Source organism: Liolophura sinensis, chromosome 11, assembly GCF_032854445.1.
Source record: "Liolophura sinensis isolate JHLJ2023 chromosome 11, CUHK_Ljap_v2, whole genome shotgun sequence".
Lineage (NCBI taxonomy): Eukaryota > Metazoa > Mollusca > Polyplacophora > Chitonida > Chitonidae > Liolophura > Liolophura sinensis.
The window spans coordinates 26,383,689-26,496,646 of record NC_088305.1 but is presented as its reverse complement, the minus strand read 5'-3'; the positions used below and the strand labels follow the sequence as shown (position 1 = coordinate 26,496,646).

The 112,958-nt window shown below is 39.1% G+C and overlaps 4 protein-coding genes across 4 annotated transcripts; all 4 read left to right on the top strand.

Annotated features, from left to right (window-relative positions):
* The first annotated feature begins 944 nt into the window (after positions 1 to 944).
* LOC135478257 (uncharacterized) lies at positions 945 to 1,505 on the top strand. The gene has a single exon (XM_064758531.1). It carries the CDS (start codon positions 945 to 947, stop codon positions 1,503 to 1,505), a length of 561 nt encoding a protein of 186 aa, XP_064614601.1.
* Positions 1,506 to 7,399: 5,894 nt separating this feature from the next.
* On the top strand, positions 7,400 to 62,232 carry LOC135478256 (integrin alpha pat-2-like). Its single transcript, XM_064758530.1, has 32 exons — positions 7,400 to 8,249; positions 27,215 to 27,336; positions 28,102 to 28,202; positions 28,604 to 28,727; positions 29,492 to 29,577; positions 30,012 to 30,060; positions 30,482 to 30,571; positions 30,780 to 30,824; positions 31,202 to 31,245; positions 31,651 to 31,704; positions 32,168 to 32,220; positions 33,386 to 33,482; positions 35,016 to 35,124; positions 39,738 to 39,835; positions 40,446 to 40,536; positions 43,085 to 43,130; positions 47,005 to 47,112; positions 50,424 to 50,453; positions 50,991 to 51,144; positions 51,706 to 51,837; positions 52,658 to 52,725; positions 52,948 to 53,098; positions 55,143 to 55,250; positions 55,786 to 55,865; positions 56,563 to 56,652; positions 57,448 to 57,523; positions 58,034 to 58,198; positions 58,768 to 58,860; positions 60,168 to 60,287; positions 60,650 to 60,760; positions 61,374 to 61,499; positions 62,094 to 62,232. Exons 1-32 carry the CDS (start codon positions 7,768 to 7,770, stop codon positions 62,166 to 62,168), a joined length of 3,378 nt encoding a protein of 1,125 aa, XP_064614600.1. The 5' UTR covers positions 7,400 to 7,767; the 3' UTR covers positions 62,169 to 62,232.
* Positions 62,233 to 71,592: 9,360 nt separating this feature from the next.
* LOC135478255 (pancreas transcription factor 1 subunit alpha-like) lies at positions 71,593 to 73,574 on the top strand. Its single transcript, XM_064758528.1, has 2 exons — positions 71,593 to 72,090; positions 73,390 to 73,574. The coding sequence occupies exons 1-2, from the start codon at positions 71,655 to 71,657 to the stop codon at positions 73,572 to 73,574; spliced, it is 621 nt and encodes a 206-aa protein (XP_064614598.1). The 5' UTR covers positions 71,593 to 71,654.
* Positions 73,575 to 98,618: 25,044 nt separating this feature from the next.
* LOC135478254 (uncharacterized) lies at positions 98,619 to 101,033 on the top strand. Its single transcript, XM_064758527.1, has 3 exons — positions 98,619 to 98,976; positions 99,943 to 100,146; positions 100,937 to 101,033. The coding sequence occupies exons 1-3, from the start codon at positions 98,619 to 98,621 to the stop codon at positions 100,969 to 100,971; spliced, it is 597 nt and encodes a 198-aa protein (XP_064614597.1). The 3' UTR covers positions 100,972 to 101,033.
* The last annotated feature ends 11,925 nt before the right edge of the window (positions 101,034 to 112,958 follow it).

The following is a 112,958-nucleotide window of genomic DNA, read 5'->3' as shown; positions in this document are numbered from 1 at the left end:
ACTGGCCGCCGTCGTATGAGTGAAATATTCTTGAGTACGGCGTAAACACGGTATCAAATAAATAAATAAATCTTGTGAATCCAACAATAAGTTAATATGTAATTGTATAATTTGTCTAGTTTTACAATTACCGCAACACTGGTTGTAAATAAAAAAACCTTACCTACATAGACAACAATTATAATAGGGGCCGAAGCATATAAATCCACACACGCTCAATCTTAAGGTGATTTAACATTACAAAGTGATTTTGAATATTGGAAAAATTTCCGTAAAACCAAAATTTAGTACATATATATGCATTTTGTTATACCACTCAATTGCCACTTAATTCTGAACAACCAATTCGTACGAGAAAAAAATCCGGACTATACCACATAGATGCTCCTTCACCAAGTTGTCATAGAAACTGTATCTCCGCCCCTCATGTACATTCTCGTCTCTTCATGTATACCATTGACCATATGTAATCATCAATTTTTTTTTCTGTTTGAAAGGTCTCAGAAGTTGCACGCCCCAGAAATGATGTGAACATTATCGTGGTGGATATGTTGATATAAGTTACGCCCATGGACGGTGCCACGCGAATGGTGGCCAGATGTCTACATCTTGTACTTATACCACTAGGCGATGAAATTTCCATTCCACCAAAGGCCTTTTCTGTAGGTGTGAAGTTTGAAATCCCTATTTTCATGCAAAATTGACGGATTGCTTGTGAATGTAAGAAAAGGTTTGATCATTCTGAAAATGTTTATAGAATCTTGTGAAAATGTCCTAGAAAAATATTTGACGCAGACCATCAAGATTTTTACACCAGATATATACCAGGGAATCGAGACTCGTTTAAAAGTTGAAGACTTTTTTTACTAGATATACATGCATGTTAGGCAATCATTATTATTTCACCAGATATATACCAGAAAACCAAAGCTCCTACGCCGGATATGTACCAGAAAACCAAAGCTCCTACACCAGATATATACCAGAAAACCAAAGCTCCTACACCAGATATATACCAGAAAACCAAAGCTCCTACACCAGATATATACCAGAAAACCAAACCTCGTTCATCAGATATATGTCAGAAAACCAAAGCTCCTACACCAGATATATACCAGAAAACCAAAGCTCCTACACCAGATATATACCAGAAAACCAAAGCTCCTACACCCGACATATGCCAGAAAACCAAAGCTCCTACAGCAGATTTATACCAGAAAACCAAAGCTCCTACACTATATATATGCCAGAAAACCAAAGCTCCTACACCAGATATATATCAGAAAACCAAAGCTCCTAAACCAGATATATACCAGAAAACTAAAGCTCCTACACCCGATATATACCAGAAAACCAAATCTCCGACACCAGATATATACCAGAAAACTAAAGCTCCTACACCCGATATATGTCAGAGAACCAAAGTTCCTACCCCAGATATATGTCAGAGAACCAAAGCTCCTACACCAGATATATGCCAGAAAATAGACTATTACACCAGATAATGGGGGAAATGCAGGACTATCGGCAGTTTGCTGCAAGACTCTCCCATGAAGGACCGTTGAGAAATCCAGCATGAGCAAGACTTGAATTCACAGCAATCGGATTAGTGAGATACTTCTGTATCACTGTGTTGTGCTAGCACGTTAATAACTCGGACAAGAAGACCCCAAGTATCCCTATTAGGTGACCTTTTTGATAAAATGTTTCAAGCGTGTTTAGTGGTAGGAAGCTCAAGGACCTTAAACACATTTCTATTCATTAGCAACCCAGGAATTCATAAATTCACCTGATCGGCTTATTAGACAACACAAGAAACAATTTATGTGTTCGCGGGTTATTGCTGACAATAAGCGGTCGGAGACGACCGTTTGGCGTCCTTTAAAGACAAGTTGTCTCCCACCATTATACATTGTGTAAAAGTGTATTGGTCATATGTGGTAAAGTCCTTCAGTAGCTTGTCAAATGTCGGTGGTTTACTCAAATCACTCCAGCCATTACTCCATATTTGCTGACATCTTGTAAGTTAAAAACCCTTCAGCTAAATAATTTAACACTCAAGAAACAATACCCCTAACCGCTTGGTCTGCGCCTGCGTATAGCCGGGCTCATTAAGGAGGAGCTTCTTTTCGATTAGTTTCCCTCACTAACAAATCTGTCAGTTTTTATTAGCGTCTAACAGGCTGATAGGCTAAATCTGTTGGTTATTTTTGGATCAGTATCCCCATGGTTAACTGCAAAGGTCAGCTAGGGTTATTTTTGCGCGGTATGAGGAAGAAAATAAAAACCCAGTTATAACGACCGGTAGCTGAGTCGAGGTCTTCATGAGGTCTTCGTGTTACATACTGCCCAAAGTTCCCTTTAACCTCTGATTGTTGTCAAGGGTTCGAATCCCATCTCGCACTGACTTGGTTTGTAGCTTTATTCCGTGAAGTTTTTCTATAGGGAAGTTTCGAGTTTGTCGTTGAAGGTAAAAAATTTTCTCCTGTATCATGTGACTTGTGAAAAATGTTAAGCAATACCTAGGCCAATGCCTAAGCTCAGATTTAAGGCTAACTGTAGTCTTCCAAGCGCCACCATTTTGTTTAAATGTTGACATTAACTCACTGATCACTAGTCACACCGTGTTCCAGAGGCACAAAAATGACACCTCTTTAATTTGGAAACTTCTCGGGTCCACAAACGTTCTTCTCCTCAGTTTTCTCCATCGCTTTGTGCGAAGTTTTTTTTCAGATGCCCATGTTAGGGTAAATGTTATCCCGCAATACATGCCGACAAAACACGTGTGTTGTATGGACACAAACTTGTCTTCTTTGCAAGAAAAACCTTGTGTCATATTTGAAGAATTCTGTCGTATGTTGAATTAAAACGAGGCCTTGTGTTGAAAGAAATGAACACAAGACGTGTCGGATGTTATTCACAGCACTACAATACTAAGTTGTTTAGTTATATTTATTATTGCATAAATTACCTCATTATGGTTCTCAACACACACGTGTACTTTGAATTTATTTCACACATGTTCGTGATGGGGTAACACGTCTCTGTGTTGAATGAAGACAACAACAAGTTGTTGTATAGCCTACCCAGCGAAATGCAGTGATTGTCTCCCGGTGGCCTCCACCCATAAATCTTACTATCAGTGATAGAAGTGAAAAATTCTGTGTAAGTACGGGGCGTTAAAACAGAGAAATAAATGAAATATGAGATATGAACACGTGTTAAGAGCGAACAAGACGGCAGACAAACTTACCACCCCGATATTTTTCCTTTTATTCATCCCTATACACACCAGTCTCCTTTATAATTTGATAAATCCTTCAAAACAGCCATCAGTGTATCCCATGTCTCAACACAGACATCAGTGTATCCCATGTCTCAACACAGACATCAGTGTATCCCATGTCTCAAAACATCCACCAGTGTATCTCATGTCTCAAAACATCCATCAGTGTATCTCATGTCTCAAAACAGCCATCAGTGTATCCCATGTCTCAACACAGACATCAGTGTATCCCATGTCTCAACACAGACATCAATGTATCTTATGTCTCAACACAGACATCAGTGTATCCCATGTCTCAACACAGACATCAATGTATCTCATGTCTCAGAACACCCACCAGTATATCTCATGTCTCAGAACACCCATCAGTGTATCCTTCAACACAGGCATCAGTGTATCCCATGTCTCAACACAGACATCAGTGTATCCCATGCCTCAGAACACCCACCAGTGTATCTCATGTCACACAGACATCAGTGTATCCCATGTCTCAACACAGACATCAGTGTATCCCATGTCTCAACACAGACATCAGTGTATCCCATGTCTCAACACAGACATCAGTGTATCTCATGTCTCAACACAGACATCAGTGTATCCCATGTCTCAGAACACCCACCAGTATATCTCATGTCTCAGAACACCCATCAGTATATCTCATGTCTCAGAACACTCACCAGTGTATCTCATGTCTCAGAACATCCATCAGTGTATCTCATGTCTCAAAACATCCACCAGTGTATCTCATGTCTCAAAACATCCATCAGTTTATCTCATGTCTCAAGTTTAAGCAAAACAGCCTGGTTTTGCATAATAATCATTTTATAAACTGATTACACTCTTGAAAGGTAAATGCTTAAAATGTCAATATTTTTCGTGTTAAAATGGATACAACACGTTAAATACGCACAATAATTGTGCCTATTTTTTTAAATTCTAATAGTTTTAGTTATAATATTTTCTTAACGTTTTGTACATTGTTAAATTTGTAACACTTTAGAATGAGTTAATCTATCAATATTAACTATATTCCTACCACACCCGCTGCCAAAGTTTGGATTTAACATTATTACCCTTGTAGATACACTTTTTCAGTTTTTGGAGAGACTCAGTACCACTAAAACAATCAATCATGCATCCGAAGCCAATCCACAGGCAATCAAACAGCAGCCCATTAATCTCTTCAGAGTCAGTACCCCCCCCCCCCCGACTCTGAAGACCCGTGACATAGGATGCTAATGTGTAAACATATAGGTCACCCCTTGTGGGGGACAGATGGGGGGAGGGGTAGACGTGAACACCCAGTGGCGTGGGTCTTTGTTTCTCTCACACCATAAGGGCGAATCTTTAGCCAGAGACGCCATCGGGAAACAAACAAGAAAGGAACAGATAAAATTTCGCTTCCACATCAGATCCCGTTAAGAGCGAAGAAATCACGTGCCAAAAGGGCTCTTGAGATGTTATGATTGGATTTTAGGACTCCATTTGTTGATGAAGACGTTTGAATAAATAGCTGCCTTAGTCACACTCTCTGTCTGATAGAGACACGTCGTCCAAGATTGCTACTCTGCCGGACTGTGAAATGGTCGATACAATGTTGTTGTTGCCCATGTGTGGCTGAATGGCTTCAAGCTTCTCTTGAAGGATTTTGCCACAGAATGTGACCGTAAACAGACAAACGAAAGGCATCTATCCAAGGCATCGAAAACTTTGAGTCTGTTTTTTTTAGGAACTTCCTAAAAATGTTGTACTAGCTTGATTACAGAAGGCCCATGTACAGCCTAAACCTTAATCAGTTTATAGTCGTTAACTAATGAAAGCAAATGCGCGACTATTAGAATAAATACATCAATCATTCAACAAATCAAGGACTCAATTAGTCCAAAAATAAATCAATTAGTCCGTCAGTCAACCACTCAGTCTGTCAAGCATGTCATCAATCCATTAAGTAATCAATGAATGGAAACGGAATATGTATAATTCCATCTATATTATATATCTGTGTCCAAATGAAAGCACGGGAAATACGAATGTAAAAACAAGGAAATAATTAGTCGATCTCTACACTGAAAAAATTAATCAGTTATGTTTAACAGAAATTCTGTTGTCTGAGTGATGCTAGAATGTAGTCTGTTAACGTAACACAATATTAAATGATATTCACAATAATATCCCTTGGGTCAAATAGAATTTAACAGAATAATCTGCTGCAATAGCAGAATACATTCTAGCATCTCTCAGAAAACAAACTTTCCGTTAAAAATTAACAGATTAATTTTTTGAGTGTATATGTATACGTATTTCACCAAAAACTATGAATATGGTTCATTGTATAGGTACGTGTATATACTAAATACCCGGTGTATGTTCCGGGTATTTGTCTCCCGAGTTTTTTAACAGGATCTTGGCAGTGTATCGCTGCAGTGATGACACCCCTTCTACCTGTGACAGGACGATCCAGAGACCGCAATATTTACTAAAATATCGTCATGAAGTATACTAAACTAAAAACAAATATGGCGAAGGCACGCCCAGGCGCCGTCCCATCTGGCGCTCACCACAGATGTGAGCATAAACAATTCTGCTGAAAGCATTGTAACAGGTCACGCTGACCAAAATCTCGCATGAGACGATCTGTCTAGTATACATCAGTAGTTTAGATGCCCAAATGTCTCTGCGAAAAAAACTGAGTTACAAAATGTTTCCTTAGTTCCTATGGAAACGGACTCGTATATATGTAATCTCGAATTAAGTTTATGGTCTAGATGTTTAGATAAAAATCTAACTCATATCGTCCACGGATGAGGAAAATGATTTTGTCGCATGATGACGTAAGTGGGTTGTCTCAGGATGACGTAGGTGATGTTGTTCCATGATGACGTCAGAGATTTTGTCCTGCAATATGGGAACCAATTTTGTCCTTAAAATGTGGTTACTGGTTTTCTTCTGTGAATGCCTCAACTGATTTTGTAATGTATTGTACAGTGAATGACTTAGCTGATGTTGTCCTGTCATGTCGCAGTAGATTTTGTCATAATGTCAAAATTGATTTTGTCATATGATGTCGTTACTGATTTTATTCCATGATAAAGCAACGAAATTTTGTCCCATGATGTCATAACTGATTTTCCCATGATATTCTAACTGATTTTGTCCTATAATGCCGTAACCGATTTTTGTACTGTAGTATCGTAACTGATATTGTCCTTTAATATCGTAACTGATATTGTCCTGTAATGTCTTAACTGATATTGTCCTGTAATGTAAAGGCACAAATTCTTTAAAAAAAACTTGTTTTAATTTTTTTAAAATTTAACTACACGCCGAGAGTGAAACAAGTTAATACATACATGCAGATACTTTCTAGCTTAAGAGGAAAATCGATCCCTAAGAACAGAATTGACGATTGTTTCGACAAAACACCTGTTTTAATTTCCGATTTTTCTTCGCGAGTGTCAGAGTACATTTTTTTCTGTAAAAAATATATTTTAAAAATTTGTGTGCTCATTCCCACTACTTGTGTTAATATATTTTCCATTTTCCCGATCCATCACTCTCCATGACCGTGGAATGTCGCTTGTCTTCGATGATGTCGTCGGCTTATTTATAGCAGCGTTCTATTTTGGCGTCTCCCAGATGCTGAATGAAAACACATGGGTGTAAAATTTCTTCCCCAAACTTTGCCTGACCTGGTGTGGATAAGAAGCAGCCGTAGGCGGCCGGCGGGGTCGGGAGATAAAGATCTATGGGGAAAGATAAACCCCTTAGAGAGCCCTGTACCAAAAGCTCGTTTACCATCTCTCTGATTCACTACGCTGACACTTTTTACGGAAACTGCCGAGAGGGACGACGGTCACTGTCCTGTATGACGCATACGCTGTCAAAAAATAGTACACTCTGGATCCCTTGACCCGCCATTTTTTCTCCCATTCAATCGTCGAGAAACAAGGTTGGTTTATGCATGGGTTGCGTCCCTTGACAAAGTATGGCCTTCATTTACAGCAGAGGTGCAATAATAACGCGAACAAATGTGGGACCGCTTTCTCTGGCGAAATCGAGCTGCCAGCCGAGGCCTTACTATACTGCCAGGGGTTAGACGGTAGTAAAGTGAACGGTACGGTAAGGGGCTATAGTTGAGCGAACGTGAGTGAGCTAGGCCTTAGACCTAACTCTCCTCTCCTCACTGTATTTATTTTTAGACAGTTGATAGGCTGTTCGGGACAACCTCGGTTTAAGCTGAATCTCTTAGTTTTTTTCAGTTTTTGTGCTTATGCTATTTTTTTTTAAATATATTTATCGGATTCATTCTACTTTTATAATCTTACTGAGTTGTGATTTTATTGGTCCCCAGTGAAAATTCGTCATCGTTTCGCAAAAATGGATTAACGGAGGAGACCTTGGAATTTTGTAAGTGCAAGGAAAATTTCTTTCTGCTTCTGTGTGTGATCGATTCCTAGAGTTACATCCCGGACAAGACGACTATGGAGGGCACCCGAGCTAATGACCAGCACCCCGGAGAAGGGGCCGTGCTAAGGGGCTGTGGGCATTGCCCCCGCGGCGTATGTACCCTTTGGGGAGCCGGCAATATGAGCCAATACCCCCGAGCTTCTCAATGCAGCAATGGAGCCCCAAATTATTCTATGTCGGCCAAAGTGAATTCACAGTGCTTCCGAAGGATTACTTCAGCAACAAATAGCAAACTTTACCGAAAAGACTGCCGACTGAATTCTAAAAGGACATCCCTTCAATCGGATTCACCATTTTTTATTTTATTTTGCCAGTCCATCTTTCTTCTACGATGTTTAATATACGTATTGCCTTACGTGATTTTAGTAACTTTCCCAGTTCCATCGCGGAATGTTTTAATTTGGATTTGGATACGGCGTTGGTACAGAGTGCGAGAAGCGGGGAGCATGTTCGGATATGCCGTTGCTCTGCACAAATCCTCTCAGGACGAGACCTCGTAAGTCTTTACTTATGTTTATCTACACTAGTTACAACCGCTTTTTCGCCGGTATACGTTATATTGCCGCACATGTTCAAATCACTGCCGCAACCTTTCGGCAAGATGCTATAGGGGGTTCTGCGTTAAGAAACCTGGGGGGAGTGCGGGTTGAGGGACTGTGCCAGAAGGGTAGCTTTTAGGGGGAGGGCTACTGTGGGGTTGTATTAAGACGTATACGTTTACAGAGCACACGCGCTCTCAGGGGGGTGGGTGAGTGGGATGGGGAAGGGGTTGGAGTTACTATGGTACAAGCGAACTAATACGTTTGCCTGGTACAGAAATGCTTGTTCCATGTTGTCTGCGTTATCATACAAATGCATAAGCAGAGAAGGAGAGCGATGCCCAGTATACATGTATGATATGAAAGTATGATATGGTATAAGATTAATTTTTAAAATGTAAAAAATGTCAAATGTAGCATTTTATAAAAAAGCTTGAGAGATAAATGTAGAATTCAATACCTCTCAATGCTATGATTCGATCACGTATCATTTTCACGAAAAAGCTATAGGTAGATGTAATATGTATGTATATCTTGAGAATCTGTGAAGTTCGTATCGATATGAATGTATCGATATTATCTGGAACGTATAAATCATTGGTAAATACGAAATGGTACATTTGAATGTTTTTATGTAATATACGATGATATGAGGGGCCTCAATGAATATGTAATGGTTGGCATAAGTGCTTGATAGTTATCAGCACTGTAAAGTTTAGATCATGAGAGTATCTAATATTTTGCTGTAAACAATTTATATATTTAATAACCTGGGACGTGCCGTGATGAACACTTTCTGGAAGGTTTATACAAAGCAGCTGGTAAAATTTTTAGTGAGGTGAAACAGGCAGCTTCTCTATTAACGGCGTTTAGGTATACAATTCTCCTATGGTCGAGGGTTTCCCCGGGCTCTGGCCGGTTTCCTCCCACCATAATGCTGGCCGCCGTCGTATAAGTGAAATATTCTTGAGTACGGCGTAAAACACCAATCAATGAATAAATAAATACAATACTCCCATATAGTCCTGTACATGTGACGATTCACATATATGTGTATGTATCTTGGGCTGTCTTGATTTTGGGTTTTGTTTGTATGATTGTATTTTACTTCACTTATATGACGGCGACCAGAATTATGGTGGGAGGAAAGCGGCAGAGTCCGGGGCCAAATTGACTGTCTTGAGGTAGACATGTGGAACCTATGTTATTTTATTATTAGTGGTATTTACCTTCGTGAAAAAATCTCCAATGTACAAGTGAAATATCATGTAAACAAACATGAAGGACATATTCCAGATAATTAACAGCAGAGATACGCCCATGTCAGATTTGTTAGACACGATAAACAAACGATGAATAGGGCCTATCATTTGCAGCTGGTGTATACATAGGCAGCCGTATACGGTATGTCTACATGTATGTCTGCCAATTATTAACAACTGATATTCAAACTAATGACTTATGTTTAACAGGACGTTGTTGACATTGTGTACCTGCTATTTACTGTGTTCCGCTGTAAATGTAGCTGAATCAACTTTACTCATATTTCGGGAAGTTTCGTTTCTCACCCACACACGCGGGCTAGAGAGCGAACGGTCTCACGTACGTAAAAGGAGATGTTTTTAACCAGTTGCCATTTTCGCTGGCCAGATGTCTTTCGTAGCTCATGTTTGCCGAGGTGCATGACTAAAATACAAGTCGTATTTAAAAGGTAGAATGAGTAGGGGACGGGGGCCCAGGCATCAAATCGTGGGACAGTAGTTTGGCGAGTAGCTGGCCGGCTTTTCAAAACACCTGTCAACATTCCAACGCACTAATCCAGGCTGTCATACTCACAGGTCAATACTTTGCTCGTCTCGACCACTTTCTCGTCTATTCACGTCAAGACGTGACTTGCAGTGAGACGCGGTTTTCTAGTAATTTCTTGTGACCCTACCCGTTTGTCAGACTTGTTTATTTTTTTCAGCTTGCTAGGCAAATAAATCGGTCGTTTCAAAAATAACTGGAGAGCGTGGTTTTGAGAGAAGTCACATTGTGAATAGCTAAGTTAAAGACATTGCGTCAAGACAAATGTTGACAATAGCAGGGATTGTTATAGGATAAACGATTTAATAAAATAAGTTGAAAACTGAAAACTTAAGAAATGTATGCATTAAAATCATATCTATATACTCCTAGGGCGAAAGAAACAGTTTTTCGAAATTGTGATGGTACTTTAGGAACAGAAAAGCTACTTGTATTTACAAGGAAAAACAGAAAAATGCGTTACCTGTACACTTGAATTAGAAAGTGTGGTTATTTTCAAGACTAATTTGAAATTTAAAAAATGAATTACAGAAATATGAAAACGTTGCAATGCAGAGGACAGTTGTTTCAACCTGTACTGGTACGTTTACCTCAAATGAGTTACTCAATGTCTACTTGTCATCTCTATATATGTGCAGGAAAAAATAGAATTATATTCCAAATTTTTTCTCAGTTTTCAGTACATTATATTTACTGCTGATGTGGGGGCGGAGGGGCCAATAATGGGAAAGGGACAATAGAAATGAGATTCTGTCCTGGATTACCGGCCAACATCAGCATGTATATACTGCTCAGTTTTCAAATAATGGACATTAAGTGTTGTAACAAATATTACTGACACACACGTATGACATCATGGATGAATACATAGAGAAAATCTGGACATTTTACCAATGCTTAAAGACATCCGCTAACTTTGAAAGTCCAACATTCAGGATATGTGCTGTGACTGGACATGTTGAAATGTATATTCAAGGGAAAACTCGAACTCGGTACAGGAATACCTTATGTATATGTATATGTGAGCTGTATGTTCATCTGCACGTCATGAGTACAAGAAGAGTCTAAGGTATTTGGAGAATTAAAGGAAAAGACCGAGAATTGTTAGTGTGTCACATGCGGGACTAACTGCAGTCATTGAATAGGTGGGCTATTTTGTAATTAACTGCACAAGGGGGTAATTCTGTGACCTATATATTCAGTTTGGTCCACGTACCGAGCAGCAAATGGCCACTGGGATTAATTGTGGCGACGTGAATTAGGTCACTCTAACACACTTTTCCGTGTTGGGTTACGTCGTAAAATTGGGATTAACTGGAACTGGCAAACCTGATGGGTTGATGGGTTGATGGGTTGCTGGTTTAACGGGACTTGACCGAGAGGCGATATACTAATACCATTCAGCCAATTTCAGCGTTATCTTTCTTGTTGGCTGAAATATTGCAAAGTAATGGCTAATCTCTTGTTTCTACCTACCCCGAAAGTCTTAAAAACGTGTTTCCTTCTTGGCGTTTTTAACCAGTTTTGCTTGATTCTGATTTAGGAGCAGCCTCTTGAACTGGCGTTCTGTGAGGTTACAGGTCACAACTGAAGTGCAACTGTCACTCATGCGTGTATAAACACTATACAAAGCTTTAAATTTTGTATTAAGAGACGGTTAATCAGGGTGCCTAGGATTGGGGGTTACTTTAGATTTAACTAGAATCCGGGTGTCCGAAATACCCCCATCCCCCAACATTTTCAAAAATGAAAGCAAGAAAACAAAGAAAACCTTAAGAGAATTGACAACACGTGATGATGCTTAGCTTGGCTTTATAACGACTGTTTCGGTTGTCATTTTTGATGTGTATTGATTCCACTACTGGTACGTCCAATCTGAATGAAGAATTTATCAGGAGATGCTAAAGTGTAAATGAAAATTCCATTCTTGCATTAAGTACCTGAAAATGAAAATATTTACCTGATTGCCATTAAACTTAAGCATGCACCAGTTCATATTATAGGCAAGATGTATGGTAAAGTTCATCGAAATCGTCACAGTATTTTGGGAGGAGATATATGAACAAACTTGTGTCAACAGACAGACGGACAGACAGATGTTGAAAGTCGGAGAGGGGTTGGGTACAATTAGGGACAAGTCAGCATAGAGAGGGCTACTATCTGATATAGAGATTGCTGCGGATGGTCGTGGGTTTTTCTCTGTCCGGTTTCCTCCTGCTATAATGCTGGCCCCCGTCTTATAAGTGAAATGCTCTTGAGCACGGCGTAACCAATCAAATAAACAAGTCAATTAATCAAATTGGTAGTACCCCAGATCTAGTTAACGACAAGTCAGCATATTGAGCGCTACTAACCCTGACGTCAGTTACAATGGTGCCACTTTAGATCTGGTTGGTGACAAGTCATTATAGGGGGCGATGCCAGATCTGGCATCATTGACAATGGCGCCACCTTAAATATGATTCAGGGCAAATCAATATGGGGGCGAGGAGTTGATACTAGCTCTTATGTTAATGACTGATCTTAGCGACATTGATGTTGGCTCAGATCTAGAAAGCGACAATTCAGTATATGGAGCACTGCTAGATAGTACTTAAGTGAGACTTGTGCAACTTCAAATCTAGTTAGCCACAAGTCAATGTATGCAGCTCTACCAAACACGGCTGTAGTAACATTAGTGTTCCTTGGGAACCTGTTATCGACAAGTTAACATATATAGGGTTGCTCTATATGACTTTAGTGAGATTGGATATTCACCCAGCCTTTACCCAGATCTCAGGAAAGTATTGGTTACTTTGCCGGCCATGTTGGAGAACGTTGTGACCGGCTGACATGTCAGCAACATTCCACTCACGTTAATTGTCTAAAGTACGTCATACAAACGCTCGCATGCGCTTAGATCTGCGACGTACTTCAGTCGAAAAGCTGGGTCACTCAGGAATGAAGTAATTGTCCGAAGTGGAGATCAGCCCTGATGAGAACATCGGAGAATTGTTTGCAGTCGTGATACGAGGCTCAGTGTGTCAGAGAATGCGGACTGAGTCTCATGAAGAAAGGTTTGAGAAGCTGGATCGCAGTAATGGGCATGAGTGTTCCAGACGATTTATTTATTTATTTGTTTGCTTTTTTGTATTTTTGATTTACGTTTAATGCCTTTTATGCACTCAGACATATTCCGGAAAATTCAGAGTAAATCCTCACTCTTTGCAAGGTCTATTTGCAAGATTGCATGCGAATCCGTAAAGTTCTGTCAATTGTTGACTGCCAGCAATGATCAAAAATACCGCTGCAATCGTATGAGCCAGTGAGTGTGACTAACTGGATTTGAATGGTGGTTGAACAACTTGCACCTGGCTAGTAGAAGGCATTCACTGATTCTGAGACTTCCCCTAGACTGCGATAGCGCACACGACGTGCTCTTGACCAAAGACTGAGGATACGTTTTCGTATCCATGTCTCACTATTTCAACTACGACCGCATGTCATGAGTGTTTGACGTGTGCTTGGGGTGGTATGGTGGTTTCCCAGGGACTTTCTCAAGTTTCCTCCACCTAGAAAAATTATCGTTGTCATGTGAAATAGTTAGGACTGCGAGACAAAGCCCCAGTCACGTATTGATGAAATATTTTCCCCGAACTGATTATTTACTGATTATATTGAATCTTAGCGCGAAGTCTGACATTCGCATACCACTTATAATCCATAAAGGGGAGTTCCAAGTCGATAAGCGCAAGACCCGTTTTCTAAACAATTAGATCACCAGATCTCAAAGGAAATAATAAAGCTGGTAATATGAAAGCAGTGAACAGTTTTCATTGATGTAGTGAAGACTCGATTTCTGTGGCATGAAATTTCATTTCATCTGGTTAGAATTTTACATAACATATCTCAGGGACAACGCTATTAACTTGGAAATGGTTCTATAGAATTTGTACTGGACACTGCGTCACACAGGCCACTATGTAGTCTGCGTAATATCTGCTTAATTAGCCCGGTCATTCGTACTAATTAGTCGACTAATTGACCCTTTGACAATTATGCCGAGTCAGCATTTTAGGGGCTGTAATCGGTGTTGCGGTGTCATGTAACTCGCAGCGAAAACACATGCGGCGAATGCGTCCACTGAGGTCAGTTGTCAATGTGTGAGTTATGTATAAATGTAGGCCTACGTTAATGGATCGGTGAAATGGTGAGATTGTCGATGAAAAGATATTCGCCGAATTAATGATATGACTGATTATTTAATAAAGTTAGTCTGTCTGTCTGTCATTCACTCTGCCTCTTAACCATGTATATCATTTAGACAGTATTAGACCTATAAAATTAATTTATTAGTAATTTATTTACATTCATATGACTGGTGTTTTACGCCCTACTCAAGAATCGTTTACTTATTCGACGACAGCCAGGATTGTCGATGGAAGAATCCGGGCAGAGTTCCGGGGGGAAACCCACAACCATCCGCAGATCAGTGGCAGACCATCTCACATACTTCCGGAGAGGAAGCCAGCATCAGCTGGACTTGAACTCACAGCTGTGGGTATAATTGAACCTAATGCTAAACTTGACCTTTGACCTTTTAGATAATCCACAGATGATTTATTCCTTTACCCTAATTTCCCACATCATGACTACTAGTTAAGTAATTAACTTGTATGTGGCATACGTCGAAACAATAAAACCGGCAGTGGGATTAAACTCCAGCTAAGTCAAATGTTGAAGATAAATTCTCTTGTAAACGTTTAACTGGCGGAAGTGTACACTGAGGCCAGCATGATTCACGTTCTATTTTTATTGCTGATATCTAAACATCCTTAATCTGTTAGAACGGGCCTTTGCTTACTTCTAAATTCCCATATCAGTAAGCTTCTCTTCAACTGAAACATAAGCTACTGCAAGAAGTTGGATTCCCGTTGGATTCCAGTGAGAAAGAAACGTTAATTTTGCTCAAGGAAATCCTGTGGTTCCCTACCGCCCATCCCATCATTGCCTTCTATCACCCCACCCGTCAAGACAAACCACATGCACCCAGTCTCTTCATGCTTTATGCTACCACGACCACAGTAATTCCAACACACATACCTGCGGTAAACAAAAATATGCCACGTCGGAGACTACAAACTTACGCCATACGGAATGCCGCCTGCACAGCGATTATGTGACAAGCCACGTAAACAGATGAGTGGGGTAAGCACAAAATGTAAACATACAATTTGAAATAACGAACATGGGAAATTAGGGTATAGAACAGAGTAACAGAGTAACAGAGTAAATTAGGGTATAGAACAGAGTAACAGGGTAACAGAGTAAATTAGGGTATAGAACAGAGTAACTCTAGTGTTGAACGTTTAAAAGCTCAGAAAAGACAAATTCTTAAATAAGCCTTTCATATGTGTGGACATTTTGTTGGAAATACGGAATAATTCTGTCACAGAAAGGGATCTACGAATAAAACTTAGAGGCCAGTTGTTTAAAGTTAAGCCAGGCTTAATTGTTAATAACTGGGACTTAGATCAAGACAAAATTCTGATTGAAACGCGGAATACGTCAAATGAAGGACTCTGAACAAAACATAAGGGCTGGGTGTTTAGACTTTAATACTTTAATGTTAAGCTCGGGTTGAATTTTAATAACAGCGTTTTTCTTATACAAAACAATTGCAGTTGGATCCTGGCTAAAGTTAATACCGGGTTTATGTATGCATACTTCCGAATGTGTGTAATCAGTACACAAAAAGATTTTTTTGGTTATACTCGCTGCTCTGGGTTGACATGTGTAATAATAGGCAAACAAAACATGCGCAAATAACAGAAAGTTCTGTTACAAGGTGAGCTGTAACAACAGTATCAAAGTAAACTATTACATGCATTTCTGTTACAAGGTGAGCTGTAACAACAGTATAGCCACTGTCGTATATGACTGAATCTTTTAAGAGACCCGACACAAGCCCCGGTATTGTATGTTGATCTGTTCAAACATCTGATCTAACGCTCCTCTCATTTCCTGTCATGATTCACACATGCTATGTCACGCCTTGATAATACCCCATGTTGAAGCATTTGGACAAAAGACCATCTGGACTCTTTGATATTAAAATAAGTAGGAAATGACTGAACCTCCATGTCACCCCACGCTGCACTTACCCCACGCTGCACTTATTGATTTCGTTTGAAGGTCAGTCTGATCTTAAAAATTCCAACACAGCATGACGTCATACCACCAAAAGTAGTTCCTAGATTAATTCACGATAAAATTAAGTATAGATCCTGAGATAGGCCAAAGTCTCTGAGTAAATTGCCATATAAGCAAATGCAACGCCTGTTCAAGTTACTGTATCAGCGCGTGATTGACTGACGCGAGGTTTATAGAAATATCTGGGGGCCTCCGAGGCCGAGGGGGTTGGCACGCCAGCACCTCGCAATGAGCCAGGAGCCTCCCACCAATGTGGTTGCTATGAGCTCAAGTCTAGCTTATAATGGGTTTCCCCCGGGCTCTGCCCGATTTCCTCCCAACATAATGCTGGCCGCCGTCGTATAAGTGAAATATTCTTGAGTACGACGTAAAATACCAAGTAACTAAACAAATAAATAAATAAATGTATATCTGGAACATACGTAGGTTTTGTTATTACGGTTATGTAGCCGTCTTTAATTTATTTTGATGATGATTTGTAGATGTTTGAATATTACCCATGTTAGTGGGACCGAAACGAATGTGATTTTAGGCAAATTTTGATATGTAAGGTATATATATTTGAGTATTCCATCGGTACTCCAGAATATTTCACTTATTCGTCGGCGGCCAGCATTATGGCGAGAGGAAACCGTCCAGAACCCCGGGAAACCCACGACCATCTGCAGGTTGCGGTCAGACCTCCCTACGAGAGGAAGCCAGCATGAGCTGGGCTTGAACTCACCGCGACCGAATTGGTGAGAGGCTCATGGGTCAAGGCGCCACGCTCGCGTGCTAACCTCCACGGCCACGGAGGTGCCCTATGTAAGATATAATATAGTGTATATATATAATCTCGTTCCGAAATTTTAGGGATTGGTATGTACAGTGTAGGCTGATAGGGTTTGGACTACGGAAACTCGGCTGGTTTGGCTAAGTACTACCCATGAATAAATTAATCCATCAGTCTGACTTATAGGCTTGATCTAACAAATCTAAACAACAACAAAAATAATAATAACACGCATCCTGGACTAAAGGTGTAGCTTACATTTCCCGTGCAATGGCAATTCGGGTCCAAGCTGGATTGATGGTCTTTTTTGTTGTTGTTGTTGTATACGAGGCTTATGTTACCAGTTTGACCACAGTGCGTCATCTTCAAGGGACGTATGTATGCTTGGGGTATAACGTTGTGCTTAACAATTTTTCAGTCATATAACGACGAGGAGTCATTAGGTATGTGTACATAAATTGTGTCTTCTTGTGGCAGTGTGAGTCGATGGCAAGTACCATTTTTAAAGTATTTGGTATAACCCGAGCCGGGTTTGATTCCGTGGCCTCCCGAGTTCGAGGTGGACGCTGTAACATTAGGCCACCGAAGCGGTCTCATCCTCAAGGTAGTACTAAACAGACTTCGCAAATGGGACACGAATAATAGGGAAAAGCTTGCCCATTGTGAAAGATTTGAAAAGATTACTATGTCATTACTAAGCGTTATTTAATGACCTGTTTAATGCCGACAATTTAAGCTTAGGAAGCAATAGCTTTGATTAGGGAGCGAGTTCGAATTCAGCTCCCGCGAGATAAACTTTGGCCTCGAAAGGCTGGTGAGATACATGAACCTGCATGTCACTGATTCCCTCCATGCTGAAAACTGACGGTCGCAATGAAAGTTAAATATTCCTGGACAACACCAATCAAATAAATAAATGAATAAATAAGTAAATAAATAAATAAATAAAACTGACAAAAATTTTGACCATCCATTATCGAATCGTTCAGTCCATCAATTAATTATGTCAACAATCGGCGAGTCTTTAAGTCTATCAACGAATGATGAAAGCAATGTAAAACAAGAGGCAAGTAAATGATGAATACACATGGGATATTTCAATCTGGTCCCCTGTCAGTTTAATATATTATTTGACAGGAGAATTAAGTCTGAGATTCCCGATGTACACAACCATGTGATTCTTATATTCTCGATATTGTAACAAGAAAGAGTCAATCTATTAAAAGATCTAAGTCTGCTTCTCGTATATAAGGGTTCTCGCGAGAATGCGAATGAAGAAACCTTCAGTAGAGAGAGATTGTGTGGGCGATTTCACACAAGCCGGTGGTGATGTGCACGAAAATTTAAACGTAAAAGGCGGTTATATCTGAATCTCCAAGCGTTGAGATTACATTTATTTATTTTGTTTGATTGGTGTTTTACGCCGTACTCAATAATATTTCGCTTATACGACGACGGCCAGCATTATGCTGGGTGGAAACCGGGCAGAGGCCGGGGGAAACCCCACGACCATCCGCAGACCATCCGCAGGGGGAAACCCACGACCATCCGCCGACCATCCGCAGGTTGCTGTCAGACCTTCCCACGTAAAACCGTAGAGGAAGCCAGCATGAGCTGGACTTGAACTCACAGCGACCGCATTGTGAGAGACTCCTGGGTCATTACGCTGCGCTAGCGCGCTAAGCAACTGAGCCACGGAGGCCCCCGTTGAGATTACAGGTTGAAGATGGCGGGTAAATCTTGCACAATTGCACCGAGTAGTCTACTGTCTCTTTTGTCGTGTCAGATTTTTGGGAGCGCGCGTAGACCTTTTCCGTAATGAGAAACCCTCTATGGTGCATATACATGAAAGAAATATGTTGCTGTTTATTGTGCAATATTGAGTGCATTATACGTCTGACATTTCAGAGCCCCAGCCAGAATTACCTTCACATTCGGTTTGAGTATACAAATTATCAACAAACACACGATTTCACCGGACGTTGGGGGACGTTTTTGAAGCGAACAGCATGGCTGTAATTACGTCAGTTCTTAAATGTCAACCCCAATTCACTATAAATATCCAACACGTGCTAGTGTCGGTGTGTTAGATTGAGCATTGAACCTGGAGCATGTGATAGGGGCCTTCCTATTCTCGACAATGTGATACCATAGTTTTACAGGAGAAAATCATCTCATAAAGCAAGGATAGCCTTGCTACAGTGAGGATAGTCTTGTGATAGTAAGGATAGCCTTGCGCCTTGCTATAGTGAGGATAGTCTTGTGATAGTAAGGATAGCCTTGCTATAGTGAGGATAGTCTTGCGATGGTAAGGATAGGCTTGCTATAGTGAGGATAGTCTTGAGATAGTAAGGATAGCCTTGCTATAGTGAGGATACTCTTACGATAGTAAGGATAGCCTTGCTACAAAAAGTGTAAAATGAATGTAACCTTATAGGGGACATGGCCTCGCTGCTATAAACGTAGATGTGGCAGTGAAAAATTCCTTACCACACTGAACGTAGCTTTGCTACATTGAGAGTAGTTTGACTACGGTGAGTATAGAATTGCACGCTAGAGTGAGTATTGTCTTACCACAGCGAGGATAGCTTTTGATATGATAGTCTTACTACAGTTAGGATAGTCTTGCTACGTTGAGTGTAGAATTGCCTGCTAGAGTGAACATAGCCTTGTTACAGTGAGGATAGCTTTGCAACAGTGATGATAGTCTTGTTAGACTGAGAGTAGCTTTGCTACAGTGAGAATAGTCTTGCTTACAGTGAGCATAGCTTTGCAATAGTGAGGGGTAGCCTTGCTAGATTGAGGGTAGTCCTTACTACAGTGAAGATAATCTTGTTACAGTGAAGATAGTCTCGCTACAGTGAGGATAATCTTGTTAAAGTGAGGATAGCCTTGCTACAGTGAGGATAGTCTTGCTTACAGTGAGCATAGCTTTGCAATAGTGAGGGTTAGACTTGCTAGATTGAGGGTAGTCTTACTACAGTGAAGATAGTCTTGTTACAGTGAAGATAGTCTCGCTACAGTAAGGATAATCTTGTTAAAGTGAGGATAGCCTTGCTACAGTGAGGATAGTCTTGTTACAGTGAGGATATTCCTTGCTACAGTGAGGATATTCTTGCTAAGGCGACCTTAGCCTTGTCATAGGGAACTTTGCCTTATTAAAGTGAATATAACCCTTGTGTACAGAGAAAGGGTCTTGCTGCAGGGGACGTTGCCTTGCTACAGTGACGGTAGTAAAGCCTACGTGGCACGAATACAATCTTAATTATCTCATTTCACCCGGTGAATCAACCCTCATAAAAATAGTTTTCGCCGCTTACTGTGAAGCCATTTTCACAATTAGGAAACAATCCCGGGATACAGAAAATAGCTTATATTGGCCTATACCATCTCCATATCGGAACAGAAACAGTTTTCCTTCACCCTGCTCTACCACAGTAAAGTTGTCTTTTCCACGTCGTTTAGGCTGCGGCCAGAACGACACGGCTGTAATTAAGCTATATGTATATTTATATATGTGACAAGAAAGTGACAAGTTTTGAATAGTTTTAAATATGCACTCCTGTAAGACAGTACTCTGAACAATGAGCTGAAATAAGTGGCAGAGATTGCTAAATGAGTAGCGCTGATGCTTTGCCTTTGTACTGTATTATTTGACTTGAATTTTCGGTACTGTTGTGCTATAATGTAATGTGCCAATAGTGAACGATTAAGGGCGTAACTGTCGTCAATTATCAGGTGGGTCATTTCCGGCGTACTGGTTTGACCTGGTGTGTTTCGAAATAAGCAAACTATTAACCCATCCACTCACAGTCTGTAGGGAACAAATCAGGCGTAGGCTTAGCGGAAAGTTTTACACGTTTACACTCTTCGAACTCATGTTTCATTTTTAGTATAAAAAAGTGTTACGAAGTTACACGAAGTACTGTATGTTGCTGGTTTCTGGGTTATAGGGGGTTAAACCTATTCAGGTTTGAATGGATTACTTTCAGCCGTATCTTGACGGACATCAGGCTTACTGTTTTTTGTTAAGATTTATTATTATTCTACAAAATTTTTATCCAGACCACCAACTATAATACATCTTTTGAAACTTTTTCATTAAATAGTATACATTCCCAATTGATGCATCGTGAGAAAACCCAGCCCATACAAGTTTGTTATTAGCTGTGTAAACAAAACACCATTTTCCTCTGTTTTACTGCAGTGCTTTATGATCATGACTAAACAGAAAGAGTGAGGTGCCGCTACTTCTGAAAATAACGGAAGAGTATATAGCTTGGACTAATCGACTACTTTAGGTGGGTTTTTTATCTCCAATAGCCAGATCGACTGGCATCAATATATGGGAACACTTTTTGTCTAAGGCGTTAGGCAAAAATCAAATGATTAAATAAATTTATAAGTGTATAAAAATAATTCTTACAAAAGCCACATATAAGTCTGTGTTATAATGATGTATGAGGAAATCAGGCCTAGCCTGGTTCACGCTTCACGGGAAATACGACATTCACGATGTCACTACAATGGGATGTCCTCTTCCGTATGTCTGTACCCTCTTGACAGCCGCTCATTTTGTCGGAACTGAAGTGTTAAAGACGGCTTGACCTGGATGTATCCGCGCTATAAGTCCGCCTTAAAGATGAGAATTCCGGATAAAACACACCGAGAAACACCAGGCTGTTTCCTCGGGCCGGGGGTCGTAAAATGACTAGTTTCCGTCAGTAGCCAAACCTAAGTTCTTCACATGTATGCTGACACGTAAGAAAATTCGCGATACACTTTCGATAACAAAGCCAATCATTCATTTCTTCCATGTCAAATGGGGCCTCCGTGGCTCAGTCGGTTAGCGCGCTAGTGCAGCGTAATGACCTAGGAGTCTCTCACCAATGCGGTCGCTGTGAGTTCAAGTCCAGCTCATTCTGGCTTCCTCTTCGGCCGTACGTGGGAAGGTCTTCCAGCAACCTGCGGATGGTCATTGGTTTCTCCCAGGCTCTGTCCGGTTTCCTCCCACCATAATGCTGGCCGCCGTCGTATAAGTGAAATATTCTTGAGTACGGCGTAAAACACCAATCAAATCAAATCAAATCAAATCCATGTCAAATGTTCCCCCACAATATTAGTATAGCACCTTTAGCTCTTAGTTCTGTGGTGGTTTGTGTCGAACGTTGGCTTGGAAATCGGTTTTACGACGATTACTGGACCCGAATCATCCAGTATGTTGAACTGCTGTTGTACGAATGTCATGTTCGACATCTAAATTTTACACCTCATTTCGAAAGCCAGAACACGTTAGCCGTTCATTATACGTTGAAGAAATATGTGGTATTGATATATAATCGAAAATGCGTCGATCTATGTTTTGCTTAAAAATAGAAATATTGTTTACTGTTTTATGACTCTCATCGCTCTCACTCGGACTGTCTCCCCTCCGCGCATCGGATGTGGTCTGTGTCGTATTGCCGGATGCCGGGGGCATCACACAGAGCCGCCTATTAGGAGAGAAGGAACAGCTCTGAACGTGTTGCCCAAATGCGTTGACAGTCTTGCGGGAAGTGGTACAAGAACCCCTTTGCCCCTACCCCACCCCCGCCTCCACCTGTCGTATTACCATATGAAGCTACTGACTGCAACCACAAAACCACATCGCTATGTTATAAACTCTGTGAATATCGTCTGTGGACCGGACCCATATGGCAGACAGGGTGTTTGTTTGTTCTTGACAATTGTCCACAGTCACCTTTTTTGTTATCTACACTCAAAAAAATAATCCGTTAATTTTAACAGAAAGTCTGAGTGATGCTTGAATGCATTCTGTTATTATAACGCCATATTCTGTTATGTTGAACTCGAAAATTTTGTTAGTCCAATTGAATCTTTATGTTTATTTAATAGAAATGATTGTGTTACATTTAACAGAATAATCTGCTGCAGTAGCAGAATTCATTCTAGTATCACTCAGACAACAGACCATCTGTTAATTTAAAAGATTATTTTTTAAGTGTATAGAACTCAATTTATTGGGCATATAGCAGATGTATAGCTATAGTTTGAAATCTGGGAGCTAAATCCGGCACCTGTGTGTCAGCTAAGCGACCAGCCATATACATGGAAGGACATTCCTTAAGAATCTTTTTCACAAACTTTTCTTCATAGTTTTTATAGGAAACAAAATCTGAGCTGACATATAGGAGTAGACTCGCTCAACATGTGTATCACATATGCTTTATGTCCAGTACATATACAGTTTGCTTTGAATAAAAAATGAATTGTAAATATCAGGATTAAAAATCAACCAGTAAAATTTCATGAGATAATGGATATGTACTTGCGTTTACATTTTTTTTTCTCTGAGAAATATTTAAGCTGGCATTCTGAAGCCTTTCATATAGTATACTTTTACAGAGATTATTTATTTCAGAAAATGTCACAAAATTTGTTTGAGTGCTTTGGACATCTGTTAAAATCATCTACATGTTTGTGTTCAGAAAAAGCTTTGACGTACATTTGTACGCTCATAACGCGTCTTGTATTTTGTCAGCTGGTCAAGCCCTACCCACATTATGCCGTGTCAGGCTCAGTGAACCAAGGTGTCCCTCGCACAAGACCACGTACCCTAACTATACTAATACTCACCTTACGAGCACGAGGCTGTGCTAGACAGGTCGCATTAACATTAAGTCTGGCTTAAGTTTATCTTAGTGACACTGGGCCAGCCCTACAAGTAAAATAGCCTACAATACTAAAAAAAAAACACCGTCAGATACATGTGTAAATATAAGCTGATCCTCATAATTTGCCAAATGTTTTCTCTATGTGTGTAGTACAAAAGACTTGAGCATGGACCGTAAAAAAGAGCGGAAATGTCTCACACATGTACATAACGGGTGAAACCGGGCCTCTTGCCTATTTACTTTAGTTAGGTCTTATGTCCTCAAAAGATACATGAAACGCCTAGGTTTTATTTCTTAATACATTGTGTATGAAGTGGCCTGACATGTAAAACTACGAAAATAGTTAATCAGCTTTCGTCTTGGGGTTCAAAATGGCTTTCAGCTAGAGTTTTCCTTAGGCCCCCAGTGGTCAGTCCGGAATTTAAGTAGCCTGCTGCGGTGATGTCAAAGTTGATAACAACCTTCATGCGGCGGGAACTCAAATTGTTGACGCAAAGCTGATCACAAGTTCCCAGTCTATACGAAGTCATCTCCGAATATTTCCAACCATTGACAGAAAATATGCATCAATAGAGGAAAGCAATTATTAGTTATTAAGGAATATAAAATTTGCCTCAAAAATGAAAAAGTTCAACTCTTTGTTTTTTGAATGCCTTTCTTCATGTCCCTTAAAACGATACTCTTCGCTTTGTAGTACATTTCCATGTAGCCTTTAAGATAGGGCAAACTTAGATAAGTGATAAGCCCATCACTTATAATTCTGTTTTAATGTCATTTAACATTACACCACTTATCCAGTCCGATTTAAAGAAAGCGTATCTTCCAAAAAGCTGCTGTCCAACGATGTACGACGCTTTTGTACTCTTTTTGCAACAAATTGTCATCCAAACTATGGCCCTTCCACACAGTCTGCTTGTGTTAGAACAGTGAGTGAATCAGGCAAGTCGTTACATTCTTGACGTCACACTGTGTTAGGTCAAAGCCATTATTTTAAGTAAATACCCAGGCCGACTAATGAGGGTTACGTAAAAGCATTCATTAGCCGTGCTGACTTCCTAATGACAGCTGTTTGCTAGGTAATGCGATGCGAATAATAGCAACTTCTGGAAATCTGTCTCATTTTGGATTCCGTGGCATGAGAATATATAAAACTTTGGGTCGGATTTTTGTCAGGAGTTTTACTGTGTTTTCTTTGCACAGAAAATATTAGTAAATGATATCTGCACGGCGATAAGTGAACGGCTACCGATGAAGTCAACAGATATGAGTTTGCCCCATCTTAACTTAGTTACAATCGACAATGTTAACATCTAATGAATACAATACTCCTTCAAACTTAGCAAATACATGCAGCGGTATCTAATCAAGTTTGTTTGTTCACCAAAAAAAAAATCACATATACGTTTTGACAAACTCTGATATAGTTGCAATCTAGGCAACCATAAGATGCGATTAGCAACATTTTTAAGACGCCATTATCTGACGACACGTATTTTCTAATCTAGCCAGAGTGGAGCGTCCGTGCCCGAATGGTTAAGATCAGGGCCTTCAAATCCGGCCATAGACAGGGAGTTTGTAGATTGGACTCACTCTCATTGTTCGTGCGGCTTTGGTGACAATAGGTGATCGACGACGCTCGTGTGGCGCTTTTTACGGTCTACTGGATGTTGAAGACCATTTGTTTGTCACCATGTTTTATCCGTATGTCAGATTTAGGACAATTCGCCAGTATCTTGATAAAGAGATGACTGGTGTATTTCGGGCACTCAGGTTTCAACCACCCATAAAGCTGACCGGAATTATATAAGCAAAAATTCTTGAATAAAGCTTTAAAGGGATACAGAATCGTTTCTGATTGGCTGTTGTGAATCAGAATCGGTAGGCAAGTCCAGTCTATGTCCAGCCTAAGCTGAATTTCAGGTATAGCAGATTTATTCAAGCGTGACCACAGCATGAGGCTTTAACCCAGGAAACCTTATCTCCACTGCCAGCCAATCCGCGTCGATTCTCTATCCCTTTAAGCAACAAAGAAATAAGTACAATTCTAGTCAAGAACTTTTACATTCCTCAGTGAAAGTGATATCTACTCATTTTTTTAAACTAAATTAAACTATGTGTCATTAGTTTATCATGCATACGAACCCATGCCAGACTGCTAAATTCATTCCAGTCTGTGTTTCTCCATAAGAAATTTATCATATAGACGAGTCCCGTGTTGATAGCTTACAGAAACTCTGAGGGTCAACCGGTACTGTTTACATGAGTTCTGATTGCTTTTGGAGTTTGTTATTCTGAGCGGTCAGTGAGGGTCTATATTAATAATAAACAGTCTGATACACTTTGATGCGGTGTAACAAATTCACCAGTCAAAATCCTGAACATCATTAATCAACTTGGGTATCTATAACAAACGCGGGATTTTGAGAGCAAATATTTAGAGGTACAAAGAGACAGTCCACTGACAAATGTCACTGCTCGTCAAACACAGTTTTATTTCGAGAATTCATACCTTTCTATGTATACAGTTCGTTTTTGGTTGAAGTGAACGTTATAAGTAAAATCGACAAGAAAAGAAGATTTTATGATAATTATATACAACACTGAAACTGTTCGAAAAATATATCCTTTCTTTTTCTAAACTGTCTTGAATAATGGTAAATGCATTTAAATGTCTGAAACTTGATGTCACGGATCATAATGATTGTGGTAAGATGCGAGAGCTTTGACGATTCTGATATTGCATTTTCCTTCGCATTAGACAAATACAAGTGCTGAAATGGCCTGAACAAATGAGTTCCATGATTCATCTCCATTTTCCTCTCCCGCTTTCTCTCGTACATTTTTTTACCTTCCAAAAATTGATATTAGTTCGGATCCGCTCAAATTCAGGCACATGGCATATTTATTTATTTATTTATTTATTTGATTGAAGTGACAATAAACGCTATGCTCATGAAATTTCCTTTTATACTACGGCTGTCAGCTTTTTGAGTGAATCATGCCCCACAGTTATTCTGTGTTGAAAGGCTGTATGTTTGTATTGCAGGGTACGATTTTTGCTATCACCTTGGTTACGTTGTGTGCTTAAAGAAAAGAGCTATTTAATCATAATTTTCCAAATTTTGTTTGTTTCCAGCGAGTTTTGCTATTGTCTATTTCTGGGTATTAGAATTTATCATACTAGTGGGTGAAGAGTTGTCATTAACTCGCTATGATACAGGTGCGATGTATGTCATACCTGCATTACTGTTTGAGGTGTTAAAGTCCTAATGACTATAACCGAAACTGACATACATCGAAAGCTTGTGTTATACCTATCCGAACGTTTGGTTTCTAAGTTGCTGCCATCGTTGTTTACTGTTCATTGTGAAAGGTGGTTGTTAACTCCAAATATATTTCGGTAAAATGAAATATTATTAAATATATCGTTAAATAATTGCTGATAATATGTCGCTTATTCTTGCTCTTCTTTGTACAGGTTATTAGTAGGGGCACCAAAAGCTAGAACAGCGCAGCCTGGAGTCACGCGAGGGGGCGCTGTATACCGGTGCGGCACGTCACGTGGTATTGGCTGCGCGCAAATGGATTTTGATTATGAAGGTGGGTAGAATCTCATGAGTAAGCCCTACTATCTCATTTAGTCTTTAAGAGACGTAATCAACGAATCAGATGCGTCAAAGCCATTTGTAATAATGTTGAAGAAAGTAGCAGACTTATGAAAATAACCAGGTTGAAGTGTATTAGTGTTGATGATAAGAGAAACCTGAGAAAAGGTGAATTCTGGCAGAAATAAACGCGAACTTAACAGAAATAAAAGCGAACATGACATAAATGAACGCGAAATCTGGGAAATGCAACAAAAATGAACACGGCAGAAATGAACACATTTTATAGCAGAAATCAATACCAAATAGACATGGCAGCGAAATGAACACGGAACATGGGGAAAATAAACACGAAATGTGGCATAAATGAACACGAAATGTGGCATAAATGAACACGATATATGGCAGAAATGACCATATTTTATATGGGAGCGAATGAACACCAAATATGGCAGAATTAAACATGAAATGTCCCTTAAATGAACACAAAATATGGCACAAATGAAGACATTTTATAGCAAAAGTGAACACACAGTATGACAAAGATGAACACCAAACAGACACGGTGGCGAAATAAATGTGAAATGTCACACAAATGAATTGTTATGAAATGTGGATGAAATTAGAATGTAGTGAAGAGCAGGAAAGAAACATAATTATGCTGTTCAACTTGAAACTGAAACTCTGCATGAGACATGGTCAGAATTGATCAAGGAATTGATCAAGGAATTGATCAAGGAATGTAATCTTTTGATTTCAGGTAACGAAAAGAAATATAACGGATCATATTTAGTGGATATAGAAGAAAAATCGAACCAGTGGTTTGGAGCGACTGTAGTTAGTCACGGAGATCTCATTGTGGTAAGATATCACCATAGAAAGAAAAGGAAAGAGTAAAAAGCTAGAATCGGCTACAGTTCAATAATAGCTATTTTATTCTTAAGGGAAATTGTTCTTTAGAACTATGATCTACTTTTCTTGGCAGTCAGAAGCAATGTCAATTCCATTGCCTTTCAAATCACAAAATCCAAATGTTTATAAGTACACAAAAAAAAACATTTCTGAATTCTAAATTTTAAATGCGAAACAGCAGACGTTTTCTGTCTCCCATATAGAAATTTCATTTAGATATTTGTTAACGGTCATTTCATTGTGACCTTACCGTCTGTATAATCAATAACAGTTAATCCTATACCCAGTGTCTCAAAGAAAAGCAAAGAAAAACATGTTAGCAAGCTATTGTTTTGTCTCCATTTGTCTAGGCCTGCGCTCCTCGGTATGTCTATCACGCCCAAACCCTGGACAGGAAGCAGTTAGTCGGAAATTGCTTAGCCTCAGAGGATTATGGGAGAACGGTGAAGGCCGAGTATTCTCCCTGTAAAAGAGGTCAGTCAAACTTATTTCTGGTACACCATCTGCCTTTATTGACTATTCACAAAGAGTTTTCTGTGGGAGTTTGTCAGATGGTGCCGACTTTGGAGTCGTAACTTGCAGAGGTATCAGCGTAGATCCTACTGTTTATTTCAGATTACTGATTATTTTTGGATACTAATTTCATTCATCCACCTAAAACGTCTTTGCAATATCACTGGAAACTGTTGACTGCCTCTCTTAAAAGTATGTATCGTACTGGCAGTTTGCCTGACAATTTTTATACTGGAACATCTACATGTATTTTGTTTGACGGTTGGTATATGAATGTCTATTCAGAATCAGAAATTATATCAGAAATCAGAAATATACTAAGAATATAAGAACACTACTATATAGAAGATCATTTCTTTCGCAATGGAGTAAGCTTACATATCCGAGTTGACCTTTCAAATTGATAATCGCTAGACCAATAGCTGTTATCATATATACAATGATGATAAGAAATCTATCTGGCTCTTAATACCATTCACCAGGTCTTTTCGATGACAACGTACAGCGTTATTTGTTCCTGTTGCTTAACGTATTCTGGAAATGTCACCTGTATAAGTTTTGTGTTGTGTGTTATAATGTATGTACGCTTGGGGTGTTAGGCCGTACTTAACAATTGTTCGGTCATATGACGACGAGAGTTGTAATGGAGGCAATGTAGTTTAACACAATGAATTTGTGTAACTGATATCAAATTTATAAAAGCCGTTTTGCTGTCCCTTTTTCAGCTGTGGATAACAGTAATAGTTTGTACATAGATCAACATGACCAGCATGGCAAATGTGAACTGGGCTTTTCGGCATCTATCAGTTTGGTGAGTAAATGAAAACAAAACACAAAAGTCAGTGTGCGTGGAAAGACCATTGAAAACTATTTCAAATTTAAATTTATCATATGCTTGAATTCTACTGTACTGTATGGACCACATTGATACCACTTGGGGTAGATTTTCACTTTTGGAAATAGTATTTATGTAAGGTTTATTGTGTAATGTAAACTAATACACATAAATCAGATATTCCCACGTTAAATACAGGGTTCGTATATAGGGTAAAAAGAACTTGACTTCATTAATACCTAATTGCATCGTCAATTAAACTCACATTAGAAATCCGTTTGTTTCATTACGTTTAGTTAGTTAACTTTCAGTGGTATTTTAATTTCGAGTCTTTGGCTTACTTCATATTTCTCATGGTGAGTTATTTATCAAGAGAGAATTACGATATGTTTACCCGTTTCAATTTGCAGAACGGGAAAAGAGTTTTGCTTGGAGCTCCAGGAACGTGGTTTTGGCAAGGTACGAGTCACCATGAGATTGAAATGTGGTCGTGATTATACCAGGGATTAGTGTTATTTACCGTGAATTGTAATTTCCAATTGTTCATGTTTAATAGCTTTATGTGATTTATGAAGGTGTGGTTCCTGATTGAGTGACTGATTAATAACGGCACCGGAAGTAAAACACTGACTGACCTTCCCCAGGTACTTGAAAAACTTCAGTCGAAACAGCGAGAGCTGGATATCGAACTTTCGTTTTGGTTTATCAAAGGCCTGATTGTCGTACCGAGTTAGCTGTTTAGCCACCTGAAACTAAGGCCCCTTTTGTTTTTGAACTGAAACCATGAGGTTGTTTTAATTCTGATAAATGAGACAGACTGTGCAGTTTTTTCAAGGTACCCCAAAAATACAAACTGTAAAAATCCATTGTTTGTGCACAGGTCAAGTATTTAACTTCCGTACAGATCCTGGTGCACGCGCCTCTGTGGCAACACCGGAAGGGAAAGCCGAGGATGACTACGGATTTATGGGTAGGTATGGTGACCTCGCGTCACGGTTTTTTCCCTCAAATGGAGACACTTTCCCGTCTAAAGTAACTGGGGGTCTACACTGTGTAATCTGTTGATCACGCACTTTATGTATATATTTCAGCTCATATCGTTATTAGTATCAATATTTGTTCATTCTTTATTACAGTATTTTTATTTTATCGATCCATCAATGTGTTTTTGTTTACAGGATATGACAGCGCTGTAGGAGAGTTTGACGGGGATGACATAGACGGTAAGATCTTTTAAAGTGATTATATAACCTCGTTGAGTTTATCGCATATGATTCCCTAATTACATCTGACTTACATTAAACTTGCCATTCACAAGAGTTTGTGGAGCATAAACGCCGTCATGAAACTTGTTCAAATGAAATTTTCACACTTTCATTTATTTATTAAGAATTTTTATTTGAAGTGAATCTGTGCCTTCTAAAGTTCTTTTTTAAAGTTCTTAAAGCGATTTTTATCAATTTGTAGAAAACCGTAATCTTTGAGATATAACAATCTAAAAAAATAAACAAATGGCGAAATATTTATGTTGTATAGGCTGTATTCCAAATCATATTTGACTTACACATGTTTTGTTTTGTATGTTTATTTTTTTAATCAGATTACGTCGTCGGTGTCCCTAGAGGAGAAGCACTGTTAGGAAAGGTAAACCATTTAAAATGATTCCATCCGATGCACTTTAGCGAGAATTTTTGGCAAAACGTCCATAGTTACTAATTAAATCGAATAATCTGTATTTACCACGAATATTAGCCTACAAGTATTGTCTTTCAGTAAATATCAGACTTGTGCCTGTCGTGGAAATTAGGATATAAACATGAATGCTCATCGAACCATCTGGAAAAGTATCTGTAAATCGATGAAGGGGCAGACGGGTTGGGTCTAAATGTGAGCCAGAAGGTTTGATAACTTTGCACCAAGTTTCCACAGCCTGACAAACTGTTTGTTTTGGACTTCCTACTATCAATACATTTCTTTTATGAGTGTGGATTTAACATACAAAGGAATTTGCCAAAACCAGATGTTGGGTATATTTTTGTTTTTGTTTAGGTTACTGTGTACACACAAGCCCTAAACGTCATCAAAGAATTTCCAGGAAAACAGGTCAGTATTACAATTCTCGGCAAAGACATATTTCACTAGTTGAGCACCTTGATATGTGTTCAACAACCAACGAGTATAGCTGATTGCTTGTTTTCTTAGAGTTTAACGTGCGTCATATTTTACTGTTCACGAGTATAGTTGATTGCTTGTTTGCTAAGAAATTAACCCTCGTCATATTTTACTGTTTACGAGTATAGCTGATTGCTTGTTTTCTTAGAGTTTAACCTTCGTCACATTTAACTGTTTACGAGTATCGCTGATTGCTTGTTTGCTTATAGTTTACGAGTATCGCTGATTGCTTGTTTGCTTAGAGTTTAACCTTCGTCATATTTTATTGTTTACGAGTTCCATGAACTGTATCTGTCCTTAAAAATGAAATCACCATTGTGTATGGCGTAAATTCAAATAAGGTAAAAGATATCTTTAGATAATTTAACGAGTATGCTTCTTATTGTTTTTTCAGTATGGGGCATTTTTTGGAACAGCAGTGGCGGCCAGTGACTTTAACAATGATGGGTGAGTATGATTTTAAAGATGTCTATTGTTTTCAAAATTGCTAGCAATGGATTGACTTAATACCAGGATGTTTCTCATGTTCGGTACATTGCACGAGGTTTCCTCTCTCCTCGGTCTAGTTTCCTCCTTCCTGAAACCTGGCCGACACCATGAAATATGTCTGAGCAGCGTTATGCGAGTCAAGCTGCCGACTTGTGAAAGAGCACCAGTTGTTCTTTCTACAACTTCAAATGTTTCACTCGGTGAATGATATCCTTGTTTACATGAAAAAATGGCGTCTTATCTAAACATGCCAGACACGCCTTCGTCTTTGGAGGCCGTTTCATTCATTATTAGCTAATTAGTTTCTGTCATCACTGACATCTGTGTTGTAATATCGCATATATACCTTAATGCCGTAAAGGTTTATTCTAAGTCACAAATTACTTAGTTTATCCTACTGCAATGTGATGTAGATAGACTCACAGTAATATGGATATAATTTAAGATGTACAGAGTAAAAACCAGAGCAGAGACGACAGTGTGATGAACGGCAAATGGTTACACGTAACTGGTGAAGTACGACCTCTTGTCAGTCTATCTCAGTTAGGGTTTTATTCTAACTGTCAATTTAAATGCATAATAGTAGCAAATTACGCGCCCCTAGCACCATGACTTAAGCAGAATTAGGTAAAAAAATACAGTGATATTAATTGCAATTTAGTAGTCGTCACTGTTCCAGAAATAGGTGCTGTGATATCACCAATGTTGACATACAATAACATTTAATGACGGAGGCCATTTCATGCAACAACAGTCGAAGAGAAAATAAATACATATATTTTTATCATTTTTTGCGAAGCATTTTGTTTAGCATGTCTGAATAAAATCATTGAGATCTATAGTAGTTTTTAAAACACAGAAAAGCATATCTAGTAAAGTAGACTTTGTAGATGTTCTTCTTTGATAAGATATAAATACTAAACTTTTTGGAGAACGTCAATCACCCTATTATTTATCTGTTTATTATTTATTTATGTTATTGGTGGATGTATTATTTATTTACTTATTATTTATGTTATTAGTCGACAGAAAATCCCCGTCCTTGGCCATGTGCCTGACAAACTGCTGAAGTAAAATCCTTACTAATGTACACTGATCACGACCATCTTATTTTCTTCACCAGACTGGACGATATAGTCGCAGGTGCCCCTCAATATTCTGATTACAAATCTTCCAAATCCTTCGACAAAGGAGAGGCCTATGTGTTCTATCAAGAGGAGGTGAGTCACTTTCCTCGTAGTTTTCTCTTTACTTAACCAAGGTTATGTTTGCTCATTCTTATAGTAGTAAGTCGAATTTCTTCAAAGTTGAATTTTGGTTTGGCAACTCTTGTCTTGTGATTGTTGAGCTATAGAAGGTCCAGTATGGTTGACGACTGTTATATGAATATCTCTTACGGCGCCTAGATCCGCTCTTTCGCCTGCGGGTTTTGCTAACCCATAAACGGCAAACGTCAAGGTGGTTCCATCTACCCACGATACAATATCCCAGCTCGCACACACCTGCATGCCATCACACTTCCCGACAAGGCTGTACCCTGTAAATCGTTTACAGCGCTACTACACCCCTATAACTTAGTTATTACTCACCCCATCTTACGCTATTCGTGTGAGCGAGCTCTCCTAAAAGGGAGGTATAAAAGACTGTTATGAGAAATGGGAATCCAGGCGCCGTTTTTCGCCTGTTCTTGTATAAATTTCTCTCACATCTGTACACAACACTGCATTGCAAAATCGCACCAGGAAACGTCATTCGTTTTAAATCTAGGCATAGAGGTCGCATTGACTCGACATATTTTATACCAGTCTTGTCAGCTAATTTGGCGATTGCATTATAGCGACTATTCTCATATTATCTGTTTTATCTACAACTTTTTTCTGTTTCTTGCGCCATTTTTGTTGTACTCGTTCCTTTTCCATAAAATCCTTGAGTTGGATATATACTCTTATCTAGACCTGGCTAACCCTGCAAAGTGCGTGAATCCGAGAACGTCATGCATCGTTGTCGAAAGCTATTTCGCAGCGAGCAACCTTTTTTTCCTCCATGTGTAGAGAGCAGAACTGGCTCTTCACATCTGTTACATGTTCCCACAGAGTACAAGGAAGTCGTGTACATTTTGTGAGCTGTAATATTTATCCCTTGCTAGTCTAATGACTCAGGGAGGTTTTCCTGTATTCATATGACGTGGGGTGGGGTGGGAGGTCAGGTGGTATGGGAATGGAGTGCTTACTGCCTGTCAGTAGTCTTCTCCTTACGTATTTTTACCATGCTATTTGGGTTACGTTTTGTGTTCATCGCATTTGCCGGGAAGTCGAACGAACCCACCGACAAGCCCTAAAGACACCTGCAAGCGTCTTTACCATCCCTTCACACCTCCACTCTTTACAAGTTTCTATTTCAATATACACACCGTGTATTTTGTATTAAGTTACACGTGCACATTGAGTTACACGTGTTCATTTTAAATTACACGTGTTCATATTAAATTACACATTAACTAATATTCTATCTTCATAACTCTGGACACTGTAAAAATAACGATAAAATTGCATACGGTACATGCTCTGTTCATAAACCAATACAATCATTCTGGAAGATCATCGACAGCATCATGGACTCGATAGAACCTCTTCTTGCCTTCACTACCAAAACGTGTTACAAAAGGCATTAAAAACGTGTGTTGACAAATGTGATGTGTCAAAAAGGACTTGCTTTTGTTATTTGCTGTATTTGTATAATTGGTATATTTTCAGCCAAAGTTTGAATCATTTCGCGAACAAGTAATCGAATCTCCTGTAATACGAGGACGGTTTGGAGACGCCATGGCTGCCTTAGGGGATATTAACAACGACAATTTTAATGGTGAGTTAGTTATTGTGAAATGCATAGACAACGACAATTTTAATGGTGAGTCAGTTAGTGAAAGACATAAGAAAACATAAGAAAACAAAGAAGAAAACATAAAAATGATGCCAAAATCAGATGAAAGGGCGTCGAAACTTATTTGCAAAAATGGTTTTTAATAGTTTTTTTTTCATTTTCTTCAGGAGAAAAGGGTATTTGAAAACATTTTTGTATGGTGGATATTTGGAACTACCTTTTGGTATTATCCTTGTTGCATAATAATGTTCTAAATAAGGGTGTGATGCATGTCTAATAAATTTCTTTGAATATAAATCTGTTGTTTATATCCAAACATGTGCATTTATTCTGAATTATGATAATGCTTTCGAATATATTAAAAATATAAATATAATCAAAATCCAGTTTGAACACATTTGTTAGGTGAAAAAAAAAACAAATTCTGGTGCAGATATATTTATTAAACACGTGTTACATCCTCATTTATGACATTATTACAGAAAGATTATATATACCAAAAGGTGGTACGAAATACCCACCGTACACAATTTATTTTCAAGTGTCTTTTTCTCTTTAATGAAAAGTCGAAAAACACGTTGAAGACCACATTTACAACTAAGTTTTTGCACTCTTTCATCTGAACTTTTTTGAAATGTTTATGTTTTTTTCCACCCTTAACAACGTTGAGTGAAACATGTAGCTCGACCAAGGGCATATCGGAATCAATATCTCGGTTGGTATCTTGGTAAGTCATTTGTTGCCCTGTTTTTGATAACAAAACCGGCTCATTTAATGTCAGTTGTGATTGTATTTGAATGTTAAAAATATAGGCTATTGTAATTTCGTATGTACATCGATAAGAATGACTGGACTTCACTATGAGAAATTGTGTGTAGTAATTTTCTCCGCCATGCCTCAGCGGATTCCACTAAAATGCGAAGCCGGGCTTAGCACGTCACCAGAGCTTTAAAACTGGCAACTTTAAATTGTTCTTGCTGAGTATAACTGAAAGGTATTAGTCTTCCCTATATATGTGTCATGTCTGGTGTTTTTGACGTGGCGTTGCAGTGAGGCAGCACTGTAAATATGAGTACTCCACATGGAAATTCGCCAGCTAATGGGAAATAGCGTTTTTATGTACACTATACAACCGTTTATAGTTGTTTTGATCCGGAAAACGACATTGGGAACAAATGAAATCCTGCATAGCTGCCATTTGATTTGCCCGAAGAAGCTAGATTATATAGCCCCCTGTGTAGTAAAAACAACTGTTTCTTGGCTAAAATGTGTAGGAAAAAAGGAAGCAGCCGAAGTCGAATTCATCACCCTACCAAGTATTCATTAATCGAAATCCAATGTACAGCTCGGTATCGATAGGTGAGTGTAATAGAAACCAGAATTTGTATAAAACGAGCTTGGAATCGTACATGGAGACTCCGCGTTCCAGATCTAAGCAAACAAACCCTACAGGCACTGACAACCACCGTACCAAAATAGCCGGAGGGTGTATATGTGGTTTTCGAGTATGGACTCTGCATGGTACTAGGAGGCCTACTCTATGGCAAGAAGCAGACATATACAGGTGGCTATCGCCTATCAATGCCAAAGTATAGTGTTCAGAAATGAACCAGCCAGCTGCACCCATTTTCAGCAGAGGAGTGGTTTCTATGCGCGCTCAGAGCGAGATACTGCATCGTGTATAAGTGTCAGCCAACTTTAATATCCTAACGGCTGTAACTATTATCTTTCCACACAATAAACCTCTCAATTAGGAGATCACATTTTGGTTCAAATGAACAGGTTGTCTTTTCAGTGCTCGGTTTCAAAACTTGATTGCCAGCTAAGGGTAAAATGACGGCTGCCAATGTGCGAGGGCATACTCTGAACAGCTGCCAGGCATATTGTATACATCACACGGTGGTTTAGGAAGGATGCGGGCTTTTTTCTCTGTGGACATTAATGGCTATTTTTAAAAATATAACTTGGAAGAAAATGGAGCACCCCATGACGGATGAATTGCGGCCGAGGATTTGATTTATTAAATAAAGGGTCCAAACAGGACGGTGTAGGCGTACTTAAGCTCCACACGTACATTCCTACAGCGGTATATCTCATAAGAAAACACAGACTGAGTATAACAAAAGCTTTTTGGTTAGAAACATTTCCAGTATTACGTCACAAAAATCACGTACCACGCAATCACATGTGGTCTAGTCACGAGTAGCAAATGTCAGCAAAGGAGGACCTGAAGTCTGCATCATAAGGAAATTATTTAAATTTGTTTTTGGTTGGGGGGAGGGGGAGGTAAAAGTACTCGAGGGGCCTCCGTGGCTCAGTTGGTTAGCGCGCTAGCGCAGCCTAATGACCCAGGGACCTCTCACCAATGCGGTCGCTGTGAGTCCAGCTCATGCTGGCTTCTCTCCGGCTGTACGTGGGAAGGTCTGTCAGCAACCTGCGGATGGTCCTGGGCTTCTCCCAGGCTCTGCCCGGTTTCCTCCCGCCATAATGCTGGTCGCCGTCGTATAAGTGAAATATTCTTGAGTACGGCGTAAAACATCAATCAAATAAATAAATCAAAGTACTCGATTAAAAGATGGCGGTCATATCTAAGGCCGCAAGAAACTGATGTGTCTGGAGTAACCTACCGCCCTTTTGCCAGGCATACCTTTCAGCGGTTTTAAACCAGTGTGCTTCATCATTAACGATAGGCCTTGGGGATGCATAAGCTGTCCAAACTGCAGTAAAATACATCGTTGTGTACCATCGAAGTGCTTTTGAAAACACATATATCGAAAAGTGTGAAGTAAAAGAACAAAAGAGTCTAGGCGACCAAAGAAACATTCATATACCATCAGTCAACCAAAACGGTGGTTAATCGCAAGGCTAATTCCCAAAACCATGTTCAACACAAATCACTAAAGAACTAAGAGAGCATATAGAGTATGAAATTAAAATGGGTTAATACAAAGAGAAGCAGTCAACAATTTTCAATGACGTCGGAAAAATGCAAGTAGAATTGTTCTATAGGAATGAATGAAATCAATATCGAAATCATATTCCATGCTAGTTTATAAGATGTGGATAATCAAAAGAGTGCACCACTTTGAACGAATTTGTTAAAAACGATGGGAGATTTCAAAATTTCCCATTGTCTGCGGAGATAGAATCACCACGTGGGTTTATTACTAATATTTGTATTTGGTTGATGTTTGATACGTTTCTGTATATCACCACTTCCAGATAAGCGTTGGACTTACCTTTACTTAAATGATAAAGGCTACTGTACTCTTCTTATACTTTCTATGATTTCGTAACGTTCTTGTCGCATTGAAAAGGGTTGTTTACTTATTCTGGTATCTACACCCATCTACATTGTATTTAACAAGACGCGTTGAGTGACTAAATCAAAGTTCCTGTCATCAATATACGAAAGTATACAAACTTATTTCTTATTAGAAAAAAAAATGCTCACTACACTTTTTTCCGCCGGGCTACACATTACGTTTTTGCCAAACAAACATGACCTAAATTCGTGCAGCTGTTTTCTATAAAGTTGACCTAGTTTTATTCACAATATTATTCCCTGGTGTTATTATTGGATTGCCCGTGATGGCATGGTTAGCTTTTATATAGAAACGTATACATCTCCGCCCATCCGACTTTGTACTATTAACATATGGGAAGAAAGGAAAACGTAACATTCCTTAGACTTAGCAAACAAGTCCCATGTGTCTAACAGTGTGTTGGTTGAGTTTTGTTTTGGTCTGTTTTTAAGCAGCTCAGTAAGTGTGTCGTTCTTTCTGCTCATCACATGGTCAAATATTTGCTATCCTACCCTTTAATCGGGGCATCCCACTTCTTAACGAGGGTCTTAGTGCAAGGCGACAAGGGACAAGGGCCGCTGCATTTGCGAATTAGTGCTTGTTTTTCAATTCAAGCGGCCCTCTGTGGCCGAATCTCTAATACCGCTAAATTCAACCGGTCTCTACACAATCAGGTCGCAGGATCGAATCCAGCTGTCGCTGGTACAGGTGGTATAGCATTCCGTTTTATCTCGAGGTGAGTCTCGCTACCTCGCTGCTTCGTCCTATGTTACAAAGGTTGGGACAGACAATGACGCAGTCAAGTAGCGAAGCCAGATAGCGCCATTCATCGCAGCTTCGAATGGGCAACAGAGAGAGAGGCAGCAAAGACGCATAAGTATGCCACCATACAGGAGACGAAAGAGGCCTCATTTTCAAGCATTTTATAAGTGATAGGTACTGGCCGCCGTCGTATAAGTGAAATATTCTTGAGTATGGTGTAAAACACTACTCAAACAAATAAATAAATATAAGTGATAGGCTTAGGGAAACTTCCCATATGGAGTATGGAATATGCTAAGCACTGTCGGGCCTGGTGTCATACCGTGGGTCAAGTCAGGTGTCGTGTCTAGTGTCGGTTGCATGACATTCCAGTGAGGCAGCATAACAAACGCTGGAAAGGGTGGTTTATGACTCAGGCATCGTCGTGATGTGCCCAAATTACTATTAAAAGTTAACTAAAACTGAAAGCATACCAACATAACAGAACGTCAGATTATTTAATCATAAAGGAACAATTTTCGTTCACAGATCTTGCCATTGCGGCGCCATACGGAGGTAAAGAGAGGCGAGGAGTTGTATATATTTATCACGGATCTCAAAACGGGCTCAAGCCTAAAATTTCTCAGGTAACTCCCATAGATTTTGTTCATTTTTGTTTCATAAACTATTTTCAGTTACCTCTCCGGCCGTACGTGGGAAGGTCTGTCAGCAGCCTGCGGATGATCGTGGGTTTCCACCGGGCTCTTCCCGGTTTATTCCACCACAATGCCGGCTGCCGCCGACATATTTGTATAATGGAATAAGTGAAGTAAAACACCAATCAAATAAATAAATAAATAAATATTTTCAGTTAAGCTGTTGCTTTACGCTGCACTGCGGAACAGGTCATTCACATGATCTATGGGTGACAGACACCAATACAGGTACAAGCTCCGGAAGTACCAGGTCAGGTTTCTCTTCTTCCTCAACCAGTGATCTGGGCCCTGGTGTTCGAAAGTGTGTTGGCTAATACTGGTACTGTCATATTTTATATGTAAGCCAAATTCAGCAGCCAATGCAATTGTCCAAAATCAAATTCCAAGAGAGGCAGATTTATTCCATATTTAATGTACTGTTAACCGGTTATTTTTGGGCTGAGTACAAAATTGATGACATAGCTTGAAGTTAAACCTGGTGTTAAGTCTCACAACAGTTTTGAACAACGGAACCCTCACTTTGGGCTTCTCTATATTACAGGTAATTCATGGAGCAGATGTTGACTCGGGTCTGCGGTCATTCGGCTATTCAATCTCAGGGGGACTCGACATGGACGGCAATTTCTACCCAGGTAAGAACTTCACTTGTAAGCCGGTAACTATATATTTGTTCATTTGGAGGGACTCCATGGCGGTGATTAGCGTTCTATCGCAGAAGAATCACCCAGGAGCCCCTCACTAATGCGATCGCTGTGACTTCCTCTCAGGTTGTAAGTGGGGTCTTCCAGCAACCTGTGGATGGTCGTGGGTATCCCCCTCTTGGTTTCCCCTCATCATAATGCTGATTGCAGTCTTATAAGTGGAATAATCTTGAGTACCGCGTAAAACACCAATCTAAAAAATTTTCGGTTTTTTTGTTTAACGTCGTACGCAAGAATTTTTCACTTCTGTGGCGGAGGTCAGTGTTATGGGTGGAGGAAATCGAAATGACCAAAATATCTAATTACCCTTCATCAGGCAAAATTCCTGCCTTAAAACCAGGACCAAACCAGCGAGATCTGGATTAGAGCTTGTGACCTCATTGATCATACATCATTCCTGATTCTAGAACGAGGTTTTTACTTGATTGAGCTATGGGTTAAGTTGATAAATTAATAAACCTAATCCATACGCAAAATGTTAAAGGGTAAGATGCTAGTCTCAGACAGTACTTTATTTTGTCAATCAATGTTTTAGTCAGATTGTGTGATGATTATTTTAAGGACATACTCGCCTACCTGTTCATGTTTTTCATTTTATTTAGCCCTTTTTTCCCTCTTTTTTTATTTGCCAACTTAAGTACTGTGCAAAACAAGTTGTCAAAAACTCAGTTATTTTTGCAAGGAATTTTTTTTTATTGCGCATATATAATTCATCATTTTGACATTAAAGCTAAGCAGTCTTTGACCTCTAACGATGTCTTCACTCGTTTAACGTCAGTCAGTGGCTTTTTCAACGCTTTATGATATCTATCTTATTTACCCATGACGTCTGATGTGAGCTCATATTTGTGGTCTATTTTTCTTAATTTAACCAAGAGTATCTGCATAAAAATGTTTTCAAGATATAAGACATCTTCCTCACTGTATTATATATGTTGACAATGCCTACACCAAAGTGTAGTGTAAGCAGATGCACTACATAGTAGTGCAGGACGACAGTTTACACAATTCAGTGTAAGACATCAGCCTACACCACTTCTCTGCACTAGTGTAGGACGGCCTCTTACACTACAATTAAGTGTGGATATCTGCCAATCACCACTTCTCTACACTACTATATAGTGCAGGTCGACGGCTTCCACTACACTTCAGTGTAGACATCTTCCTACACCACTTTTCTACACTAGTGTAAGACTATCGCTTACACTACATTTCAGTGTGGACATCTGCCAATCACCACTGCTCTACAATAGTGTAGGACGGTCGCTTACACTACATTTAAGTGTAGACATCTTTCTACACCACTTCTCTACACAAGTGTAAGACTTTCGCTTTACACTACATTTAAGTGTAGACGTCTGCTTACACCACTTCTCTACATTAGTGCAGGACGACGGCTTCCAGTATAATTCAGTGTAGACATTGCCTACACCACTTCTCTCCATTAGTGTAGGACGGCCGTTTACATTACATTTTAGTGTGGACACCTCTTAATCACCACTTTTCTACACTACTATGCAGTGCAGGACGGCGGCTTACAATACAGTTTAGCATTGACATCTGTCTACACAAAGTACCACACTACACAACTACACTCCTACTTTACACAACAAAGTAGTGTAGGACGGACACTTACACTACATTTAAGTGTGAACATCTGCCCATTACCACTTTTCTACACTACTATGTAGTGCAGGACGGCGGCTTACAATACAGTTTAGCATTGACATCTGTCTACACAAAGTACTACACAACTACACTCCTACTTTACACAACAAAGTAGTGTAGGACGGACACTTACACTACATTTAAGTGTGAACATCTGCCCATTACCACTTTTCTACACTACTATGTAGTGCAGGACGGCGGCTTACAATACAGTTTAGCATTGACATCTGTCTACACAAAGTATTACACTACACAACTACACTCCTACTTCACACAACAAAGTAGTGTAGGACGGACACTTACACTACATTTAAGTGTAAACATCTGCCAATTACCACTTTTCTACACTACTATGTAGTGCAGGACGACGGTTTACAATACAGTTTAGCATTGACATCTGTCCACACAAAGTACTACACTACACAACTACACTCCTACTTTACACAACAAAGTAGTGTAGGACGGACACTTACATCGTACTTGGGTGTAGGCTTTAATGTGATTACCTACTGTGTAGGTAGTTGGGTTTTTTCCACCTTTTCAGAGATTGTATAGGCAATCAAAGCAACCTTGTTAATTATATAGCGCACTGTACTACACTGTGATGACGTTATGGCATGTTTTAATGGTTCCATTCCTTTAAAAACGGTCAATACATTGATACGATGTAAGTCTTAACTATTTGTTTGGAAGGTGGATACAACGAACCGATTTCTTACAACTGAACCAACAGTAACTGGAATCGGAAAACGTGATTACAAAAAATGTAAAAAAAAAAGTATTTTTGATTTATATTTTGTTTTGTTTACAGATGTCCTTATTGGTGCCTACGAATCGGATAGAGCTGTGCTATTGAGGTAAGACATACCCTTAGTTATACTTTGATTGATTGATTGATAATTATGCAAGTGATTTCCTACGAGCTTCATGTATGACGGCGTTAAACCACTCTGTTCCTCATCTGCCACATGTTACGAAGGTTTTGGAAGCAGGGGAGCCATAGTCAGAATGTGTCACGTGCGATCAGATTTATGGATATAGAAGTCTGGGGTAAACCGCAGGTCTTTTGCTAGTTAATGGCGGATTTCTATACGTGTGGCGCACAGATAGACACACAATATTGTATCAACGTGTAAGTGGTGTTCAGTGAATGTTAGACTGTGCAAACGGCCATACGAGTTTACCTCTTACATGTATTCTCAGCCAAGGCCTCTCCAGCATTGAAAGCGAGAGAAACCAGGAATTCTGTTTCCAAGAGTGGAATCGAACTCCCACTTTGTGTGTTCTAGCAATGTAAAGATAAGCTTCTTACCCGAACTACGTAGCTCACACTTTCTAGATTGTCCGAAGAATTCAGGTTGTCCCATCTGGCCTGGTTGAAAATTTTGTTACTTACTCCTTCTTGACTTCCATACTTTCAAATACCAAGGATAGCTCTGAACGAATGTTTTGCAAATATCCCAAGCGGCTGAGTCAGGGAGTTGTATTGTATAGTTCCATAATAGACAACTGCATGTAATGTATAACACAGCCTTATACAGCAGTTTTCATTCCATCAGTTTAATGTCGAAATAATTAAAGCCCCAAGCTGTAATATTCTGGAATTAGATGATTAAGTTTCATTGCCTGGTATATGATTACGGCATTTCGGGTAATGTTCAACCGGAGAAGTGTAATGTTCAGCCGAAGAAGTGTAATGTTCATCTTTTTATAGTTTGAGCGATATTTTATACAATGGTCAATTGAAACTTAAGTCGACCTGGATACAAAAAGAATATAGCCAATGAACCAGAAATGTTTTTGTATATTTTTAGTATGGCATAACGTCAAACACTTGCGATATCTTTGTTTGACTTCATTATCTGTTTGAACATATTCACTCCTGCATGTACCGCTACATGAAATTGCTCATGGATTTCGGGAATACCTGTTGTTTACCTGTCATAAAATATAAATCATGAACCACATGTCAACTAACCACCTTAGTATTAAGGCCATCCTTCTGTTGTTGACTATATTGTTGCTATAATATATAATAGATTGTTAAAAATACACAATTTTACAAGTTATGAGGATTAATATTAGTCATTGTTCTATTTATGATTTGGTGTTTATAGTTTGTTTTGTTTAGTTTGTTTTTTTTTTTTTTGTTAGTTTTTTTTAATTGTTGCAAACGCCAGTTGATTTTTTTATATAAATACAAGTATAATATGGATACAGATGTACAGTGAAAATTGTCTCATTTCATCGACGGCGTACAAACGGAGAAGCTTGACGAGAGTTATCTGTTTGTTTGCGGTGAAAGTGTCATGTTGGCATCTCGTTATTGTCACCGATATATTACATCTTGGATGTTTTTTGGGTGACGGTAACTTGAGAATCGTATTTTATTCAGATGGTTTGAAGTTACTACTATGTGTTACCATAGACTTCTTTCGGCGCTAAATGGCCATTTCGCAGTGTAACGTTCACTGAACAACACTTGTCTTCTTGCAATAGACCGCTTCGGTGGCCTAGTAGTTAGAGCTTCCGTCTCGAGGCCTGATGATCCAGGATCAAACCCGGGTCGGGTCATACCAAGGACTTTACCAAAATGGTACTTGTTGGTGTCTCGCCTGGCGTTCAGCACGGAGGGGGTTAGAACAAGGAAGCAAGACTGGTTGGCCCGGTGTCAGTATAATGTGACTGGTGGGGTGTCATGTCTGGTGTCTTCGGCATGATACTTCAGTGGCGGTGTGGATTCGCCCTGCCACAATGAGACACATTATATGTATACACACACCTATAAACTCCTCGTCGTCATATGACTGAAAAATTGTTAACCTCTGCTTTAAACACAAAGCATTCATTCATTCTTCTTCCAGCATGGTGTACATAACTGTACTTGACACGTGGGAAAGTTCGTCAGTAACTTCCCACATGTCAGTAGTTTAAGCCAGCCACTGAAAACTGAACGTCATGGTATGATTCTTGAGAATAGCGTTAAACACTAATCTAATATGTAAATAAATTAATTAAATCGAACACTATTTAGTGAACCTAGGCCTGGATTAATGGCTAAATGTGATGATATCATAGCATTTTGAGTAATTCTAGACCAGTGATGCCTAATGAATTGTAACTAACAACAGTTCATTCGTTTTCTTTTTTACAAAATTCTGTTTAAGCCATGGTGATAGAGGACGTGTAATTTGCTTCTATTTAATTTATTTGAGTGATTGGTGTTTTACGCCGTACTCAAGAATATTTCACTTATACGACGGCGGCCAGCATTATGGTGGGAGGAAAAAGGGCAGAACCTAGGGAAAACCCACAACCATCCGCAGGTTGCTGCAGGCCTTCCCACTTACGGCCAAAGAGGAAGCCAGTATGAACTGGACTTGAACTCTTAGCGACCGTATTGGTGAGAGGCACCTGGGTCATTGCGGCGTGCTGGCACGCTAACCTCCCTCGGCCACGGAGCCCCCTGCTTCTATTTAACAAAGACTGAAAAACTGACTGAGTTATACTGACAGGATACTTGATTTCACGTGTGAACATTTGCCAGCTTTCACACTGTCTTCGCTGCTGTTATTTTACCCTTTATGCTGATGTTATTTATATTACATTTGTTTGTGTCCTTCTCGTCCACCATCCCCTTCCCCATTACCCTCACACACCCACACCTCAACTCCCCTTTCCCCCTCCAAAATAAAGGTTACGCCTACATACACATTTCTCAGGTGCGCCCTTGTAATGGTGTTGTTATCAGTTATTGTCCTCGTACGAAATGAAGCAATCTGGGTCATCTCAACCGTTCAGCCATATGGTACATGTACGAGAGGGCGCCAGGATATTGCTGCATGTAGGTCAAGGGTGACCTGTAAGCAGGAGTCGTGCTATAGCATATATGCAAAACCTAATAGCACATGTTCAGTGTAAATACACCGCGCAATACCTTTGTGTTTAACATTTTCGATGGTGTGTATCGCTAATGTTTACATAACATCACCTAAAGTGTGATAAACTTATTTTGTTAAGTTTATACTTAGAGTATTCTTTGATTTACTAAAAGTGTTTTTTAACAAAGTGTGCCGCTTTTTTGGGTGGTTTTGGTTCTGCTATTACCAAACTGGAAGTTTTTTCATTACAGTTGATTGTTTTATCCAATGTAAACATCTAACGTTTACATTTATAACCAAGTATAATAGTACTAAAAACACTTGTGAGACCTCTCTATAATCTGTCGGTTAGCAAGGTGCGCTATCCTTTGACCAGTGAGGTTGTATGTTCGAATCCAGTTCTCGCCTGCAGCGTTCGCTTAGACGTTTTGTCAGATATCTGACAAGCAGCGCCCATTTCATTCAGACTCCGCAATATTTCCTCCACACGTAAAAATGACTGCCGTCGTAAGCTTGAAATCTTTATGAGAACAAGCTGAAACACTAATCAAAAATACATGCCTGCAAAACCAGCCAAAATATATCTTATGTATAAGATGTTATCTTTAGTACGTGTGGTTGGTGTTGTTTTTTTTTGTTTTTGTGTGTGTGTTTCTTTTTTGGGGAGGGGGCGGGGGGGGGGGATCCAGGCTAAGCTTTCTTACCCTTATTCTTATTCTATGAACAGCATGTTGCCACGTACATCTTAAGGTGATTTTAATGGCGCTTTTTATTTTTTCTTTCACCGGTAACATTTATAGTAAATGTGAACGTAGTTTTAATACTTCTCTTTCTTTTTTCCATGAATCAGGAGCCGTCCAATCGTGAATGTGGTATCTGATCAAGCAATGTTTCCACTCCTGGTCAATCTTGAACTACAGAATTGTATTCTCCCAAGCACAGGGGCCAGACTGGCGTGGTAAGTCGTTATTTTTCCCCTTCTTCTGTTCTTATAATTTTATCGCTTTGAATTTGAAAATGGATTTGACTCCAGTTTTTCCCTTTTGGGAAAATCCTCCAAAATTCGTGTAAATATTTTAAAGCATCGGGTAAACTGTAGATATACTCCACCACATGCCTTTACAATATGACGGCCATTACAAATGAGTTCTTTGGAATCCGATCAGCAAATCAAAGTTCTCTGTCGTGACGTGAGCAGTTTTTGTGTTCTTCATCATTGCTTCACGAGCACAGATGTATACACAAAGTGTGACGTACGCAGACAATTAGCAGTGGATCTCTGCATCGTTATTACATGCTCGATTTCCTATTTCCTATTGGGTGAAAATTGCTGCAACACAGATGTTATTCACAACAACATCGAGGGTGTTACCGGGAAGCACGTATGTTTCAGTTCTTATTTTGTTTTGATGTGTTTAAAGTTGTCCGTCGGTGTAATTAATAATTCGGTAATAGAACTCCGGTGTCACCTTGAGTGATCGATCTGAAAACCGGGCTATTTTAAGTGCTGCCTCACTGGAATGCCATGCCGACATAGAATCTTCCTTAGGATATTACTGTGTAACTTTAGCTGAAAACAAATAATAGTATTATAAAGCGTTTGTCCCGTCTCCATTTGAGCTCAAAGATATACCAATTTTACCCATTGTTAACGTTTTTTGTTCGATCCTACTCTAGACTGAACTGGATTTATAGAAAAGGGCATTTCTTTCAAGCGTCACACTTACGTCATCCTTGTTACGGTTATATTTTCAACTATTTTAGGTATTTATGTGAAATTGCGATGGGGCTTTTGTTGGAAACAAAGCTTTGTGATTGTCTGCTTCGGAAGCTGTACTGAGTTAAGAAGTAAGGTATAGACATGCGAATGTCAAATTTGACGCTTCGTATCACCTGGAAATGTCAGGTTATGTTAGCGGTGTAAACAAACCCCAACAACCCTCACCTATTTACCTTAGCCTACACGTCCACAGCAGATTTGCTTCCGAACTGTTTAAGCCCCGAAATAACAGTAGCGGGCCAATACATCTAACTTACACGTGGCCTGGCCTTAACCGTACACTCTGTACGGCAAAGGTATTAATAGAGAAAGTTTTCTTCTAAACTGCACGTTCGCGCTTCAGTCAGAATGTTACATGCAACGTTCTATTCGGTTTCCCCCGAGACTTGTATGCCCTGGAAAATAACAACCTCTGGCGCAATTAACCGCCATGTTCATCCAACACGTAAGAAACGATCCTACCCTTTGATTATATTTTTATGGTTGCGTTCTGCATAATTCCACCATATACACTCCAAAAATTAATCGGTTTAATGTATTTTGCTATCGCAGCAGATTATTCTGTTAAATGTAACTCACATGGTCTACTAATTCGACAAAAATATTCTTTTAGACTAACAGGATATTATGCTGAGTTATTTATTTGACTGGTGTTTTACACTGTATTCAAACATATTGAACATGACAGAATCTTAAAATCAGATAACATACCTTCTGTACAAATTAACAGATTAATTTTTTTGAGTGTACTTGCTTACGATATTACCGTGTTTATCTGATTGTTATTTAATGCTATACCTAATGTTTCGGTTTCAGATCTTTTAATTGTGTAGGTTTATGGATACCGATTGTCTTATACACAAGGTTTCTTGTGAAATTCTAAGACAATGTATGCCGCTGTCAATCCTATTTATCGTTCTCAAACAGGCTTTCTAATAACTGTAGCTGACTTAACATTAGTTATATGGTTCGCATGTGTCTTCAGTTTGCAAGACGATACGCAGCTGCAGCGCTCTGAGCTGTTTGTTCAGTCTTGAAAACTGTATGACTACGGTGTGTTTTGATGTACGTTGAACAAAAAACAGAACAATCTGCACGTGACAACCATATCCGATGTCAGAACACAATGAAAGAAAATTTTTTTCACAGCTATAATTCATGGCAGATGGCTGGTAAGCATTTTGTCTCATCCGTCGTGCGACGTGTCTTTCAAAATTCCTTATCAAGGCCCTTGAGTTTGTTCTTTGAAAGGGCAACTATTTGGCTGCCAGAGAAAAAAAAGGTGCAGTCTTATATGTCGCTATATACGGATATTTGAACAATCCAGTCGCCTTGTTCTGTCTCTCGAGATAAACTGCCCTCCTGAAAATACTATGCGTGCATGTAAGTGTATCTGTGCACTGCAAGAAAATGGGGGTTCTTCATGAATCAGAGTGAAAATCCGCATCGTATCTGGGTCACCCTGGTTGTGTATTGCCGCTCCATTTACATGTAAGACGTAAGCACTTGCTATCCCAGTGTGACTCCCTAGATATCAGGCGTTAGCATAACCACCATCGATTCACTACGGTAATGACTAATACATTTGGATTTACTTTCTTTTTGTGCAGTGTAAACTAAATACACTGCAAAGTCTATACCTATAATGATAGCGACATTTTGTTGCAGTGAGGCAGCATTATAAATGTCGCACTATTGGGTCAGACGTGCTATAAGAGACAAAGTCGCGATTATGAGGACAGCGGTGAAGTCAAATCGGTGTGTGTGTTCTGACAATGTCTCATGGCACAACGTTATAATGGAAGCATGCAATTTCAAAGTATTGCCTGATCCCGATAGCTTATATAGCGCGGCTCTTGTCTCGTTCTGAGGAAACGTGACACCGATATCCTTGATACAGAGATTTTTTTTCGCATTAGCGGAACTTTGATCATCTGCGATTATAGAATTGCGTGACAAACTATACTTATCTTACGTGTCCGCTTATGTAAATGTTTGGAATTCACACGCACACCCACGCATGCACGCGCATTGTTCGAGAAAATCACCAGCTACACCATCAATCTCCTCTTTCCTAATCATTCGTAAATCATTTTCTGGGAGATCACGTCTAGGTTTTAAGTAGCGGCCTACCGGAACTAGAAAACGACGCGATTTTTGTGTGAAAGATTACAACAAATTAGCGACTTAATAGTAGACGGTCCAGAACCACATTATTATTATTATTATTATTATTATAATTATTATTAATAGTACTATGTACTATGTACTATATATACAACAATAAACGGCTATGTAGAGAGAATGGGAAACAATAGACCGATACTTTAAATGGGATAATTATATATACATGATGGATGTACTGAAATAAACTTGAATGTATTGGTAAACTGTATAAGATGATGACCTTAATATGCTACATGTAGCTTGTTTTTACAGTGTAATTCGATCGTATCACTTATCACTTGTGCGCAACTTTTTTTTTTAAGCGTGTCGTTCGAGACGTGTTTTGCAGTATGAAGGCCTTGGAGTGTCAGATACGCTGTGTGAGTATAATGACATGCCATTCAAAGCAAAAGAAGCAACGGGAAATGCACTGAAATCAGTCGAGGGAGTGACTGGATGTGGAAAATGCTGCGGCTGTGCGATTCCCCCTGCAATTTTAGTACAGGCGGCTGTACTTAATTATGTACGGGAATCGTTGTGGGAATCGGTGCGGTTATCATACTCGGTGGAAACGGCCCTTAAATCTTTAATGTATGTAACGTATGGAAGTCTGTATGTCATGAGATGTATATTTCAATTAACTGAACAGACTTTATATTTTTTCAATATTTTCTTTCTTATACCACTTTACATTTTATTACCCATTTATTTTCGTTGGATGTGTTGATTAAACTCCCCAAACTGTTGGCCAATTACTAACAGTTATTGTGAGGACGAAGTTAAGTATATCTTATGTTTTGGTGTAAGCCTGTTTATCTTTTTTTATTTATTTTTTTTTCAGTTTTACCTTTCTATTTTTATAATTACGAATGTTCTCATTTTTTTGGCAGCCTTTCGACTACAGTGGAGATAGACAGCATCAAACAACACTCCAAGAGAGCTTTCATCGAAGAGAAAGGCAAATTCTTAACTTCCAAGAAAGAACGCTTACGAGATCATCCAAAATACCAGAAATGGTGTAAAACCTTCACCGCATTCCTTCGAGTAAGTCATGTATGCTTTAGGCCTATCTGAAATATTAAACCCGACAGGGCGTCGTAACAGAGGCCCATTGACACATTTGTCGGTCCCTCTGGACTTAACAAACGAAACTTAACCAAACAGGCATCATTTAGAGCCAGTTTATATTGTATATTCCAGAGAAAAAATCCATTGAAGTGAGCAGTAAATAAACTATCAAATAAAAGGGTTATTCATTTGCACGCCAATTCCAACACTTAACAACTTGATTAGTTTTTTTGATTAGTCTTTTAAGCCGTACTCAGGAATACTTCACTTATACGAATGCGGGTAGCACTATGGTGGATTAAACCGCGCAGACCTAGCCCGGAGGAAACCGACGACCATCCGCAGGTTACTGTAAGGCCTTCCCATGTACATCAGAACAGAAAGCCAGCATGAGCTGGACTTGAACTCACATCAAATGGCCCCTGGGTCATTATCCTGCGCTAACACGTAAACCACTATGCCACGGTGGCCCCCAGATATATCCGTAAATGAATCGCTCAATGAACCAATCTATCAATCAGTCATTTTCCTTCCTAGCCGGATTTCCGTGATCTGCTAACACCAATCGCTATGGAGTTCAAGTATGAGCTGATCCAAAGGAAGGATCCACGGAAAGAGCGCCTGATTCCTATCCTGGATATGTACAGTCCTAACCCAATCAAAACACAGGTAGGTGAAATAAGAGAAAACTAACTGTTTATTTGTCAGTGCTAATCTACTTAAAACTGGCCGAGATATTTATTTATTTATTTATTTGATTGGTATTTTACGCCGTACTCAAGAATATTTCACTTAAACGACGGACGCCAGCATTGTGGTGGGGAGGAAACCTTGCAAAACCCGGGGGAAAGCCACGACCGCCTGCAGGTTGCTGGCGGACCTTCCCACGTATGGCCGGAGATGACGCCAGCATGAGCTAGACTTCAACTCATAGCGACCGCATTGGTGATAGGTTTTTTGGGTCATTGCCTCTCATTGCCTCAGTAATCATCTCGACCACGGTTTTTAGAAGACAGTACAATGGTTCTAATCGGTTGCAGTGTTCTGGCACCAAAACAGTTGTCGTGTCTGGTGTCTTTTGCATGATATGCTAGTGAGGCAGCGCTTGAATATGACGACAGTGAAACCATTCTCCTGTCACGCTGCGACAATTGTTTATATTGACGGAAAATTCTTTAATTATACACAAAAACTACAGTTTCCTTCCACTACCTTACCCACTGATCAATACTCACGGTAGAAATGATACATGTGTATGGGTCTGTTGGTTCGTCCTATAGTGCCGATCAAAACATGAAGAGAAATTGCAAAAAAGTATTTCACCAAAGTACGTTTACTCAGTGTCGATGTGCGTAGGAGCCGGTCACACATAAGCCTTTCTCTGTGACAGTGTCATCATCGTGAATTTCTCAATATTCTTCTTCTTCATATTATTTCTTCTTTTTTTGTTTTCCTTATTTTTTAATTTGTTTGCTTTTTTTTTTTTCAGGCTCAGATTTTGAAGAACTGTGGAGAGGATAACATTTGTATTCCTGATTTGGCGTTGTTTGCGGAAACGTAAGTCATCGCTTTTATAGCTTTCATATTCCTACATTATTCCAGTGTTTATTTGAAATGCTGTTATTGTTATTGGCTGCATGAGGGGTTTTTTTTGTTACTTAGAAGTGTAGGCAATCTATAAATGAATGTATACTGGAATGAAATCCTTTTAAATACGGGTATACGGGTACGAGTATATTTCCACCAAAGTATCAATAATCATACTTTTTTTTCCTCCAGCGCTACAAAGGCTCATATTTTGGACAGCGAAGACGCCACGATAGAGTTCTCCGTGACCGTGGAGAATCGTGGCGAAGACGCCTTTGAATCGCTACTCTACATGACTCTCCCCAACCGTGTGTTTTTTAACGGAATGGAGCCTGTCAAAACTGTAAGTAAACGATGTCATTAATGAAATACATAAATATATGCCAAACACAAAAGGGGGTACCAAAGATGTCATTAATGAAGTAAATAAATATATGCTATACACACAAGGGGTACAAAAGTACTTCCTTTACCTTATCTCTGTGGTACTCTCTTCCCTGTTGATTATGGTACTTGTTTCCTTGATAATTGTTATACTTCCTTCCCCGATAATCCTGGTACATTCTTTCTTGATAATCTTTATAATCCCTTTCCTGATATTCTTGGTACATGGTCTCAAGGTCCGCCCAATGTCTATATACTTTGACTGAGTTCGGTGTCTGGTGTGGTGTCCTCAAAATAGTAACACGATAAAAAACGTACTGTTATTGAAACCGCCCTCCTGCGAGAAGACAAATTTTGGTAGGGACTGATTTTAGAGGAGGCGATAAGAAATACACCATAGTGCAGAATCTCGTCTGTCACCGTAAACGTTTCAATTTACGGCACTGGATTGGAACTTTATCATGTTTAAAGAGATAGAAGCAATATTGGGGTAAATGACACGTGGATACCTCGTGTTCTGTGTTGCAACTAGTTACATTTTTGTTTCTAAATGGGTGAAAAAGAGCGAAATCCCAAGGTAATTCCATATTCTGTTTTCCTTTTTTCTTGGACTTTTTCTACTCCTCCAATGTATTTTTTTGCATTTTCAGCCACACTCTGTAAGTGTCAGTTCTGTGACAGTTTGTTTTTGTTTCTACAGAGTTTTGTTCACTGACTACTGATCATTTTTTTATTGAACTCGATTGAACTATTAATAATATATTATTAGTTAGTTAGTTTGTTCATTTACACTTTTAGTTGTTAACCCTAATGTCCGTGGTTTCCCTTAACACAGTTGAATGACTATCGAATCGCTGGCGTGCCATTTTATCGCTGATTCCATCGTTGGATTCATGTCCCATTATGCCGTTTTTAACACATTCTGCCGAATGTCGGTTTGATGGAGTGTACTGTTCTTTTGGTTGTCCATTTAGCCAAGTTTTGGTGTGTTGAAATATTCTTTTGTTCTTCGTGATCCATTCACCGTGTATCGTGTCGGTGTTTTTTATATCCCCTGTTGTTGTCCGTTACCCTGTTCGCTGTGTGTCGGTTTTTCACATCCACTGTTGTTGTACGTAACCCATTTCACCGTGTGTTGTTTTTTTGTATCCCCTGTCGTTGTCCCTAATCCATTTCACAGTGTGTCGCTTTTTTGATGTCCCCTGTTGTCGTCTGCAGCCCATTTTCTCTGTCGTGTCTTGCTGTTGTCTATAACCGATTTCAGCGTGTGTCGCTTTTTTGTATCCCCTGTTGTTGTACATAACCCATTTCACCGTGTGTCGCTTTTACAATATCCCCTGTTCTTGTCTGCAGCCCATTTCACTGTGTGTCGGTTTGTTGTCGTGTCTGCTGTTGTCTGTAACCGATTTCACCGTGTGTTGGTTTGTTGTCGTGTCTTGCTGTTGTTTATAACTGACTTGCTGTTGTTGTCTGTAACCAGTTTCACTGAGTATCGGTTTGTTGTCCTGTCTTGCTGTTGCCTAACCCATTTCACTGAGTTTCGGTTTGTTGATTTGCCCTGTTATTGTCTGTAACCCATGTCACCATGTGTTGTTTTGTTGACAAGCTTTGTCGTTTTTCATCCTGTAGCCCATTTCACTGAGTGTTGGTTAGTTCTGACGCAGTTTTTTTCGTCATTTTTCCAGGCGTTGTTATGCTGTTCCTAGCCCGATTCATTGATTAGCTCTTCGTGTACCGCTAGCCCGAATTGGCTCCTGACAATTTATTAAATTGTTGTCTTTTATTTCCTCGTTCAGTTATGATACACATATGTTTTGTTTATCTATTTGCATGTGATATTCCCAACCGTGCAGGTTTAATTTTTGTGGTTTGTGTGCTGTTCATGTATTCCCGATTATCTCCCTTTAGTTATTCAGTTCTTCTTTCTGTTACGCCATCTCCCAACGACCGTGTTGTAAGTTTTGCTCATTTCCTACATGTGTTGTTTATTTGTGTGTTGCCAGCCGGACTCCGTGATCGTCAGCTGTAGCAGTGTGACAACGAACAAAGGTGGCCTTGACATAGATATAATCATCTGTGACCTTGGGAACCCCCTGCCCGCTTTTCAGAAGGTTAGATTTCGTTAAACTGATTGATTTGTTTGAAAATACACTTAAACGAAATCAGACATTGAGTAAAGTAATCTCAAAAACCTTAATATAGGGTACCGTTACCAACAAAGTAACGTATTATTGAATTTTCACATTTTCAATATGCTTTGGTCCAAAGTAGGGCAATTAGTATAATTATGGTGACATTTTCTATATGTGTAATGAGAATGTCAGTATATTAGTAATCATCAAAATTAACATCAAGTCACAGTGCACGTTAGTCATCACGTATGCCACTAATTTTCGTCTTTTTTGAGAGAGTGTATTTGTATTTTTTGTAAAAAAAAGGATACATATTTCTGATGAAATAACTTGCTATTTCTTCGCACGATGCACTCTTGTACATCGTTGTTAGTTTGGATGAGGCTTTAAGTCAGGTTTTTTGTCAGGGATATGATGAAATGTAGTTTCTTTCCGACTGATATCAGCACTGTTTTCTTTCGGCTTGCGTGTAACACTTCTGCCAAACTTTAATTCTAGACACATTTCTTTTCAGGTTGATCTCAAAATAAAGTTATCACCAAAATATGTCAGTGGAGAAGACGGCAATCTTAATTTCACCATCCTTGTGAACAGGTTTGTAATCATGCAAAGAGACACCTACATACTTTGAGAAGACATCGCAGAATTAGGTTCATTTGTAGCTTTTTATATTTTAAATTTTCCAAGTTTTCTCTATGAAACTGTGCTGAGGCTCATGTGAAGTGTTCTGACATTTTCATAATATGCGCGAAATTTGCTTCAAGTTTGTTCCCTGACGAAGAACAAGAAACCCCAGACATGCGCGCTTTAAACAGCTGTCTGGTATATTCCCTGAACTATTCATGGATATGTATGCATCCGTGGAAGTACAGACGACTTTCAATGGGTAAATAAATATGTATATACAGTGGAAATAAAACATTTTATAATAATTTTACATTCTGCATAGTGATCCGGGATACCGTTGTGTAAGTGAAAATATGCCTCAGTATGGCGTAAACACCACTCAGATGAACAAATAAATATAGAAAACTACAATATTTTATGGATGTAGCTTGTATATCCAAGACTCTGAATGATAAAATAAATGGTAAAATACTAACAGCGATTTGTTTGTCACAAAGACAAATTCTGATTGGCCAAAATCTAAGCAGAATTCGCTATTGTGTTTTATCATACATATGCACAGACTTAAGTTTCATGGTCTCCGAGATAAGACTAACCCAGTCAGAACGCACGGGAAAGCCTTCCCCGCCAGATATACTGTATATTATCTATTTCTTTATTGCAGTACGAACCCAGAAAACAAAACTCATCTGACAGACAACATCGTAACACGAGAAATCCCCATTACTGCGGTCGCCAAGGTCGACCTGACCGGGTGAGTATCTCAAAGCTACAGTCCGATTCTCGGCCTCTCCTTCGGTTTTTTTTTTTTATGGTCTATAAAGTCTATATATAGTCTCTTATTCAAGACAGCGTCCATATCTGGTTGGAATATTCCGGCTTCGAAAGACGAGTCAGTCCACGTAAATATGAAATCCACAGTTAGGAGGATGACAGTCCGATAAAGTGACAAGTTGCAGAGGGCACGGACCGCCGACGAGTAAATTAGGACGAAATGTACGTAATCGCACAAAGAGACAATGTGCGATACAAGTTCCAAAATAACGGCTCAAAAAACAGCAAGTAACGAAAGACAAGCTCACAGAGTGCTGCGTACAGAAATTGAATACAAATGACGAATGTCGCATGGCGTGAAAGCCGATATCTCCAAACCCAGCAAAATCCTTCACGGTGGGTGACAGTAAATTTGACTGTTCTCAAATGGACTTGAGTAAATGACTCACAACTCCGTCGCTCATATTTCCAGAATGTACACTCTGTTTACAATGACACGAAACTCATAAACACGGAAGCGTCAAGAACGCTCGACTGGATAACAGTGCAGGCTAAAACATACACGGAGGGAATGTAGGTCAGACACTGACAAACAAAAAAGTTAAAAAAGTTAATAGTGTTTAAAAACGGAGCTCGTAACAAGGTGTAAGTGTAATTTGATTTATTAAGCTAAGAAGTTTCTAAACTACCGTTATCATTAAGGGTTTTTTTAAATTAAACTTGTCAATAAAAACTAAATATTTTGTATTACTGACATTTGTTTTCTCCACTGCAGGTCTCCGTCTCCGGAACAAGCCACTTACAACTCTACCGATACACAGAAATCGACTCACCTGTCCCATATTTACCTGGTTAGTTTTTATGACTTAAAAACACAAAACATTGCCTTGTTCAAAAGAAAGGGTTTTATAAAACTATGAAAGTTTAAGAAGTAATTTCTTTTCCTCTTTACTTTGCTTTCTTCTTATTGCAAAGCAGTGGTCACTGTGAGTTCAAGTCAGGCTCATACTGGCTTTCTGTCTGACCTCACGTGGAAAGGTCTTCCAACAACCTGCGGATGGTCGTGGACAAAGCTACAGTGATATATCTTACTGCAATGAAATATTTATTATCTTATTCGATTGGTGTTTTACGCCGTACTCAAGAGAATTCGTTTTTTTCCCACGGCAGTAAGCATTATCGTTTGAGACAACCGGTCAATAATGAAAGAAATATTTAAAAAAAACAGGACGGTTTCACTGATTGCCAATGACAACTGGATCTCTCATAAAATCAACGGTTGTCGACAATCGATCGATAAACTATTCGTTAACGTATTATAATGCCAAAGAATCTAAATTGCTCTTTCCCTTTCTTTGTAGTTCCGTAACAATGGTCCCAGCAGAGTTAAAACAGCCCAGGTTCAGATTCTATGGCCTTCATTTCACCAGCATGGGTTAGAGGTTTTACCTCTCGTGGGTCTGCCCTCCATATCTCGGGGGGACGGGAAATGCAGAGTGATCACCGTGGATCCGAAAAACAACACCGTAAGTATGAATCCCCATCTGTGATATTTAGCTTGCATGCTGGTAAGAGAGCCCATTTTGCAGGAGGTCAGAGTTCTCCCGTCATAAGATAGCCAATAGAGGCCAGATTATACAGGGTTACGTGTGACTATTTGCCAGCTACCTCACTCACGTGAGTGATTTTGTTCTACTGCACATGCTGTAATCTTATTGCATTGTACTTCTGCATAAAACATGACAGCTTGTGGACTAAGCATCCGCGAAGTCTGGTCCCTTGGCATTGTTTTCGTGTGAGCTTTGTGTTTATTAAATCAAAAGCATATAAGTTGGGTATTTCTGGAACCCTGACGTCTAATGAATTTCTTCTAACACCACTGCAATTTTTTTTACCTAATTCAACTTAAGCCTTGGTTCTAGGTCGTTTAAATTGCTAGTTTTTAGGCATTTGCGTGACCAGTTAGAATAAAAAGTCAGTCTCTATGGTTACGTGGTGACACATTCCTTCACGGACGTCAGAACAACCAATCAGGGTTTTTTTTGTTAAAGTAGTAAATTCGTTGATTAACGTGTTGCTTATTGCTTTATTTCAGGATGATCGTTATTTGTTCAAGCGGAGGTTCAAATCGGACGACCCGCGCTTTGATAACAACGATGACGATGAAGAGGTTAAACCTCTGAAACTGGTACGTTATCAGATACAGCTGCTTGAGAATGTCTATTACAGGATTTTTTTTTCTTTTTGTTAATAACATATAAAGGTTCAAAAAAAGCTTCTCTGCTTTGTTCTTGAGACGTAAAAAATGGCTATAAGCTACAGTTTCCCGAAGGCCTCCGCGGTCAGTCGGGAAATTATTTATCCTGTGAATGAGGAGGGGGTGTAAGATGTTCCCACGTTACCAGTAAGTTCATCGATGACGTCATTTCCAATGAAGCAAAATATGCAAAAAACGGAGGGGTTATTAAGAGATATAAAATATACTTCAAAACTGAATTTGTTTTTGTTTCATTTGGCATAGCTTTCTTTTCCGTTATATAAAACCATAATCTTCGATTTAGATATTTTAGGCAGAACTACTTTTCTAGCACGAATTTGCCATATCAACAAATTTTAATAATAATTCGGAATTATTTTCATTTGTCCAAAATGGCTACAACTATATCAGTGCTGATGCATGGAGTTGTGTTGCTAATATCTACAAACCTAAGGAGTAACTGTCTTTAATCTTGAATGGGTCTGCAGGCAACCTGCGGATGGTCGTGGGCTTCCCCCGGGCTCTGCTCGGTTTCCACCCACCATAATACTGGCCGCCGTCGTATAAGTGAAATACTCTTGAATACGGCGTAAAACACCAATCAAATAAATAAATAAATAATCTTGAAATGAAGCATACTTCGCCCAATCTGGCACTGGGTTTTAGCAGTCTTGAATACCGAGCATAGTTAAATTGAAAAACTTATTCACATAGCTTACGGGTGGTAATCGTATTCTGCATTTCTGCAAATTTCACAAAAAAAAACATAACAAGACTTCTCGTCACAGCTGTTGATCTAGTTACATCCGATAGCGCGTTTTTGTAACCAATCCATTGTGGATGACAACCAATATATTTATATCCAGAGTGTAATATAGGAAGTAGTGCTCCCTATATACACTCAAAAAATTAATCGTTTGATTTTAAAAGAAAGTCTGTTGTCTGAGTGATGCTAGAATGTATTCTGTTATTTTAACATAAGACTGTGTCAAATTCAACATAATACCATGTTAAACTAATAAAATCCTTATGTTGAATTAAAAGAATATGTGTGTGTATATTTAAGAGAACAGTATGCTGCAATAGCAGAATACATTCTAGCATCTCTCAGACAACAGACTTTCTTTTAAAATCAAACGATTAATTTTTTGAGTGTAGATGTATATACATGCGCCCCATTACACAAGAGAGCGTCATTGTGGGTAATTTTATTCAACATTTGACCTTTGCTCTTTCAGCGGTGCCGCTCTGGTTGGTGCACTCTGATCACATGCACAATAACCAAAATGCCTATCGACATCCGGGACAGTGTAAAGATAAACGTCACAGCTAGACTGTCCAATAGGGCGATCGCTAGTGTAAGTTTGAAAACTATAGAGGTGTCAATTTGACGACATTCATGAAGTTCAAAGGCCGTTAATATCGTGTTCTATTCAAATCGCAACGACAGTGGTCTGACACCAACTTGATATAATGCGTGTATACTTACTACCATATTTGCATTTGAAGAGAAATACAGTATCTCAAAATTAAAACAATTACTTGACAAAAAGTAGGCAAGAGCCTTAAGAAAATTACAAGCTAATTTAAGCAAAAGTATATCTCATGTTCAACCCTTTCTCACGTTTGATAGTTATAATTATTTGCCTTTTCTGTACCATTGTTGACAGAAGAATTTGTTTGTTTGTCACTGAATATAGTCTCCATTTTGCTTTTCCAGATTGGTCACAAAGGGGCAGTAATCGTTCAGTCGGACGGTCTGGCCAAAGTTATCGCCCTTGACTATGAACTTGACCTTGATGAAACTAAGTATGACACGGATTCCTATAGCGTGAGTAATTCTCATTTGTGGAAAAAATCGTTTAAAAAAATTGCGCCTTATGCATGTTGTGTTTTGGATGTGTTCTTATTTTTTTACAACCCTTTCCAACCTATGTGGCCTTCTTGACAGTTGAACAAATGTACAGCAGTGTAGACGGTAGAATAATGTGTTCATCTGACTTTGTGTCCGTCATGTCACATTTGATGCGTAACTCCCAGTCACACCCATGCCTTTAGCCAGAGCGAAAAGTGGAATTCTAGCGATGCATGGTCCCAAGCTTAGGGTACTGCCATCGTGAATCAGTCTAAATATGTTTGTGTAAATCACTTTGAAATAGTTTTCTCAAACAGGTTTCTCCTAGGGATCAAAGCAGGAAGTATGGTAACTCTATTAGCGATTTGATAGCTTTTGTTTGATTACTCCATAAGGTGTAACCTGTACCAAAATGCGGCGCATGCGCTGTAAGTGTCTGCACTGACGAAAGTGTTTTTATCGCGCATCGTGATTGAATAGAGATAATTTGGGTGCAGCCGTCGATCGGTCATTTTAGATCCCCAGATCATTGGCTATATGATTATCAGGAATCTAATCAGTCGTTCAATCAGTTGTTTTTCTTTTACAGGTGATCACGGATGTGAACTCGCTGACATTTGTATCCCCGCCCGAGCGCGTGCCAATCTGGATTGTGGGCGTGGCTATCGCTGTCGGACTGCTACTCCTCATTCTCCTCATCCTGCTGCTTTGGAAGGTAAGTCGCTACAGAGTTGTCTCCCTTCAAGTTGCAGAGAGCTCCTGTGATATTTAATTCGCGACCAAAGCGCGTGATAAAACAATTGAAAACTTATATTGTGATATTTGAATGAGAATAAATTCTGTATATTTCACTTAAAATCACAACTTACGATATTTGCCTTAAGAAGAGATCATGTGACGTTTCATTTGTGAAAAGATTTTGTTATGTTTGACGATATGTAACTTCAGACCAGATTTTCTGATATTTGACTAGAGATCAAATCCCATGATATTTCACTGGAAAACATAGCCTATGGTATTTTTACTTGGAAACCCATCTTTTAGTATGTTTTTCTACTGAGAACTGATTTAGTGATATTTCGTTTGAAAACACATCTTCTGATATTTGACTTGAAACACGTCTTCTGATATTTTACTTGAAATGTAAACCATGCATATGGCACATTAGAGGTGTGTGGCTAAGTAAACATAGCAACAAGAAAATGTGTAGAATTTGAAAAAGATGAAGTTTATTTGTTTGGATCACCCCAAAAATATCTCTGTTCTTTCACATTAGAATAATGTAAAATTTGTAATGTTGTGTTTACAGCTCGGATTTTTCAAGAGAAACAGACCTGACTCGGGTGTTCCTGAAAACGAACCTTTGAACGAGAACGGAAAATAATTCAACTTTGAGGGAAGATGTGATGGGTCCAGTCCACACTACCACAACAGCTGAATAAAGAACCATGAGAAGGTGCTAAAATTCTCTGTCATTTATAACAAGTGCTTGAATTGAGTACCTTAATTGAAAACAGTACAGGTTCCATTAAATCGATATCTGAATTAAGAACCATATTGTTGTGCTGGATAAGATAAGCTAAACCGATCACATAAGCCTACTAATTATCCAATGAAGGATGAAATAAATCGATATCGGAATTAAGAACCGTATTTGTAAACAATGAAAGTTCCATGTAATGGATTTCTGAATTAAGTTCTTGCAAAGACAGATCCTTTGTACCGTCTCAATTCGGCCGGAATTGGGAACCATCCATGAAAAGCTGGGTCGCTCTGAGGCAGGATTAATTGAGGCACGATGAAATATATTAATTAATTAAGATCAGATTCTCGACGTTTAAAAATAACATCAGTTTCTCTCGTTGGAGAATCCATGAAAATGAGAATAACTGACCGAAATGGAAGCTTTATTCAATAAAACTGGGAAGGGCTTCTGCTTTTGAAAATCACCGTATGGATTTGATAACAAATATAGTATCAATAAGGTTACAAGTGTATAATAAAGATAAAATTGGGACATTCGAATTAATGCGACTGTCGTCATAAATTGTGTTTTTTTCTCTGAATTGAGAATTATGTTTCAAAATGAGAAGAACCTACTGGAATGAGAACCATCCCTTCCCATTAAGTGAGAACTATCTCTTCACATGTGAAATGTCTTATCAAATACCTTCCATTCACTGAAAAGCCATTCGAAAAAAGAACTAACCACTCTAAAAAAAAGAACCATCCAATGCAATGAGCACCATCCATTTATCCGAGAAATGGTTATAGAAAGTTCAACCTTTTCCTCAAAATAGAACTAGCCAGAAAAAAGAGATCCATTCACTGATGCGAGAAATTTCCACAGAAAAGAGAACCTTCTCCTCAAATAAGAACCAGCCACTAAAAAGAGATCCATCCACTTATGCGAGAAATGTTCGCAGAAAGTTGAACCTTTTCCTCAAATAAGAACCAGCCACTAAAAATAGAATCACGCACTGATACGAGAAATATCAACAGAAAGGTGAACCTTCGCCTCAGATAAGAACCTGCTATTAAAAAAGAACCTTGCATTCAAATAAGAATCATTCACTGCAAAAATTTGCAATTTTAGAACATTTCAAATTTTTAGAGCATTTGATAATATAAGATCAGAATCAGTTTTGTCTTTGAACACGCAAGACCTTTATGATAATGCCGTAATAGTATCGAACAATGATGTTGAAGTTCAATTTCGGACTTCATTAAACATCCTCCATCAGCGTTTGAAACCCAAATGTCGCCATCAAAAGTTGTTCAGTGACATAGCTGCGGTTGTTTGATTTCAGTTTAAAACGGTAAGATTTCCATAATTTCAAACATGGAAGGAGACAGAAAATTTTCATCATTTTGCTTTTAGGAACATTATATATCAGGCATATGTTGAAGTATAAAATATGGCCATACGAACGTGTTATTTTTATATGATTATATCCATATATTAGTTAGTGGAAAATCGCTTAATTTAAATCTCGTACTTTGGTCTTTCCCGGAAACTGTATAAAAATGCTGAAATGTTGTATAATGAATTAATTTCAATTATTAATTTATGCAATTAAACTATTATGGGGATATTTTCTGAAAACTCAAAAGACCAACATGGTTACGTAATAATAAATTGTTACCCTTTTTTGTAGATTTGATACCACCGCTTTAATTTTGCCTGTAAATAGGTTTACTAAGGTTGATAATGATGTAATTGTTAGTATTTGTATATACCTGTATTTCGACGAATATGGTTGGTTTTGTAGTTTTAGATACGAAGGCTTTCATTTAGTAGTAGAATAATAAATGAATATTTATTAACACCTATGTTGCAATAAACATTTTACAATTATTTGTGTGTCAATACTTTTGCCAGTTTTTCATGTTTATGTATTTTGTGTTATGTCTGTTTCGTTTACTTATTATTTTCATACGTATATTATCAGACAGCATCTATCGAATGATACCTTTAATCATTCAGATGTAGCTCTTTTTATACTGGAAATAAAACTTAAACTTTTTTGAGTCTGGAAAAGCAATAGCAATGACTTTTCATGCGATTTGTAGCATTTGACTCAGATGGCGTGATTGCGATTTGATGCTATATGTGCCTTAACAAATTTTTAGTTTCGTCAAAATCTGTGTAAAGCTGCATTGCTTCATACACAGTATGGCGTTCGTTATTATACATTACGTGTAAGTCAGACACAAATAACTCCGGAGTCAAAAATTCATTTGCATTGAACCCCAATAATCATGTGTTCATTTTAATCTGGCTTCACTCTTGAACCTATTGGTCACTTGAAATAATTTAAAGGGGAGAGTTGCTTACAGAAAAAGAAAAACCAAAACTAAACAATCATATACAGATCTGAAAACTGTGTCTGAATATACCTTCACTAATTATTTGTTTTCAAAAACTTCATCAATACAATTTATACATTTGAATTCTAATGTGTTCATTTATAAGCCATGTTTACATTGTGAAGCCTCTATGACGTAATATGGGCTTTACGTTTGGTTTTGAAAATGTGTGAAAAGCATTGGGTAATGTGCACAGCATTCATAGTGCCATTTTGACTCTAAACAAATGGTTTAAAGCTAAACAGAAGAGCTTGTGACGTCACTGACACGCACCTTAGAATGCAAATATTAGAGTGTATTTACTCTGTTCAAGAATATGTTTTAGAACAGGTTTTTAGAATATGTGAAGGTATTTTAGAAACATGTTTTCAGTGATGAATTGGATAGCGATGAGTTCATTTTATGTTGTAATATCCCTTAATTAATGCTACGTGTGTACAACATTACATTAATATGTTAAGCAGTGTTTGTTTTATTTGTGGAAAATTCAGATTTGGCGCTGTTAGACTGAATCTGTGAATTTATTATTGTGAGAAGTTTGCATTCGTGGTTGTTTACCAGTTCAGTTGCGTGATTGTGTGAATACCACATAGAATGAATGATTGTAACACGTTTTCATGTTTCATTACGTGATTGGGTGAATACAATGTAGACTGAATGATTGAGTGCATGATTAGATGAATACGCGTCCCATGTTGACCCACATAGAATGAATGATTGTAACATGTTTTTATGTTTCATTTGCGTTATTGGGTGAATACTTGGTAGAATAAATGATTGTAACATGTTTTTATGTTTGTTTATGTGATTGGGTGAATATTAGGTAGTATAAATGATTGTAACATGTTTTCATGTTTGTTTATGTGATTGAGTTTTATCATTCTTATAGACTGAATGATTGTAACGTGTTTGATTTGCTTTCGGGTAAAATCATCGTCATATGTTGTTTTTTTTTTCTGATATGTAGTAAGTAATGCATGGAACATGTATAGACTTGCATCTGTATAAAAATGTGTGTATGTAAAATGTTGATAAAACAGTAAAACAAAAACTGCATAAAAATCACTACGTGTACTTGTAGTAACGTTTGAACTCCAACAGCAAATGCTCTTTGTTTATCCTAAGACAGATGTGAACGTTTCTTGCCATTGTTTCATTGTCACTTATTCTTATTTTGATTATGTCGACGTGTTACTATTTAAACGTTTTCTTTCTTTAAATTTTTGGTTTTTTCTTATTTATGTTTTGATCCCGCTTTTTAGGTGTTAGAATAATTTATATGTGAAGTGTTCTGAGGTGCTGTTTCCCAAAATATCTATTTTAGCGACTTTTGGACGCTCTGGCTGTATGTGTTGCTCTGTTTTGTTGGAAACGGTGGGGTTTTTCCGTGCAAATGAGCTGTTTTTAATAAATGCAAAGAAAAGAAGAATAACTGTTCATTGTATGATTGGTTGTTGGACTCGCTGATTTACTGTTCTGATTTGAGCACCTAAGGAACTACTTCCAAATGAATTGACCTACTCCGAATGTCAGTATAACTTGTAAAACCCTTACTGGGGGGCCTCCATGGCGGAGTTAGTAAGCGTGCCAGCGCGGAGCAATGTCGCAGAAGCCTCTCAGAAATGCGATCACTGTGAGTTTAAGTGCAGGTCATGGTGGCTTCCTCCCCGGCCGTAAGTGGGAAGGTCTTTCAGCAACCTGCGGATGGTCGTGGGTTTCTCCGAGGTACGACTCGGTTTTCTCCCACCATAATGTAGGCCGCCGTCGTACAAGTGAAATGTTCTTCAGTATGGGGTAAAACACCAATCAAATAAGTAAATAAATAGTGAAAATCTTCCTCATGAGGTTGTGTGTTCGAGACCGTCCCACCACCATCCGCAGGTTTATTTATATGATTGTTCTTTAAAAGCAATCAAGATTTTTTTCACGTATACGATGGCCGTCAGTTTCGTGGATGGAGGAAGCTGGAGTGCCCAGGGTTAGCGACTTTCCGGCATGTAACGTACATATATGCAAATTATATTGGTGAAAGACAAGTGGATAACGAACACTGGGCGGTCACACCTGGATCGCTTATTGTGACTGTGACCCCTACAAACAGTCAGATTGCGAGAATCTTCCAATCCCCGTAATGGGAATGCGGGAGCATGTATGTTTAGTACAACCTAGCGCAGCATCAAGACTTTATTGCTTTATCATCTCCTTTATTTGATATTTTATTTTAGATATATACCCAAACAAAGAATTCATCCGTGGATGTTTCGCAGTGCTATAGAGAACGAAAGAGATCGACTCAAATACTATTAATAATTTTTTTAGCTTTTTTTTTTACTTTATGAGGGGAGTATGAGGATACTTATATTCGCTTTTATCGAAATGTATTTTCCATTCAAAGCGTTAAATACGCAGACACTTTTTAAAAACACCCGACTTCCCCACCTATAAAAGTGGAAACCTTCGTAAGCAGTCAGTTCAAAGCATTAACCCTATTGATTTGTTCACATGATATCACTTAGAGAGATGGAAAAGCAAAGCAGAACGGACCTGACCTTTAACTGGAATCGTTTAAATCCCTATTTCTGAACCGATAAAACAGAGTTCAAAGAACATACTCGGTTGTATTTCAAGGAACGAGAATAAATAAAAGACATAATTTCTTTTTACAAATTTGCCGTTATCTTACCTTAACACTTTGGCGAGTAACTGAACATGACAGGCAGGTGGTCATAGGCCGGGAACTCTTATCCGTTAATCAGCATCGTTGATCCGTTTTCCGTTCGCTGGCAATATGGTTTTCCAGGAAAACTTGATAATAACAGAAAAAATTCGCTTCAGCGTCTCCTGGGCTTATCAATAGTGCCTAATTAGAAACCCGGCAGAATTAACTCATATGATTACAGGTAGGCCTATACTTTAGGAACATCAATGGGAACAGAATAAAATCGAGGTAGTAAAACATATAAAGCGGAAATCATATTAATTGCAGGTTTTACTACAAAATATTTCCTTTAAACCATACAGTTATAGACAGACTTTTCTTTCTGACGCTTTTTATTTCCATGAAGGACACATCTGGTGGATACTTAAATGGGTAGCATTTAGTTTGAAATGATATCATATAATTAAAGACGCACAGCATAGAAAGTGAAACCAGAGCAGCGACGACAGTGTGATAGCTGGCAAATGGTCACATGGTAACCGGTGAAATACGACCTCTTGCCCCCTAACACCTTGGCTTGAGCAGAATTACGTAAATAAAAATGCAGTGATGTTAATTGCAACTTACAAGACGTCACTGGTCTAGAAATACACCAAATGTTGTGTTGTCATCACATTTAACACACAACCACATTAAAACAATGCAAAGGGTCCAGGCCTCGCGGATGCTTAGTCCACAAGCAGAATCCTGGTTTATGCAGGAATACACAGTCCGTAAATATTTGAAGGTTGGTAAGAATGCAGGAGAATAAATAAATAAATAAATAAATAAATAAATAAATAAATAAATAAATAAATAAATAAATATAAATGGTGGACGAAAGCATAAAAGATGTAAAGGGAAAAATAGCAAGCCGACATTCATTAAATTGTATTGGTTGAATTTGCGCAATAGCGTAAAGCAGCGATCAAATAAATAAATATTGCAATTTTCACTTGCCCATGTGTCTCTTTGTTATTTTTGCTGTGTATATTTATTATAACCACACATGCTGTTTACCACCACAAACGCTCTCAGTGAAGTATGTATATAGTCTTCCTCAAAACACCGACAGATAAAGATGGACGGGGTTATGATTCATTTTACTTTGTTTAATATCGTCGTTCTATACTCATACTGCAAATATCGAGTGTACAGAGTATATAGGTGTGTATAGTTTTAAAAATCCAATTACAATTATCGAATAAACTTCGATGTCTAACATCAGTGCTTATTTTAATAATTTACTGTAGATATATGGAATTGAATTCTTCATATTGTCCACAGAAGTCTTTTTTTTCCGGAGGGTGAACCTGCATGTGCAGTCCTATATTTAAATACACATGGGCACAGGTCGTGATGAAAAGACTTTTGTATCCAAGACGAGTGTCGCTTATTTTGTTAACAATCGCATAAATAGGCTTTGAAAAAAAGAACAGAGCTTCCCGGCTAATTTGCTACGGATGACAGACTTTGCAGTGGGCAAAGGAAACGAAGTAAATGAGACAGCGGTAATGCTTTTTGCCCGTTTGTCGAAGTTAGGCAGGGTGGCCTTTTTGGCCCGTGCTTGTTTCTTCCGTTTCTATCAACCTTTCCGTGTAAAAAGGCTAATAAAAGCATCTCTTGCCAGGCTTGTCAGCGAGGTTGGACACAGTCAGTATGAGCGTAAATATTGCTTTTTAAGAGCTATGCTCACCTCGTTATTCATACTTCTCGGGAGAATGAAGAATGGACGAAAGGTCGTAAGGTTCGGTTAGTTGCCCGACAACCCTTTTATCCGCATGCCTCGCCCAACTGCGTGTACAAACCGTATTGTTCCTACCCAAAATGTCCAGTTTGTCGTCTTCTCCAGTCCAAAGCTCACAGTTTGCTTAGGCCATTGGACAAACTTTAAAACCAACCGCACTGTGCCGCGTTTAATCCCGTAAAGGGTACTATAATAATTATACTATAGCGACTTGACCACGCGATTGACGTTTTGTTTGTCTATAGCAAATACACTCAGTTTTCCTTTCTGTCTATGTATTTGAAATCGTAGAATTTCCATATGTCGCCGCGCCCGCTGTTGTGTAATGGAACAGGACACAAACAAACACATTCTGTCGAACAGCAAATACTATGCTAATTGCCATTCCTAGGACGCGGGGATTCTCGATTTACTGAATACCCGTTGTTTATTTTTAATTGCAGGTGCATGTAAATTTCCTTCGCGGTTCTGAAATAATCAACTTTCCATGTTCCTACCAGCTCAGGCGCGTGGGTCGGAACTGTATAAATACAACATAATCCTTCACAAGGGTATAACATGCAGACATATTTCGATTGTATTATACGAACGGTATACAAAGTAACATGCTTCCATTATCCTAAATATTGTATTAATATTTTACGAACGTAATTAACCTTTCATCTATGCAATTAAACATTATATGATTGGATGTTCATTAGGGTAGACCGTGACGTGAGTCGTAACCTATGACAATGTGTAGCTCCGTTCAAAAGCACATGAATTGGACTGGATGACTGAATGATGCTATATTTTCAAATGTTTTGTCGATTTTATTCCGATGGAGGTTCATTATAAGAAGTAAACTCTTGTTTATTTGTTTAGAATATTATCTAAACTATTACTGGGCAAGATTAATCTGGTTTTAGGTTAGACTGTAATTCCGGACAAAAATGGACCACGTGCCTACCACGAAATGTTGTGTCTTGAAATGAAAAGTCACAATTATACCATTTTTAACAATATGAGACATACCCAAAGGTAAGACAAAAGATTGAACGCATGTATATATACGACTTTGATGCGATACATAGGCTCAACCGATGATTACTTGTCCTTATGGGGTAGCTGTAGCTAAGTTTTATACATGAATGCGTACTTAGTTCTCTTATAATTAAAAATAAAATTGCTTTAGAAAAGTCATCTACGTGCATAATGCCTTGACGTCTACTATCATTATATGTATTTTGCAAGCAAAGTAAAAGTTTATATTCAGACTGATGGACATGACTGAAGTTATTTTTAATTGTTTAAAATCTGATTGATACCTTTGTTCTCAATTTTCCCCTGATATGACATCAGCCAGTCATAAGGGCGTAAGAAACCAAAGTGTCCCGATTAAATTACCGGCGTCATCAGGCATCTGACAAACCACAAACGATACAGCGAGAACTGGAATTTAGCCTGTCTACATTGTTTTATACATGCGACAAGAAAGTTCTTTTCTTGATTTGGCTTTTGCAATGATCCATCGTTGCATACCTTCCTTTTCACTGGCTTCCGATCCATTTAGATTATTTTGCTCTACTTTCAGATATTATAATTCATGGTAAATGCTATGCATAACCAGCCTCCATTTTAGAAATATGTTATTGATACCAGCTAAGAGGCCTCAACAAATTTTTATTATGTTTCTCAACAAGTGATACATATTTATAAAGCCCATTTTAATTCTATTTATGAAATTTTACATGAGTTGTAGAGTAGTAATAAAGAACTACCGCCATAAATTTCCCTACTATCAAATGGAAAGCAAAACGCGAAACGTAGACGCGAAATAAAACACTTCAGGCGTACACTCACGAGTCACGATTCCTAGGCGTGAAAACTGATAATTTAAATATTAAATGAATGACATATTTATTGTATATTATATATTTATGAAAGGCCTATAACCGAAAATGATCACACTACCGTTATGCTTAAAACAATTCTGCGTGACAATGCCTCATGTAAATTTTATAAAAACAGCTAAAAGAGGAAGGTATAAATTTAAACTCTCGTGGGTACAATAAAGGCCCATATCAGCCAAAGTAAATACACGCTACTACCTTGTTATCAGAAAAACGTGTCAAAAGGACTGTGGATTTTAGCATGGGTCAACATACAAGCTTTGTATACATAGGACGAGGCTTCAGCCACCGTGGCACGCGACGACCTGTTCAAACGAGCCCTCTGATTGGTCAAGACTGCTCTTGGTCACGGGTATCCAAAGTGGCACGTGCGCGTATAAAGGCTCGGTTATCTCCGTACACTTCATATAGTTTCGTCTTAATCAGAGCAGTTATCATCTTGTAGTTTTAGGGATAGTCTTTAAGTCGCCTTAATTCCTCGCGTTTGACATTCCTGCCATCAAAAAAAGTGGTAATCTCTTAGTGTGTATTTAGATGCCCGTTTCTTACCAAAAAAGGATACACCAAAGCTGGATCTGAACTGTTAAATTTAGCAAACAAAAAAGATCGTTCACGGCAAAGACGAATTTAAATATTGCCTTTAATAAGGGTCGAGATACCAAAATGGAGAGTTTTCTGTGCACTTTAGATGAAGACTTCTTGGAATTCTGCGACAATATGGAAGGTTACTGCGACGTACCTCTCGATTCGCCGTGCTCAAATTTATCCGATCAGGAAAACATTGGTATAAACTCATTCGATCTCGGTCGAAAACTTAAGAAGCCCGTGAAGCGAATGGAGCAGAGACGAGCGGCAAACATGCGGGAGAGACGGCGCATGAGGTCGATCAATGACGCCTTTGACACCTTAAGGACGTGCATCCCCACCCAGGTGAACGGAGACCGGAGGCTGTCAAAAGTCGACACACTTCGATTGGCTATCCGATATATCGGATACCTTGGGGAGCTGCTGGAAAAGTACGACCAGTGTGGGGCAGACAGCAAAAATAACCCTATGGGACAACGGGCGGAGAAGATTATTGTCAGGTGTAATTTGTCAGGTGAGCTGTTTGTTGTTAACGATGTTGTTGATGATGACAATGCGGATTTTAATACTGATGATAATGTGAAGAGAAAAGTCAGGTGTAACTTGTCAGGTGAGCTGTTTGATGTTAACGGTGCTGTTGATGATGACAATGCTGATTTAGACACTGATGATGATGAGAAGAAAAAAATCAGGTGTAACTTGTCAGGTGAGCTGTTTGATGTTAACGGTGCTGTTGATGATGACAATGCTGATTTAGACACTGATGATGATGAGAAGAAAAAAATCAGGTGTAACTTGTCAGGTGAGCTGTTTGATGTTAACGGTGCTGTTGATGATGACAATGCTGATTTAGACACTGATGATGATGAGAAGAAAAAAATCAGGTGTAACTTGTCAGGTGAGCTGTTTGATGTTAATGATGATGTTGATGATGACAATGCTGATTTAGACACTGATGATGATGAGAAGAAAAAAATCAGGTGTAACTTGTCAGGTGAGCTATTGGATGTTAACGGTGCTGTTGATGATGACGTTGTTTATTTTAATACTGATGATGATGAGAAGAAAAAAATCAGGTGTAACTTGTCAGGTGAGCTATTGGATGTTAATGATGATGTTGATGATGACTGTGTTTATTTTGATACTGATGATGATGAGAAGAAAAAAATCAGGTGTAACTTGTCAGGTGAGCTATTTGATGTTAATGATGATGTTGATGATGACGTTGTTTATTTTGAAACTGAAGATGATGAGAAGAAAAAAAATCAGGTGTAACTTGTTAGGTGAGCTATTTGATGTTAATGATGATGTTGATGATGACGGTGTTTATTTTGATACTGATGATGATGAGAAGAAAACAATCAGGTGTAACTTGTCAGGTGAGCTATTTGATGTTAATGATGATGTTGATGATGACGTTGTTTATTTTGAAACTGAAGATGATGAGAAGAAAAAAAATCAGGTGTAACTTGTTAGGTGAGCTATTTGATGTTAATGATGATGTTGATGATGACGGTGTTTATTTTGATACTGATGATCATGAGAAGATAAAAGTTCCAATGCTGCACCTTATATGAGGAGAATCTATACATCAAGTCCGACGCTGGCACACCACTCATAAACCATAAAGGGGCGTTCCAAGTCGATAATTCCAAGATTGGATCCGCCTACAGTTTAGTTTTAGTTGGTATCTATCAAACTGTCATGTCTCTGGCTGAGAAGTAGAGTGGATCTATGCCGATTTTGATTTAATTCCATTGAGCTTTTTTGGTATTTTTTTTATATTTATTTCTTATTTTGTTTGGTTTCCCAGATGTTTTATCCACGGACGAGCAAGATGGCGGTTTGTTGGGACATTCTCTGTCATGGGTAGACGACAAGTTACCAAAACTGACTGCTAATAATAGATTCTCTGCCAAAGTTTGGGTGCCAGAGTTAGCTAACGAAGCTGATCTCGTGTCGCTTACCACACTCACAACAGAGTATACGATACAATAACGATGCTCTCCCTTCGTCAGAAGCTGGGCATTTTTTGAAGCGGATGGGTGAAAACTTTTTCAAGACATATCCCGGAAACATGAAATAAAGAAATGACAAGACCCTCTCGATTGCGTAAACATATTTAAAAGTAATCGGTTGGCTTCAAAGTTGTTGTGTAAAGGACTGAAGTTCGCCTTATGAATCGCAAAGGAACGGCGAGACGTGATGCATATCCTTCTTGACAGCTTGCTATCAAAGGCAACAATTACTTTTGATTAAAATAAAGAAAAAAATGAAGATTGCACATGTGGAAACGCAGATGTTTGACAACGTTTAAGGAATGTAATAAACTGCAAGGGGCATAAAGAAAAAAGTCGGTGTACCGATGCTCTTTGACAGAACATATCCTGGTGTACAACATTCTTCATACGGCGAACGCACCGCTCTCTACGCTAGACTTACGTTGTTTCCACAACTAGACAAGTTTTACCTTTGAAGCCTGTGCAACCCACGAATTTAATCAGCATTCAGCAATAAAATTGTTTCAGGTGTTAGCTACAACTGTAGAACCATGTTTTGCATACTTTGGAAAAAAATAGCAAGTGAATAAAGTATTACTAGAAAGAAGTGTTGAAATCAGTGAGTTACAACAATGTTAAACGAATGTAGATAGCGGCGCATGCGCTGTAAGGAGAATGGTGTACACTAGATCACAGTCCAGCGTTTTTACATTAAACACGTGATACAATATTACTTACTAGCTTGAACGATTTTTTGAATGCACTTAGAGAGATATCCAACTGTAAAAACATTTTATGCCCAATTCGAGAATATATTTTCTGGATCCTATACTATGATATTACGTATATGCAATACTAATTATGTACTTATTAAAGGTGTTATTCCTCCGCCTTTCTTAACATCTAAGTGCAAGAGAAAGTTTGTTGTTACATTGTGCTTTACATAAAAACTGCCACAGAAATATTTTTGATATGTTTACATGAATGTCACAACTGATGTCTACGTAGTCAGTATTTTATCAAATCTTGTTATGCATGCCTTTGAAACTCTATATTGTATATTGTGTAATTTGTATAATGGACGTTGACAAATATATCTGTTTTCTACTTACTTAACGATGCAGACGAGTTCTATTCTTTGGAGTATATACTTAATTTACCATTCGTTGAATGGTGTTTATTGTCGTGTTATTCACCGGTATAATACTTAGTGTGCAGGTCTCATTTCCACTTTGCGACCCCTCAACATTTTTGGTATAGAGAGATCCAATGCATTACGTGTATTGGGACTATGTAAGCCACATTAAAGGCGTAACATGAACAGGCTGTCTAAAATATATGGCCATCATAATTCTCTTTCTTGATTTAGTCTAAATTTGATCATAGAGGAGAATCTTTGGTGAGACGAATTCGCTGTGCACAAACAAAAAAGTTAAACACCCTATCACCTTAAATTCTACAGTGACAAGTGATATGATATGCGTAATTAAATTACTGACATGATGATCTCACAGAAACGAATGTGAAATACATATATAGGGTCAAAAGGCTGATAGTAGAGGAAAAGAAACATTTTCACAACAAACAATATACCTTGTAAATGTGAAGCTGCAGAGTTCATAGAGTTATGTCGTACGTGGGAAGGTCAAGCAGCAAACTGCGGATGGTCGTGGGTTTCCACCGGGCTCTTCCAGGTTTCCTCCCACCAAAATGCTGGCCGCCGTCGTATAAGTGAAATATTATTGAGTACGGCGACAAACACTAATCAAATAAATAAATAAACAGAGTTATGTCAAGTGAATATTTTGTGCAAAAATGTCACTTGAATGAAGTCCACAGAAAACGTTATACATATCTGGTGAGACAAACTTGTCGGCGACCATCTGTTTTTATGAGAGGATTATGGGTTATGAACATAGGCCATGTTTATAAACACACAACTCACATTCTCTCAGCAGGGGCGGGAGTAGGGTGGCGGGTATGTGTCTCAACCAGAAACAAATTGTGAACGGACTAATACATACTGGAATACAATCTTTCACATTAACATCGACTCCAGTATCAATGATTCTGCACTGATTCTGCATTGAAACGTTGGCTTTCACATCACGTTAATATAGTCTATAACAGGTATAAGTCCGCTTGTTGAGAACTACAGAGAAAGAGAGCAGAACGACGTCATTCACTTGCTGAAAACTAGATTAGATAAGGCGTAATTAAAATTAATACTCCCGTGATGAGAATTGAAAAATGAAAATAAAACAAACACCATTTTCTTGTTGATAACTTAAGATAAAATCCAAGTGACTCGTGAGATGCACGATATTTGCCTGGAATCAATTAAACTAAAAGAAAGTTAAAATGTGAAGTAAGGTTCATCATACAGACAACTGAAAACTATGCCTAAACATACCTTCAGTTATTTTTTCAGATTTTATTAAGAGTGTTTACAGGCATTCAAATATGTGTATGCTATAGTAGGTTTTATGGGCCATACTGACAGCATCTAGGAAATGACTGACAGTGACGTCACATCACCTTTTCGCCTGATGATGACCAGAATGATGGAAATTTGGGGAACATCGTTTCAGTAATCTTTTACTCATGGGTATAAAGAGTTATTCCAACATTCAACGTCGTGATTAGAGTTGGAAAAACTTCCTGTGAGGTCAGAGTTCCTAAACTCTTATAATATAGCCCACCATGGAAATCAATGTTTGAACGCCTTTAACTTTCTTCACAAAAATCTAAAACAAATAAACGAAAGTATCTTTGTGCATAGTTATAAGTGATCTATTTAGTGATGCCTACTTAGGATTTTTAGAGGTCTTTTCCTTTAAGGGTATTCCAGTTTGTGCACAGTTATTCTCTTAATATCGTCCATGTTGCTATACTATTCATTTACTTTAATCAATGTTTATTACTTTGACTAATGTGAATTTCTCACTTATAATCAAGTCTGTAAAGGTGAAATAAAATGGAGTGCCTGAGTAAACGACCGCCCTTCACCATTTTCTAGACAAACACCCTGACTTCAAGCTACGACCAAATCAAAGAGACTATTAGAAAGTTTATGTCATATACACACCGAAAAACAGATTCATAAGTTATTCGCTGCGTCTTTCACTTGCCCCAAGTGATTCAATTTATGGCCTTGTATGTAATTTGAAAAAATAATTTTTAAAAAGAAGACAACTTACGCTACCCACCGAACTTACAAACTTACTAACTTACATTCAGAATAAATCTAGAATAAAAGAAGTAACACAATTAGGTAAACATCATTTATATTAGGTTTATCCTATTGTTATTAAATTTACTAAATCCAACAATGATAAGCTTATATTTAATCTGTCCGTTTAAAACTGTACACGTCTTGGTGGGGGGGGGGGGGGGTTGTAACGGTAGATTAGCGAGCATCTGTGTACGTCTTACCAGCGTATAGGTACTTGGTTATCAGTCAGAGTCACGCGACCACATGTCGATTCTCACATTATCTCGTGAATTGGCCGGCTTTATATCCGTTAGTGTCATTAGGTAAATGACCCTCAGTCACAATAATACTAACTGACATGTGATGTAAAGAAGATAGTGGCCAGGCTCAGTCCTGAATTAGGACAATAATGGATATATTAATTAATTAATTAACGTACGAACAGAGAGGACGCCAATCTCAGCTGTACTTGAACTCACAACGATTGCATTGGTGCGAGGCTTCCAGGTCATTGTTCTGAACTAGCAAGCTGATCACTGGGTAACAGAGACCCCTCCCCCACCCCCCTCCCGCCACTAATGGATATAAAAAAAGCATTAATGTTTCCTTCTGAAGTAATGAAATATATAAATTAACGATTTTGGGGAAGAATTGGCTGTCAGGACACTGCGTTACGTGATACTGTTATGGTACTTCGCTGTGAGTTCCAGTCCAGCTCATGCTGGTTTCCTCTGCGGTCGTCGATGTACGTGGGAAAGTCTGCCAGCAGCCTATGAATGGTCGTGGGTTTCCTCTGGATCTGCTCTTTTTTTTTTCACGCCGCCGTCGCATAAGTAAAATATTCTTAATTCAGTACATCCTCATTCTAAAGTTCTTTACGAGTTAGGTTGCATTGCAGTTTTTAATCCATCCTTAGAAAAAGTTTTCCAATTCTTACAAATTCCTACAAATATATTTAAATATACGTTGATCTTATCTTCTAACAAAGTTCAACTTGTCGTCCAGAATTTTCCTGAATAAATCGTAATCTGCTGCCTATATTATTCTATGCTCATCAATGCGTACCATATACCATACCCCCCCCCCTCCCCAGCATTATGTCAAGATATAGGCCTAGTGGGGCGTTGTTGTTTATTATTATTTTTTTACCTATTTCTGCTGAAATCATGGTGCAAGAGACCTGTGTTGTATTATATGAACAGTTAAAATAAAACTTTGTGACGGAGATATAAATTGACAGTAAAAGAGGTCGGACAGCAACCAGTGCATCAGCGATCACACTGTCGTCGCTGCACGTCTGGTTTTACTCTCTACTGCTGTACTCTTTTATATTCTTTACTAGTTTTCTTGTGTCCTGTTAGTTTACCTCAGTTAGGATTTTGTCCTAACTCTTCATGTAAACGTTCAATAAGTAGCAACAAACACGTCTTATGGTACCATTGCTTAAGCTGTCAACTCAGCAAACTTCTCTTGAATGTCTTTCGATTTATTTTTTCACAAAATCGAGTGCAAAATAGACCTGGGAGAAATATATGCTGTATTCCTTCCAGATTCCATTAAACGTTCACCATATACATAACTCTGCAGTTTTAATAGATAGAATTTTTCTTTAACAAATCTTTACTCAACTTTGTCCAGAATTGTCCACAAATATTTTGCTTGCATTTATTTCAATGTTCTTACATGACACAGGCCAAGATGAAGTTAGAGAAGATGAAGTAATTGAAGTAAGAGTTTTGTAACTCGCACAAAGAGATTTGCTTAAAAAGACTACTTTTTCTCAGGCCGGGCGAAAAGGCAGTCAACTCCGTTCCACACGAGTGAATTTCGTGGAAGATTCAGAAGTAGAGCGTTCCAGCTCACTCCGATCTCACACATAGTGTTATTCTTTCATTCCAGCCATTCTTCTGCCTCATTACCACCGCGACAAAAACTTCATTGAATCCTTTAAATATTTACAAGCTAAACCGCTGAGTAGAACCAGCTCCCTTGTCGGCGGCAGTGGCCCTTAACGCAGTAATCAACGGCAATTTGGCCACGCCGCTCCGCCCAGCGTAGCACCGACCTTACCTGACCGGGTCTAGCGACATCGTCTCCCCCGGGCGGTGACCCTAGCCTTCTCCTCTGCAGTCGCATGGCCCGTGGGTCAGATCAACACGATAGCATAGTCTAAGGCTTTCTTGTGAGCCACGTGTGCGCACCTAGTGGAACCAGACGTATTGGTGCTTCTGATGTTAACCTCAACCTTCAGCCCGTCAATATCATCCCCCTCCCCCCGCCCCACAAAAAATATCAAAGGTGAAGTAAGATTTCAGATTAAAAGACAGGCTTAAAGATACAAAATAATATTAATTTCTAATATAATTAGCCACAGTATTTTATTTCGATTAGTATATAGTTATTTTATTGTTACAAAACTGCGGTGAAAACCCTTTGAACACTGCATTCTGTAAACAACAATGCAATAAATAAATATCAATCATCAGTTAGTTAGGCTGTATTTGGACAGTACATCTCCTTTATCTGTCATCTCTGTTTTATTGCATTTAGTAGTTTTCCTCTTTTTGTGGTTTAGCATTCAACACAAGGCCCTGGCTAAAGGAGTTTATAGATTATTTGATGAATAATTTTCGTTTGCTTAATTATTTCCTGTATCACAGATGGACTACTGTACTACCATTCAGAGGTAAGTCGAAAACAATAAAACAATAGCCATCAATGATTATTGTTTTTAAATTATTCATAATATCTTCAACCTTTTGTTTAATCATTTTAAGATTTTCTTTAAATCCCGTGGGAAATGAGATTCTGAGCGAGATTCAGTTCCTATGACAAGTGCGGCTAGCTTTGACAGAGGGGCGGAAATTCACAAGAGCGGAAAATGCGTGGTGACATTTGAAGCTAAAAAGTGCTAGTTAGACACACGTGTTTGTTTCTTATCCCACAATATGGTGGGGCGGATTTAATGTGGAAGCGTTGCTGTCCCAAAACGTACCTGGGAATGCGATTTTCTTCCAAAGAAAAGGATTTTTAGACAGGCCTTTACCTCACCGTATGGCCAGGTATAATTTTTGGAGATACGATCGGAAAATTAGAGGTAAGAGAAAAAGGGCGTGGTCAACCGGGAAAGTTGAGGCACGTGCTAAGCGACATGCACAACAATGGCGGTGTTGTCACGTTCATTTTGGACCCATTTCGCTAAAGCATTGGTCTCAGTGTTAAAGGCCTCATGAAGAATGATGGCATCGGTTCGAATCCTGTTCTGGTTTGTTTGGAGGCCTGTTTTTCAGGTACCTTGCGAACAAACAAACAAATAATGCAAGCGCAGAACTGTGACATGATGTCTTCCTTTCCGGTCGTACACTTGTGGGATGGTCTGTCGGCAAATTTGCGGATGGTCGTGGGCCGTCGTATAAGTGAAATTTTCTTGAGTGCGGCGTAAAACACTTATGAAATAAATAAATAATAAATATGTGCCAAAGCAAATAGTTGAATAGTCGAAAAATAACTGAATGCATAAGTGGATGTAAGCGAGCATTTCTCGTCATTTAGTGAGGAACATCGCCCGGTCTAAAACAAGTCGGTTCAAGCGGTGGACTCTATTTCTGTAATATTTATTTGATTGGTTTTTTACACTGTATTCATGAATATTTCACTTATACGCCGACGGCCAGCATTAAGGTGTGATTTTCTGTAATAGGTTATCGCTTTAAATAACCCTGTATAGTTCAGAGTGCTACTGCGACGTAACTACACGACAGTGAACAGATGAATGTTTAGCGATCACGCTCACCGGTCAATTCGGCTTTACACTGATGTACGTATGTACTAGTATCAGCCCCGACGAACGTGACTTCAGTAAAAACTCCACATTGTCAGTATTTTAATCTTTAGTATTGATTCTATTCTCTATTTTCTCCAATCTTCTTTTGTCCCACGTCTCCGATGCAATTCTTCAAATGTCCATAATAACACAATGCCTTAGAATCGGAAATCGAAATACACCGTTATATTGTAGCATTTATATTTATTCAACCTTATGTTCACAGCTGTATTTGCACAATAAATGTGTGTGTACGCATGCTTAAGATCTGCTCAATTTGGAAATTGGTAAGTGTGTCATTTTAAATTTTAAAGTAAACTGTACATTATAATATCACTCTCTTAAACCTGAAATATTTGATAAAATTTTAATAACCTTAATTCAAACATGGAGGAGGTGTATGGAAGAGAAAAAGCATTTGTAACGTTACCTTAGCATGGACTCTCTTTAACGTTAGAAACTAAACACTTCAAACAATGACAATATCGTAATATAATGCTACCTTATGTCAAAATAACACTTTTAGGTGTTGTGTAGCGCCGTATGAAGTTTAAAAACCTTATAATCTAGTATAATATTACAAATTACAAGCAATCAATACCTGGCGTAATATTTTAATATGCTCATACTCACATTTCACATGTTTACCATGTTTTGCTATTTTAACACTTGGCAAATGTTAACATTTTAACATAAGCCACATTAGAGAACACGTCAACCAAAAAAGTACCTCTCTGCTCATTTTTTAACACGAGATACATTTAACAAACGTTTCCTTCTTTGTTATACAGCAAAAGTATTGAATTATAGAACGCTAAAGAAATCGCTTGTTGGTTAAAGTAATTGCTTCAAGATTCCAGCAACCACGTGTTCGTTATATCAATTGCTTCAAGGTTCCAGCAACCACGTGTTGGTTAAAGCAATTGCTGCAAGGGATCAGCAACCACGTGTTGGTTATGGTAACTGTTTCAACGTTCTAGCAACCACGTGTTGATTAAAGTAAGGTCCCAGCCCACAAATCCACAGTATATAACATTTATGGTATATTTCAAATTTTAAACCACAGATATGCCTGCGGAAATTAACAACTAATTCTTACACGTTTCGTCCGTCTGTCGCTCAAATATTTCATATCCTGTCTTTTTACATCGGCCGGTCGGTCAAAGTTATGACATCCTATCTTTCAGAATACGAAGCCGGCAAATCCGGGATCAAGCCCGGGTCGGATCGTACCAAAGACTTTAAAAATGGTACTTGCTGCTGCCTCGCCTGTAGCTCAGCACTGAGAAGTTAGAGCAATGAAAAAGGACTGGTTGTTTTGGTGTCAGAATGATGTGACTGGATGGGGTGTCATGTCTGGTGTCTTCGACATGATGCTTCAGTGGCGGCAGCACTTTGGCGGCATGGACGCGCCCTGCCACAAAAAGACACAGTATATGTTCACACTCCCCGTCGTCGCAAGACGGAAAATTGTTAAGTACGACGTTAAACACCAAGCATGCATTCATTATTTTATCATAGGGCCATTTTCCAGGGGCCTAGTTGCAATACGACATGGACGTTGTGCACGAAGTGTCAGCTATTGATAATCTGCTCCCGTTTTAATATTATTTTAAAACTATTAGAGAGCAATAAAATGGTTCGTGAGGTACGCTACATGTTTCAATTCCTTTCAAATCTTGACCCGCTGGCTTTTAATACACTTATGGGCACAACAACAACACGCACTGCAGAGACAAATGCACGTTTTATCGCTTGTTGGCGCTATGTCAACACTTCACAGGCCCATTACTCTTAGGCCATGGGAGATTTACCGCTACAGTAGCTGTAAATGTGCTGTTACTTTTGACAAGTTTACGACTGCGTGTATACTCAGACTTAAGAAAGTGCACGTTTTACGACTTGTTCCCAAGAGATGTTGTCTTAACGTATTATGATAACGCTGTAGGCATATACATGAATATGTAGAGAGTGGGAGAAAAGACATGAACAAAATATACTTTCACTGGGTTCCATAAAACAACCTGGTTATACATGTTGTAAACAAAACTTTCCATCTGATTTATTTATTTGATTGGTGTTTGACGCCGTACTCAGAAATATTTCACCTATACGACGACGTAAACAGAAACCGTTCAGAGCCCGAGGGAAAGCCACGACCATCCGCCGGTTGCTAACAGACCTCCCCACGTAGGGCCAGAGAGGAAGCCCTTTTCATATGAATAAAAATTCTTGACTCTAAAAGGATCCCTCTATAGCTAAATCGTCTGTATGTTACACGAGCGAATTTTCCTTACCATTTATCTTGTAAAGAAGCGAAACTGACTATAGCTGTGATTGACAGCTGCTGAAAACACTCGTAAGGCTTTTTCTTTTATCAGCTCTGTTTTACTTCCCTTTTCCTTTTATATGGCAAGAATGTATTGTAGCAATGTGTAGCCCAAAAAAAAACTGAAAAATTGGTAGCTTACTTCAGTCACAATGAAATATCTTTGTTTTGCATCAGACACTGTAGAGTGGGAAAATCAGTGCACCACAAATTCTTGAGCTCGCTGTTATGCACCAATCAATAAAATACGTATATAACAAATATTCAGCGTTTTACCTCCGCTACGCATAACATGGTAATGTTGACGATAGCTAGAGGACCACGTGTGCTCTCAATCAGGATTCACGTATGATTTCGCTATAGTTACCATACATCAATCACACTAAGCAATCACCTCTTTTATGACATTATAATTTTCATGAGTTCATCGGCTGAGGGGGTGCTGTGGGGTGTTATTGTTTTTAATTGGGGCCTCCGTGGCCTTGTGGTTATAGCGTGCTGACGCAGCATTATGTCTCACCAGTCTCTCTCTCAAATACGGTCGCCGCGAGTTCAAGTCCAGCTCCTGCTGGCTTCTTCTCTGGTCGCAAGAGGGAAATCCTCTTCCCCACGATATAGCTGAAATATTCCTAAATTGTCGTAAAGCCATCACCATTCATTCGTTCGTTCATTCATAACAACATTCGTCACATATGCTCATGTTCTTTACTTTCCAACTATTTTTTGTCCTAAGTGAACAGTTTTCTACTCGATAGGTGGCGCTGTGGGGTCAACATACCGACAAGGCGCGTGCGTGGAACAATGGCCACATGTTGTACCTTTTCTTGTAATCGTCCGATTTCCTCGGATTTGGCATGACAAAGCTGTCCCAACGCATTACGAACATATCTTAAAGACGTCCTTTTATGACGCACATCCCTTTTCTTGTCTACCCATTAATTCTCCCCTACCCTGTGGTTTCGTGGTATTAAGTTTGTTTGCCGGAAGTGAAGTATGCACGGGGGATTTTGATCACGTGATGAAGACGGCTAATATTTGTCAAACTCGCGACAAAAGTGTTTGACCTGAAAATAAATTCTGAAAGAGCGCACGTGCGCACGTTCTGTCAATTATGACAAACCTTGAGTCCGTCTCGACACAGTTACTGAGTGCCATGGCCCTCCTGCCGCCTTGTACCCACAATGGGAGTGTAAGCCCCCATTGTGGTAGGATGGAGGCTGTAAATGAATTAACATTGGTCAATGAACTAGCGATTACTTTACAAATTTTAATAAAAATGCAAAGACTCCTTAGCGCTGGTGCTTTTTCCTTATTAGGATTTTTTTTAAAGTTAATAACTCATTAACACAGTACTATCATTGCCCATTGCAATATTCAGGCTTGGTATTCTCTTAAAACACAAACATTCCCAAACATTCCAATGTACGCTTGCGCTCTAAGTGTTGGAGCCACTTAATATAACATAAGGTGTTAATTTTACATAAGACAATTTTGAGAACATCATCTTCTAAACATTTGGCGCAAAGTGTTAATTTTCTAACACTCAAGAATATTTCACCTATGTGTCGGCGGCCAGAATTATGATTGGAGGAAACAAGGCAGAGCCCAGGAAATCCCATGCCCATCCGCAGGTTGTTGGCAGACATTCCCACCTCTGACCTCTGGAAAGGAAGCCAACAAAAACAAACAAACAAAAACACACCATATAAATGCTTTCTCACATCCATCATACAGAATACAGTCACCTGTTTTTGAAACTGCACATCATTTTCACAGAGTGTTTTATCAAGGATGAGGAAAGCTTTTCCCCTCATGATGGTTATAATACATGATAAACAGGTGTATAATATTCTACATGCACTTAAAACATTAATCTTAATGTTAATTTTAACAGAAAGTCTGAGTGATGCTTGAATGTATTCTGTTATTATAACACAATATTCTGTCAGATTCAACGGAATATTCGTTTAGTATAATAAAAACTATATGTTGAATTAATAACAATATGTGTGTGATATATAACAGAACAATCTGCTACAATAACAGAAAACATTCTACCATCACTCACACAACAGACTTTCTGTTAAATTTAACAGATTATTTTTTTCAGTGTAGGGGCGTACTGAATGTGTTTGGGTAATTTTATGTCATCTCAATGGTGTTTTAAACTCGTGTGGGGCAGGAAGGTTTCTGAGTGGGTGTGTGTGGACGGGTTAATATGAGAAACCATGCAAGAGGAAACTGCCCACTTCAGGTTAGAACCATATCGGATTAGCTCGTTAAATGGGATCAAGGCAGACGAATATTTGCATTACCCACAGGTAAAGATGACAAAATACGCACGTGCGCAAGTGATAAGGTGGTTCCTATGAACGTGAGCGCGGAGCAACCTCGTGATCGATAACAAATCAATATCTTCGATTACCTTTGACAAATAATTTTATTTACTCTTCATTGTTATCCGCACGTGCACACTCTCGAAATGTTTGGAGAGCCATTTCGATTAAAGGAAAGGTCCAAACAACGGCAGCATGAAACATAAAGACAAAGATGAGGACTGATGCAAATCCGTCCCGACTTAACAAACACGGCTCGTGCTATAAGGGCCATTTATTACCGCCCAAGAATATAGCGAGTAGTTAACGGCCAATCACAAGCGGGACTCAAGTGCATAGCAATTAGCGTCACGTGAGCACGTTACGGGATGAAAAACTGTCAATCAAGTCTGGTCCCACTTGTTTCAAGGAAACGGGCCGTTTTATGTATACACACTTAAAATGGAATGAAAACTATCTAGAAACATTGAGATGCTACACGTAGCTTTGAGAGACAGTAGGTATTTTTTTTGGCACTGTAAATGTTCCAGTGGGGCCAATCATGACTGACATATTACAACGCCAACCTCATAAAGGACATCAAATTTTACGATCCCGAGCATTATAGGGTTTTGACACTCCTTATAGCAGATTATACCACCACTATCAAACATGAGACAGTAATTTATATTTCTGTTCCATACACAATATAATAGAAGATTTACAGCATAGAGAGTGAAACTAAAGCAGAGACAACAGTGTGATAACTGGAAAATAATCATACGTAACCGGTGAAATACGTTTTATCAATTTGCCTCATCAGTTATGGTTTTATTATAACTGTTCATGTAGATGGTTAGACAGTAGAAAGGTACACCCATAGCAACATGGCTTGAGCACAAGTAGGTAAAAAAACAATGCACTGATGCTAATTGCAATTTATTTAAACGTCATCACATTTAATATACAATAGCACTGAAACAATGCAAATGCAAAAGTGTAATTTGCACTATTTTTTTGTAATAACACAGCGGATGTGTTAACTGACGTCTTTACCGTTGTACATCGGTTTTGCAATGGGATGCTGGATTTTACGGTACGTTACAACGAAACTTGCTATAAGGTTACAGATAGTTTTAATGCTGAAGCTCACTTCGGCCCTGTGCCAGTGGAGAGTTACTGCATGGTGGCTTCGTCTTAGCTTCATCACGTACTTGTGAATATATACTTGCAAATATATACTTGTAAATATGTCGACATTGAAACCTCTCTGCTATACAGATATTTAATGTGATTAAATGTGATGACAACACTGCATTTGGAGTAATTCTACACCAGTGACGTCCCATAAATCGCAGTTAACATAACTGCATCTTTTGTTACGTAATTCTGCTTAAGCGATGGCGACTAGGGGAGTGTTAAGAATGAATAATTTACATGAACAGTTATAGTAAAAGCATAACTGAGGTAAACTGACAAGAGGCCGTTTTTCACCGGTTGCATGAGAATATTTGCCAACTGTCTCACTGTTATGGTTGCTCTGGTTTGTCTCTCTAGACTTTATTAGTATACACACATGAATGGAAATAGCGACTTTTACCCCTAAATAAATTTATGACGGTTTTTACTATAATCTAGAATATTTTATGTATATGAGAACTGTCAGGTTTCTAAGCTATGAGCACCGTGTCAAATCGGGAATTATGTTAAAATGCAGTGTATTTGTAAATGCTGTCGGAAATCTGACAAGACACCGTTAAATACTGTCTGAAAATACGCCTTAGAAGATTCTTTATTTATTGGGAGGAAGTGGCTACAAACGACAACAAAGGAAGCCTCGTTTATAATGGCCTTTCATTTCTATCACACTTCGTTTGGCATTGTATCCAGGAACTCAAACGCAACTCAACTTAATTGTCAATAATGTGTTCGGGCCTCTTAAATATTTCTTTCCATTTCCAGTTTGATTTGGAAAAGATCAGGAAAAAAAAGGGGAGGCAAAGACTTCGATCGCTAATTGCCTTCTTCAAATCCACTAACGCACTTGAATATAAAAATCATTTGCCAGCGTGTAACCAACAGGTTTGGCCGGGACTACTTTCGAGTGAAGCTGATATGATCCACAATTGCTATTGTGCATATATAGTATAAATAAGCCTGTCAACCAGTTTATGTTGAACTTGCGCGGCCATCTTCGATCCCGAACAAAAGAATGTGAAGGCTTAGTTTGTCACTCGGACAGCCACATTATTCACATTCTGTATCTGTTAACACGAGTTGGCTAGTCAAAGGTTTGACATCCCATGGCTGTTAACACGGGTTGGCCAGTCAAAGGTTTGACATCCCATGGCTGTTAACACGGGTCGGCCAGTCAAAGGTTTGACATCCCATGGCTGTTAACACGGGTCGGCCAGTCAAAGGTTTGACATCCCATGGCTGTTAACACGGGTCGGCCAGTCAAAGGTTTGACATCCCATGGCTGTTAACACGGGTTGGCTAGTCAAAGGTTTGACATCCCATGGCTGTTAACACGGGTTGGCCAGTCAAAGGTTTGACATCCCATGGCTGTTAACACGGGTTGGCCAGTCAAAGGTTTGACATCCCATGGCTGTTAACACGGGTTGGCCAGTCAAAGGTTTGACATCCCATGGCTGTTAACACGGGTTGGCCAGCCAAAGGTTTGACATCCCATGGCTGTTAACACGGGTTGGCCAGCCAAAGGTTTGACATCCCATGGCTGTTAACACGGGTTGGCCAGTCAAAGGTTTGACATCCCATGGCTGTTAACACGGGTTGGCCAGTCAAAGGTTTGACATCCCATGGCTGTTAACACGGGTTGGCCAGCCAAAGGTTTGACATCCCATGGCTGTTAACACGGGTTGGCCAGCCAAAGGTTTGACATCCCATGGCTGTTAACACGGGTTGGCCAGCCAAAGGTTTGACATCCCATGGCTGTTAACACGGGTTGGCCAGCCAAAGGTTTGACATCCCATGGCTCTTAACACGGGTTGGCCAGTCAAAGGTTTGACATCCCATGGCTGTTAACACGGGTTGGCCAGTCACAGGTTTGACATCCTGTCTTTTAACACATGTGTGCCAGTCAAAGGTTTGACATCTTATCCTTTAACACGGGTCGGCCAGTCAAAGATCTGATATCTTATATTTTAACACAGGTCGGCCTGTCAAAGATTTGACACCCTATCTTTTAACACAGGTCGGTCAGTCGAAGGTTTGGCATCCTATCTTTTAAAACAAGTAGGCCTGTCAAAGGTTTATCATCCTATCTTTTAACACCGATCGGCCTGTCAAAGGTTTGACGTTCTATCTTTTAGCACAAATCGGCCAAAGGTCTGACATCCTGTCCTTTAACACCGGTCGGCCTGTCAAAAGTGTGAAATCCCTATCTTTTAACACAAATCGGCCAGGTCTTACATCCCATCTCTTAACAGTCAGTCAAAGGTTTATCATCCTATCTTTTAACACCGATCGGCCTGTCAAAGGTTTGACGTTCTATCTTCTAACACAAATCGGCCAAAAGTTCTGACATCATGCCTTTAACAGGGGGCAGTCAGTCAAAGGCCTGACATCCTATCTTTTAACACCGGTCGGCCTGTCAAAGGTCTCCCATCCTGTCTTTTAACATCGGGTTCGGCCAGTCAAAGGTCTGACATCCTGTCTTTTAACACAGGTCGGCCTGTCAAAGATCTGACATTCTATCTTTTAACATGGACCGGCCAGTCAAAGGTTTGACATCCTGTCTTTTAACACAGATCGACCTGTCAAAGGTGTCACATTCTATCTTTTAACACATGTCGGCCGGTCAAAGATTTGAGATCTTATCTTTTAACACCGGTCGGCCACAGGTTTAACATCATGTCTTTTAACACGGATCAGCCAGTCAAAGGTCTGACATCCTGTCCTTTAACACAAATCGGCCAGTCAAGGGTTTGACATCTTATCTTTTAACAGGGGTCGACCTGTCAAAGGTCTGACATCCTGTCTTTTAACATTGGTAGGCCAGTCAAAGGTCTGACATTCTATCTTTTAACCCGGGGCGGTCAGTCAAACGTCTGACATCCTATCTTTTAACACGGGGCAGGTAGTCAAAGGATTGACACCCTATCTTTTAACACAGGTCGGCCTGTCAAAGGCAAGACATCCTGTCTTTTAACACAGGTCGGCCTGTGAAAGATTTCACGTTCTATCTTTTAACACAAATCGACCAAAGGTCTGACATCCTATCTTTTAACCCGGGGCAGTCAGTCAAAGGTTTAACATCCTGTCTTTAAACAGTGGTAGGCCAGTCAAACGTCTGACATCCTGTCTTTTAACACAAATCGGCAAGTCAAAGGTGTGACCTCCTGTCTTTTAATAGGGGTCAGCCTGTCAAAGGTCTGATATCCTATCTTTTAACACAGATCGGCCAGTCAAAGGTTTGACATTCTATCTTTTAACTGAGGTCGGACCGTCAAAGGTCTGACATCCTGTATTTTAACACCGGTCGGCCAGTCAAAGGTTTGGCATCCTGTATTTTAACACCGGTCGGCCTGTCAAAGGTTTGACATCATACCTTTTAACACAGGTTGGCCAGTGAAAGGTTTAAGATTGTTAACACCGGTCGGCCTGTCAAACGTCTGACATCCTGTCTTTTTACACCCATCGGCCAGTCAAAGGTCTGACATCCTATTTTTTAACAGGGTCAGTCAGTCAAAGGTCTTACATCATATCATTTAATACCGGTCGGCCACTCAAAGACCTGACATCCTATCTTTTAATACCGGTCGACCAGTCAAAGGTTTAACATCCTATTTTTTAACACCGGTCGGACAGTCAAACGTCTGACATCCTATCTTTTAATACCGGTCGGCCAGTCAAATGTTTGACATCCTATCTTTTCACACAGGTCGGCCAGTCAAACGTCTGACATCCTATCTTTTAACACCGGTCGGCCTGTCAAAGGTCTGGCATCCTGTCTTTTAACAGGGGTCAGCCAGTCAAAGATCTGACATCATATCTTTTAACAGGGGTCGGCCAGTCAAACGTCTGACATCCTGTCTTTTAACACCGGTCAGCCTGTCAAAGGTCTGGCATCCTGTCTTTTAACAGGCTTCAGCCAGTCAAAGGTCTGACATCCTGTCTTTTAATACAGGACGGCCTGTCAAAGGTTTGACATCCTGTCTTTTAACACAGGTCGGCCAGTCAAAGATCTGACATCATATCTTTTAACACTGGTCGGCCTGTCAAAGGTCTGACATCCTATCTTTTTACACCGGTCGGTCAGTCAAAGGTCTGGCATCTTGTCTTTTAATACCGGTCGGCCAGTCAAAGGTCTGACATCATATCTTTTAACAAAGGTCGGCCAGCCAAACGTCTGACATCCTATCTTTTTACACCGGTCGGCCAGTCAAAGGTCTGACATCCTATCTTTTAACACCGGTCCGCCTGTCAAACGTCTGACATCCTATCTTTTAACACCGGTCGGCCTGTCAAAGGTTTGACATCCTATCATTTAACACCGGTCGGCCTGTCAAAGTTCTGACATCCTGTGTTTTAATACCGGTCGGCCTGTCAAAGGTCTGACATCCTATCTTTCAAAGGGGGTCGGCCAGTCAAAGATCTGACATCCTGTCTTTTAACACCGGTCGGCCTGTCAAAGGTTTGACATCCTGTCTTTTAACAGGTGTCGGCCCGTCAAAGGTCTGACATCCTGTCTTTTAACAGGTGTCGGCCAGTCAAAGCGTTGAGATCTTTTTACACCGGTCAGTGATGAAGGCAAAACTGATAATTATAGTTTTTCTCGGAAATTGGACATACTGGAAGAATATTTCTTCCACTGCTTGTACTACTCATACAGTACATTATCAGTTACAAGGAACTCAGCGAACAAGTCCCGCGCAAATAAAAGACCGAATCGCCACAATAATTCTCTATTCGATTTAGAACAGATTTATTATAGCCATGAAGGCTTCCATGGCATACGCTGCTCGGCGAATGCCGCCATTCTGAGCAGCTACTTTTATTGCTTCTTAGTGGGACAGTCGGACGATGGTGGCATTCGCCGAGGAGCGTATACCATGGAAGCCTTTATGACTATAATACATTTATTCTAAACCGAGTAGGGACGGATGATGGTGGTGTGGCGGGTGAGATGCCGTCTTCTTATTCCGTAAACCGTCGGGATCCCTGATGAATTTTGCACTGACTCTGATATTTGTTATTTTTAAACTGCTGACTGAACGCTAAAATGAACGACAAAAATGTATCTGAGGAGATGAAAGCGGTTTGGGCCGAAGCGGCATGCTACTTTTTCAAGATAGTTGCAACGACTAACACCATCCAATTGTACAGTACTGTCATTTTGTTCTACATGTTATTCGGTGAAATCTCATTAAAATAATGAAGTATACTTTTTAGAAGGCTTGAGAATCCTGCTTTGGATTGAAATATGTTTTCATCCAGGTGCTGTCTTGTCCTACAACATGAAGGGAAAAAACAGAAAGTGCGAAGTTTTCGTATTTTCGCCTCGCGTTTTAGGATTTTTGTCTCCCACTTTCGGGTTTTCGACCTTCGCTCTTTCACCTTTTATTTATTTAGTTGAAAGTAAACCCGAGTGACCGCATCCGGCTTCCATATGTTATACTCAAGAACACTCTTCTTTGACATTGACTTTTAGCTTTATGGGCATAGGAAGCTGGACTACACTAACCCCCCCCCCCCCTCACACCCAACACACACACACACACACACACACACACCCTTTCGCCATACAGACAGCGATGCGTTTTTCACATATACGCCGCCAGATAGGTTTGTGGGAGGAGCCAACCATATAGGGCCAGGGGTCCGTTTCACAAGAAGTCTTAAGTTTAAAATTAAATGGCTAACACAGTTGCACGACTTGCAATTTTGTTTAGCTTGTTTCGCAAACAAAATATTTTGCTATCGCCTACTGTTTTTATGTCTCAGACTTTGGCATTTAGCCTAAACAAACGACTTAACTAGGAGAAAGCAAATTCAATGTTAAAAATATTATGTGTACCATTTAATAATATGAAAATTTATATATAATTTGGAGAAAATTTGGAACAACTTACTCTCTTTCAGCATATATTAGTCTCTTAAAAATTCACAAACCTTGTATTATTGCCGTTTCCTCTCAACGTGCTGTTGTGAGAGTCATCGCCCGTTGTTGTCCAGCTGTGTTTAAAAAAGGAAAATGAAGAATAAATTATCCTCTTTTTCTGTATTTCATACATATATGTAGTAATTTACTTTTTACATTTTGAAGTCAATGTAACAGTTACTATGATCGATTCAACCAATCAGACGGGAGGATTCGAACCTCAATGACGAAATGTTGATTATAGCCTTTAATTAATTTATTCATTTCTTGGATTGTTGTTTAAGACCACGCTCAAGAATGTTTCCCTATGCGTTGGCGGTCATATTAATGGGTGGAGGAAATAGGAGTGACAGGGGTTAAACCACTGACCTTTGGCATATAAATGACGAACTTTCGCGGCATGAGACGTACAAATATGTACACCATATCAGTGTAGATAAGCGGGCTTCAACGAACACCAACACAACAGCGTCGTTGACAGCTTATTGTCATCGGGCCTTAAAAACAGTGAGAGCAGGAACCTCGAACCTAAAAAAATACTAACACAGGAAGTTTACCGCAAATTAAATAAATTCTAAAACTACTAACAGCTGGCAGATGTTTAATTCGTTTTCCGATAATTCCGTCTTTTTCAGTATTGTAAATGTTAGTGACTGTGACAAAATGAAAATGGGACATTTTTTTTATTTTAATTTTTAGCTTAAATATACGCAATCTACATCCTGATTCCACTTCAAAAAAGCGAGTACTAAAGCCATCTTCTTTTCAATTGTCTGTGTAAATACAGAACATCTGTGCTAAAAATAAGTTCCCCTTGTACTCCCACGAAAACAAGAGTTCAAACATTATTTTACCATGACGACTCGTGCTTTGACGTGAGTGACCGAATACATAGAAAACTCTGCCAACCAGATTTTGTTTATTTAAGAATGATACCTTTTCACAAAAAAAACGATTCTGTTCAACTACACACTTAACAGGACATCGAATCGAAGTCATGTGCAAAATCTTTACACTATACTCATAAGAATGAAAATAGCCATTCTGAGAATTTTTTTTCATTTCAGGAAATAAACGTTTCCGTCTGCCAAATTGTGTCAAGGGCAGAAACACTGAATATCAAAGAGATTTTAATATAATGTAATCGATTGTCCATCTATGTATATATAACCGCCAAGCAAACCAACATTTCCAGGTAACTTTATACAGGTAAACTCTCTGAGATTTTCTTCCCTTTGCAGCCTCGAAATAGAACGTCTTGATTTTGTTCCGTTTGCCACAAACTGCTGAGTCATGGCTCGCCTCGTTTTTCGTCATAACAGCCATCATGGCACTCGCCCTGGTCGTGCACTGCGGGTCTTCCTCGAACTCAGGGTCTTCTTCGAACTCAGGGTCTTCCGGTTCTGAATCATCGGGCTCTGATTCCGCAGATGTTGACACTACAACGACAAGTAAGTTTTCTTTATGTAAATATTTGCATACAGTTTATTCCGTTACGACCCAAACTGTCTGTATTATAAAGAGATGGCTTGTTACAAATACACGACAGTTTAGCCGCACAAAAAAGTAACCAAAACCAGCAGATTTTATTTTACAACAATTTATTAGCTTTAACAAGAACAGATAATAAGAAGTACTTAAGTTTAACAAGAAAGGATAGCAGTATCTATACAAATACTAAAGTACTGACATGTACAACCGGTGTCCAGTCCAAACAGACGCATATATGCCACAATATGTACCACACAGGCATAAATGCTCAGAGGCAAATTCACAAGAGGGAAAATCCACTGAGTGTATGGACGAAATATACACAAAATTCCATAGACAGGGTCCGTGTACTAATAAGCACTGTGTACACAAGAGCACAAATTAAATATACAAGTTCAGACTGAACAAGTGCTCGGTGGAGATAGGATATAACAAAGCCAGAGGCTATAAAGGACACCAAAATTCAGCACAAAAGGCCTACTAAAGTAACACACAGCGAAAGCATCCAAAACTCTCAATAACTCTCCTTTCTCCTCCTTTGACCTGCTTTCATAGGTCTTATATAGCCTGGTGGAATTGTCTAGAATAAGAAAATTCCTGAACACTTGATGTAAACAAACAGGCATCGAACTGAGCGTATTCTGGAACATTCTAAGGCAGAGGCAGACAGCAGGCCCTGAACTTAGCATATGTAAACAGTGGGCAAGCTAAATTTAGAAGCTGACGGTAGTTGTGCACATAACAATTCAAATATCCAAACGTATCAAAAGAACGGGTCCAGTTGAATAACGAGATATTCCCTGTATGTACTGCAACTTTAATGTAGTCGTGTACTGAATGTAATGTAACCGTGTGCTGAATGTAATGTAGCCGTGTACTGAATGTAATGTAACCGTGTACTGAATGTAATGTAGCCGTGTACTGAATGTAATGTAACCGTGTACTGAATGTAATGTAACCGTGTACTGAATGTAATGTAACCGCGTACTGAATGGAATGTAGCCGTGTACTGAATGTAATGTAACCGTGTACTGAATATAATGTAACCGTGTACTGAATGTAATGTAGCCGTGTACTGAATGTAATGTAGCCGTGTACTGAATGTAATGTAACCGTGTACTGAATGTAATGTAACCGCGTACTGAATGGAATGTAGCCGTGTACTGAATGTAATGTAACCGTATACTGAATTTAATGTAGCCGTGTACTGAATGTAATGTAACCGTGTACTGAATGTAATGTAGCCGTGTACTGAATGTAATGTAACCGTGTACTGAATGTAATGTAACCGTGTACTGAATGTAGTGTAACCGTGTACTGAATGTAACCATGTGTTGAATGTTATGTAACCGCGTACTGAATGTAATGTAACCGTGTGCTGAATGTATAATGTAGCCGTGTACTGAATGTAATGTAACCGTGTACTGAATGTAATCTAGCCGTGTACTGATTGTAATGTAACCGTGTGCTGAGTGTAACCGTGTGCTGAAAGGCAATAACTTGGTTCTTGGTAAATGGAGAAAATTTGATTTGATTGGCAAATATGGATTTTTGTCAATAATCTCCGGTGTAGCTTTAACGGATTTGTCTTTTATTCCTTGAAGTTACTGATAAGACAGACAGAAAAATAAATGCCGGCAAAAACGTAACCCATTTGGTACAAGTATAAATAAACATTTTATGCTAATGTATTTTAGGCCCTTGAAAAGCAAAAGACAAAAAGATTGACGGACTTTACAAGACGAAAGTTACGTAAAGCATGTTTTGATATCTGTATTCCACGTTTGTTTTCTAACATTTGGTTTGTGCTTGTACTCGGATTTGTCAGATTACTTGATGACTATATGGTTTATGTTATTGAATTTGCAGCTGAACAAATGACAACGGAAGACCAACTGCCCGTAAGAAAACGAATTCCGAACAACCGACTGTAAGGAGAATGAATCGCTGCAACTATCACAAAGACAATAAAATCCGGAATCAAACTGTAATGACGACAAGAGTCACCAAAATTTCACCATTCTTAAGTATTTAATGGCACTGACTGCGAATAAATCTATCTCTTTGAACCAGTGGAAGAGTTGTCCTTTTTTCTCCTTTGTATCTTGGCTTTAACTCCAACACTGCATTTGACGTTTTTTAACGGCGTATCACGATTTGGTCTGTTTATGACAGCATGGTCAAAATGTCGTCATGTGAGAAATGTAAGGCTTGACCGAGGGGGTGCGGTTGCATAAGGGTCATTGTGAACGTCCATTTACTTTTGGCCAGTGACACTACAGGTTCTAAACCAATTGCTGGATTGATTCTGGTTTTAACGTCAAGGGCGAAAGGTGTAGTACTACCATAGCAGAGTTGATACTGTTAAGGTTTTATTGCTTGGAACAACTTTTTTTAAAATTATTTTATTTCTTTCCAAAGAGCCGCGGTGGCCTAGTGGTTAGAGTACTAGCGCAGTACAATGGATCAGGGGCATCTCACCAATGCGATCGCTCTGCCATCAAATTCAGCTCTTGCTAGCCTCCTCTCCCGTTTTACGTGGAAAAGTCTTGCAGTAACCTGCGGTTTCCTGCCACCTTAATGCTTGTCGCCATCGTACAACTGAATACTCTTGTGTACGCCGCAAAACACCAATCGGATAAACAAATACATATTGGTTTTCAACGCCGCATTCAAGAACATTTCATTTAAATGGTCGTATCCACGAAGATAAAATGAACGTACCCAAGAGCCGAAATGAGCTACGATTTTTTAAACTCAGAATTTTAAGATAATAATAGCAAATATATCATGTCTTTGTATTCAAAATGCACCTTTGGTATGTTTGCAGCGATTTTTAAAGAAGAAAAAACAAAACATGAAACAAAGTGTTATCATCAAAAGCACACAAAATTGTTTCGTATTTAAATATATGGATTTAAGTTCATTTAATTGGTGTTTTACACCGTATACTTACACTATTTCACTTATACGACGGCGGCTAGCAATATGGTGAGAGGAAACCGGGTAGAGCCCGTGGCAATCCCAGGACAATCCGCAGGTTGCTGGTAGACATTTCCACGTACGACCGGAGAGGATATATGGATTTAAATGTTTGGATTATATAAGGTGGGGTACGTGGTCAGGCCTGGCAGAAACCTGAGGGTGATAGTGGGTTTCCCCTGGATTCTGTCCAGTCTCCCACCATAATGCTGGCCCTCGCGTACGAGTGAAATGTGCTTGAGTATGGCGTAAAACACCAATGAAATAAATATAATTATGGGGCCATTGGTAGGTAATTTGTAGATTCCCCCTCTCCCACTTTTAATGGCGCCTTGATGACAATGAGCAGTCGACGACACTCGTGTGGCCTTCTAACCTTCGATGAAGATCACGTGTTTGACACCAATATGATGTGTATATATGTACATCACAGGTGGGAATATTCGTCAGCTACTTGCCAAAGGCCGGGCGCTCGGGTTTCCTCTATACGCTTAGAATTGATCAACATCATATAGGAGAAAAAATCATTTAAAGTAAAGCTTTAAACAACAATCAAATAAATAAATCAAATCTTTGCATATGGGTCCTCACCCTGTGAATTTTCCTGCGTATTTCTTTTGTGACAGATTTGCCCGGTTTAACAGAACTTCGATGTTCAGTATATTTCATTTTCCCCTTACGGTGTTCGAATCCAGCGATAGACGGTTCCTTTGAGATTTGAAATCAAGAGACTTACCTTTCACGGATGTGATCAGCTCTCTCCACATATGAACCTGGCCACCATCGTGTTAGTGAAAGTTTCTTGACCATGGCGTGACACATGGAGCAAATAAATAAATATGAATTTTAGTGTAGTAACAGAATTTGATTTTAACGGAACATTTGCAGCCAGAAATTCACATTTTCTTTACTTTCCTGAAATGTCTTGTTGCCCGAGAACTTCTTTCACGAAAAGAAGATGTTGGAAGATACTTGGGAAGGAAGGACACTTCATCGCTACTCTTATGTACGCGGGCTCTTCATCAGTTTTATAACTTGGAAGAAATCAGTTCATGTTTCACATGAATATATCGAAAAGTAAAACGCCCGTTGACAAAACTGCATGCAAGGGTATTGTCTTTCCATATGAAATTGCCAAAATGGCATTTTATAACTTTTTGTTTCAAGACGAAGTTGCGTAAAATATCCATTGTTAAGATTGTGCACTCGCCAATATTTCCTGGAAAACAGATGTAAATTTTTAAAATTTATTTACAACATACCCACAGTTAAGCACACGAATAACATATGTCAAAGAAATCGAGAATGTTTTTGATCACAATTTTCGTTTACCCAAGATAGAAGTGAATTGCGAAAAGACAACAGTTTTCAAAGCAGACATTGCTTAATCACAAAACAGCATTTTGCCCTTAATGAACCAAATAGATTTTTTCATGTGACTTCCAAGAATTTCAAAGAATCAACGCACCGAGGTAATCGTTACGCAGTCACAATTGCGACATGGCAAATGATGAATTTCGACTTTTCTCCAGCTGCAAATCACAAAGTCAACAATTGTTTTCGAAAATTCAAAGCCTTTTCTTGTCAATGACGAAAAACGTTTCAGCTGACAAAGACAACACCGCAACTGGAGGGTTACTTAATAAATGTACCCTGATCAATGGTATGTAGAGCAAATGATTTAATATAAAAATCCCACGATTCCAGACTTTCTTTACACCCTGCACTAAGACATAGTCCTGTGGGTATCTCTCCTACTGGCAGCATGAAGCTCACACCTCTACTGTTCCTCGCCGCTGTTTTGATGTGCGTCCACGTCAACGAAGGCCGACTGATCCTGAAGGTGTCCAACATACTCCGGCCGTCAAGTGGAGGCACAAGTTGGGCAGAAAAGCTACAGAAATGGATGGATGCACGACGTCAGTTCGCCAGTGTGAATAACGCCTTGGCAGAGACCACGGGAGATGAGGATGCCAAAGATCCCGCTGAAGAGGAGGACGAACTGCCGAAAAATGTCGATGTCGAAGATGACGTCGACGAAGACTCAGCTGACGACAAGGAAACTCGACGCCGAAAGTGGTTAGTCTACGTTCGTCTACGAGGAGGCCACACTTGTTCTTCGGGTATGATTTTGTTTAATTTCAAGTTAAATTGTTTCTGATAAAACCATATTTAAACAAGCGGAAATTTGTCGTATCGAAAAAATATCGCGTATCGACATATTGCAAAAAATCGATGTCGTTTTACACCAAGGCCCCTCGATAAGTGAATGCATGGCTCACATGATGCAAAAACTCAGGCTCGCTGACCCATGTTAAAAGACAGAGTGTGGAAAGTCTGACAACCCACTGGCTGACAGAGCAGCGAACAGTTAGACAGAGGGTCATATACAGCTGTTTGTGGCAACCAAAAAGTAATCTCAACTTGAACACAGCGATGCCCAGGCGAAAGTATTAGTATCAATACGGACAGAAACTCCGTTACATCCTCTCGATTTTAATGGGTTTTCCAGCATTTTCCTTTGTTTGCCTTTCAAAGGATTCAGATATTTCAAAGCTCAAAGTTTCATTTCATGATTTCTCCACGATTCGGTACATAGAGAAGAACAGTGTTGTACCGAGACCGAAACTCACCGCAATGAAAAGCGAACACCCTCTAGGCCGTAGTTTCAAACTTCGCTTGCTCACCTGAATGTTATAAGGAATGATATGAAGGTATCCATAAACAACGCATATAAGCATACCGATGACACCCTGTGGTCAGGTTGAAACTAATCTCTCATAAACACCGGGAACCCGTTGTTATACAGCGGCCCGTGGTGGCTCAGTCATCTTAAGGCATCTGTCTCGCTGTAAACGACAGGGCTTTGGCCAGTGCCTCTGACTAGACTGGGCGTCTGTGGAAGAGCGATGGTGTCACTCGGACACTATTCGGCTTCCACTGTGAAAAGACCGACCTGCCATGGCATTAAGAAATCATACATATTCATTGGTATCGTATTATTGTGTGAAAATGCACCGGCTCACATGGTGTAAATAGGCCATTTAAATTCCGTATTTATCAATATTATGTGCTTTCGATCTTCACAGGTCTGCTGTCTGCGCTACTTAAAAAAGTCAAGACACACTCTCAGCAGATGTGGGTAGCAATGAAGCAGAATCAAAATCCTGAAAGGGAAAATACAGAAGTCAAATTACCAATTGGTGAAGCGCCTCCGGAAAATACAGGTGGCAAAGAACAAATTGGTGAAGCACCTCTCAGAGCTCCACTGGAAGCTCCTGTCGCTGAACCAGGTATGTGCATGGCTTCCTCACACATCGATAAAGAAATCAACTTATATCTTTATTTTAGTTAAAATGTATTTTATAGCAAAGATCAGAAAAAAAAGGATAAGGAATTAAAGTTGCTAAAAATGGAAATGAACAATGTTCTTGGGCACTGTTTGGTGGTCTTTCTTCATAAACTGTTCTATATACGTATATAGTACATACATTCTATGTACGTGTAAGAAAGCGCCTTGGGACGTCTATCACATTATTATTCAAGCATACTGATAATTATTATTATACATATTATAACGATGTTGAGAATAATGACAAAAGCTATACCAATAATATTTATTATATTTATTTTATTGGTGTTTTACGCCGTACTCAAGAATATTTCACTTATACGACGGCGACCAGCATTGTGGTGGGAGGAAACCAGGCAGCGCCCGGTGAAAACTCACGTCCATCCGCAGATTGCTGCCAGACCTTCCCACGTAATACCAATAACAGTAATACTAACAATATTTATCAATATGTATTTGTCTGTTGCTTGCTTATAATAATAGTTGGGAATAATAATGCGATGTGTCTGATAATAACGACGATTTTTAAGTAACTATGACTAATTATTATAATATACAGTTATTTATTACATAATATATCGGAATTTTCTGTCAGATAACAACAGCAACAACGAAAAGAATAACTGAAAAAACGGCTTTAATGATAAAGAAAATGAGTCCAAGAATCCAAGCACGTACAACATTTTATGACATATAATCCGTGTTAAATTTTCATTTCTTTATTTCCACAGCCTCAGTTATGACCACCGAGGGACAAATTATGTAGTGCCGAGAAGCCCGAGAAGCCCGAGAATCACGTGACACAAACCACGAGAGTGCATGGAGCCAATCACATGAGCCAGATCGATTTGAAAATCTGACTTTATTATGTACCTGTAAAATCAATTTTGAGACAGATATAATAAAACAAACCCAGAGCAATTAAGGTGCGTCTGTATTTCGTCTGAAAGTTAAGGGAAGCAAGGCCAAATTTAAAACAGCGGAGAGATCCTGCAATAAAGTGGATGTCGACTTATACTCAATTTCCCTCCTTCAGTTCAATTCTCTTTGTATATATGCTTGAGGTTTTACGTCCTACGTATCGATCTTTCAGTCTTATGACGACGACGAGACTTTAGGTGTGTTTACATATACTGTGTCGTCTGATGGCAGGATGAGTCCATGCTGCCAGTGCTGCCGTAACTGAAGTATCATGCTGAAGACACCCCACCCAGTCACATTATACTGACACCGGACCAACCAGTCTTGCTTTCTTCATGTAACATCTCAGTGCTGAGCGCCAGGCGAAGCAGCAACAAGTACCATTACAAGTCTTTGGTATGACCTGACCCGAGTTTTATCCCAGGTCCGAGCGACTTACAAATAAAGCTGTTAATAATGCCTCCAAATATAAATGACAACGTCCAAAGTTTCAGACGTACATGTCTAGGAACTGACGAATTCGTACAACGGTCAGACAAAATGGGCGCCAAGCAGTTTCCTTAAATATGCATTTGATTGGCGTTATACGTAGTATTCAAGAATATTTCACTTATACGACGGCGGCCAACATTATGGTGTAGGGAAACCCACGACCACTTGCAGGCTGCTGATCTGACTTCCCCACGCATGACTGCAGAGAAAGCCAACGAATGCTGTCCAAAAAGCCAGGCAAAGCTGTCCCCAAATCCATTATTTATCTTCATCTTTTATTTATCTTTATTTATCTTTTTGGGGGGGGGGTGAATGTTTGCTGTGCCATATAAAGCGCGGCTTGTTCAATCTGGATGGTAGATGATTTGAATACTGATTTCAATCATTCGCCTAGAACTTAACTTGTGCCTTCTTCTCTTTACATGAATCCCTCCTATTTTCGTTCTTTATATACTTTCTTAGGTCTTTGTTAGTTTGCGTTAAACATCGTTTTGGGAATTGCCCTTACGATTATTGAGCCAGAGCGTTCATATTGGTTGACGGCTGCTAAATGAATGTCAGACTTCTCAAACGGCCACAAATTGTGAGACAACTTATGCACTTCTTGTACAAAGAAGGAAAGAAATCCAACAGAGTTTGTGTACCTTTGGAATTCCAAACAGAGGAAATTTATTTTTAGTCTAAACTCACGTTCATATTGTGGAATCGTCCCTTGAAGGATGTAACTTTATGCTATCAATTGTGATAAAAAGTTGTTTGAACGCATCTAGCCTCGCATAACCACGAACTGTTTCGCTTTGTGAGGTAACTTTGCAGGCAGCCTGGTAGCGGCACAGCTGATAAGATACAATAACACTTCGTGCTCCTAGGTGATGATCTCATGTAATTTTGATTGGGTAACTGTGAGGTCACCTTTGCGAATTCGTCTTTCTGTTTCTATGTAACATATAAACAGTCTCAATCGCGAAATCAAATAAATTTTCAGAATTCAAAATTTCCCGACGTCATTGGTATGAAGCAAAGCGTGTTGCTTTGTATATCAAACATCTGTAAGTGCTCCGCCAACATATTGTTCGATCTATCCGAGTCGTATAATGCACGAGAAAGATGGTACACTCAAAAAATTAATCTGTTATATTTAACAAAAAGTCTGTTGTCTGAGTGATGCTCGAATGTATTCTATTATTATTATAACACATTGTTTTGTCATATTCAACATAATATACTGATAGCTTAATAGAATCGTTATGTTGAATTAACACAATATGTGTGTTATATTTAACAGAACAATCTGCTACAATAATAGAATACATTCTTGCATCACTCAGATAACCGATTTTTCTGTTCAATTTAACAGATTATTATTATTTTTTTGAGAGTAGGCATATAAAACCATGAACAGTTAGAATAAAACTCTAACTGAGATAAATTAAAAATACAGGCCGTATTCTATCGGTTACGTGCGGCCATGTGCTAACTAGCATACTATCGTCGCTCTTCTGGAAAATGTTCGTTCACACGAACAAGACAATGGTGATCCTTTCGCATATAGCTGATAGAAACCAAGCAGACGATCAGTGAGAAAACATTGCTTTCATCAAGCGCACATGGGCATGTCACATTGGCCCCTTACCCTACAAAATAACCACCCACCAAAACATCACGGCAATCGCTGATTAAAACAGTTAATGCTTTGCTTTAAACACCGGACTTCGCTAGCTCAGGCTGGCTGAAACTATATCAGGCCCAGGCCACTGAGGTCGCGTGTTCGAATCCATCTAACGTAGTTTTGGCCGCACGTGGGTTTAAGGCACGAGGCTTGTCAGGCGCCCAGCAAAGAGTGTGGTTTATTGCGAGAACCTCGCTTCCCTCCACCCATAAAACTGGCAGCCGTCGTATAAGAGAAAGAGCCTTCAATACGGCATTAAACAACTGATAAATAAAACGGCGTCAGATAAATAAATGAATATATAGATAAATAAATTATATAGACCGATCGGCCCTTGGTCATACAGCTCTTTCTAGTCAAAAGGTTTGTCAGATATCAGTCGAAACTCGGTGGTTAAGTCTAGGTACAGTGGTGACGTGTAAGAATAAACGTGATCGTCATCGAATTAAGCCGCGTTCACATGCATTGTGCAACCCGTCTTATCGACTGGTAGACACTGAATAGGACACAATCGATGTCACATGATTTGTGGTATTCCACAAATCGAACAGTGCGAACGCACCTAAAACCAAATATTACTGAGCACGGCGTAACAGCCAAATCTTTATTTCTTATACATATAGGCCTAATAATAAAATATCATTAAATAGACAATAAATACGATATCACACCGACACAATCAGTGCTTTTGTAACATGAATTGTATTATTAAACGCACAAGCTCTCTCTATGCAAAAAAGGGTCAAATGTTTGACAATGTAGCGGTCAATTTCATTCGCTTCACGTTTCGTGTCACGTGGTCTCCGGGGTATTCCTTATGGAATTTCATCCTCAGTTGTCATTCTGGGCGCTGTTGGGGGTAAAAACGAAGTAAGCTGACATTAGGTGCAGCCAAACTCTCAGAGAAGTTTGGGTGTAGTTTGACAAAAAGGCATAAGTGATGACATGATACTAGGGGTGTCAAAACATGATGCCAGGGGTGTCAAAACACTACTATTTAAACATTTACCAGGACAGTTGGAATAAAACCTAACTGATTTATTCATAAGACACTTTCATGCCAAGATATTTTGATGCAGCTGACGTTGCGGAACCCAAATTGCGTCGCAAAGTTTTCGCGAAAGTCCATAAATGTAATCCAGTGTTAAAGTGTAAGGAAGACAGTAGGCGTCCGCAGGAAGACCCCCATTAACGTGTACTACACTCGTGACCTACATCTACTGTTTTTAGATTTTTATGTAGGATCAAAAGTTTCAATTCTACGGTGGTCATTATGAACCATATAAATAACGTGTGAAACCGAATTTTTTTTTTTTACTTTTCATTTTCATTAAATACAAATAAGAGCTGCTTGGATTTAATTTCAATCCTCTCCTGAATTACACATTTTTGTATTGAATCGTGTTACTTGATGGACAAAACACGTAATCATGCAACATTGAATCAGTAAGCTGTTTAGCATATTATCGAACTGACGCATGAGTTCCGCTTTGTGGTCGAAGGAATCGCGTTTATGGTTGTTGTGTGATAACAGAGAATGCAGACTTACTAGTTTCTTCCACCATGTGCTCTTTACCATATTTTTCCCGGATTTTCTCCAACAGAATCTTCGCGTGCGTTTTTGCTTTCTTCAGGAGAGCAGATAGCAGTCCTACAGTAAATTAAGAAAGAAAAAAACATTAATCATAATGGATGCGATATTCGAACTCGTGATTTTGCTAGTGCCTAACAGACAACTTTGGCAGTAAACTCTAAAACAAATCTACGTTATTCACTGGACATAAAATGGTTGACTATACTTGACGAAAAACTGTTGCTCCCTCTCAGACGAGCGTAAACCAGCCACTTCCGGCGTCGGGTTTCCATGTCGTCTTCTTCGTGGTCATCGACATCATCTTCGACATCGACGTTTTGCGGCAGTTCGTCCTCATTTTCCGCGGGATCTTTGGCATCCTCATCTCCGGTGGTCTCCGCCAAGGCGTTGTTCTCCTTGGCGAGTTGACGTCGTGCTTCCATCCATTTCTGTAGCTTATCTGCCCAATTCGTGCCTCCACTTGACGACCGGAGGATGCTCGAGACTCTCAGAACAAGTCGACCTTCGTTGAGATGAACACACAGCAAAATGGCAGCCAGGAATAGGAGAGGTGAGAGTTTCATCCTTGCAGGGAGTGTACAGGGTACCGTCAGGTGGAATCTGTCAGCAGGGAATGGAAGAATTCCCGAAGATGTGGACTTTTTATTCCAAACTTTGACCTTAATAAAACTGATCATAAGGTGGACCCAGGCTATATAATTCACGTGCGCTGAATGATAAGCTTTTCCGTCCAACAAATGTTTTTTGTCAGGGAGATATAAACTCTTTGTCTTCGTGAAAGGAAATGTTGTTGACACAAAGATTACCATCTGGCGAAAGCCAAATTTTAATATTTTTTCAAAGTTGTTCGGTAAACATTGGGTGAATATGGCTGACATTCGGTGAGCGCTCATGTACCCATTTTAGCTTGGCCAAATTCTTATCAATCAATACCCCTGTGACTTTATTGAGTTGTATAGTCGAAAATTAATCAAAGAATGAGAGGTTCACATATATTGGTCAATAAAGTCCTCGGTGTCTGAAGCTGGTCGCTGCGACAGTCAGGCCCTCGATCAATAAGCCCCTAATAAAAGAATAACGACACCTTAGCAAAATTACAGCCATATTGTGGTCAGCGACACTGTGAAGTTATGCACGTCTATTATATATACACTTATATATGCCAAGCCGCTTTGATATTTATTTATTTGATTGGTGTTTTACGCTGTACTCAAAATTATTTCACTTTTACGACGGCGGCCAGCATTATGGTGGAAGGAAACCGCGCAACCTGGAAAAAACCCACGACCATCCGAAGGTCACTGGCAAAACTTCTCATGTATAGCCAGAGAGGAAGCCGGCATGAGCTGGAACAGCAGCTGCATTGGTGAGAGGTTCTTGGGTCATTGCGCAGCGCTGGCATGCTAACCAGCTAAGCCATTGAGGTCTCCGTTTTGATATTTATTTTCCAATTAGATATATTTACAGAATAATTGTACGTATGTCCAACATGGCTTGATCCTGTAAAGAAAATATTTCTTTATGCAATCCATATATCGCAAGCAAGTAACAAATTACACACCTCCCCTAGCACCATAGCGTTTCGGGTTGAACACAAGATAATGCTTCACTAACATTAGAGGCAACGTTAAAAGTTGCTAAGTTCAGCTGCATCTGGGTTTACAGTATCTCCCATTACAGTGACATCTAAGTAAAATTTGTTTATCAACTGTGTATTAGTATTCCAATAGATAAAAATTGTGACCCCTTTTGGCATTTTGTACGAATACGACTATGTGTGGAAGTCATTAAAAAGCATTCTCTATCAAGTTCCATCTTTTTTTATTTAACAGAAGGTGTTAATAATTTTCTAGCTTTAAATACCCCGTATTCAGCAAAGGCTGTTGAAGAAATATATCTATCTTCACTGTATTTGAAGGAAACAAAACACTGACCTCACTTGGACAAATAACGATAAGACGGTGTGCATTCAAGGCCTTTCATATCCATATTCTGCCTTGAAAATGGAATAAGAAGTTAGAGAAAGCTTGGACATAACCATTCAAAACGTCTATGTTTTTATATGTGCTATAATACATTCAGCAGGACCACTCCACAGAAACATACATCGTAGACTTATAACTGACCCACACGGCAATTGGCATACGACCGCCTGATTCCAGTACAAGAATTTACATATATAACCCACTGTCCATCAATCACCTTCAGGATATTTCAGAAACGTCCCATGCATTTATCAGATACAAACATAAAACTACGGTCATTCGGACACAAACCATATAGTATCTAAAAAGAGTCGATTGTACATCAATTTACCGTCGTCTGTTGTTGGATTTGTCTTTGTGAAGCGAACACAGCTCTTACATACCAAAATATGAGGCTTAAAAGAATGGGATCGGTAAAATATACGCAGCTGTTTCTATTATTATTAGGTTATTGGACGGAACTCTTTATGAATGTATTGCATGTAGCCTATACGCTATCTAATGGCATTAATTCCACATACCAAAAATGGAACTAATTCTACTTTCTGTTAGCAGTATTTAGATACAGACGATCCATTTTGCTTCAACCGGACTTCTTGAAGAGGTAAGATCACGTGCAAACAACGATCAATTGTGTCGTCCTTGTCAAACTACTGGCCGCCATACTGGGACTACTTCCGGCATGTAAATCTCATTCGTTTTACTTTCCTGACATATCGATCACTTTTGTTCCACGCGCAATTGTAAGAGTTCCTTGAAGACAAGATTGTGGGTTTTTAGATTCGCGACTCTAAAAAATGCCGTTCCATTTTTGTGGCGAAAAGAGTTATCTTCTCATGTCGTCTATGTCAGATCTCTTGTGAATGCGACTGGTATATCTGCAAGCTTAATTATTTGGAGATTTTTAATTAAGTATAAACTCTTTGGTTGGGATTTATAGGAAGGAATGACTAACACAATCCAGTCCTCTAGACTGCGGAATATACTCCAATGAAGTAAACATTTCCGCCTTTTTTAGTTTCCAGTAATAATTTCATATACGATGAGACATCTTACAATTTCGTGTACATCCAATACCCAGCTGTGTTAATAATTTGACACCATGTGACATTTATAAGCGATTTATACAGTGCTTTAATTTCCAGACATAGCCTATTCAAAATATACACACCGTTTGTGTAACTGATTGAGGTTTGACCTCGCTTTCAGAAATATTTCCGTTGTGTCATGGCGGTGTGTCCGTGTAGCAGACCAGACCCATTGCTTACGTATTTATAGTGCTGTCTCACTGTAACGCCATGCTGACGACATCAGTAACCTTGTACGGTTACCAGGCCGACGTGTACTTGGATTATTTCTCTAATGCTTAGCGCCCAGCTAAGTAGTACCAAGATTTCTGGTTCGGTGGCCTAATGACTAGAAAGCCCGTCTCTAAGTCCAGGGACCTGACCAAAGACTAAAAATGGTGCTTGTTGCTGCCTCACTGAGAGGTTAGAGGAAGGAAAGAGTGCTGGTTGGCCCGGCGGAAGCATAACGTTACTGGGCGTAATGTCATGTCTGGTGTCTTCGCCAATATACGTCGGTAGCGGCAGCCGAGTTTTGCGGCAATGAATCGCCCTCCCACAAGAATACACAGTGTATGTACACACACCCAACGAGTCCTGGTCGTCATATGACTGAAAACTTGTTAAATACAACGTTAAACCCCAAGCATACATACGGAACTTAAAACCTCAGATATGACTTGATCCGGGATCGAGACCCCGAAATACGGTTTCTCGTTTTCACATGCTGTTGAAATAAAACCAAAAATAAAATGTTAACGCCCTATTCATCGTACACGTTGTATACGGGCACAGACGATCAAACAAAGGTGAATCTATGCGTTAAAACAGAGATTCGTACACCAGACATTAACCAAGATGGATGTTCCAGGTCAATAATTTCAAGGTCAATTCCCAAAAGAATGTCTAACACAGACCGCCAAGGAACTAATAAACTATGTGAAGTACGAAAATAGGACGGAATCTTGGAAAGAGAAGCAGTCAACAGTTTTTAATGATGTTGGGAAAGCGCAAGGTATGTTCCAGGCGAATGAGTGAGACGGACACCTGCAAGGTAACAATATTATAAAACTGACCACTTGCAGTAGACCTCATTCGTGTATGTAGCCTTTACTTCGTGTCAGTGGAAGGACAGAATCAAAGTTTATAACACCGTTACCTGTGGATATACAATCTGATTAACGAAACAGATTACGCCACTTATTAAGGCGGTACAATTAGTTGGGTGTTGGTTCAACTACGCAAAAGACCTTGGCAATATGTCATATATTACAGTTTGTGAAGTAGCAGTAAATGTGGTATAAGCTAACGGTCAGAGCGTGCAGTCATTACTGTGGGCTATAACTTACGTAACGGCTGAAGCATGTATACTTAGAGGTGGAGAAAACATAGAAAATACCGGTACAAGTTCAGATGAAAGAGTGTGAAAAATTAGTCGTAAATATGGTCTTCTATAATTTTCCCGATATTTCCTTAAAGAGAAAAAGACATTTGAAAAAAAATTTTGTATGGAGAGTTATAAATGAGAATGTTGCATTTGTTTAATAAATATGTTTGCATTAAAATTTGGTGTTTTTAGCTAACAAATGTTTTAAACCTGCATTTTGATCGCAAGCTGGACAACTTTTTCATGACATGGGTATGGACATGGTAACGTTTGAAATTTTTTGAAAAGTTTTGTTTTTGAAAGAAACATTGACCAGTTTTGAAATAATCCTGCTGACAACATTTCAAATAAACATTTTTAAAACACCTTTTAAAATAATTTCCAACTTTCGAAAAACATCTCTCAAAAACAGGGCTTTGTTTTGTTTCAACATTTTTATTTCAAATATAGAACTTATAATTTCGGAAATGATCAGTTCTTATTTCCAGAGTGGTTTTGTTTCTAACCTGGTCTCTATTATGGTGTTTAGCCCACTCCTGTCAACGGTCCGTGACAAGTGGTCACGGTTGACTTCTACTACATTACGTGTACTTCAACTGGAACGAGTCCTCATGCAACATATAACCGAGTCATAATCCGGCAGGTGGACCGTTTACTATCGCTAAGGTCGACTGACCACAACGTCACCGGATATCGTGAGATTACAAACAAAATAAGGTGTAAATTGTCGTCTGTTTGTACATGCCTCTTGTAGGTCTACCTCTGCGTTGTACTGGGCATGATTTCCAGCAGGCATTCGTTATACATTGTAGGCTACTATTTAATATACCCATATGCTTTGACAAGAATTCCAAAAAACGCTTTTATATTTACGAGGTAAAATGTATGTAACATAAAATATCTATTATCCATAAATATTGGAAGACGAAAGACAGACCAATACTGTATTCACAGCTTCAGAATTTGCAAAATCTTAGTGAATCAGTTTGGTATGCAACGCCTTTATTCTGGAATACGGTAGGAAAAATGATCATTAACTGAAGATCGAGACGTCACAACAACAACGTCTAACAACGACTTGGACTAGGCCTTACCTGAACTATGGCGACGTTTTCTTCTCCAGATCTGTCTTTCGTGTTGCAGTTATTTGTGATCACACGACTAATACAGGTATGTCAGATTTCAATTACATTTCACTTGATAGGCTTCACTGATTTACAGTTTCTGAAATCCTCCAGCTGGTTTTCCAGATAAGAGATGTTGATCGGTTCAGTGCTCAAGCTTCTATATATATATGCATATAACAGAAACAGAAAAGGCGTACCCTAAAGTGGTTAGTTAGGGCTACGCCACATTTCGGCAATGTGGAAAGTTTGAATACTATTTATACACTAGCTGTATATATAAAAAAAATGAGAACTGTTAACCAAGATATTTAGTTCTGTACCACTAACGCAGGAACGACCTATGTACATTTCTTTTCCTTACCAATTTCAGCCCGTACATTACAAATTTAATAGTTATGTATTTATTAGATTGGTACTTTACTCCGTAGGCCTACTCAAGAATATTTCACTTATATGACGGCTTGACCAATAAAGAAAACAGTCAAACAAATAAACAAGCTCTTTGTAGGAAACGAGACTGGAATCACAGCTCGTAGAGTGACTGCTGAAAATTCTTTCTTTCAACCGGTACATTCCTGGCTTAGTGCTCATCTTAAGGTGGCCACATACAAGGCTCTGATCGACCAGAAGTGCATGTCTCGTGCCATTACGTTCCCGTGACGCAGCATTGTAACACGAATTTATAAATTTATAGATGATTCTGCCAGATGTCATTTGAAACCATGGGATAACGTTTATGTTTTCAGGATGTTTCAGCCCGGGAGGTATGGGAAGAAGACTGGTTTAAATGGTAGGTATATTCTGGGAATATTATATACAATATGTTATATTTGTCCCAGGTATATTGACAGATGCGTACCGGTACTAAAAGTGAACCGGAATATGGTTTTTATGTTTTGTTGTTGTGGTAACATAATTGTACCTGCATAAGCATAATATACTGTTGACAGGAAATACAGCCTTCCTCTTACAGAGCATAATTTAAAAGTCAAGACTGGTATAATATAGATTTCGTATGGAAACGCCCAAGGCCGAGGTCATATTTGGGTACGCCATTGAATATATGAGAGAAACTTGTACTAATCCGTGAAGTTCTATTTAAAGCTTTTTTTCCCTGACCTTTCTGTAGAGTTGTTTACCTTGGCTACATGCGACTTGAACATCCCATGTATGTACTTAACAGTCTGTGTATTTTTCTATATTTTGTAGTACCCGTCCTGGTTATATTGCACTATGAGATAACTTAAGTAGTTTTGACTGACAGTCTTGTCACGGTATAAGCCCAACTTCTACATAAAAAGATGCACGTTTACCAGTCACTCTGGGTCAATCAGGATTTCATTCCTTCATTTACCCGATAAACTATACTAGTTCCAATCCATACTAGTGTGTGACCCGAGGGGAGTGTTGTCGTGTTTCTGATACGAATGTGTTTACAAGCACATGGAGAGCACAGATGTGTGGGGGAAAGGGTGGCATACGTGGTAATGACCGAGGAGCCTCCTGAATTCGCTGAGTTCTAGTCCAGCTGACGCTGGCTTCCTCTCCGGCCGTGGGAAAGTCTGCCAGCAACCGGCGGATGGTCGTGGATTCCACCGGGTTCTGGCCGCTTTACTCCTACCATAATGCTGGCCGCCGAATCTAAGATCAATATTCTTGACTACAGCGTAGAACACCAAATAAATAAATAAATATATACGAGCACAGAGGGCGTTTTATTTCAATATCGTCCACAGTGTGAGCATTACTAGTGAAAGTTGACCGTTAATAAACTTCATGTACAAACACCTGAATAATACATATTAATGTGTATGTAAGTCAAGGGAAGCCAATCTCCGGGATTCCCTTTCACGGGATGATATACTGAATCAAAACCTCGTATTTCCTGTATGTCTGAATTAGTGGTGAATATGGTCTTCAGTATTTTTTTCGGTTTTTCTTTACAGAGAAAGACACATGAAAGTATTTTTTGTATGGTAGGTATTTGGGACCACCTTTTGGTATATATAACTGTTGTGTAAATGTGTTCATCCTAAATTTTGATCATATATATATATATTTAATATATTCTTAAATATTACCATATTTCAGATTAAATGCATATATTTAGATATAAAGAAAATTTATTAGACATTACTATGCTACGAAAATAACTACCTAAAAGGTGGTCCCAAATACCCACCATACAAAAATATTTTCATGTACCCTTTTTCACCTGAAAAAAATATCAGACTATATTTGCAAATAAGTTTGGCTGCTCTTTCATCGATCTGATTTTGGTATCATTTTTACGCTTTCTTCTCCTTGATCAGTTTACATATTCGCTCTCATTACTTGGGTCCTTTGTTTTTCAGGACCATGGGGTTTGTCGGTGTCGTCATATTCGTGGCAGCGTGTCGGCTGGTCAACGTTTGCAAAAGAAGAGCACGTGTCAGGGCCAGAAATTCAAAACAAGTGACGATTTCTCGAGAAAAGGAAAACGGTAAAGGAAAACATTTGATGTCGACAACAGGC

Coding starts and splice junctions, on each gene's coding strand:
- LOC135478257 (XM_064758531.1), top strand. CDS start 945: ATGTACCAGAAAACCAAAGCTCCTACACCAGATATATACCAGAAAACC.
- LOC135478256 (XM_064758530.1), top strand. CDS start 7,768: ATGGAGGGCACCCGAGCTAATGACCAGCACCCCGGAGAAGGGGCCGTG. Junction 43,131..47,004: donor GATAGAGCTGTGCTATTGAG/GTAAGACATACC, acceptor TCCATGAATCAG/GAGCCGTCCAATCGTGAATG. Junction 61,500..62,093: donor TCATCCTGCTGCTTTGGAAG/GTAAGTCGCTAC, acceptor TTGTGTTTACAG/CTCGGATTTTTCAAGAGAAA.
- LOC135478255 (XM_064758528.1), top strand. CDS start 71,655: ATGGAGAGTTTTCTGTGCACTTTAGATGAAGACTTCTTGGAATTCTGC. Junction 72,091..73,389: donor TGTCAGGTGTAATTTGTCAG/GTGAGCTGTTTG, acceptor TTGGTTTCCCAG/ATGTTTTATCCACGGACGAG.
- LOC135478254 (XM_064758527.1), top strand. CDS start 98,619: ATGAAGCTCACACCTCTACTGTTCCTCGCCGCTGTTTTGATGTGCGTC. Junction 98,977..99,942: donor AGGCCACACTTGTTCTTCGG/GTATGATTTTGT, acceptor CGATCTTCACAG/GTCTGCTGTCTGCGCTACTT. Junction 100,147..100,936: donor AGCTCCTGTCGCTGAACCAG/GTATGTGCATGG, acceptor TTATTTCCACAG/CCTCAGTTATGACCACCGAG.